General features: G+C 41.5%; 1 protein-coding gene across 3 annotated transcripts; it reads right to left on the bottom strand.

The window, feature by feature from the left end:
- Nucleotides 1-59,821: 59,821 nt before the first annotated feature.
- TBC1D30 (TBC1 domain family member 30) lies at nt 59,822-142,694 on the bottom strand (the record flags this gene model as incomplete). 3 transcript variants are annotated; one of them, XM_079715311.1, is made up of 13 exons in its annotated part: nt 59,822-60,813; nt 64,293-64,499; nt 66,900-67,039; nt 68,789-68,901; nt 77,022-77,127; nt 81,743-81,911; nt 84,321-84,489; nt 93,908-94,093; nt 96,165-96,290; nt 99,205-99,270; nt 99,798-99,859; nt 137,499-137,663; nt 142,256-142,694. In XM_079715311.1, 13 exons carry the CDS (start codon nt 142,692-142,694, stop codon nt 60,026-60,028), a joined length of 2,736 nt encoding a protein of 911 aa, XP_079571437.1. In that variant the 3' UTR covers nt 59,822-60,025. The 3 variants fall into 3 exon arrangements, with proteins under 3 accessions (XP_079571437.1, XP_079571438.1, XP_079571439.1); XM_079715312.1 differs by lacking the exons at nt 137,499-137,663; nt 142,256-142,694 and adding an exon at nt 102,843-103,020; XM_079715313.1 differs by lacking the exons at nt 137,499-137,663; nt 142,256-142,694 and adding an exon at nt 102,843-103,020 and having other exon boundaries at nt 59,822-60,741.
- Between the last annotated feature and the right edge of the window lie 1,485 nt (nt 142,695-144,179).

Genomic DNA, 144,179 nt, shown 5'->3' with positions numbered 1-144,179 from the left:
TGGAAAGGAATGTGTGGAGTAAACCACGCAACACACTCTCACTACTAGGGGAAAATGTGCTCCCAGAAAATCAGTGGAGAGCAGCAGTTTGGTAGAATTTTTTTTTCTGAAAAATTATTCATTCAACAAGTGTTTTCTCACACACTATGCTGGGCCATAGAGATGGAGTGTTGAACTTGACAGTGGTCCCTGCCTTCACCTAAGCTTACTATTTAAGCACAGGTTTGAGATCCAACTGATCTGACTTCTAATCCAGTTGCTTAGCTTTGCAGGGCCTCCTCAGGACAATAAAATTACCACAAAGGGTTATAATGAGGGTTAAATGAGATCATCCATGTGAAGTATTTGGCCCGCTGCCTAGCACTGAGTAAATGGTAGCTATCAGTGATTATTATTCCATAAAGGCCTCAATCAGCCAGCCTCTAGGTCATAGGAGGCACGCTGGAAACTGAGCAACAGAGGCCAGAATGCCCTCATCTGTGTATAAAGGGCCTTGAGCTGATAACCAGACCCAGCATGCAAAAGGACTACATCTGGTTCCAGGCAGCACAGCCCCAGAGCTCTCAGCGGAAGCTCAGCAGCCACAGTACAAACCGGGGAAGAACCCAGCCACCACCATTGTTGGCAGACCATTGCTCCAGGCAGCAATAAAGGTTCCCAGAGGCCTTTTGTCAATTGTCCCCTGAACAGAACATAAACATCTCCACGGCTGCCATTCAGTGGACATCCTGTTTACATGGTGAGTGGGGATCTTGGTTGTGTTCCCTCTTCTCTTTTTAAAGACTCTAATTATGTTTACCCAAGGCCAGCAGTAGGTGCCAGGAGGACTGTGAGTTTATTTCCCTGGCTAACACAGCAGACGGCTGGCGGCAGCCCCACTGACCCCTGCATCCCAGGCAGGGAGCCAGCCCTATGCACACACCACACTCTCCCTACAAAGACAGCTATTCTCAATGAGCTGTTTTCTTTCCGTGCACACTGGGATGCTCTGGATGATGGTCTAGCAAATGCCAAACTATGTTGGCTCTCTGCACTTACCGGATAACTGGATAATTAAGGGAGGGAAGGAAAGTGTACAGAGCTCTGAAGAAGGCCGCCTGTGCTTCATGCAGTGCACTGCATGCATTTCACATACATTGCTTTGGTTGACCCTGTACATTCCAGAGAGCTATATATCTTTACCTGATTTTTACAGATGAGGAAATTAAAGCACAGATTAAGTCACTTGCATGAGGGCACTCTGCTAGTAATGGTAGAATTGGAACTTAAACCAGATTCATCAAGCTCTCTAGTTCATGTTGTTTCTACTCCAGGAAAAAACATGAATTTTAGAATACTTAGAGTCTTTTACAGAAGCCCAAACAAGTTGTTTTGACCCAGCAATTCCTAGGCTTTTTCATCCTTTTCCCTCCCACTGTAACCAGGGTAACATACTTTCAGACATTGATCAAATGCATTTTAAATAGAGTTGCATGTTTACTGCAGGGGTGTAAGTTGCTTACAGAACAACCTTCCCTCTAACTACTATAAACGCTGGACAAAATATAAAAAATAACTCCTGAGGATTTCGGAGAGTAAACAACAGCAAACAGTTTGTGGAGGGAGATGGAATTTGAAATTTGGAGAAGTGATCGGCATGGAAGTCAGTTTCTTAGTTTTTGTTCAGTTGGTTTGGTTAATCAAATAGAACCCAGAGAAGAGGCCAGAGAGAAATGGCAGAGGTATGAGTAAATGTTTAACTCTGCTTATGACACATTTTCTCATAAGAATTCCTGTGGCCCCTCTCAACTCGGGTACATCCTACTCCCTGTTGAGAGAGAGTACTCTATTTCTCTAACTTCCTCTTGGAGTATTTTAGGCAGCCTCTCAGACAGCCTCCAGCGATCCCTGCCTCCTGGTACCCACCTCTTGTGTAACCTCCCCACCCCCTTGAGTATGGGCTAGATGTGGTGACTCACTTCTAATGAACAGAATAGAGAGAAGTGACAGGATGTCAATTCCAAGATTAGGTTATAAAAGATCACAGCTTCTGTTGTGGCCTCTCTCTCTCTCTCTCTCTCTCTCTGTCTCTCTCTCTCTTTCATCCCTCACTCTGGGGGAAACAGACTACCACGTTGTGAACAGCCCTGTGGAGCCCATAGGTTATGGGATTGATGTGTCTGGCCAGTGAAAACCTGAGGCCTGCCAACAGCCACTTGAGTGAGCTTGAAAGTGAATCCTACCTTGAGATGACTCCAGCCCTGGCCGGTACCTTGACTGTAGCTTTATAAGGGATGGTAAGTCAGAGGCACCCAGCTAAGCCACACCACTCAGATTCCCAATCCACAGGAGCTGTAAGATAATAAACGCTTGTTGTTTTAAACTGCTGAATATGGGGGTAATTTGTTACCCAGCAGTGGATAACCAATACACAGGGTAAAGACAGATTCTAAGGGGAAAGGGGAGATGGTGTGGAAGAGGAGCACAGCGCACAGGTCACCAAGGCAGCCTCCTGACACTGCCGTCTAGTCCCTGTAGACCCCTGGTGGACTGACTGCACCTCACGTACAGCTTTAGAAATCTATCAAATAAAGACTTAAAAGGTATCTGCATTAGTGTCCTGTGACTACTGTAACATATTATCTCCAACATGGTAGGTTAAAACAACATAAATTTATCCTCTCACAGCCCTGGAGGTGCAGAAGTCCAAGGTCAAGGTATCAGCAGGTTCACACTCCCTCTGGATGCCCCAGGGGAGATTCCATTCCTTACCTCTTTCAGCTTCTGGAGGCTCCAGGTGTCCTTAGCTGGGACTGCATCACTCCAGTCTCTTCTTGTCTTCACCTGGCTGCCTTCTCTTCTCTGTTTCCACTCTGTGTGTCTCTTTTAAGAACATTTGTCATTGGCTTTAGGGCCCATCCAGATAATCCAGGATGATCTCATCTTGGGATCTTCACTTCATTACTTTTGCAAAGACCCTTTTTCCAAAACAAACCAAAAAAATCACATTCACAAATTCCCGGATGTGAGCATATCTTTTGCGGGGGCTACCATTCAACCCACTATGGTATCCTTAAATGCTATGTGGGGGGTTGGGGTATATATATTATTTTTCATAAGTAATATTTTCCTATACATCTTATTCTATATCTTACTATTTTCACTTAACACTATGTTTTTGTGTTTTAATAATGCCCTTAGGCACCTAGTTTATATTCCATAGTAAGCTTCCCCATGTTTTACTTATTCAGTCTCCTAGTGATAGGTATCTAAGTTCTTAGCCTCCACCTGTCTGCTACCACACACATGCAGCAGTGGACATCATTGTTCATGTCCCCTTATGATGCAACTGTTTCTCTGGTCCATAATCCCAGGAGTGGTTTGGCTAGATCCTCAGTGTCTGTAAGTATTGCCAGACAGTGGCTGTACCAGTTACTCTCACATGCACAAGGGTTCTTTTTTTATCAAATTCTTGCCTATATTTGAAGTCAGTCAATTTTATATTTGCCACTCTGATGTCTGTAAAGTGTTATCTCACTATCGCTTTAGTTATGTTTTGTACAATGACTAGTGAGATAGAACACTATCAGTCTCTTACATTTTTCAGTATCTATATCTTTACCAATCAGATGCTTTAGCACACTCTCACCTCCCTGCCAATTAAATGGTATTGTTCATTTTTGTTCTAGATTATAATGGACGTGACCTTGTTGCCTTCTCTCTTTGTTCCCCTTATTTAGACAGGAATTAACCTTTCTAGTTTATTTACATGCCCTTAGCTCCCAGGCCATATATTTGTCTTCAGCTCCTAGTCTCACACTTACTCTTCTATATTCTTTTCTGGAGGAAGGGCAAGCAAAAGGCTCTACATTTCCCAGACTTCCTTGCTGGCCAAATCCTAGTTAGGTTCTGCCAATGGGAGGCACCTGCACCTGATCAGCAGGTAGAAAGATGATCAGAGCCATTCTGTTTCTGATAGCACCTCAGCTTCAACAGTGGTGGCTCCTGCCCAGTGTCAGCCCCATGCTTCCAGCAGCACTGGCAGTGCAGCTCCAGGAGCAGCCAGAGCAAGTGTGGGCTCAGAGGCTCCAGCCCAGGTGCAATAGCAGCTCCCTGAGCTCTGAGTAGACCACCCTTTCCCTTTTGCTCCTCCGAGTCTTTCAACATCTTTGTAGTCAACTCCCCGCATTAAATCCCTCTCAGCTTGAAACATCTAAAATGATTTGTTCCCTGACTGACTGATACACTTCCCATACTCTTAGCATCCTGCTGGAATGGTTTTTCATCTTCCAGTAGCATTTCGAAGCTTGTCTTTATAAGGGAAACATTCTCAGACTCTGTATAACTAAGAATATCTTCATGTAACCCCTTGCATTTCAGTGATAATTTAGCTGGGTATAAAACCTCAGGAACAATGTACTAGTGCTTTGAGACTATTACTCCACTGTCTCCTTGCATTGAGTGTTGCTGTTGAGAAGTGTGATGGCAGTTTATTCTTGTTCCTTTCAAGGTCATCTGCTCTTTCTCTCAAGAATCTTCTAGAATTTCTTCTTTGTCTTCTAAGTTTTTAAATGTCTTTATAATGTGGCTTGTGTTGATTTTCCCTTATCTCTATTGTACGATTTTTCCTTATCTCTACTTAAAACCCTTTCAATCTAAAGTCTTTTATCCATATTTCTATACAGATAGTTATTAATTCTTGAAATATTTTTTCACTACTTTCTCTTTCTTTCCCATTCTAGGATCCCTATCATATTGGCACTTCTCTCTTTCTCTTAACTTTTCTTTTATCCAATCTTTCTCCTTATTGTCTGTTTCTGATCCCTAAGGGCTTGGTCTTCTAGCTCATTGATTAGTTCATCCAAGGTTTTCATTCTACTATTCAGTCCCTCTGAGTTCTTCATTTATTGTCTTCATCTTACCCAGTATCTCTGGTAGGATCTTCTTTAGGACTGCTCATTTCTTTTTTCCATTTCTGATATTTTTTCCTTTGAGGATATTTATTTTGTGTATTTTATATTCTTGTGCTCTGACCCATTAATTCTAACTTCCTTTGTTATAAGTTGTTCAACTTGGTATCTTTCTTTTACAGCAGCCAAGCTCCTCCAATCTCTCCTTATTTTCCCCCAATGAATTCAGCATATCAGCTCTCTTGGCTGGCAATGTGGCACCAGATGGAGGGGCTAATCAAAGTCATCCAGGTCTTATATTGATTCTTTCCTGAGAGTTTAGAAAGGGGCAGAGAGGAGTGAGACCACTTCTTCTTGGCTATTTCAAACTCCACCACCACTACCACACACAACTACATGCATCCTCAGCCAGGAGGTCCTGCCCTCCAAGAACCTCCCTCTCCTTCCACCTGGGGTACTGCAGTACTTGGAGAGCTGCACCTCTCACTTGAAACCACCTAGCCCAACTGGTAGGGGCAGTGGGACAAAGGAAGAGAGAATTCTCAGGAGCCAGACTTCCCACCCACCATTGGTATTAGTAGCTGGGCTTTAGGTTTCCCATAGCCTCAAGCTAAGGAAAAGTTATTGTCACTTTGTTCCTGCCCCCACAGTGTCTCCAGGGCAGGCAATGACCAGATTCCAATTTATTTACCTTCCGATTTATCCCAAAATACCACTTTCATGATGACGTTTCCATGCTCAAATACCTTCAATGACTCTCCATTTTCCATTGGATTTTTTTTTAAGTCCACATAAAAAGCCTTCTCTAATCTGCTCTTTTTTCTCAATACTTTCCTCAATTTGGCATCCTCAGATTTACTTTGTTGTCCCATCTTTAATCCTAGATAACCATCAGCATAATTTCTTATTCCTAGCAGAGGCAGAAAAATATACCTCTTAATTGATTCTGGTAGCCCATACGCTAATGGCAGTAAGAAGTAGCAAAATCATTGTTCTTGGTTTAGAAAAAGAAAAAAGTTTCTTGTCATGTGCAAAGAGAGGACACAATCTACCATCACCAGGATTTTCACAATGTTGGAGAAAGGTTTGCAATAAAGTGAGCCAAACTCATTTATTTGATCTCTCTTCTGATCAAAGTTTCATGTTTTCAAGATCTCTTAGCAGTGTGCAGCTAGGGAACAGACTTATGGAAATTGACCTCGTGATATTGATCTCATCAGCAATTTTTTTTTTCTTTTTTTTGCTGTACGCGGGCCTCTCACTGTTGTGGCCTCTCCCATTGCGGAGCACAGGCTCCGGACGCGCAGGCTCAGTGGCCATGGCTCACGGGTCCAGCCGCTCCACGGCATGTGGGATCTTCCCGGACCAGGGCACTAACCCGTGTCCCCTACATCGGTAGGCGGACTCCCAATCACTGCACCACCAGGGAAGCCCTCATTAGCAATACTTTAACAAACAGGAGCTAACTTGTGAGAAAAGCAAAGGCACCAAAAGATGATGTAACACATCTAAGGGCTCCGATCAAATAGCTTAGCTTATTCACCTCAGGACCAATGCAGCAGTTTACAGTTATGATCCCCTATCCTCAGCCATAAAAATGTGTCCATTCAGTGGGAAGTAAAATGGGTCTTTAAATAAAGACTGAAGATAAACTTGTGCATCACAAACAAAATACATGCCTGCTTCCAAAAGGAGAAGTAATCAAAACCCTCCAGGCAGTTGGACTAGATTTCTTTTGATGTTCCCACCACTTGCCTTGGTAACTCAACTCATTTCTATGTCAGCTTGCCCAAGTGGCTTGGAGAACATAAGAGTTGCCAACCAACTCTGACTTTTTAAAGGTCTGTCTGTGTCTGTAAAATAATGGTACTTATGTGTACTTAGGAGGAAATACCAAACTAACAAGGAAGACCACAAATCCACAAAATTTTAATTTCTACCCTTGGTAGAAGTTAACCTCCACATTCATGTTTTGGTATTACGGATTTTCGTGACGACTTTAAAGCTTGCCATGGTATTTGTGATAATTTCATTACAAACCGCATCTTCATCTTTTCATTTCTTTCCTATTTATAATTGTACCACTGTAATTAAAAGGTATTACTACTACACGCTATCCTAGCTAAAAACTTGGCCTGCCAGACTGACAATATTTAAGACATTTCTCTGGCTTCATTTCTTTTCTCCATTTTGGAAGAAGGGTGGGGAGAAAAGAGAGGCAGTGGAGACTTTGGTCATTATAACCTCAAATCCTTTCATCAACTCCTCTTTGTTCCTTAAAAAAAAAAAATTAAGATTTTTTCCAAACAGTCCCCTCACCAAATGAAATGTTTTGATATAATAGTTTCCATTTCAGCTTCTCACCACATCTGAAGTGACATTCATTCAGCCTCTCTAAGAGCATGCAAAGGACTTCAAGGATTGTTGAGACTTAAATTGAATTCTGTCTTGTGCCAGCAGCCTCTGCCCCCATTGCTCAAAGGGTCCTGGAGGCCGAACACCATGGTTGAGGTGCCTCTTATCTTTCCCATTCAGCACAGAACAGGTACTTCTGTGTAAATACCTTTCCTTGTTCCAACGAGGTATCCCTCACAAGTCCAGGAAAATAATTTAGCAGCAAGGAAACTGAGCAGAAATCTAAGGTGAAGCCTCAGCTGAAAAAAAGGTGGAGCAAGCTGATACTTAACCACATTCTTAGTATCTTCAAAGAAGGTTGAAGCTGGAGAGCCAAACAGAGTCATTGCCCTCAAGGCAATGAGTTCACCAACTAGCTGGAAGAAGGATTGGGTTTTCGCCAGCCGACTATCCATCTTTCCATTAGAGAACTGATGCTCTCCCAGCCAGGTCACCCTGATGGGACTACTAATCACTGTATGCCACCTACTTGCAGGGCAAACACACAGAACCAGGTCAACAAAATCACTTAGGGTAAAAAGTCTCAGAGCAATCTGTCACTGTTTTTATCATTAGTGCTATAAATGTGGCCTCACATTGGGCCCATATTATCAGACTCCCCCTTCTCTCATGAAAGACTGTTCTTGGGACCCTTTGGGATCTTTTCCTGGTGATGGACCTTCACTGGAACCATCTCAATCCACTGGAAGTTTGAGTCTCAAAAAAGTAGGGGTCAAAATCTTGATCGCACCTCTCCTGAAAAGATCCTGGGTTCCTCTCCACACTTGTCCTCTGTCAAACCACAAGGAAAGGTCCCCATCCCTGAAGCTCTTCCTCTGGAGGAAGGGGTAACAATCTGCCTTAGATGTAGAGTGACTCCTCACAAAGGTAACAAAATCTGCTCCAAAACGACTTACTGTCTGGTCCTCAACCAGTGCCTCACTACCTTAGCTCCACATTGGCATCACTTGAGTGGTTCTTAGAACCTCTTGTTGCCCAGGCCACACCCACACCCAAGTGGGGATGAGACCCAGGCATGAGGGTTTGTTAAAGCTCCCAAATGATCCCAGTGTGCAGCTGTATTGTACATAAGAGGCTCCTGGCTACTTGAAATAGCAAAGTTCTCTCTTTCTCTTTCATTTAACTGATGTTCCCCACTACACAATAAGAATATTAACACATTGTCATATTTACTGCATATACTCATCTCAGTTTGCTGTTTGTCTTTATGATTTTGCCAGATACACACACACATACAGACACAGAGGTGTATATGTAGATATAACATGTGCACACACACATATATATACACGTGTATATATACATGTGTATATAATATATATACATATGTGTATATATGTGTTATATATTCCACAAATACATATGTTTAATAGTGTCAGGGAGTGAGCAGAATTGCAAGGTGACAGAGCTAATAGCAGCAGGTGCATTATGACAGTGATACTATGGCTCTTAATTAGAGTGTGAGTTCATTCACAGAAGTCCTGGTTTATTTAGTGTTAACTCTGTGCCATACACTATACCAAGTCCTGGGAACTCAGTAGTTACTAAAATCACACCCAATTCCTGCACTGATGGAGCTTAGAGGAAGAGAGTAGACCCTAACCAAATAATCACATGGATGAATACTATGTACACTCCAGGCCTGTGCTCTGGAGGAAAGGAACATGAATTTAAGAGGATGCAACGAGGCACCTAGCAACTTGGGGGGTGGACCAGACCTCTCTGAGATTGTTCCAAGGACATCCCTTACTCACATGTTCGCTTTTCTACAGCAAAGCAATTTAGAGTCGTCCATCATATGAAAAGAGGCTTTTTTTCCCAGAGAAACTCTAAGCTCCAAGATAGACTTCTGGAATACCATGTTTTTGGCACAGCTCTTAACACTATGCATTATACTAGGACAGGCCTAATCACCAGCAAGCCTTAGAGATGCATTCCATATTGGTCCCTAAGGAACTTACCTGTGGTTTAGTCAACCACAGAGCCATCCACTTTGTAAATTGTCCACAGAGAGTCGTAGAGAAAAATCTCCCCATCCTGACAGTCTTTTCTTTGTTCCCCAGAATTCCACGATTAAAACCAAACAAAAACAGGGACTTCCCTGGTGGCACAGTGGTTAAGAATCTGCCTGCCAATGCGTGGGACACGGGTTTGAGCCCTGGTCGGGGAAGATCCCACACTCCACGGAGCAGCTAAGCCTGTGCGCCACAACTACTGAGCCCACACGCCTAGAGCCCGTGCTCCGCAACAAGAGAAGCCACCGCAATGAGAAGCCTGCGCACCGCAACGAAGAGTAGCCTCCACTTGCAGCAGCTAGGGAAAGCCTGCGCGCAGCAACAAACACCCAACACGGCCAAAAAAAAAAAAAAACAAATAAATAAATAAAATTAAAAACAAAAAAAACCTATATACACTAGAGAGAATTGGTGATTTTTAAAGAAAGTTGTCAAACCGAGGTGTACTGAGTCAGATCCTCATTCAATTTCACATTCATTTATCACCTACTGCCGACCAAGCCCTGCTCTGTGCTGAGAATATCTGTAGATGTAAAGCCTTTCAAGATTTATGCTGTTCCTTCCTATAGGAGGGCACATTTTTATTTTTAATGCCTACCCCCACCCACTCCAGGAGTCACACAGGGACTAGCATTCAGTAGGCATTTTTCATGTGGAATAAATGAGAACCATCAGGATACCTGGCTACCCAGATGTCCTCTGATGGGGTTAGAATCAGGATGAGGTTGCTTTAGGGCTCATGTCCTTGGGATTCCTTGGTGGGGATGGGAGTGGGGTGGTATGTGTGTGTACCCACTCCTTTTCACTCCTTAAGGAATTTTGAAGTCTCCAAGCCAACAAATTTTTCCCCAGGGAATAAACACTGAAATCTCTTGGTCTAGTCATAGGGTGGGGCTTTGGAAAAATTAGAGAGAGAACTCAGAGCCCCTAATTGTTCTTAGTAATTCTCAGTGGTCTCTGCACTCTGCCCTCAAAGATCTTCTTTGAGGAGCTATGATTTTATAATCTGACCATGAAAGGTTGTAAATGAGATTGTGTCATGATGCTACATATCCACCCAGAAGTGATGAGACCAGGGCTATCGGGAAATATGCATGAGATTAACATACAAATGCTCACAGAGGAGTCTTGTAGAATTTGTATTCAGTCGCGGTGACAGAAAAAATAGGTTTTACATTTGCACACACACATTCTCACAAGACTAGTTGGTCTCTCAAACCTTATGGAGACAAGGAAACCAGGTGATACTTGAATTGTAAGGCCTGGGATTCTCGTGCTGCCTCCAGGTGGCCAACAGGGACTTGGATGTAAAGCAACTGTCAGACTGAAAGGATGTCTTCTACTGATTCAGTTCACCCCCAAATTACTCAGGTGGGTTGTTTTTAATAACTACAGTGCTGAAATGACACTGAGAAAACAACTGTACCCACTGTAGGCTGATGGTCTCATCTTGGCAGTCACAGCTATTCCTTACCAAATCAGAGGAATCTCCATTTTTCCCATCTATTTACTATTTAGCTTGGACTTGTCAGATAGGTATGGTGTCCAATGTTTACTTCTTTTCTTGCCTTTTTAAAATCCTTTCTTTTCTAGGACTTGATAAATTTCATTCTCTTCCCCTTTAAAATTGCTTTGGGGTTCATTTTGGTTGGTGTGTGAAAGGAAGGAAGAGAGAGAGAGAACACTGACTCTCTGAGAACATTCAACCCAGTGTCACTGAGGCTGAGTGGATCCCTGGGACTGGCCGACTGGCATGTAGGTTCTGAGTTGACTCCAAGTTCAAGAAGCACCTGTGTTAGGCCAGAGGGAGGCACGTTCTCCCAAGGAGACTGCTGTGTGCTGGGGTGCATGGGAAGGGACAACACAGGAGTGGGATTGGGTTAGAAAGTCCTTTGTGATGTCCACTTATCCTTTAAGAAAACTCCACTAGTGTCACTCAGAAGGATTTTTCTTAACCTTTTTGAAATCAGAGAACTTCAATGATACTTTCTTTAAAACAAAAAAGTTTTCTCGGGCTTCCCTGGTGGCGCAGTGGTTGAGAGCCCGCCTGCCGATGCAGGGGACACGGGTTCGTGCCCCTGTCTGGGAAGATCCCACATGCCGTGGAGCAGCTGGGCCCGTGAGCCATGGCCACTGAGCCTGCGCGTCTGGAGCCTGTGCTCCACAACGGGAGATACCACAACAGTGAGAGGCCCGCGTACAGCAAAAAAAAAAAAAAAAAAGTTTTCTCCACCCCTGTTCCCATCCACATACACAAAGCTAAAGCAAGAATTACGGTGTAAACACACACACACACACACACACACACACACACACTTTAATAAGATACCTTGGTAATGAAAGAGTTCCGGTATGTGGTTTTAGCAGTTATCTCTATACCCCAGCAACTAACATGATTCCAAATATATAGCAACAGTCCAATAAATGCATGTTGAATTAAATTGAAAAAAATTCCACCTGTGTAAGATATCAAACAAGGGACAAAGAGAACTTTAAATCTGTTCACTTTTCTTAATAAAAAAAAAAATTGTGTTTGCTTCCAAATATCTCTTAAGAATTTAAGCCATGCTGCAATTTGACAGAATCTTCAAGTAAATAAATGAGTGATTAATTGCCTTCTATATGTGAGTCCAAAACTTAGGTATGAAAATATACACTTGGAAATGCGATTTTCTTCTCTTGTATTCTTAAGGAAATATGCTATGCTTTTGAGAAATGAATGTATTTACTTTCATTCACATGTCAGTAGTTCTGCTTTCCACTTTTCACTCAGTTCTATTAAAAAGAGAAAAGATATCTTATTCTGCTTGCCCCAGCTGGTGTAAATCCCTTGTTCGATAAATTGTCTCTGCTGTAATTGCTGCCAGGCTGGCAGAGGGCACGGGGCATGAACTAGCTCTGTTGCTGTGGTCAAGGAAAGCAGCTTATGGAGATGAGCACCTACTGCATGGTGGGCCTGGACTGCTTTCCTCTTCTCCCAGCTTCTGCTCACCTGATACTCTGCCACGCAATGTGCTCATCTATGCCAGTCAGGGCTAAGATGAATGTGACCTTGGGTTAAGGCTCTTTCAATTATTTTCAAATATTCTTACTGTCTTCATATGCAATGCAACTGATCAAAGTTCAATTTAAGAAGAATCTTTGCCAACTGATTTCTACAGAAAATGACTTTTCTCTAAAATCCTCCATAAAATGCTGGCTGCCTGCCTTACGTGTTAGCCAAGGAATGGATTTTGTCTCTAATCTGAGTATTCTGGGTCTGCCTTCTTTGCTGCTGTGACCTGGACGTGGGAAAGAAGAATCAGAGAAGAGTGCCTACAGAAGAGTTGTTTTCTGATTGGAGTCTGAGCTAAAACAGTTTTCCTTTTGTACATCTCATGGCCTGTGTCACACCATTAGACAGTCTTCTGTGTCCAGTAGCTCAAGTACAATCACCACCTAACCCATTCTTAACCCAATAGCAAACAAGAAATAGTGTGGACAATTTTAGGAAGTCACACCTTGTCATCAGTCCACTGATCTTGCAAAGCGTAGATACAAAATTGCTCTAGTGGTTTCTATTACAGAAACCATGGGAGTGATATTCAAAATATTTAACAATGCATAAGTTATAGGTACTGACCGTTCAGAACAGATACCTACAGTAATTAACTGGCATAGACTGACTGAATGTTGCTTATTGGAAATTGTTATTTTTTTGGAGAAATTTTTTCATTATTTTCCCCAATACTTATGGCACAATTAAAATTTGTCCTTGGATACTTGTGTTGACAAAATAGTAGGACTGCATCGGCTCCAATGTAGGAAGCAGTGACCTACAGTGCATGTGACAAAAATAGCAAAAGGGCCACCACCCTTTTCAGAGTATGTAACCCACTTGCCCCTACTACATCCCTGCCTGCTATTTGCAGATGTCGCCAAAGCCACCACTGCCCTCAGGAATGCCAAGTAGCAGGAGTGGGCAATTTGCCATGCATCTTTGGATGATTGCCAATCCACAGCCCTGCCCGAAGCCTTCTGTTTTCAGCTTTCCCACCCAGACAGGCCATCCCTGTGGCCTTACTTGCTCAGAACAGTTTTCTCTTCTGATTTTATTGGAGGTTTTTATGGAAGAAGAAAGGGATCGTGGAGTAAGTGACTGATTTTTTTTTTAAGTTTGAGAACTACCTCTCTAGGGGCACAGGATTCAGGACAGAAGGATTCAAGGTTACCATAGGCAAAGTCGAGCTGCAATTTTACCTGCAAGTATTCAAAAGTGATCCTGTCCTGACAAGGGGCCCTGGTTTGCTTTTCCAAATTATTCTGGTAAATCAAATCATGAGTGCAAATCATCCAGGCAAGGGAAGTTACTAACAACTGCTGATCATTTTCAGCAAAGGTTCTAAATCAATACTTAAGAGACTCTTCATCAGTTGTTCGGGAACCAGTGCCAATTGGTGTGTACAAATGACAATGAGGCAAGTCTTATTGGTCATTTAAGGAGGGGACCCAGTCATTTTAAGGCAGATGAGGGTGTCACTTGACCTGAACCTTCACTGCCTTTGTTAATTCCCCAAGCATTTGCTGAGTCCTCTGTGCACAAGGCAGCATGTGCGATGAATAAGACAGAGTGCTGGGCTTAAAGATACACAAAAAATCCTACCCCTTTCACTCACATCCTCAGAATAATTGCTTACTTTTCTCAGATGTGTTACCTATATAGATAGATATGCCCTGTGAGTGAGTAACTAGAGGAAAGGACCTAATAATCTTGGCATCTTCTGCCCACAGGGACTCATGGGAACCACTCTAACAAAGAAGCCAAGAGCCTCGTGGGGAGGAGGCCTTGGTTAGAATGCTCAGCTCTGCCACTTACTAGGTGCGGGTTTGTATCCAAGTTATTTATCCTCATCTGTCAAAGAGGAATAATATACAATGTTATACATACTGTAAAAATTATCTCACACTGTGCCATTCACATAGCAAATGTTCAGTAACAGTGCAACCCTCAGGATATGTAAACAAGTGGTAATGTGAAGTTAATACAGGAGACGCTCAGTTCACAAGGCATAAGTCCTCAAACAGGCCCTGTATTGTCTGAGAAGCCCACAAAAGGAGTTAGGGAGAAAGGTCTCACATCATTGGAGAGAGTGAGTACCATGGACCAGCCATCTTGGTCACTTCATTCCATTTCACCCTCACAACAGTCCTGTGAGTGAGGTGGAAATTGTCACCAATTTGCAAGTGAGGAAACTGAGGCTACTCAAAGTGGACCTGACCAAGGTCACATAGCAAGACAGGAGTCCAGCTTTATCTGACTCCAATGTGAGTGCTTTTTCCTCGAAGCTAACTGGCTCTCAAAGTTCGGTCTCAGACGAGCAGTATCAGCAGCACTTGGGAACTTGTTAGACATGCATTCTCAGCCCCTCCGTCAACTCCAGAAGTGGGACCGAGGCATCTGTGTTTCAACAAGCCCTCCAGGTGATTCTGATGCATGCACAAGTTCCAGAACCACTGCTCTATGCCATGGGTTCCCTCTTCAATTAGGATCCAACTCTTTATCCTGTATTTAACATAAAGCATGGAAGAAAGCCCTTGGGCTCTGAATGTGAGCTTACACTGAATTCTTAGGAATGATGAATCAAGGTATCAAGCTCCTACTGTGTGCCAGACACTGAGAGAACAGTGGGGAACAAAACCAGCAAATCGTCCCCTCAAGGAGCATATGATCTGATTTCTCCCAGCACTGGACACCACTGACCTCTTCTAGAATCCCTGAACTCCCAAGGCAGGGGGACAAGTGAGGAATCCCCTGCTCTTCCAACCACCCATCACCAGCAGCCACCTACATTTAGAATGGGAATACCTATGACTCCTAAGCAGAGATGTTATCAGAAGAAACAAAGCAATTTACTCAAATTGCCCCTGGACCATACACAGCATATCCACGCAAAGTAGTGTAGCTGGCCAAATGAGCAAGGGTCAGAGAGAAGCCAGTCACGCTTGGAAAAACAGTCCCAAGCACCCACTGACCAGAAGCCCAAGACTTTGGAATCACACTGGCCATTAGGCTGTGTACCTATGGACCTCAGCGTGGGTCTGAAGAATCAAGTCTGCCAAGCCAGGACCCATGTCCATCAGTATTTCAGTACAATGTTTTTTGAGCTCTATGGGCGATGGATGCCAGAGTCATCACAAATCATCAGCCGCTCTGGCTAAAAGGCAAACACCCTGAATTTGCTCTTTATTGACTGCATAAGAACCATATTGCTTCCCGCTGAAAATAAGTACTACTTGAACAATAAAAGAACCCCTAATGCATATTCCACCTGCTGCTAGCCAGGGCTTTGAAAGGCATTGCCTTCCCTGAATGATTCCAGCTGGTACTCTGCTTTGTGCTGGCTTTTACAGGTTGTAAGGACAGATACATAAGGTGTAGGTCAGTTTTTTAGAGAATGTAGAAGTCTTGCCCTCTCAACTCGACACATGCTTCTCTTTTCTTCCTCCCCTCCCTCCTGGAATTAATGGGGATCGAGATTGCTAAAGCATCTAATTAAAAGGTTTTAGATCATTCTGGCCTGTACACAGACTGACTAGAAAACTGACTTCATCTGAAAGAGGAGAATCAATATATGGGGGAAGGAAGGGAGATGTGTTTATAATATTTTTGTTTTCCTGACCCTTGTCTAACTCACAGGCAATTTCCAGAATAAAATTCTCACATGTTTTTTTTCCATCAAATGGAGAACTTGAATCAATATTAATGGCAGAGTTTTTGCTTATTTAAATTTCCCTCCCACCTCACAATGTGTCTACTACAAGTTTGTGTCATAAATCCCAGCATAAAATTCCCTGTTGCTTAACCTGCCCATAAACTTGGAGCATGTAGTCATGTTATATGATTCCTGACCTGAACATAAAGTTCCTGTAGTCTAGAGGCACCTTAAGGAGGAGCTAATATGTTCACCTGCTTGTTTTCCAGGCAATAAACCCAGAACAGGTGAAATGAGGAGGAAATTTAAAAAAGATCAAAAGACAGGTTCAAACGAATAAAAGTCATCTGGAAAGCCTCAGGGCTGTCAGTCTCAAATACGAGACCCGGAGGAAGTTTAAGTGGAATTTCTAGTTTTCCCTTCTCTCCAACCTCAACTTTTCTTTAGAAGGAAGCTCATTGTCCAAGAGGTTGGGTCAGACACTGGCAAGAGAAAAAAAGATGAATTTCTTCTAAGCCCGTTGTTGAAAACCTCTTTCTCCTCTTCATTCTCCTGGCCTCCACCCCTGTTGCTTCAGTACGTGTTTAGCTGTCGCTAGCATTTTACGTTGCAGAATGAGGTTGGGTTGTGAGGAAGGTATTTGCCGAGTTAGTATAAGGGGAGCGTTTAACTCTGGATTTCAAATTACTATGCAGACGACAACACTCTACTGCTGAAAAGAATTTGCTGAACAAGAAACAATTGCGCAGGTAGGAGTATAAATTGGTACAGCCTTCAATACAATTTGGCAATATGTATCAAAATTCTGAAAATTATGAACACTATTTGACCCAGTAATCCCACTTTTATTAATTCATCCTAAAGAGATAATTGTACAAAGGCAAGAAGACATACGAACAAGGATGTTCATTGGGGCATAGGAAAAGTTGGAAATAATCTAAATGCTCAGTAATGAGATTGGTTAAACAAATTCTCATGTATTGAAAATTAAGAATATTATATAGGCATTAAAATGATGATGGAGATCAAAGGTTTTGACAAGGCAGAACATCTACTTATAGTAAGTTTAAAAAAAAGCAAGTTACAAGACAATGTATATAGTTATTATCTCTCTAAAATTATGTATACACATATATATGATTTATGAAATGTCTCCTATGAAATTCTTTTTAACAGACCACACATACTGAAGTTCAATAAATACAAATCAAGCAACTGTCAAGCAAAAATACCATTATGTTTTCTCTTCCAATTATAGTGAGGTAAAATCAACAAATATTTCCCATGAAGATTTGGGCCTTTAAAGCCTCTTCAATGTTGGGCTCATTATCCTCATGCTATTTTGGTCAACATGACATACATTCTTCTTCCACTTTGAAATGTTTTTCATTGAAAAAACAGGTTTTATTTGTGGGAATTGTTAGGAGCCCTGACATAAATAAAGACACACACATCAAGGACAGCTATTTCCACATAGTGTCAGAAAATATTTCATTGTAGTGGCTTCCCTTGATTGGAGGCCAAATCCTGAATTGGAATTGAGTAAAAAAGAAAAAAAAAAGACTGACAAGTAATTTTCTCTAAAACAGATTTAGTACACATTTCTATGAAAGAGCTTTACACACATTTCCATTCTAATTAAAAACATAATTGGTCACATACGTCTTTATGCTAGGAATATTTTGGTGAAGGAGGTTCAAAGACTAGCAGTTACATCCATCTCTCAGAAGGCTAATTGTTCACTTTAAGGAGTAACACAGAAAATTTTCAACAAACAACAGCAAAAGCAATTTGCGATATTCACTTTTGACATCTAATTCTCCGACTTAGGTGACTTGCTATAAAGGATGCCGTAAGCTGGAAATCAAAGACAAGATTCTTACTTTAGCCACTAGTGTAACCCTCAACCCTGGCTGCCCCATAAAATCACCACCCCACTAGCGATTCTGATTTAACATGTCTGGGTGGGAACTGGACATCAGAATTTTTAAAAATTTCTTAGGGACTGTAATATGTAACCATAATTTAGAAGACCTGTACCTTGATAATTGATTTCCTCCATTAGCAATTATTCAGGAGACTGAAATGGATGAAGTGTTACAGTCTGAAAGGGACTTAAAACATCATCTAGGGGCTTCCCTGGTGGCGCAGTGGTTGGGAGTCCGCCTGCCGATGCAGGGGGCGCGGGTTCGTGCCCCGGTCCTGGAGGATCCCACATGCCGCGGAGCGGCTGGGCCCGTGAGCCATGGCCGCTGAGCCTGCGCGTCCGGAGCCTGTGCTCCACAACGGGAGAGGCCACAACAGTGAGAGGCCCGCGTAACGCAAAAAAAAAAAACAAACATCATCTAAACCAACCCTTATTTTGGAGAGGGGGACACTGAGGCCTGGCAAATTCCTTGTAACAGCTTCTTTATTTCCTTATTTTGGTGACAAATAGAGGAAATGAGACCAGGGGATCTCCTTCCTCCCTTCTCACATGCACTCAGTTCCCAACCATTTTTTGCCACATAGGCACAAAGTTCTACAGCCACCATCTCCCTATTCAGTGAGTGGGATTTTACATTCTTAATGAGGATTAAGACAAAAGCTACCATTTGATGAATGCTTTTGCTACATGGGGCATTGCCTCGCCTCACCATAACTCTATAACATAGGTATTATTCTATTCCCAATTTTATAGATAAGGAAACTGAGCCTCAAATAACTTGCCCAAGGGTAGGCAGCTAAAAATGGTAGAACTGGGCTATGAACCTACATCTACTCAACTCCAAGGTGTTCTACCCTGAGCAAACCCACAGTGCAAAATCCCAATTGTTATTACTTTAGAGATGAGATCTCAGAAGAGCTTGCCCAAACATCTTCATTTCCTTAAGTGCTGCCAAGACAGCAGGAAGGGGAAGAACGGCAATTCAATGGGGAAATGAGAAAAATCAAGCTCTTGATACCAAGGGTAAAGGCTTTGCTGAACAAATACCATAAGCAAACTACATGGGCCTTTACTTGTAGAACAAAAGTACAGTTGGGGGCACTCAGCCTTCATGGGAAGAGCCTTTGCTGTGATCCCAAGCAAGCCACTCGAGCATGGCTAGGACTGATGTTCTTTGACGTGTGCTAAAGGTCTCACTTATCCATTTGCACACGCTCCTCAATCTTCTTGGAACTCCCTTCCCCTCCTCCTTCACCTGGCTCACTCCTGCTCATCTTTCAAGACTGCACCATCATTCAGGGTACCTGGGCCTCTCTGACCTCTGAAGGATGGATTACATAGTCCTCTTTTGTGCATCTATAACATCCAGTGACACTGCACTCAAAACACACAAGGTTGACCTGTCTGTCTGTTTTTCTGCCTGTCACCAAAACAGTGGTTCCTTGAGGTAAGGCCTGTGTAGACCAGTGCTTAGCCCATTCCCCAGCACAGAGCGAGCACTTAAGAAACAGGTGTGGCACACCAGTCAGAATGGCCATCATCAAAAAATCTAGAAACAATAAATGCTGGAGAGGGTGTGGAAAAAAGGGAACACTCTTGCACTGCTGGTGGGAATGTGAATTGGTACAGCCACTATGGAGAACGGTATGGAGGTTCCTTAAAAAACTACAAATAGAACTACCATATGACCCAGCAATCCCACTACTGGGCATATACCCTGAGAAAACCATAATCCAAAAAGAGACATGTACCAAAATGTTCATAGCAGCCCTATTTACAATAGCCCAGAGATGGAAACAACCTAAGTGTCCATCATCGGATGAATGGGTAAAGAAGATGTGGCACATATATACAATGGAATATTACTCAGCCATAAAAAGAAATGAAATTGAGCTATTTGTAATGAGGTGGATGGACCTAGAGTCTGTCATACAGAGTGAAGTAAGTCAGAAAGAGAAAGACAAATACTGTATGCTGACACATATATATGGAATTTAAGAAAAAAAAAATGTCATGAAGAACCTAGGGGTAAGACAGGAATAAAGACACAGACCTACTAGAGAATGGACTTGAGGATATGGGGAGGGGGAAGGGTAAGCTGTGACAAAGTGAAAGAGCGGCATGGACATATATACACTACCAAACGTAAGGTAGATAGCTAGTGGGAAGCAGCCGCATAGCACAGGGAGATCAGCTAGGTGCTTTGTGACCGCCTGGAGGGGTGGGATAGGGAGGGTGGGAGGGAGACGCAAAAGGGAGGGGATATGGGAACATATGTATATGTATAACTGATTAAATTTGTTATAAAGCAAAAAAAATAAATAAGAACCAAAAAAAAAAAAGAAACAGGTGTGGAAGGAATACACAAATAAACAATAAATGTGTACTCCTTACACATAGGTGGATGGAATAAAGCATCCAAATGTATAGAACAGAAAATATGTTATAATTTGCACAGCTGGCATGAGAATCTTGGAAAGGGAAATAGTTTGGTTGGAAAAATAATTTTACCAAAGACTGGAGTGCACAGTGAGACCCTCTCCTCTCTCCCCATTTTACCCCTCTTCCATGGTGCAATGGACTGAATGTTTATGTCCCTCACCAAGTTCATACGTTGCAACCTATTCCCTCAACACAATGGTATTTGGAGGTGGTGCCTGTGGGAGATGACTAGGTCATGAGGGTGGTGCCCTTATGAATGGGAGTAGTACCCTTATAATAGAGACCCCAGAGAGATCCCTCACCCCTTCTACTATGGGAGGTTATAGCAAAAAGATGGCTCTTCATGAACCAGGAAGCAGTTCTCACCAGACACTGAATCTGCCAACAACTTAATTTTGGACTTGCCAGCTTCCAAAACTTTGAGAAGTAAATGTCTGTTTCTTATAAGCCATCCAATCTATGGCACTTTGTTATAGCAGCCTGAACGGATTAATACACCTGGTTAGGTCCTATGTGTTGGCTAGAACCAAAGTTAATGAGAACTGGATTATTGTGTATTTAAAGAGGAATGCATTTTTGAAGTTTCACAGGCAATCCAGGAGGAAGGAGTGAAGAGGAGATGAGAGGAACAAGTGAGATGATGGAAGTCTACATACTATGCAACGTGGTAACTCCTATTGACACTCTGAAATTATTTTAAAAAACACTAAATTCATGAATTCTTAATGCAAGTGGTTTTAACATTTTATAGATTTAAAGTCTAGGCCAAGTTTCACGTTGGAGTAGATGTGAAGTGAGATGGAGATAGCCCATCAGGACAAAAGAGCCAAATACAGTGATTCATCAGCTTCCTCTAATGGTCTCATCTGAAAATCAGAGCAGTGAATAAACTGCTGACTTAAGCACCGACAACACCAACACCCAGAAGGTGACAAGCAACAAAGCAGCTGCTGAAGTGAACCAACAAATGAGATGTGGCTACAGTTAACTACACCAGTACAAATATTAGGTTTACAGCTTATGTTATAGGTCCAATACAGTTAAATCTGGCCATTCAGATGCTCCAATGTACTATAATGCCCTGGGGCAGCCTAGCACTCACAACCAGGTCTTCCCCATTTCCTAAGTCACTGTGCCATCAAGATGGCCTTCGCTACCACATGGAACACAACAGTCCAAGTCCTTCTACACGGGTGACTACAAATGCCCACTGGTTGGAGGTGAGAAGAGGAAAGGCAGGACAGCTCAGACACGTCCTGCTATGCAGGATGGATTCAGAACTGGGGTGGGGTCCCAGACCCAGGAAAATGAGAATGACTGTGGACAGTCAGGCAGCTACTGAACTCTGGCTAAATAACCAGTTCTTTGAATAGATGACTAAGTAACATCTAAAATCTGCTATTCTTGGAAACTGCCTACTTCCCAGAGGTCTGCAACCTGACCACAACCAATAAATAAAATCAATCGTGAGACCAGATGCCCTCCCTCTCCATTGACTCCTTAGGCCTATAATTAAATAATGAGGACAGAGGTATGAGCTATGTTAGACAGAGGGCTTAAAGAAATGAAATGTGGCAGCATTTATTTTCTAGAGAACAAATGCCTTGAAGCTAGTGCCTGATCATATTAATATTTCATTTTTATGTTTCTCTTGCAAATGATCCCCCGGCCCTTTCCCGTATCACAGAATTCTCAGGCTTCAGAAGTCATGCGTCAAAAAATGTTTTTAAATACACATTCTTATAAAAACCTATTTCTCTTCTGCAAGAGGGGAGGGTTAAAAACACCCAGCATCCAAAAAAAAAAAAAATTACCAACAAGCCTTTAATTTGGCACATGTCCGTCCTATGATTTAAACTCATCAAACCACAGCCATCTCTGGATAAATTTAGAATCAGACATAACAAAAACAAGACATATAGAAGACTACTGGGGACAATCTTCAGAGAAGATAAAACATAATGTAATAATAAATGTATATAGAAACTGTGCAACTGTACATATACCTAGGGCAATCTATTAATGCAAATACTGGGAAGAGATATGGCATAAAAGTTGAATAATGTTTTCTTAAAACAAGGCAGTGTTTTCACAAAGCACCTTTCATCAAGCAATCACACAGCTTCAGAAAGCACTGGAGAGAGAATGGGAAATACTCCCCAAATCCAATAAAGTTCACTTGTAGCACTGAAAATCGCCACCAAGAAATGGGACATTCAGGGACAGAATTTTGGATCAAACTACTACGTTATTATATCACTATTTAGAAATGGAAAATCAGTTGTGCCACTGAATGGTCTGCCTGTTCGTGAATTACTAAAAGGCTTTGAAAGAATCCATGAAAACTTTCTTCTCAGATCCCCTCTCACTCGGATAAGGTGCTCTCTGTACTTTGCACTCAGATACACGTTCTTCCGCTGCAAATTGTTCTGTCTAGAAATGCCTGTGCAAATGTACTTTCTGGCAAGGCACAGGATTACAGCGTTTACTTTCAGCTTAGCACAATAGTGATTTTTATATGGTGATAAGAATTTCCAGGAGTGGGTCTCAGGGGGAGACTTCGTGTTTTTGGTGGTGTTGACTTAAATTGCACACTCTTTGTGTTTTTCAAAAGCCAACTCTCATTCACCTGTAAATATGCTAGAAAGTGAGGTGACGTATTAGTGAAATCATGCCCCACCTCCTGGCTGATACTAACCAGTACACACTCTAAAAGAGCACAGCAAAAAGAGACCCTCAGGCTTGAGGAAATTAAGTGGTAGGAGACATGAGGATGCACGGAAGGATCCAGACAACTATCTCTGGCCCCAGTCGGGGTTTTTTTGTTTTGTTTTGTTTTGTTTTTTTTGTGGTACGCGGGCCTCTCACTGTTGTGGCCTCTCCCGCTGCAGAGCACAGGCTCCGGACGCGCAGGCTCAGTGGCCATGGCTCACAGGCCCAGCCGCTCCGCGGCACGTGGGATCCTCCCGGACCGGGGCACGAACCCGTGTCCCCTTCATCGGCAGGCCGACTCTCAACCACTGTGCCACCAGGGAAGCCCAACCCCAGTCGGGTTTTGAAAGGAGCTGATAAAGGTACGTTTTACCTCCCTTCTGGAATTAAGAAACTGAAAACTCCTTCTGGTCTTGGAGGTTTCTTTTGAACAGAGTTAGGAATTTAACCATGACCCAGGTCCCATCTGGGGCTACTGCCTCCAGGATCAAGTTCTTCTGTATCAGGAACACTATATAAATGTCTTCAGCACAACCTACCAGGCAGATGGAAGTCAGAAGGCATCCACCACCTGTATCCTACATCCTCTTGTGTACACCTATCCCTTGGGTGGGACAGGTTGGGCAGCAACTCTGGACCCCGCATTTAAGGGGTGGGTGGGCAGGAAGCTTTAGGGCACTGCACCATATCCTCTTTTCTGAATATCACTAACATCCTTTGCAAATTTTTGGTCCCAGGAGGGCTTTGGAAAATGGTGACAGAGTGGACTCCTTTCGGGTGAGATTCTTCAGGGTGAACTCCATGCAGGTTTTGTTACTCCAAGCCCAGAACCCTCCTCCAAGGTATGACCCTGCTTTAGTCTATATTCCAGTGGCAGCTTCCTCTGGAGTCCTGGGAACCCAGAAGGAAGTTGTGGGAGACCCTGCCGTACCAGGGGGAATCTCTCCACCTCCAGGAATGGGTCTTGTGAGTCCTTGAGAGGGAGTGACACTCCAGAAATGCACAGGATATAGGTAAGTGTTTTGTCTTTCATGGGAAGCAGTTTTAATGTGTCCTCAGAGACTTTATCTCTGAACATATTTCTAAATCTAACATTAAACAAATTGATGCCTCAAGCCATCTACTACTTAGATTTATTTTTGTCCAGGGAGTCACTCTCAGTAGAATTCACCAGTGCCAATAATCAGTGAGCAACTGGATATAAGCCCAGGGATGAAAATGTTAGAGAAACTTTTATTCTGTGTCTTCCTCCTCCTCCCTTAGCTCTAGGCTCATTGAGGTTGTGTTTCTATAATGCAGGATGCTGCCTCTGATTTTTCTTTTGGAAACTGCAAATTAAAATTTTTGAGGGCCAGTGTAACTTCTTGGGAAGAACAAGAAAAAAAAACAGAATCCCAGTGGTGCCAGAAAGGCCTGGGGGCACATAAACCTCCAGGCCGGTATTGCCCAGAAGCTAAAAGAAATCATAATAAGACTTAGTGTCCTTTCATCTTCAAAGTCCTTCTAAATCATTCATCCTCACCATGCTACTGTAATCATGCGATTTGGCAGATGAAATAGACTTTTCATCTCTGGATCCCAAAGCCCTCTATAAATGCCAATTAATCCTTACAACTGGTCTGTGAGGCAATGGAATATCAGCTAACCTACTCGGTACAGAGAGAAAGGTTAAGAGATTTGGTCCAACCCACATAGCAACTTGGCAGAAGAAGTAAGTTTGAGAACTTGGTCTAGAGATTCTATTCCTGGGTCTGGAATCTGTGGCTGAAAGCCAAATCTGTACTTAAAGTGCCCACATCGTAGTTGGCACATAGTAGGTGCTTAGGTAACAGTTTTTGAATGAATGAATAAGTCAGATGTCCATATCTCCAAATGCCTGCCAAACGTGTCTGAGTGCCACTAACATCTTCAACTCAGGTTCAAATTTCCTCTCTAAACTGCCTTGGACCCTTGGGTTTCCATTCACTCATTCTCCAACCAGAACACCCACTATAGTAGAGGCCCCTTCTAAGCTTTGGAGATAGTGGGAATGAGACAGGCAGCGGCCTTTTCTCAAGGAATTTACATCCAGAGAAAATGAGGCATATAATCACCAAGAAGACAAATAATATTAGAGACAGTAAGTGGGGTGAGGTGACAGGAAATAAAAACCAATCACTGAAGACCAAAGGCTCATCCAGTTGCCACTGTAGGTGCATGGCAAGAACTTTATGCCAGGGCCTAGGACACTATAAGAATTTTGGAACTTAGAGAACGAAATTCTGCTTTGCTTCTATTCCCCTACAATTGACAACAAAACACTTAAGTCAAAAAAAAAAGCCCAATCATTTGCCTTCAGGGTTGATGAGGAAGAGGCAAGCTTATGGTTTTGTGTTTCGAGGAGTCCAGGAATAGAGTGGGTGATGGCAGCTTCCCTGCCTGGGACAGGGGACAAGGCTGGTCCCCAGAGGCAGCCTGCACCTGAGCGGTAACCCAGGGCATAACATTAGAAAGATCCCTGTGTCCCAACACAGACAGGCCACCTCATTTATTTCACTTGTCTATTTCATTCATTTTATACTTATTGAGTATCTATTATGTGTCATGTTCCAGGCTCACCTCTCCTCTTGGTGACCCCACCAGAACCCAGGCCAGCAATGACCCATCCCTCTAAGCTTTTTTAAAAACATATTATATTTTTCATCATTATTATGAAATGATTTTTAGCTCAGTAACAATGAAAACGGGGGCAAATACAGATAAATGATTGGTAATTTTCAAAGTGAACTACTCAACACCGACTGTGTTTTTTTCCTTGTCTTTAACAGATTTTTTAGAGCAGTTTTAAGGTTACAAAAAAATTGATCAGAAAATAACAGAGTTCCCACATACTCGCTTTTCCCCCTCTCTCTCTACCCTTGGTCACTCCTGGAAATGCGCCTGCCTGCTTCCATAAGGAACTAGAGAGACCACTAAGGGCATTAACCCCGTGCTTTTTCCATTCCTCCAACTGCACAAAAAACACTTAAATGTTGAAAGAACTCGGGTTACAGAAAATCTAGCTCTTGCTTTTCTGCCTCAGACTTTAGAGCCAGTTGCATCCAAATAAATGTCAATGCATGCTTCTTGGACCTAAGGTGGCATTACTACAGAAGCACACCTCAACAGCCCTCGCAGGGCTGTGGATTTCATCGTAAACTACTTCTCCCCCATCCTGAGTTTGACTTAGTGAGATGGAAGAAGAGAAGGGGAGGACTGGCTCTCAGAGTTGGCCCTCCTGCAGTAGTCCCAGCAGTACCTAGAGGTCTGCAGGGATGGTGGACTCAAAAGTGTTTTATCTCAAAGCACATGAGAACACCCCAAGGCCCTTGGCAGCTCTGTAAAGAGGAATTCTTTAGTCCTGTGTTCTCTATCTTCCTATTGCTTCTCCAGGTCATTGTAGTTTCTTCTCTGAACATACCCAAGTGGGTTTAAATTCCAGCAAACTCATGTACTGTAATTCTGATTTAGCTAAAGGCAGCAGAGATTTTCCTCACTGCTATACATAGGGTGTTCACTTCTTTTTATTTCCACTGAATCATGGAAATACCAGTGCAGAGTAAGCCCAAAAGTAGACAGTAGAAGGAAAAGGTGAATTTAAACGCTGAGAAGATCCTCAAATTAAATACTTTTTCTCTATAAGTGAGGGTTCATGGAACAGATTCTCCTGAACTCACCTTTCTAAGAATACGGTGGTCAGCTCCAAGACCTTTAAGAAAATCAGCAACCATTTAGGCACTCCAGTAAGGTATTCATAGATCAGCTGAAAACACTGAAGGGTCCATCCTTAGACAGCATTTAATCCAGTCTCCTGAGGGACTTGCAGATGAAGCAGTTAAGGCCCCAAACAGTGAAGGGGCCAAGCCTCTGTCAGTACAGAGTCAGGATGAGCTAGAATTTGAATGTCCATACTCTTCCCAAGGTGATGGGCTACACTCATCATGCACAGATATTGGTCCCTACACACATATTTAAAATCTACTGCTTAGAGTTTAAGGTCACCTTAAACATCTACAGACGGAAAATGAAAAGGGATTCTTTGGTGAGCCAGATAAGGTCATGTCCAAAACCTCAAAACCAAGCTGGAGAGAAGATGGCACGGCCAGTCCCAGGAAACTGAGTGTGGCCCTTTCTCCCAGACACTTTCATGCACTCCAAGCAAAATCCTCAGTTGCACACATGTGGCCAGTGAGACAATGAGCTATTAAGTAGAGATCCTCAGGGCAACCAGTTGAGGTAAAAAAAAAAAAAAAAAAAAAAAACCTCAATGGCTGAGCAACTGAAGCTTTCTTCTATATTCTCTGGGCTGGAAGCCAGGCTTCCCCATCCTGTTCTATCCACGGCTGAATTTAAATAATGGTGATAGCTACAATTTGTTGGGTGCAAGGGGCTGGACTACGTGATTTACTTTTTTTTTTTAACAGCTTTATTGGAGTATAATTGCTTTACAATGGTGTGTTAGTTTCTGCTTTACAACAAAGTGAATCAGCTACGCATATACATATATCCCCACATCTCCTCCCTCTTGCATCTCCCTCCCACCCTCCCTATCCCACCCCTCTAGGTGGTCACAAAGCACCGAGCTGATCGCCCTGTGCTATGTGGCTGCTTCCCACTAGCTATCTGTTTTACATTTGGTAGTGTATATATGTCCATGCCACTCTCTCACTTCGTCCCAGCTTACCCTTTCCCCTCCCCATGATTTTCTTACATCCTCAAAATTATCCCTATTTTTCTGATGAGATTGCTGAGTCTCAGCAAGATTGGCCCATTGGTCTCCCTCCAAAACCTGCTGCTGCCCTCCTGGCCATGCATTAGTCAACCGGGAGTCTGTGCTCTGTGTGCTCTCCAGGAGGGGAGGAGGAGCTGTTCAGACCCGTGGGACAGCAGGTCCAGAGGCTGAGGCAAGTGCATCTGTGGGTTTCCTGCCCCAGGCATGTGAGGAGAGGTGCCTGACCTCCTGGAATAAAGATTTACATTATACGACATCAGGATGGCCAGTCACAACAGGAACACTACAATTCCTGCTTGAGCTCCAAGTCCCAATATTAGATATTTTATACAATTGCTTTCAACCCTCCCTATGACAGTCTCAGATGGGGCACTGTCCTGTCTCCTTCCCTGAAAAACCTCGTCTGCCACTGCCATTCCCTGGTGAGTAACTGGCCCCTGTTGATTCTGTGTTCATTGTACAGAAGTTGTCCTCTGCACAATCTCTTTGCTTCGTGGTGGCACAGTCAGGGGACGTCTTCGCAGCCACGTAACCTGAGGAACACTTCCGCTGCCCCAGTGAGTGCACTGGCCAGAGTCTGCACAGGAGAGTGTAAATCCACTCCTGTGCACATAGGTTGTGTGTTGTGCTGTGGATGTGGTTGAAGAGATGTTGGTGCTTGAGATGAGTCCGTGTCTCAAGGGATTTCACATAAATATTTCTCTAACTCTCATACATTTGTGATGGCCTCTAGGCTCTAAAGTCACAGCCCAGGTGACTGAGCTGGCCTCTGAATCAAATCAGCCTAGCTCACAGCTCATAATTAACCTTTACCAGATGCTGCCTCCTCTTTCTAGAACTTTCTCCTTCTTTCAGGTACTCCTGGGACTTTCCCACATAGGCCCGCCCATCTTCCCCATCCTTACCTGCCATGGTGTTTATTTAGTATAGCTAAGCTTTTCTCAAACTTGAGAAACATACAGAAAGAGTGATGAACTCGTACCCCAGTTTAAGAGAAAGTTTAAAGCTGTCACTTTCTGTCATGACTAGTTACGAACCCAGAAGCAAATGTGGGCACTAAAATTAAATGGCAGTGCTTGGATATGAGGTGATCACAGATACGATCCAAAATTCCACTTTTTAAAATATGGAAACATTAAATATATTTAATATTCAAGCATTGAAATAAAAAAATAAAACTTTATAACTTCTCACTGCATCTCCTGGGAATTCATGGCTGCAGCTTCAGAAATACCTTCAGAGGTGAAGCTCACTTTCCCTTTCTCACAGGTGGGCCCAGAGAGGCCCCTGTGGACTCTGTGACAGGAAGTGCCATGTGTGTGTCTGTGTGTCTGTGTGTCTGTGTCTGTGTGTGTGTCTGTGTGTGTGTCTGTGTGTGTGTGCACATGCATGCAGGAGGAGAGCAGGGATGTTTTGGCTGACATTTATTGAGTGCTGTCTTTGTACAAGGCTGGTTAAGCACATTGTATGTTTTATTTACTTAACCCTCCTCCCAAATCCTATGAGCTGGGTGCTGCTCTTAGCTCTGCTTTTCCTGATGAAAAAATGGAGACTGAGCGAGGTTAAATCATTTGACCCAGGTCACAATTAGTAAGCAGCGAAGCACTTGTCTAGGGTCAAAGCTGGAGCTCCTAACATGAACACCTCGGAGATTGGCTTGCTCGCTCGCTCTCTCTCTCCCTCTCTCTCTCCCTCTCTCTTCTTCTCTCTCTCTCTCATGAGAGGTGGCAGCACAGTCTGCCTTTGTCCTCCTCACTTTCTTTTGCCACTTCTAGCTGTCCCAGCACTGATTCTACAAAAAGCAGCTTCAGCTTTACTCACAGAGCTATGCCAGCATCAAGCACATGAAAAGTGCTTACGAAACACTTGTTGGTTTGTCATGGGGGGCAAAATGCTTTAAACAATGGGCTCTGTGTCTGTGTGTTATTGTGTTTTTCAATGAACCTTATAGTTCTGGTCCCCATTTTATGAATAATTGAGTACTGGCTGGAGTAAATCCAAGCAAATTAACTTTCTATTATTGACAGCAGAGCTAGGAGACCAAAATCAGGACCATATCCCAATAGGTCCTCACACGCTTTCTCCTCCTCCCCTGGGACCAGCTAGTCTGTCAGTATCTTGAAGAGACAAAGCCCCTACATTTCTGTTATGAGGGTAAGTTTTGGGACAAAAATGATGAGGCCTCACTGGTGAGAGACATCCTTTCTGGTTTGGGGAGGGTGGGCTCCATGCCTGACTGTTGGGCTCTTTCCCTTGTCCTCCTTCAGGATTTCAAACAGGCAGGGAAGGACACGAGGGCTACCGCCACTGTCTTCCTGAACAATAGCTTCAGCTCCCCACCTCTGTCACTAAGGCTCCCTGTGGAGAGACTTGATGGAAGCAGCATATGTTCAGACATGATTAAACCTGCTCACTCACAGAGGCATTAAAGGCAGGAAATGAAAAAGAGATGAGCCATATTACTCTACCTTTGGGGCCCCAGGTAGTATATTTACGGTCACCATGAGGTAACAGCATGGAAGGGCTCCAAAGATTGGCATGATCTAACCTGCAAGTCTATTTTCCTGCTTTCCGGTCTAGAAACCTCTCTTTGGGGGGGCTAAGTGCTGTCTGGGGCTAAATGTTTCCAGTCAGGGAACTTCTAACCTCTCTCTCGAGACACTCCTGAGTAAATTAGTGGGTCCAAGTCTTCTCTTTCATTTCACTTCATTGCCATTGCTTATGCTTTGGGTATCAAGCTAAATAAGTCTTCACTTTGGTGGGTTATACCTTTCAAGTATTTGCTGTCTGTTATCATGTTCCCTGAAGTCGTTTCTGGGTCCCAGCTCTGTGTTTTCGGTGTCTTTAAGTTCTCCTCATAAATCAGCCCCCCCCCCATTTGCTTCATCATTTTTATTGCTTTTCTGTGAACTCTCTCCATCTGTCTACATATTTCTCATGCCGGGTGTCTAAATATAATTTGCCAGACTAAAAGCCATCTTTGGAAGGACCTCACGAATTAATCTCCTGTCCTGAATCCTTTCAAAGGGTCTTGGGTATAGTTCTAAATACCACTGGCCTGTTTACCCCACAAATGCATAATAAATATCCCCTAGAACAACATGATAATGTTTGTCATGGGGGTGCATGTCACAAGACTTCCTTACAGGAGAGGCTATACACTTTCCTAGGGAAATTGTGCTATTTGTGGTTAAGGCTGGAGACCAGTCCACAAAATATAGCTAATCAAGTTTTTAAACTTTCATAAACCCCAGTGTGAGCAAAAGAGAGGTAAAAGAGGAACCCTTACACACTGATAATGTTTGTGTGAATTGACATAACCTTACTGTAGGGTAATTCCGCAATGTGCATCCAAAATCTTTACAAAGTACACGCCCTTTGACCAAATGCTAAGCAATGAGGTTCCTTATAATAAGTTATCCTAAGAAAATAATTGAAAAGAGGACAAAGATGTATGTACAAGGAGGTTTATCCAAGTATTATTTATAGTATATATTATTTATAGTAGTAGGAAAATATTAGAAATACCTAAAATGTTTTAAAAACAGTGATTAGGTAACTATAACTGAAAAAAGGCACAAAGATGTAGATACAAGGATATTTAGCCCAGTATTATTTATAGTAGTGGGAAAAACTGGAAAAAGCCTAAAATTCCAATGTACAGTGATTGGTTAAACAAATGATTGTCCAGCTCCATATTTATTCACACAGAAAGATGCCTCCGGCACACTAAGCCAAAAGATCCTCTTACAAAGAAGGAATCATAGTGTGATCCCAATTTTATTTAGAAAAATTTCTACCTCTACGTTCCTGTAAACATAGCAAAAGGTCTGGAGAAAAATATTCTAAAGTATTCATAGTGGCTATCTCTAAGTGGTGGGCTGAGGGTGTATGATTCTATCCCAATGAGCCTGGTTACTTGTAAAATGAGCAAAAACAGTAAAGCTTTTTCTTTTACCTTTTAAAATTTCAATTATAACCTAATCGGGGTTTACTGAGCTTCTACTACATGCTAGGGCACAAAGATAAATCAGGTGGCTTTCCCTGCCTCAAGTAAATGTGCAGCTGCATGCAGTGCCATGAGGGCATGAGGAAGACTGGCCACACTGAGGAAGGGATCACAGTGGGGGCCTGGGAGGATGGGAGAGGCTTTAGAGAGGAGGATATTTCAGTCAAACCTTAAAGCATGATCAGACAAAATAAAGAGGAGAATTCCAAGTCCAGGCAACAGAATCAGTCAAGCACCCAAAAACACACAGAGGGCAGCAAAGGGTCTCGCTTGGCTGGAGTGGCAGGTACTGGAAAGAGGTCTGGAAGAAAATAAGGCTGGAAATGTGGGCAGGGCCTTGAATGCACACTCAGCATTATCCGCTTAATCCTGTAAGCAGATAGAAGCTGTCAATTTTTAAGTTGGGGTCAAATGTGGACAGATGTGTGTTTTAGAAAGACAACTCTGGGGCAGCAAGGAGAATTAATTGACTGGAGTAATAAGGCTGGAAACAGGCCAGTCCGAAAGCTACGACAATAATCTAAGTTAGAGCATTGAAGGGAGAGGGATGGACCAAAACAAAAGACATTTTTTCAGAGACAGAATCGAAAGAACTTGGTAGCTGAGCATAGATGTTGGAGCCTGACTGTTCAGGTTCAAACCCTGGTTCTACCACTTACTGGCTATGTGATCTTAGGCAAGTTACTTGACCTCTCTCTACCTTAGTTTCCTCATCTGCAAAAAATATGTGGGTAATAATAGTATCCATCTTAAAAGATGGTTATAAAAATTAAATTAGTAAATATATGTGACATGCATGTAAATGGTTCCTAGCATCCAGGAAGAGCTCGTGTGTAGCTGTTCTTAAGCTTTAGCCCTTATTCAATAATAATTGCTAACATGTATGGAGGCTCAATTCTGAGCCTGCTGCTGAGCTCCATGCTTTACATACATTTTCTCTACCCACAATGGCAAGTGCTTTTAACAGAAGAGGAAACAGACTTGGAGACATATGTGATGTGACCAAGGTCACAGAGCTCTCCATGTCTGCAGAAAAGCTGGGTCTCCCCGAGCCTGTCTGGGGTCCAAACCTGGCTCTTTCCTCTAAACTTGCTTAGATTGCCAGGAGGTGAGGACGGGAAACAACTCAAGGAGGGCGCCATAATTTCTATTTAGGGAACTAGACAGATGGTGATGCCATTGACCCAACCAAGAAAAAGAAAAGGAGGCTTTCAAGAATCCTAGAGAAAGAAGACCTCTTTCAAGGTATCTAGTTCAACCTACATTTATAATTTCAAATTTTCCAAATCTCGGGCTTTAGCCCTCTCTTCATAACATGCTGTCTCCTGAGTATCAAATCTACTTTTTAACTTAAAAAAATACTTCCCAACATATACACACTACTATATATAAAATAGATAACTAACAAGGACCTACTGTAGAGCACAGGGAACTATATTCAATATTTTGTAATAACCCATATTACAAAGGGAGGAGAATCTGAAAAAGATTATTTTTCATATATATATATATATATATATATATATATATATATATAAAACTGAATCACTGTGCTCTACACCTGAAACTAACACAACATTGTAAATCAGCTATACTTCAAAAAACAAAAAAAGTTCTATGGAAAAAATGAAAAAGAAATCCTTCCTTCCCGACATTCTGTTGGTCTTGAACTACCCCTTTAGTCTAAATATTGTTACAATTAATTGGTTATCTCTGGAGCACACAAGTATTTAATGCTTGTGTTTTTATTATCTATAAAGTGATTAGTCAATGTATATGACTAGCATTTGGTTGATTTTCCCAGCAATCTATTAAAAATAACAAAAGAGGGACGTTCCTGGCAGTCTAGTGGTGAAGACTCCTCTCTTACACTGCAGTGGGTGCAGGTTCAATATCTGGTCGGGAAACTAAGATCCCACATGCCACGTGACACAACCAAAAAAAAAAAATTAGAAGAACAAAGCAAACAGTTGCTTTAAAATCGGGTTCAATCAGACTCTCACTAAGGAAACACCCAGCTTAGAGTTGGCAAGAACATGTGCCCAGGACTGAGCTAGGCATCGCCACAGTCTCCTGCAACCCCATCCCAGCCTCTTCCTCACCACACCCTCACACATGTCCAGTTTTCATCATCGTGCCATTAAGCTGTGAATCAAGTGTTGATAAGTTCTCTTCGGTGCCATTGTAAAAGACCGAATCACATCTGAAGTTCTCACCCACTTTCCAGATTCCTGGCTCTAAGACAGAGAAGAGTTGATTAAATTCCAGATGCCAAGATGCAAGCATCATCAAACAGAAGGATGATTCCCTGTTGAGAGGCAGTATTTCTCTCCCTGCAGGTGACCCGAGAAAGCAAGGATATTCTTTTTGTGGGCACTGGCTCACACCTTGCAGGGCTCTGGTTCTTTGCACAGGCTACCAAAAGCCTTTTGCATTCTAAGTCCATGGTTTACCTGCAGAACATTTTGCTGACCTGCCTCCCAAATAAAGGTCCTCACCCTCATCAAAGTAAACACCTACATTCTGAAGCAGCCCAAAAGGATAAAAATGGAGAAACCACTAGAATCCGTATTGTTGCACTCTCCTCCAAATGTAGATTCACATACACACACATACACACACACACTTACACATACAACATTTGGAACCAAAGAAATGATCTAGAAATGCCATAAGGGCATTTTCTTGAATTAAAGGAAGACCAACGTCTGCAGGTAGAAAGAACCCAAAAGTGCCAGGAAAGGACAACAATGTGAATGTTCTTAACATCACAGAACTGTATGCTGAAAAATGATTAAAATGGTAAATTTTATGTGATGTGTATTTCACCACAATAAAAAAAAAAAGTACCAGGGAAAAATGTACGTAAAGTTGATCCTGATTATATAGAATAGGCAGATAACACATATAATTCATCTGCATATGCATAGAAAATAAACTGGAAAATATTCTATAATATGAACAGGTCTTATCACTGGATGTTGACATTTCTGGTAATTATTTTCCTTTATTATAATTTCCTATACTTTCCAAATTTTGTATAATGAGTGTGTATTTCTTCTACAATCAGAAGAATGCAGTAAAAAATAATATAATACTTCTCAAATCTTCCCCTTCTTCACCATAGCCTTTAGCAAGACCCCCTCCACCAATCAGGTTTCACAGGAACTATTTCCATAACTCCCTCACTAGTGAATAAGACCCTCTCCACTTTCACCTCTACACCACCACCAGACATAGAAAGAGTTCTTCAGAAGTAGAAGGCAGAGGAGACATGCCATGTAATACCACATAACATCTGCAGTAGCCATCCCTACCCTATTCCTGGTACTTACTCATCCCAAAGCCCCATTCCTCCCCTAAGCCTTGCCTTGTCCTTCAACTCCACTCTTTCCTCTTCCTTCTCTTTGGATGAGCATAAGGATGATGCTGGTTTGTAGGTATCAGGGATGGGGATGAAATAGAGGGGTGGGTTGGGTGAGGGTTATAGGGCAGTGACACCTCCAGAAGTCTCTATAGGAGGGGATTCAGGTAGAAATCTAGTTAAAATTGGGGAACTTGTATTCTATATTAATTTTGGATAACTTGGGGTAGGGTGATGCAGATTAGGGGTGTTATAATAAAATAGTGTCTGCCCACCAAGCACAATGGTTTTAATTTGATTGTATATTCCCTTGGGTGGTATGAATTAGGGTTGATGGAAATTATGGGGCATTCTAGTTCCATCAGGCCACCCCTGGTTTACCTCCACTTTAGCTTCCTGCTAACTCCTCATGACTCAGTCTCTCATCACTCAGTTCAAGCATCACTTTCTCTGGAGGTTATTCCCTGACACCCTAGTCTTGATCACATGCCCCTCTCCTGGACTCTCATAACACTTTGGGTAAACCTTGATCCAAGCCCTTACCACACTCCAGTCTGTTGCTTCTCTTGCCTACCCTCACTAGACTAGAGCTCCTTCTTTCATTCTGCATCCTGAGCACCAAGCACTGTGCCTGACAAATGACAAGTGCTCAATAATTACTTTTTAACAAATAATCATATGAATGAGCAGAGAAGAATTAAAGCTATAGGTAATTCATCTCAAGAACATACACGATTACAGAGTGATAATTGGTCTGCTATTCTATACCTCCACAACCCTGATGATTAAGCCAAAAGAAACAGGCTTTTTGTATAGGAAGTTACAGTGAACTAGCATGTGAATCAAACAGTCACTGATGAATTAATGAACTAATGAATTCATCTAAAACAAGGCTCAGGACAAATCTTAAAACAAAATGAAACCAAAATGTATGACTATTTGATCCCCTAGAGCTGAAGGCAGATAACAGAGAGCAACAATACCATAGACTCAGAATCTAAGAAAGTCCAGGTAGGGATTTGCCGGTCCCAGTTAGGTGATAGTTATTTCAAGATAACTATCTTGAAATAGTTGTGGGAGCATCTGATATTCTTCTCCATGGACCTCTATAGCCTTGTCTTCCTTATCTTCCCACTCCAGAGCAGTAGGAAAGCCACTCTTATTTTTAGTTGCTTGCGACCAAACATAATTCGAATTAATACAGCTTCCTAAAGGAAATGAATCTTGAACAATGAACAAAGGTTGGCCAAAGCGCAGAAAAATAGATAGGATGTTTCAGAAAGACATACAGCATGAGCATAGGTATGAAGGTGTGAAACTGCATGGTGTATGGAGAAGCAGACAGTAAGAACTCCAGTACCCATTACAGGGCAGAGAAAAGCAGGACGTGAGGCTGGAAAACAGGTAGGAACTAAATCCAAGATAACACTGTATGCCACACAAGGGAGCCTAAATTTTTATCTTGCCTATGGTGAGAAGCTATAAACAGTTTTTAGACAGAGGACTGATACAGTTGGATTAGCATTTAGAAAGATCACACTGGAAGTAGAGAAGGGAGCAAAGGGGAGAAAGCTGGAGGTGGAGAAAGGGCTGCCACAATAGTCTAGACATCCACTGCCCTGAAATTTACCTCCACATTCAAAGCAATAGAAAATAAGTCCACCCCAAGAAGTCAGAGATAACAGGGAATTTTGGGTGGAGTAATTGTGAAAAATTCATGTAGCCAACTCCAGTCCTTTATTTGAAAGGACAGCAAGCATAGAACTGACTAGTATGGCTTAGCCCAAGTCAGCAGGTCTGCCTCTGACCCATGAAGCCAACAACTCAAAATAATTCGGGCTTCCGTGGTGGCGCAGTGGTTGAGAGTCCGCCTGCCGATGCAGGGGACACGGGTTCGTGCCCCAGTCTGGGAAGATCCCACATGCCGCGGAGTAGCTGGGCCCATGAACCATGGCAGCTGAGTCCGTGCGTCTGGAGCCTGCGCTCCGCAACAGAAGAGGCCACAGCAGTGAGAGGCCCGCGTACCGCAAAAAAAATAAAAATAAAAATAATAATAATAATAATTGATCCCTAGACTTTTGCCTCATTCTTGACTTATGTCCTGAATCAGTTCAACTTGGATCTGCCTTGGATCTGCCTTGGCCTTTGTTCTGGGGCTCCTGCCGCATTTCCTGCTTATGGTCTTATAGTTAGCTCTCAAAACTCATGCCCAATTCTCTGATACATCCTCTGGTCAGCCACTGCCGCATTTCTTTGCTCCCTTTGCAGCAAAACTCCTCAAACCCTTCTCAGTATTGATTGTCTCCAAAACCTTTCCTTCCGTTCTATCTCAAACCCACCCACCACAGGCACTGAAATTTTTGTCAAGATCACCAAAGATATGCACATTGCTAAACACAATGATTTTCGGTTCTCATTTGAATTATCGGATGCATTTGACCTCCTCCTCCTTCTTGATAAATGTTCTTCACCTTTAGTTTTGTCCTAGTTGCCTGACTGTCCCTTCTCAGTCTCCTGTGCTGTCTCCCTCTTCCACCTCACCTTTTTTTTTTTTTTTTTTTTTTTGTGGTACACGGGCCTCTCACTGTTGTGGCCTCTCCCGTTGCAGAGCACAGGCTCCGGACGCGCAGGCTCAGCGGCCATGGCTCACGGGCCCAGCCGCTCCGCGGCATGTGGGATCTTCCTGGACCGGGGCACAAACCCGTGTCCCCTGCGTCGGCAGGCGGACTCTCAACCACTGCGCCACCAGGGAAGCCCTGATTCCCAAATTTATATACCCAGTTCAGACCTCCCTCCTGAGCTCCAGACTATTCATTTTTGAGTTCAAATATTTCACTTCCATGTCTAATGCATATCCCAAATTCAATACACAGTCTTCCCATCTCAATTGAAGGTAATTCCATCCCACCCCTTGTTCAGACTAAACATCTTGGATCCATCCTTGACTTCTCTCTTTTTTCCACACCCTGCATCCTGCCAAGAAATCCTATTAACTCCACCTTCAAAATACATCCAGCACCCAACCACTTCTCATCACCTCCACTACGCCCCCCGATCCAGGTCACCATGATCTCACACCTGGGTCATTGCAAAGGCCTCCTAACTGGTCTCCCTGGTCACATACTTGCACCCCTACTGTCTGTTCTCAGAAAAGCAGCCAGAATGAGTCTTTTAAAATATTAGGTCTGATCATTTCATTCCTTGCTTAGAACCCTCCACTGTCCTCTCACCTTACTCAGAGGAAACTCAAAGTCCTTACAAGTTCTTACGAGATCTGGCTGCTTGTTACCTCGCTGATCTTATAAACTGCTACCTTCAGTTATCACCATCTGAGATGAGAAAGCTGAGGGGAGCAGGTTTGGAAGGGACAACCAGGAGTTCACGTTTGGATGTTCTTAGACAAAGATGTTGTGTAGCAGTTGGATCTATAAATCTGGAATCCGGAGGGGTTCTTGACTGGAAGTATAAATTTGGGAATTGTTAACACACGGATGGCATTTAAAGACATGAGCCTAGGGCTTCCCTGGTGGATCAGTGGTTGAGTCCGCCTGCCAATGCAGGGGACGCGGGTTCGTGCCCCGGTCCGGGAAGATCCCACATGCCGCAGAGTGGCTGGGCCCGTGAGCCATGGCCTCTGAGCCTGCGCGTCCGGAGCCTGTGCTCCGCAACGGGAGAGGCCACAACAGGGAGAGGCCCACGTACTGCAAAAAAAAAAAAAAAAAAAAGACATGAGCCTGGAGCAGGTCACCAAGGGAGTAGATATAGATAAAGAGAACCAAGGACTGAGCCCCAGGGCACCCCAATATTAAATGAGTGGAAAGAAGGGGAGGAACCAGGAAAGGAGACGGAAAACAGCAATAAGTGAGGCAGGAGGGAAGCCAAGAGAGCATCGTGTCCTGCGAGCTAAGTGAAAACAGTCTATCAATGAACTAGAATCTGTCAGTCAAAGGTTTCTTTCCAAACCTAGACTCATCTCAGGGACTTCTCTAGGAAATTATAGTCTACTTGCATAACAAAATGCAGTGGGCAATGGAAATATTTCTTTCATCACTATGCTTAATTGCTCAATAAGTTATTACATACAGTTCTTATGGTTCAAAGTCTTGTCTCCATTTAATTTCCATCTGTTTTCCTATTTATGACAGTATCACAGTCTAATTAAATAAACTGAAAGCTTAGGTGTTACGTGAATAGGGCATATTTATGTACACATACCGAATCAACATGTATGAGTAACATCTGAAATGTAATAATTGTAACATTACCTAATTATTAATCGTGTCATTTATCAAAATGAGTAGCTAAGGACCAAAACTGGGAGAAAGAGCTGTTCCTAACTCTAAACTTCATCCTAACGAAACCCTCTAAACACAAAATGGCTAATATTTAATAATCAATGTAGTATTTGTTCAGATAATATATTCATTAGTCAGTTAATTTCAAAGGTGTAGCCCAACACTTAGTGAGTGGTGGAACCACTTTGACTTGGTTATTTCTTCCAGCAATAGAGATGAGTACTGATCTGGCCAGTGTGGCATTAGTACCTTATGATAGCAAGGCACAAATGAAACGAGAATTGGAACTCAGGTCAATGTCTTTGCAAGAAAAGAGATGCCTGGTGTCATTTCTAGATGGCTTCTTGGAAACATTTACTCCCCCATAAAGTGGAGGCTGCCTGTTCTTAGCTTCTGATCACCCTTCGAAATCAGAAGCTCTTGTGGTTATACTAAAAAGGGCCTTCAAGGTCTTAAAATGTGAAATTAAGTAACAATTTGAAATATTTTAAAGCACCATTTTTACAACACAAGGATAAATCCCAAACCCAAGCTAGGTTTCATTCATATTCCTTGACGAATCAGACTTCATAAAAATAATTCAGGTCCTTCAAAGTTCCTGCAGAGTAAACAAGCACAAACAGTCACGTTTAAGCAGTTAGGATGAAGTCAGAGCAGACCTACGTTCTGAATCTGAGAATGGCACAGTCCTGGGAGGGTCAGCTACGCTAGATGAAAGAAAAGGTAGAATAGTTGTCACATCTCCTAGCCAAGTGACATGCATAACTGTGAGGTCCCCAGTACCCACTAATTGAATGAGTGGATGAATAAAAACCTGGGTTTTAGTGAAAATGTCTATGAAAAAAAGTCCAGGATGGAAAAAACTGCCCTGACACAGATCCTGGGAAAAGAGCCCTGGGGAGTGAAATCCAACTCAAATTCAAATGATCCAGCATTGTTATAATACATAATAAGTTAATACAATCTTATTAGATGGAAGCTTTCAGATGAAGTGAAGTAATTGTCCCTATACTTGACATGAATTAGACCTCACCTGGAATGTTATGTTTCATTCCAGGAAAGACATAGTAAGAAGGACATTGGCAACCCCAGTATTCTCCAGAGGATGCCCTAGATTGCTTAGCACAGGGCCTTGGACCTAAAGCTGCTCAATAAGTAAGTACTGTATTACCCTGAGATAATATTGTAGAGTCTGGAAATCACATGAGAAATGATTAAGGGAAGTCGAAAGGAGGTGGGCTTTATTTAGCTTAACACAATGCACTTTCTAACAGAGCTGCCCCACAATGAAACAAGACACCCAACAAAGTAAGGATCTTAGTATGGAGAGTATTTCAGCAGGTATTCCAGCTCATCTACCAGGGGTGCTACCAAAGAATCACTTGTACTAAGTGGGAGATTGAAATGAATGATTCCAAGAGCTCTTTCAGCTCTGGGGTCTCTGGAACAGAGGCCAGGGCCTACAGAGGGTATGGCCATGGCTGGTCCGCTCCCCTCCCCACCGTGAGCCTCAACTCTGCATCCTCTTCTTCAAAGAGGGATGCTGTTGGGCTCCAGGCTGCAACTTTACCCTTCGCACAGCCAAGGACAGCCGCCCTGTGGGGCATCTTGTGGTGACAGAGTCACCAGCACTGGACACTGGGTACTGCCCTATGCCTAAATCGGCCATACCACTTGCTTTCCCTTGCCGTGCTTCACACTCTACTTGAAGCTGATTTTGAAGTCATTCTGCAAGAAATAATGATCTTTGGCTGGGAACTTTGTACCTGAGCTCTCCTTATCCAATAGCCAATTGTACATACTTTAAAAAATTAATAAGATGGTGGGCTTCCCTGGTGACGCAGTGGTTGAGAATCCGCCTGCCGATGCAGGGGACGCGGGTTCGTGCCCCGGTCCAGGAAGATCCCACATGCAGCGGAGCAGCTGGGCCCGTGAGCCATGACCGCTGAGCCTGCGCGTCCGGAGCCTGTGCTCCGCAACGGGAGAGGCCACAGCAGTGAGAGGCCCGCGTACCGCAAAAAAAAAAAAAAAAAAAAAAAAAAAAATTAATAAGGTAGGAGTATGGGGCCGGGGCGGGGGCAGGTGCGCAGCAGTAGGAGCCATCCTGGTCCCTCCCTCACACAAACACCCTGAACGATTTCGAGTAAAATTCCCAGCATATCGCTAGACTCAAGCATCTGGCGAGATTGCATGAGGCAACAGTGGCACCTAGTGGTTACATAAATTAGTCACACCCATGCTCAGTTGAAGCAAGAAAAAAACAATAAAAACCCAATCTTTCTCCCTCTCCCTTTGTACCTCTTACCCACCCAGACCTGCTGGGAAGTTAGTTGGAAAATAGAAAGTCAGTAAAACAGAGAATCATTAAAACGATGCATGAAGAGCTTCCTAAACACTTAATATAGCTAACTATACCTTCGTTTAGCCATTGATGTATAGCCAAGGTTTCTTTCCCGAAGGTAGATCCACTAAGTCATTGCTATTCTATGTTGCATAAATCAAACATCATATATCATCTATAATATCCAGTTTTTGTTTATTTAAATAGTTGAGAATCTTAAGACACTTGTGAAATAAGATTCCCTCCACTGATTTTTGTGGGGGTTTTTCTCTTAGACTTGTCTCTCATTACTTTTTTTTAATAATCATGACCCTTCAATTCCAAAACTAACTTAAGAAGGGAGAGACACCAGGGTGGATTTCAGTATTTGGGGAGCTAGTTGCCCATGTGGCATCCCGCACACCATGGGAGGCCAGCCCCTGTTCCAGTCGACCCTGACTCAGAGGTGGGGAGGTCTTGTCAGTGTCCATAGTACACTTCTCCATTGCCTCCTAGATCTGCCTCTTTCATCATATCCAATTTTTAACTGGGGGGAGGGGCGCAAGAGGGCAGATGAAGGCACAGGCTTCTAGAAGCACTATCACTTCTGTTAGTTTAGGGTGTGAGAGCTGGAACCACACTCTGGGTTCAATTCAACTCTCTGCCACTTTCGAACTCTATGACCATGAGAAAGTTCCTTATCCTTTCTAAGCCCAGGTTCCTTCCTCATCTGTAACCTAAGAAGGAACACTAGTACCCGCTCTTCAGGTGGCTATGAGAGTTGAACGAGGTAATCCATGTTAGGCCCTTAACACAGAACCTGTCAAACAGGAAGCACTCAATAAATAATTATTGTTATCTTGTGTTTATCTCCTTTCACTATCCCGTGGATCAACAGTTCTCAAACTTTTTGGTCTTAGGATCCTTTTAACTTCTTAAAAATTTTAAATTCTCAAAAATTATAAGGACCCTAAAGAGCTTAAAGTTTATATATATTTTTTGGTATTTACTGTATTATAAGTTAATTTGAAATCTTTGAATTCTTTTTTAAATGACAATAAATCCATTAACATAAATAACATTTTACAAAAAATAGCTTCATTTTCCAAAACAAAAATATTTGGTAAGAGAGTGGCATTGCTTTACACTTCTGCTAATTTCTTTCACGTCTGGTTATTAAGATAGCTGGTTGCCCATATCTGCTTCTGCATTCAATCTGTTCTAATATCACACATCATGTAGCCTCTGAAAAACTCCTTGTACACCCATGAGAAAATGAGAGTGAAACAGACAAATAACGTCTCAGTGTTGTTATAAACATAGTTTTGACCTCAGGGACCCCATGAAAGGACCTCAGGGACCCACAGGGTTCCCAGACCACACTTTGAGGTTTGCAGTTGTAGCCCATAGCACCAGTCCAGATTTTCTGCTGTCAAGATCAGTACGGCAGGGGCTTCCCTGGTGGCGCAGTGGTTAAGAATCCACCTGCCAATGCAGGGGACACGGGTTCGAGCCCTGGTCCAGGAAGATCCCACATGCCGTGGAGCAACTAAGCCCATGTGCCACAACTACTGAGTCTGCGCTCTAGAGCCTGAGAGCCACAACTACTAAAGTCTGCGTGCCTAAAGCCCGTCCTCCACAACAGGAGAAGCCACCACAATGAGAAGCCCGCATACCGCAACAAAGAGTAGCCCCCGCTCGCCACAACGAGAGAAAGCCTGTGCGCAGCAATGAAGGCCCAATGCAGCCAAAAATAAATAAATTAATTTTTTTTTTAAAAAGATCAGTATGGCAGAATCACTGGTCACAAGTCAGCTCACTGTCAGAATCTGGGAGGATTTTTGTAGACTACAAGGCCAATGGACCTGGACATGAAAACACAATCGCTGACACAGCCATGACCTTGCCCTGCTGAGAGGAGGCAGGAAGGCCTTTCATCCCAAGCCTAACTCATACCATCTGGTTCAGAAGCTCAGACCCAGGCCATGCAGAAGGCCAGATCCCCACTTCTCTACTGCACAGATGAAGCTGGGTTCTGACTACTAATATTATTACAGGAATCCATCCATTTTTCTGGGTTAAGATATGCAGTTGTTTTTTGTTATTTGTTTCTTGTTTGTGTTAGTTTTTTTTTTTTTTTTGGAAGAGAGTGATTTCAAGGTAAGTAAGATATACACTTGGTATAATTCCTTTTTTAGAAAATATCTCTTTTAAAATCTGGAAATCCAGTGGTTGGGTGTGACCTAATCATTAATTTGTTATTTTTACATCATTACAGTTTGAACTGTTATTTGTGGCAAGCCTTTATACAAATTTTGATGCTGAGTGAGACCTTTTCAAAAGTGTTTTATTTATTCTTTCCTTTCCTGACCTTTCAAGCTACTTCAGTGTAACTACGAGGTGACATCATATTTACTATGTCCCTCTGTGATACCCAAAATCCCATATGAGGCAAACTCAAGCAATGGTTTATTCTCTGCACCCAGTGGGGATGGTTCCTCTCTGAGAGGCTTCCTTCCAGAGATTATCTCGAAGAGAGTTTTCAAAAGGAGGGCAGAACCAGGCTGGGACTGACTCTGGGTGCAGAGCTTACATTTCACCCTCCTCAAGGCTCTAAAACACAGGTTATCTCCCCCCACCCCAGCCCCACTAGTTGTAGAAACTTGAAAAGTTACCTTATCTGTCATCACCTTGAGCTGCTGATAGCAAAACCCAAATCAAAGCGGCTCAAGTGGAGAGGGATTTCTGAAGGAGATGCTCATTTATTGAAAGCACTTGCAGTGTTTCCACTCAGTTCAGGAGTGCTATGAAAATAAAAACAATACGATGTTTCAATTGTTGGCTGTGAGATTTTTAACATAGGAACATATTTGTATTAATATAAATAGGACACTAAGTGAAAATTTTCCGACTCTTAGGTGAAGCATATTCTAATCTCTAGATCTATCACCATCTCTGTCTCCTATATTATCTATCTTGTGCCTATTCCTATTTTTATGCCTATAGCTATGTCTCTACCTTCACACATGTATCCCAGTAACTTTGCCTTTGCTGTTCCTTCTACCTGGGACATGTTTCCCCCAAACACCGACATGATCACCTGTGACAATGGAGTGGTCCACAACATGAGCTCTCTGACCGGCCTCCTGTGACTCCCTCCAGCTCCTCTGCCAATGGTACATTCCATGCAAATGGGGAGGGAAAGGACATACAGTGGTGTTCTGGTAATGGTACAATGGTACCGTTGTCATCCGTGAAAAAGACTGGGCCAGATCAGTGGTTTTCAAACTCTGCTCTCCAGAACCCCAAAGCCTCCACAGAGCAGCTTGGGGGTGACCTCAGGCAACAACAGGGGAAGCGAGTCAGGAGGGCTTTGGCCTCTCCACCCCTCAACCCCCAACCAGAGTAGCTCTGTTATTGCTCAGGAGATTTGCTTTGAATACAAGGTTCTGTTGTGGATCTGAAAGTCCAGAAATATACCGTAAAACATACAGGAATTTAGGATGGGATAAAAATGGCATTTCAAATCAGTAAAGGGAAGATGAATTATTTAATAAATAATTCACTGGGTAACCATTTAGAAAAAAATGTTAAAAATCAGTTCACCAATATCAAAAACAAAGTGAAAATAAAGGCAAACAAAACTGGTCTTCTAGCACAGATGGATTAAGAAGCACTGATGCATTTAGATTTGTGACCTCAACATGACAGCCTTCTATACTTTGTATACTTCCTGTGCCTGATGGTTAAGGTGATTATTTCTGGAGATCTGAATGGCGGACTTGTTTGTGACAACACCTGAGATTTGCCCATATAGTGTAGGATCATGAAGGCTTTTCTTCCTCCTCAATGAGTCCATTGTCTAGCAATGGTTATGTGACTTCAAGAAGAGGGCCTCCCTGGTGGCGCAGTGGTTGAGAGTCCGCCTGCCGATGCAGGGGATACGGGTTCGTGCCCCGGTCTGGGAGGATCCCATATGCCGCGGAGCGGCTGGGCCCGTGAGCCATGGCCGCTGAGCCTGCGCATCCGGAGCCTGTGCTCCGCAACGGGAGAGGCCACAACAGTGAGAGGCCCGCATACCGCAAAAAAAAAAAAAAAAAGAAGAAAGCACCTGGTTGAATTCATTAAAACACGAATTTAACGTCAAACAACTGAAGAATCTTACAGCTGGTTCCCTGGGAAGAAGTTTGTACACAGCTACCTGGTGCTAATCCTTTCTCACCTCTAGGGCGAGTGCCTCAGAAAGAACCAAACCAGTCCACACTGTGATCTTGGACTCCCAGCCTCCAGAACTGGGAGAAAATTAAGTTCTAGTAGATAAGCCACCCAGTCTGTTATACTTTGTTAAGGTGGCCCCATACTGTAATACACTCAATATGCACTAGATGTAGCCACATAGGAAGACTTTTATAATGAACTTGAATTTTGTCGTCAAAAAAAAAATGTTAAGAGGGAAACTAATGCATACCTTACACAAAAGAAAATACCAGTTGGATCAAAGATTTAAGCATGAATGGAGAGAGTGTGGAGAAAAGCGAACCCTCCTACCCTGTTTGTGGGAATATAAATTGGTACAGCCACTGTGGAGAACAGTACAGAAGTCCCTTAAAAAACTAAAAATAGAACTACCATATGACCCAGCAAACCCACTCCTGAGCATACATCCAGACAAAACTCTAACTGGAAAAGATACATGCACCCCAATGTTCATTGCACCACTAATTACAATAGCCAAGCAACCTAAATGGAAGCAACCAAAATGTCCATCAGGAGATGAATGGATAAAGAAGATGTGGTACATATATACAATGGAATATTACTCAGCCATAAAAAAGGAATGAAATAATGCCATTTGCAGCAACATGGATGAACCTAGAGATTATCATACTAAGTGAAGCAAGCCAAAGACAAATATTACATGATATCACTTACATGTGGAATCTAAAAAGTGATACAAATGAACTTATATACAAAACAGAAATAGACTCACAGACATAGAAAACAAACTTATGGTTACCAAAGGAGAAAGGAGTTGGAGAGGGATAAATTAGGAGTTTGGGATTAGCAGATACAAATTATTATATATAAAACAAACAACAAGGTCCTGTATAGCCTTGTACTATACAGCACAGGGAACTATATTTAATATCCTGTAATAAAACATAATGGAAAAGAATATGAAAAATAATATGTATATTATACATACATACATACATATGTATAACTGAATCACTTTGCCGTATACCCAAAACTAACACAACGTTGTAAATAAACTACATTTCAATTTTTCAAAAAATATTTAAGCATGAAAATAGAACCTATAAAAATAGAAGAAAAACATTAGAGAATTTTCAAAGAATTACAAAGATGTGGGGAAGCGCTTCCTAAATATCACACAAAACCCAGACACTATAAAATAAAAGGCTGATGAATTTGAAAAGATAAAAATTATTTTAAAATATATATATGTGTCAACAAATTAGCATAATCATTAGAATTAGAAACGAAAAAGGAGAAGTAGCAACTGACACTGCAGAAATACAAAGGATCATGAGAGATTACTACAAACAACTATATGCCAAGAAAATGGACAATCTGGAAGAAATGGACACATTCTTAGAAAAGCACAATCTTCTGAGACTGAACCAGGAAGAAATAGAAAATATAAACAGAACAATCACAAGCACTGAAATTGAGAATGTGATTTAAAATCTTCCAACAAACAAAAATCCAAGACCAGATGGCTTCACAGGCGAATTCTATCAAACGTTTAGAGAAGAGCTAACACCTATCCTTCTCAGACTCTTCCAAAATGTAGCAGAGGGAGGAACACTCCCAAACTCATTCTACAAGGCCACCATCACCCTGATACCAAAACCAGACAAAGATGTCACAAAGGAAGAAAACTACAGGCCAATATCACTGATGAACATAGATGCAAAAACCCTCAACAAAATACTAGCAAACAGAATCCAAGAGCACATTACAAGGATCATAAACCATGATCAAGTGGGGTTTATCCCAGGATTGCAAGGATTCTTCAATATACACAAATCAATCAGTGTGGTAAACCAGATTAACAAACTGAAGGAGAAAAACCGTATGATCATCGCAATACATGCAGAAAAAGCTTCTGACAAAATTCAGCACCCATTTATGACAAAAACCCTCCAGAAAGTAGGCATAGAGGGAACTTACCTCAACATAATAAAGGCCATATATGACAAACCCAGAGCCAACATCGTCCTCAATGGTGAAAAGCTGCAACCATTTCTTCTAGGATCAGGAACAAGACAAGGTTGTCCACTCTCACCACTATTATTCAACATCGCTTTGGAAGTTTTAGCCACAGCAATCAGAGAAGAAAAAGAAATAAAAGGAATCCAAATCGGAAAAGAAGAAGTAAAGCTGTCACTGTTTGCAGATGACATGATACTATAAATAGAGAATCTTAAAGATGCTACCAGAAAACTACTAGAGCTAATCAAAGAATTTGGTAAAGTAGCAGGATGCAAAATTAATGCACAGAAATCTCTTGCATTCCTATACACTAATGATGAAAAATCTGAAAGAGAAATTAAGGAAACACTCCCGTTTACCACTGCATCAAAAAGAATAAAATACCTAGGAATAAACCTACCTAAGGAGACAAAAGACCTGTATGCAGAAAACTATAAGACACAGATGAAAGAAATTAAAGATGATACAAACAGATGGAGAGATATACCATGTTCTTGCATTCGAAGAATCAACATTGTGAAAATGACTCTACTACCCAAAGCAATCTACAGATTCAATGCAATCCCTATCAAACTACCACTGGCATTTTTCACAGAACTAGAACAAAAAATTTCACAATTTGTATGGAGACACAAAAGACCCCTAATAACCAAAGCAATCTTGAGAAAGAAAAACGGAGCTGGAGGAGTCAGGCTCCTGGACTTCAGACTATACTACAAAGCTACAGTAATCAAGACAGTATGGTACTGGCACAAAAACAGAAATATAGATCAACGGAAGAGGATAGAAAGCCCAGAGATAAACCCACGCACATATGGTCACCTTCTTTTTGATAAAGGAGGCAAGAATATACAATGGAGAAAAGACAGCCTCTTCAGTAAGTGGTGCTGGGAAAACAGGACAGCTACATGTAAAAGAATGAAATTAGAACACTCCCTAACACCATACACAAAAATAAACTCAAAATGGATTAAAGACCTGAACGTAAGGCCAGACACTATAAAACTCTTAGAGGAAAACATAGGCAGAACACTCTATGACATAAATCACAGCAAGATCCTTTTTGACCCACCTCCTACATAAATGGAAATAAAAACAAAAATAAACACATGGGACCTAATGAAACTTAAAAGCTTTTGCACAGGAAACGAAACCATAAACAAGATCAAAAGACCACCCTCAGAATGGGAGACTATATTTGCAAATGAAGCAACTGACAAAGGATTAATCTCCAAAATTTACAAGCAGCTCATGCAGCTCAATATCAAAAAACAAACAACCCAATCCAAAAAAGGGCAGAAGACCTAAATAGACATTTCTCCAAAGAAGATATACAGGTTGTCAACAAAGACATGAAAGGATGCTCAACATCACTAATCATTAGAAAAATGCAAATCAAAACTACAATGAGGTATCACCGCACACGAGTCAGAATGGCCATCATCAAAAAATCTACAAACAATAAATGCTGGAGAGGGTGTGGAGAAAAGGGAACCCTCTTGCGCTGTTGGTGGGAATGTAAATTGATACAGCCACTATGGAGAACAGTATGGAGGTTCCTTAAAAAACTAAAAATAGAGCTACCATATGACCCAGCAATCCCATTACTGGGCATATACCCTGAGAAAACCATAATTCAAAAAGACACATGCACCCCAATGTTCACTGCAGCACTATTTACAATAGCCAGGACATGGAAGCAACCTAAGTGTCCATCGACAGATGAATGGATAAAGAAGATGTGGCACATGTATACAATGGAATATTACTCAGCCATAAAAGGAAACGAAATTGAGTTATTTGTAGTGAGGTGGATGGACCTAGACTCTGTCATATAGGTGAAGTAAGTCAGAAAGACAAAAACAAATACCATATGCTAACATATATATATGGAATCCAAAAAAAAATGGTTCTGAAGAACCTAGGGGCAGGACAGAAATAAAGACGTAGACGTAGAGAATGGACTTGAAGACACGAGGAAGGGGGAAGGGTAAGCTGGAACAAAGTGAGAGAGTGGCATGGACATATATACAGTACCAAATGTAAAACAGATAGCTAGTGGGAAGCAGCCACATAGCACTGGGAGATCAGCTTCGTGCTTTGTGACCACCTAGAGGGGTGGGATAGGGAGGGTGGGAGGGAGACACAAGATATGGGGATATATGTATATGTATAGCTGATTCACTTTGTTATAAAGCAGAAACCAACACACCATTGTAAAGCAATTATACTCCAATAAAGTTGTTAAAAAAATAAAATAAAAACAAAGTAGCATAAACAAATTTAAAGATAATCAGCAATGAGAAAAATATCACAACTCATATTACAGACAAGGACATTTTTCTTAGTGTATAAAGAACTGGTATCAATAAGGATAAAAAAAATAGGAAAGAACAAAAATGAGCAAAGTCTATGAACAAAGGACACATAAAGAATTTTTAAATAAATGTTAACTTCATGAATATTTTTTAAATGTACATTAACTACCTGATCAAAAGGTTTGGTAAGATATTGAATAACGTGAGGGTAGAAGGAATTGGGCATTTTCATACAGCACCAATGGAAGTCAAAATTTATATACAGAACATCTGTAGATAGTAATTTGGCAACTTTATCAAAATCTAAAATGCACATTGTTAACAGGTAATTCCATATCTAGGAATTTATCCTATAGCAAAACTTGCTCGTTTGCAACATAACAACACATGTACAAGGATATGCATATTCCATATTGGAAGCAACCAAATTATCTAACAATGTACAAGAGGGCAAATCCACTGTGTAGAGTAAAATGAAATGCAGCAGTAAAAACAGACTGAGGTTGACACCTGCACTGTTATGGAATGACCTCCATGATACATTAAGTATAAAAGAAAGGTTCGGGCTTCCCTGGTGGCCCAGTGGTTGAGAGTCCACCTGCCGATGCAGGAGACACGGGTTCGTGCCCCGGTGCGGGAAGATCCCACATGCCACGGAGCGGCTGGGCCCGTGAGCCATGGCCGCTGAGCCTGCGCGTCCAGAGCCTGTGCTCCGCAATGGGAGAGGCCACAACAGTGAGAGGCCCGTGTACCCAAAAAAAAAAAAAAAAAAGAAAGGTTCAAGACTTCCCTGGTGGCACAGTGGTTAAGAACCCGCCTGCCAATGCAGGGGACATGGGTTTGATCCCTGGTCCAGGAAGATCCCACATGCCATGGAGCAACTAAGCCCATGCACCACGACTACTAAGCCTGTGCTCTAGAGCCCACGAGCCACAAATACTGAGCCTGCACACCACAACTACTGAAGCCCGCGCACCTAGAGCTGGTGCTCCGCAACAAGAGAAGCCACCACAATGAGAAGCCCGCGCACCACAAGGAAGAGGAGCCCCCGCTCACCGCAACTAGAGAAAACCCGCGCACAGCAAGGAAGACCCAATGCAGCCATAAATAAATAAATTTATTTTTTTAAAAAAGGTTCAGAAGGTTATTATGCTGCTACTTATAAATATGTGTGTGTGAAAGTGCTTGAATATGCATAAAATCTTCCTGGAAGGGTATGCAAGAAAACAGTAGCAGTGGTTTCCAGTGGGTAGAGAAATTGGTTGGCTAAGAGACAAGGCATGGAGGGAGTCCTAGTTTGTACCATGTGCTTTTTTGTACATTTTGAATTTTCACCACGTGCAAATATGTGCAAAGTGAAAGTTTAAATAATTTTGTAAATGTCCTGTTGCTTAAAGATATTGAAAACCACTGAGCTCCATGATCTCTAGGTCTGATATTTAGTAATTCCATTATTCCAATACACTTTTGTTAAATAATTCTATGATTCTGTGATTTGTTTCCCACTTAAAAAATGCACTAGAAACTCCAGTCCATAGTTCCACGTGCAAAAAAAAAAAAAAATCTTTAAGCTTTTCACCATCTGCTAGTTTGGTTGCATATACATATGTGGAGTTCATCAGGTGACAGTTATATGTAACCTGATTTTTCACAGACCTCAGCAAATTTTTCATCCAGGTAGGGTCCCTGTAACAGCAACAACTCAAACCACTGTTCTCACATACATCTTTTGAGGGAGGGCCTATAAAGTCTTCCTATCCTCTTAACAACACAGGGCAAGGTTTTCTTGAAATCCTGAAGAGGTGCTTCTCTTGTTTTCCCAAACAGGTGTGCTCCCCAGCGGGTGCTCCTACAACTCTGCTGGACGCCTCAGCTCCCCAAGAGGCCCACTCCCCAACCCAGCCCTGCTGCTTCCCAGCAGATGCCACCAGAGCTGCTCCAGAGCCTTCTCTGTCCGAGAGCTGCATGAGCGCCTGAGGGAGGGAAGGGAAATGCCCTCCGTTTCCATTATAGCCGGTGAGAGCAATTCCAAAAATATGCTGCTTGGACTCCCAAATTTTGTGGAATTCGGTTAAAACAACCCTTCCATGTTTTGCATATAGTTTCTCTGCTCTCCACAGGACTCAGCTGTGAATGCAGATGGGGCTGGAACAATAGGTAAGATTGGTGGAAAATCGTTTCATACTCAGAATCACTTACTTGTCCTTCTGCCACAAGGAGATACAAGGCCAAAGAAGATCCAAAGGCTGGAGGAAAGAACCCTCTTCATAAAACAAGAACCACTCTCCCTGACTCTATCACCAGCTTACACTATCTATTATTATGATGGGGAGGACAGAGCCCAAAAAAAATAATAGAGCTCAAGAGAGGTTTGACTCACTGAACTAAAAATATTAGCTACTTTTTACTGACTAAACTATTAGCTACTTTGTACTGACTGTACCACTATTTTGCCTTTTTAACCTGTAATCTTCATAAAATGCCTGTTCCAACTGACAGGTTTTTAATATGAATGATAGAAAACACAACCAAACAGGCTAAAACCAAAAACTGGAATGTTGGCTGATGTAATAAATGGTGTAGAGAGATTAATTTAACTTCAGGTATGGCCTGATCCAGGGGTCATCTGATATGAAAAGGGCCCGGTTTCTGTTTCTGAGCTCTGCTTGTTCAGTGTTGACTCACTTCTTCAAGAAACTCTCCTCTCATGGGGAGATGTTACAAGATGGCTGCCAGCAGCAACTCCTGGGCTTTTTCCTTGAGGTTCAAATCCACTAAAAAACGAGCAAATCAGCTTCCCCAAGAGTTCAAAACAAGAGCCCAGGAACTGAGTTTCTTTGCCCATGTGCTTGACCATGAGTCAGACGCCACAGCAGGGAAGAGGGAGAGTGTTGAATGGCTTAGCTTGGTCCCTGTGCTCCTGGGGCATCAACTTCACCAGACTACATGGAGAGAGTTAGAGGAGAACAAAGCTCTCCAGGGCATTGTTGCCAAAGGAAGGTAGTTAATTCTAGGCAGCAAAAATAGCAGAAGCCCACAACAAACCTTATGAGGTTGAAATTATCCTCCTCCTTGTACAGATGTGGAGATAGAAGGTCCCAGATGTTAAGAAACTTACACATCATACTATTGGAAAGTGGCAGGGATTGGATCTGACCCCATTGATGTGTGTGATATGACTAAAAGGATGGGTGGGTGTTTCCCAGGCAGACTGGAGCAAGGAGGGTGCTCTAGGCAGAGGTTAATGAATACACAGTTACGAGGGTGTTGGGAGAGCAAGGAGCTTTCAGGGAATTTCAGGTTGATGCATGCAAAGTTCTCAGACGGTGCAGACAGTGCAAGGCAAAGAGCTTAAGCTCTCGTGTCAGAGGGATCAGGACCCTGCTATTTACCATGAGGTAAACGTGGCCAAGGACATAACAAGTCACCCCACTTTTATCATCTCTAATACAGGAAGGAATAATATGCTTTGTGGGGTTCTTGGGAGGAATATGCCAGCGAGATAACATATATAAAGGAGCTAGTATAGTGCCTAGCAGATAGGATCTCAACAAATGGTTGATGTTATTCTGCTGATGATGATAGATTGCAGAAGGCAATGAATGGAAAAGATGGTGGGAAAATAAGCTGGAAAAATAACCACAGGCCAGATCAAACTAAGACAAGGGTTTTAGCCTTTATACTCCAGAAGATGGGAACCGATTGAAGGATTTTGTCCAGAGGAATGGTCTGATCCGTTTTTCATTTTAGAAGAATCACTCCAGCAGCAATGTGTAGCCATGGCAACAGAGAGAGGTGGGGTAGGATGGGAGAGACTAGTTGAAGGACATTTAAAGTAGGTTGACCAGTGGTTGTCAAATCTAGTTCAGTATCAAAATTTCTAGGGGAGGTTTTTTTGTTTTGTTGTTGCTTTATTTTGTTTTAATACAGATTTCTAAACTCTCCAGGGGTTGGGAGGCACCTGGGTTGAAATATCAGCTAAGTCCCACCCAGAAAGCTGTTGGCCCCTTAGGGAAATTGATCCACCTCCTTCCCAAGGATCAACATCACCTAAAGAAAAACTAGAAGTGTTACAGGAATATATAGAAGGAATGCAAATATTAAGAAACAGTCAACTTTCTGGTTTTTTAACCTTAAAAAGAAGTCTCTCGAGGCCCCTGGGATGCAGGGTGTAGCAGTCAGATAAGGCTTACAGGTGCTGGAAGGAATGAAGAGAATGGGATAGAGAGTGACTTTGAAAAAGGTCAGTGGGTTTGATCAGAGCTGAGCACCAGGAAAGAAGTAGACTCGGATTCAGGACATAGGCAGCAAGGAAATTCCAACCCCAAGAGTCTATGGGTCCCCATTTGGTCCCCATTTAATTGAGCCCAGGCTGCCTTTGTGGAAGAGCTACACTGCACAGCTCTGCTTTAGCCATCATCCAGTAAGGGCTTCCCATCCGTAACTGTATCCTAGTGATTCTATGACTCCAGACTTCACTGAAACTTTCATCTGAACTGCCTCATGTGGATAAGAGATAACTGCCATTTCAATGGCCCAAACACTCATGGGCCATTGTACTTCCATCCTGTAGATCAAATAATTCATGTAACCATTACCCCTATTCTCAGATGTTTACATTGTTTATACTGTTTCCAAATTTCCTCTAGTAAATTTAACAATGCAGTGAAAATCTGCACATAAAACTTTCACTGCTATCACTTGCAACTCTAAAATATCTTAATATGCTTCGATGAAACCCTGTAATGGCTATTTTCTCAAGTTCAAAGATACCAAATCTCAAGCACCACTTCCTTCTCAAAGGATGCAATTAGGGATCATTTGATAAAGTTAAATATTTGTTGATTTTTAAAAAATCTCTTAGTGAGCAAATAAAAGGTACTTTCCTTAACCTGATAAAAGATACCTACCAGGAATCTCAGGAAACATCTGACTTAATGGTTTTCTTAAAAGTCAGGAATGAGATATGAATGCCCATTATCACTGCTTCTATCAATGATGGAGGTCCTAGGGAAAAAAAAGAAAGAAACTACTGCCTCATCCAGAGGTGTAGAGAAACAGGCATTCTGCTTGTATATATAGTAAGTTCAGTCTTCAAGGATGGCAATTTGGCGATACATATATATAAGTTTTAAAAATGCACATACTTTCTGACCCTGCAACTCCACCTGGATGAACATACCCTAAGAAACTTCTTAGGGCTGTGTACAAAGTTATAAGTATTAGGATGTTCTCTCCAGTACTATCTACAATCAAAAAATACCTGTTTGAGATACACATTACCATATATAAAATAGATAAACAACAAGGATTTACTGTACAGCACAGGGAACTATATTCAATATCTCGTAATAATCTATAATGGAAAAGAATCCAAAAAATAATATATACATATATATAACCAAATTACTTTACTATATACCTGAAACTAACACAATATTGAAAATCAACTACACTTCAATTAAAAAAAAAAACACCTCGTGGACGAGACACTGGTTATGTGAATTCTGGCATAAACACATGATGAAATAATAGTTACTGAAAATGATACTGTAAAAGAGCATTTACTGGAAAGAAAGCTTAAACCAGTTTTCTCAATATACCTTTTTGTAGATAGTGGTGTGTATATACACGAACACACATAAAAAAACATAGTGGAGAGACCCATACCAGAATACCAATGATTCCTTGTGCTCTTTCTGTTTTCCAGATTTTCTTAACACATGTCATTTTTCTAATTAGGAAACTTATTTAAAATGCTGCCTCAAATGATGGCTGTAGGTAGCAAAAAAAAAGTGGCTCAGCAGCACTATTTACAATAGCCAGGACATGGAAGCAACCTAAGTGTCCATTGACAGATGAATGGATAAAGAAGATGTGGCACATATATACAATGGAATATTACTCAGCCTTAAAAAGAAATGAAATTGAGTTATTTGTAGTGAGGTGGATGGACTTAGAATCTGTCATATAGAGTGAAGTAAGTCAGAAAGAGAAAAACAAATACTGTATGCTAACACATATATATGGAATCTAAAAAAAAAAAATGGTCTGAACAACCTAGGGGCAGGACAGGAATAAAGACGCAGACGTAGAGAATGGACTTGAGGACACGGGGAGGGGGAAGGGTATGCTGAGACAAAGTGACAGAGTGGCATGGACATATATACACTACCAAATGTAAAACCGCTAGCTAGTGCGAAGCACCCGCATAGCACAGGGAGATCAGCTCAGTGCTTTGTGACCACCTAGAGGGGTGGGATAGGGAGGGTGGGAGGGAGGGAGACGCCAGAGGGAAGAGATATGGGGATATATGTATATGTATAGCTGATTCACTTTGTTATACAGCAGAAACTAACACACCATTGTAAAGCAATTATACTCCAATAAAGATGTTAAAAAAAAAAAAGTGGCTCAGAAAGAGTAAAGGGAGATTTTATGAGGGGAGATGGCAGGCTGTACACTTGACCACGACTCTCCGTTATCTAGAATCCATAAGACCAGGAAGCTAAATGGCATTCTTATTGTTCTATTTTATTAAAACAAAGAAAAATGACCGATCCACAGGTTATTTTTATACACACACATACATTCACACACACATACACACATTCCTGAATAAACTCGTTTACTCATATTCGGGAACTCGCCATTCTGCCAAGTTCTTGGCAGGTCACGGGCCACCCAGCAACCCAGCGATTAGACCGGCGGAGATGGAGTTTATTGGGCTGTTCTCTTGGCTCACGTGATGAAGGTGGGGTAAAGTTGACAGGGTAAGGAAAGGGGGTGGGGAAAGTCACAACAGCGTTCTATGCAGGCGCTCAGATAAACAACGTCACAATAGCTACAACAATGAGAATCTTTATGCATATATCTTTGTAATCAGTACAGTTCTTCAGAACAAGAGAGACTGAAAAAGGGAATACAATATTCCAAACAGTTACAGCCCCACAGGTTGACATTACAAACTAGGTTTAAAGTATCTGGAGGCTTTTGTAAGAGAACTGAGGTGCAGACATCAGGAGTCGGCTCTGGCCTAAGTGCTGACGGGGTACAGACATATCTAAAAATGAAGAAACCACTACTTGGTAAGTACTTCTGGTGCTGGCATACAGTGTCCAATACAACGAAGATAAAAGTCCATACTGGTCTCTTCGTACATGCTGTGTGCTACAGGCTACTGCAGATCCTTTATTTTCTAAAGTAGGCAAAGCTCACAAGTTGACCGATACACATGGTGATTACATGGTACAATGCATGCACTTTAACAGGACAGAGTGCTTTAACAGGAATCTGTCAGGTTTTGAAACCCTGATGAGGTCATTTTTACCTCAAAGGACTATTATCCTTTCAGTAGTTTATTTATTCAGTCAACAAATACTTATCCCAAACCGTGTGCCATCACTTCCATTCTTTTCTCAGGAAGCCCAACCCCAGGAAACAGATACAGCATGTGCTACTAACCCTAAGACAGGTGGCAGACAGCGATGGCACAAGCCTAAGAACTGCAGTAAGTGCCCTCCACCCTCTTACCCACCTCCCCAAACCCAGACCCTCTGGGAGCTGGGAGCTGACTCAAGAGAGAAAAGAAAAATTCTCTATTCAAGTCAGACATCCCTCAAGGGGAACATGACTATTCTGACTCACTTGGGAAGGGGGAGGAGAAAAGAATACAAGGTGGAATGTAAAGTTCAGCAGATGGAAGAAAATAGTATCACTGGCTTAACTTTGGAAAATGCAGAGGGTCTCGTCCTGGGGGTGGTATGCAAAGTAATCCCGACTCTCCACCTACACCCTTCCCAAGACACAGGCTGTGGGAGTGGCTGCTTTTTAAGAAGCTGCATGCTAACTGCAGATGGCACAGAATTCTCCTGCAAGACCAAAACTGCAATAACTTATTAGTCATGTTTTCCATCTTCAGTTCTTTGGAGGGTAAAAATACCACAAAAGGGATAACTCTTCTCATTGTATATATCATTCTTGTGTTTTCTGTGCAAAAAAGCCCACACAACAACATTCTCTATTTTATTATAAAAATTAGTGCCTCTCATAGTAGAAACTCTTTCTAAAACTATAGCTCTGGTTTCAGAATTAGCAATCCAATTAGCTCAAATGAATACTGACTGCATCATCAAAATGCCGGCAAGCCTAGCCGAGGTCTTCCAGGGAACGAGGATAAAAATGCCAAGTCTATCTTCTAATGTTGGCTGGAGAAGGGGTTTGAGGAGTGAGCCTTTTGTCCAGCCAAAATGACAGTTGCATGAAGCATTTTTTAAATGAACTACGTCTTCGGATAAGAAGGTCAAAGCTGGTTTTATGAAACGCCATCACAGGACTCTGTACCATCTGGAGAAAGGTCCTTTGAGTCAGGAGGGAGTGCAGTGAATAGCTTCCCAGTCTTGGTTTCTAGAACCTATGTAGCCAATGCACCTGGGTACAAGGAGCATAAAACCCACCTATTGCACTGGAGGCAATGTGGCTGAGTCACATTGAGTACCGGGAGTATTTACCTTGAGTATCTGAAGTACTGCTTCACCTCTGTGTGGCTCAGAGTTCCCATCTGCATGGTGGAAATAACAGGTGCTGTCTCTGGGGAGGAATGGGTGAGACAGAACTAGAAAGCACTGGGGCCTTCTCCAGGGAAAGGCAGTGTTCAAGTAAGAAAGTACTCAACAAAGTACTCCCACCCCCAAAAAAAGCACAAAATTCAAGTAACAAAGTTGCAGGTGCTATGTTCTGGCTTTTGAGCAGAGGCTTCTCGCATCTGCAGTGGAGAACTGGTAGGTAAATGAGCTGCATGGTGGAGGCCAGACAAGCTCTGTAGAGAGCCCATTGGTCATCCCACCACTGAGGACCAAAACTCTCCTTAAGAGGCGAACATGAAGCTCGAGGAAAGCTCAGTGGAATCAGCAAGCTGTTGAGAGCAACTGCTTAATGCATAACCCATTTGTGTCCTCTTCATAAGATCTTCCAGCTGATGATCAAGCTACATTTCAACAGATAAAGGTTTTCTTCCTTTTGCAGGTAGAAATAGAAAGTGAAAGAAAGGCTATCTAGATTTTTCTCCTGCCCTTTAGCACAAGAATAAAAGCCAGTTTTGAGACTGGCTGAAAGAAACTACTGAAGGAAAACTCACACATACAAACATTCCCCCCAGCAGGGCATGAAGAGGGAAATTGGGAAGTTCTTTGCAACTTACTTTCTTTTTACAGTTTCTGTTCTAACAAGCTAGTGTGTGCATGCTTGAGTATTAATAACACCCAGAGAACTGGAAGGTTGGGTGGGGGGTTGTCACAGGCACCCTGAAGGCCCTCAGAACAGGAGGAAGGAAGAGGGGTTAACAGCCTAGATACAAAGTCTTTTCTAAACAGCTCACAATGAAAAGTTGGGAAAACTTCACACTTTAAAACCGCAATATTTATTTTGCCACAAGAACCCACTGTATCGATGATCGCAAGACATCCCTATTCTAGCACCCATTGTAAAATGTCCAATTCCCATTTTTATGGACCGTTGCTCATCTCTGAACCCATCTCTTCATTTTCAATGGACAGCTGAGGCTCTCTTGGAGCCATCCGGCTGGAACCCTTCTGCCACCATGAAGAGGTGAATGTGGATACACAGTTGCTGAAAGATGTCACCGTTTCTTAGTACTACTGTTTCCACCGCTGGACTTGCTGAAGCTCCTGCTCATGTAAGGAAAGTGCACGGTTGGGGTTCTTTCTGTAGGACCATATAATCCCAAATTCCTGGCAGTGGCTGACTTCCGCAGTGGCTTGATGCTGGGAAAGGGGCTAAAGATGGGAGTTTTCGGGTGGCTGCCTTGGGGAGACTTGCCAGGGGCCTTGTTTCCTCCGGGTGCATCTGGCGGCTCCGGGAGGTGCTGCTGGCAGGGCAGGTGCACCTTGGGATCAGTTTCAGCAGCAGCAGCCCTTGGGTTCAGTTCCAAGGCTTCTAACTTCACCTGGACCACAGACACATTGGCATCAGCATCCCCAAAGAGCGGCTCTGGAGATTGCCCTTCGATGGTCCTCCCAGGGCCGCCGTCGGAGCTGCCACCTTCCCTTTGAGCTGCCCCCGCACAATCGGAGGAAAATGCCTGCACTGCCCCCAGACTGTGAGTCTTGCAGCCCTCATTCTGCTCGTCTATCAGCCCGACGGTGTCCCCACAGCCCAGCTGACTCTTGGTCCTCGCCGTGTTCTTTTTGTGGACCCGGATGTGAGTTCGCCATGGAGAATTGAGCTTGGTCCTAAGGTCTTCATAGGGCACAGGAGATATTTTGCCTCCTGTGTGACCAGGGATGTGGATGACAGCATTCTTGGCAGCTCTGTTTGACATTTTCATCTTCTTTCCTAAAAGAAGGTGGTTTATAACTGGAGAGTTGTTTACCTGAGATGGGAGAATGCTGGTCACTGGCCCTTTGTCTGAAAGAAATGTTGAAAGGTCGTGTGAAAGGTACCACAGAGAAAGACAGCCATCACAGAACAGGAGTCACACACAGGTTGTCCCCGGACCCTGCCCACATATTTCCCAGGTCTTGGCAGAGTCATGTAACTGAAGGCAGCAGAAACTGAATTCGATCCTATAGCCTGGGGTACGGATTCCCTCCTCTTCAAAGAGGAGGAGACAAGGGGCTGAGGATACAGAAAGAAACAGACTCTGACCCCTTGTTACTAATTAGAGCCCAGCCTCCCTAGTGTTTTTTACAGAGAGCCTTGTGTCTGAGAAGCAACCTCGGAGGTCTTGTATCTAGGAAATCTTTGAAGATTTTTTTTTTAAATAATAGGTCAGACACTATGACCATATAGATTACCAGCTGTCAGCTTCTGAGAGGTAGAAAAACAACACACTGCATATTATTGAGAGACAGCAGAATGAGAAGTGATAAGAAGGTGGTAAAAATGCAGTGACATCATAGCTATCCAGTGCCTGGCCCTAGTTCCACTCCTGTGTCCTCAATTGACTTTGAAAGCAAATTGAAAACAGGAAAGCACCGAAAGCTGTGTTCTCCTGGAAGGCACTGTTAACAGTATTACTGTCTCATCCTGTGGCTATGACCAAGCCCCTGTTTTCCAATGAAGCTTCAACATTCATGGCCCCAGGGACGACAGCTGCAGGCAGAAGTATCAAGAGAAGACCCCACCGTCTTTGTGTGAACAGCCTTCCTCCTGATATCTAGGTCACGTGGTTGAACTCCCGCCTGTGCTTCTCGACTGCTCCTATCTATCTACCTCTGGTCACAGTCCAATCTTCACTGAAATTTTGACACCTGTTTCCTCTTCACTCTATGTCCTCTTACCTACCACGGTTACTTTACTGCCTCGGTGACTGGCCCAACCTCCACCTGCCCAGTTCCATCCTAAACCTCATCACTCGGATCTGCCTCATGTGAAAAGTATTTAACTCTCATATTCCTCTCTTTGACTCTTCCAGCTCTCAGACTCTCGATGTAACTATACCTGGTACTAAACCATAAAGATTTCCATTCCTTGATCCCTCAATCTTCTCATAACCTCTCACTGTCTCCTCAGCTCACTTACACCCCTACCCTGCTAGATGCACGGTGGATCCCTGGACCACACCTCACCAATAACCACACATCCAGGCATCCCTATGGCTTTATCACACATGCCTGGCAAAACTCCACTCTAGATCCACAATTCACATTCTCCTTTCCAAAATAGGAGGTGCTAATCGCTGCTGGGGGGTGGGGATGCGGATGGGGAGAAATCACACAGCCATGTGGATTGATATCCCTTAAATTCATAACTTCCTATTTCTGTTAGGTCCACAATGCCGCTGAACAAACTTTCTTTCCCTCTCCCATTGCTTCCAATGGCCGATCCAAATCTTCATTATTTTCTTTAAGCTCCCACCCAGCCTTCAACTTACTCCCAAGCAAACAACTTTTCCTCCTATTTCTTCATAAAAACAGAAGCTATCAGGACTGAAAATCCTTAACTTCCTGTCCTCCCTAACCTAGGAAGCTGGTACCTCAACCACCATCCTTACCACCTTCCTTTAAATCTCAGAAGCTGAGGACTTTTGCCTCTGGCTCAAATTCAATCTCTCCGCCTGTGCTGCTGGTCCTATCCTACACCATCTCCTCTAAAACCCCGCTACTCAAAGTGCAATCTCCATCCAGCAGCAGTGGCATCGCCTGGAGGCTTATTGGAAATGCATAATCTCAGTCCCACCCACAGCTACTGAAGCAGATTCCTCATTTTGACACATCCCCAAGTGATGCGTATTCGCACTAAAGTTTGAGAAACAATGCTCTCAAACTTTGCCCTTAAGCAGCAATCTCTCCCTAAAAATAACCACATAAACCCTGATCTAGAGTAGGGGTCAGCAAACTTTTCCTGTAAAGGACCAGACTATAAATATTTTAGCCGCTGTGGTGCAAAAGCAGTCATAGACAATATGTAGACAAATGGGCATGCCTGTGTTTCAATAAAACTTTATTTATAAAAACAGGCAGTGAGCAGAATTTGACCTATAGACCATAGTTTGCTGACCCCTGACTAGAGTACAGACACTGGGCTGATTTAGTACCCAATGACAATTGTTCACCATTCCACCTAAAGCTTCTGAAAGTGGTTGGAAAAGAACTACATAAAGAATCAAGGGCTTCCCTGGTGGCGCAAGGGCTTCCCTGGTGGCGCAGTGGTTGAGAGTCTGCCTGACAATGCGGGGGACACGGGTTCGTGCCCCGGTCCGGAAGGATCCCACATGTCACGGGGCGGATAGGTCCGTGAGCCATGGCCGCTGAGCCTGCACGTCCGGAGGCTGTGCTCCGCAGCGGGAGAGGCCACAACAGTGAGAGGCCCACGTACCGGAAAAAAAAAAAAAAGAAGAATCAGAACATGGGGGTTTTAGCCCTGGCCTGATCACTCACTACAGTTATATAATCCTAGACAGTTGCTAAGCCTTCCTGAATTACCATTTCCTCATTTTTTAAAAGGATATAAGAATATCTGTCCTTGCCTTGCTCATAGATTTAAGGACAAATGAGGATATGTATGTGCCAATGTTTTGAAAATTAAAGTGTTATAGTTGTTAGTTCCTTTTGTGATTGCTTTTTTAATGATTCAGGATAAAGTAAGAATCTTTAAGAAGTTGCCTACTGCTCCCCAACAAGTGAAAGGTAAATTCAGTTTTTATGCAAGATCAGTCACATGCTCACAAGCCTCTTAAAAACATGTCAAATTTATATCTTGGTTAATCCTGGATCGGCATCACTTTCATTAGGATTTCATTTAAAATAAGACAAACCAATTCCCAAATCAGCATATATTAAACAACAAATCAGATTGTTCATTGGGATTTTGGGAATTTAAAGGAAAAAAGAAGCTTGACAATCCTTGGAAAAGAGCATTTCCAACTGCAGTACAATTGTGTTCTTCTCAGCAGACTCCCAAGACACTGCTAACCCACAGTTAGCAGGCACAGTAACGGCTTTTTCCTTTTCCTCTGATCACAACATCTGTTATATTACTACCTAAATGACTGGTAGTAATATTATTTACCAGTATACAGATGACTAAATTCTACTTCCAAATGCCTGATATTTAGGAGGCAATAGCTCCAAAATGTCTCAAATCCAAGGAATGCATGGCTTTGCAACATTCTAATCATTTGTAAAGTCTTCTCCACAAGCATACAGAGTAAAGAAGTATTGAATACCATCAACTGCCTGGTCCTTGGGACCTTTCTCTTATTTAGAGCCTGATAAGATAAAATAAAAAGTGAGAAGATAAAGATGTTATTGTCTCCTGCCAGCTGTGTTGGTGAATGCTGAGCCAGAGTGAGCAGTAATTCTCAGGCCATCCTGGGAATACTCAGTCTTCCTTTCACAAGTTGACACGGAGCTGAAATTGACTCAAACAAAGAAGTACATTACCTGCCCTGATATACACCTGATGAACCTGCTGCTGCTGCTTCTTTTTAATCCGAGAATATTGCTGCTTCAGCGCGTTGATATCTGTGGTCATGCGTTCCATCATCATACTGTTAAAAGCTGCGTGGTATTCACTTCGGCAGGAATTGATCGCTCCTGGACTCAGCTCTGCAATGTTATTGGATCTCAGATTCTGGTCCCCATTTGGTTCTATATTCCAAGGAATAGAGACAAGGAGACACTATCACAGGAGGAGAACGGGACTAACTGGGAATTGCTTACACTATATAACCTCGGGTAGTATCTTAACCTCCAGGAAATTCTGAACCACAAAAAACATGTACACTAGAATTTGTCCAGTACTTGTTTTTATTTGGTCCTGAAAATATTTCTGCATTTTCTTATTAGGCTAACTGTGAGTCTGAAATGAGCTGTGTGGGTTCATTGTTTGATTTTATTACCCCTTTGTTCATTATATGGACATAAGATCCGCTGTTTCCAGATAAAAATCACTGCCATTTTCTAAAATTCCCTTAGAAAAATATAACTCTAGCTGTCTAAAGTCAGGGTACAGATTTCCATATAACTACATGAGGATTTACAAGGTTCCATATAACTAACTGCATGAGGACTCACAACTATAAACTTGTAAATTTTACACTGTAGGGTTTAGTCAGTCATTAAAAGTGAGCTTTTCTTAAGTTAAAAACTGCAAGACATTCTATAAGATTATCAAGACTTTAGATCATGGTATCACTAGAAATGGAATGTTTTTATGCATTTAACAAGTATTTCCTGACTGTCTACTATGTGTGTTATGTCTGATGTGGTTTCTGCTCCTGTTAACACCAACAACTAGTAGATTTATCCCTTAAATAAATTTGAGATTACCTCCAAGAAACAGAAATAAGTACTGTGTGAAAATACACTCACATGCCACACAGGTAAACAGGGGATAAAATGAGGCTTTTCTAATACGATATGTAAAACTTGCCTGGGGACAAGCTTAAAAAAAAAGATTATAGGGGATTTCAAGTATCCTAACATCTGCTGAAAGTGTTATTCAGATAAAGACTGAACATCTGGTAAACTTTCTTTTTTATTGAAAATACTTCTCTAAGGAGAAGAAAATTAAAAGAGGACATCTAATCTAACTAAAGTAAAACCAATAAGAAAGACTAAGGATGAAATTTAGGAGAAAATGACCATGTCATCCCAGAGCCTATAATTGCACAGAAAGAATAACAGGGGGGAAAAATGGAACATAGACCCAGATGACAGAAAGCAGATTCAAAAACGTTAGAGTTAAAATACTTATTGATCGCATGGCCAGAAACCAAAAGCTAAAATTCAGGCAACTAAAGAGGAGATAGAAACCATTACAAAACCAATAGAACTCTTGTTGAGTTCAGATTTTTTTAAGTCATTTAAAAAGATGACAGGGGAGTGCATACCAAGAACACACACACAAAATGACATGAATCAAACATTAAGCAAGTTAAAACTCAAAACGAGCTAAGGCTTGCAGAACATACTCAAAACTACCACGACCAAAACAACAACAACAAAACAAACAAACAAACAAAAAGGAAGCCTTCTAAGCAAGAGGAACAAAAACAAGAAAATAGCCCCATGACTTTGAGAACACAGTATAAAGCTAGCAGATGGCAAAGAGAATGCAGAGGTGCCTGACATCTTTTGTTTCTGTCCTCTTTCAGCAAGGAGAATGGTCTTCAAACTAGAATAAATGTCATAAAGGAAGAGCTGCCACCAAAGATAGGAAAGATCACAGTGGGGGAACCGCGAACTGCTTCAAAAGAGTTCATTACACGAATAATGTCCAATCTATTTTCTGCAAGAAAAAAACAAACATAGCACGACATTCAATTCAGAGCACCACTTTTTAAGAGGGATACTATCAAACTTCAGGACATTTAGAGGTGAATTTATAGAACATTAAAAGTTCCGGAAGACATATCTTTGAGAAATTCTGAATTTGGACCATGAAGCCACTTTTGGGGGACGTGATGACTGTCCTCAAGATTCAAAGGAGACATCTAGCAAAAGAGGGAGCAGACTTGTTCTGTTTTGTTCTGAAGAGAAGAACTATTAATAGAACTAGTAAGTGGAGTTTATCTCTTCAAAACTAGAAACCCTGGGCTAAGCAGAGGAATTAGCAGAATGTCTTATGAGATAATGAGTTTCTGGTCACTGAAATTCAAGTAGAGGTACCATAATATTTTGGCTTTAGAGAGTATTTCTATAGTGGAAAAGAAGCCAGTCTATAATGAATTCAATTTAACTCAAACAGAATGTAGTAAGCCTCTGTTATATGCCAGGCTTGGTGCTAAGGAACTGAGCACACAAAGTTAAATCAGACGAGTGGGAGGCAAAACGAATCATAAAGAAAAAGAAATATGTATTATGCGTGTAACACATAACAGAGAGAGCCTCCTAAATGATAAAGTAACAGAGAAGTTACTTTTAATAAAGACCTTTAATAGTGGTAATCAGTTCAGGAAACAACAGACATTTATAGGACACAATAATACTACCCTTGCTATAGTGAACCAACACATTGTGAGTATCTAATAGATGCCACCTCTTTACCTTTAACTTGCTTTTGGTACTTCTGCAGTTCAGGTGCCAGGAGCCCACTAAAAGGTCCGAGACACCCCACTGCATTAGCAATAGCATCTTCATCATCTGGGTCATTCTCTTCATCGCTGTCTCTGACCTTACCACGTCGTCTTGGAAAACATAAAAGAAAAAGGAATATTTTTTCAAAAAGTGGTATTATTTTTAAATAAGTAATATAGCCACATGACTTAAATGATATATATAAATTATATAAATTATTATAATTTCTATAACATATTTATATTATATTTATATAATTATATATTATACTTATATAATTTATACATATATATATATATATATAAAGTCCATCTCCCATCCCTGGCCAACTTCTACCCTGTTCTTACCCCACTTAATCCCCACAGGTGACCACTGTTACTAGTTTCTGATGTATTCTTCAGCTTCCTTATCAGTTAAATAAGCAAATATGACTATACAGTCTTATTTTTCTCCTCTTTTTCATAAGTATTAGCATGCTATATATAAGTACACTCTTCTGCACCTTGCTTTTATTCACCTAAAAAAAAACTCTCCATATTCACACAGAGCTTCCTCCTCATCCTTTTCTTAATGGCTGCACTGTACTGTATGTATACATTATTGTTTGTATGTATGTACTGTATTGTATGTATGTAGCCCATGTTATGGAACCAGGCTGCTAAATGATGCACACTCAAGTGGTTTCCAATATTAAACTATTATAAACAACACTGCAATAAGTAACCTTATACATACTGTGTTTTGCATGTGTACAAATATATTTGTTGGATAATTCAGAAAGGTAGAATTGCTGGGTCAAAGGATATATGCAATAGTAATTTGGGAAAATACGGTCAAATTGCCTGCCCCAAATCCCATGGTAATTAACCTCTCATGAGCAAAGTGTAAGACTGCCTGTTTCCCTATAGCCTTATCAACAGAGAGCACATCAACCTTTTGAATTTTTGTCAACCTGATAGGTGAAAAAAATAGAATCTCAATCTTGCTTTAAGCTGCATTTCTCTAAGTCCAAGTGAAGTTGCCTTTTATGTAAACTGCCTATTCCCATACTTTCATCATTTTTCAGATGGTGGTCATTTTCTTATTGACTTCTAAGAACTTTATATATGAGAGGAATCAGTTACAAATATTTTTTCACAAATATTTTTGTGTCTGCTTATGGAGGTTTTCTTTTGCTCTATTTTGGTTTTAGTTATGCAGAAAATTATTTTTAAAGTACTTAATTTTTTTTCCTTTATTGTTTTTTTTGAGCAGTTATTAAGGCCTTCCCAATTCCAAAGAACTAAAGACATCCTTCCACATTTTCTTCTGCTTATTATTTCAGTTTTTTCCATTTAACTGTCTCATCTCCATGGAGTTTATCCTGATGTATGGTGTAAAGTATGACTCTAACTTTATTTCTTTCCAGATTCTCATTGGCCCAGCACCATTTACTAAATAGTATATCTTTTCAGTGTTGATTTACGTTTTCATATATTAAATTCCTGTGTGTGTGTGTGTGTGTGTGTGTGTGTGTGTATTTGTCAATTTCTGGTCTCCACAGTATTTTAAACTAGCTCATCTGTCTACACTTTTTTGATCCTACCCTTTTTTAATTACTGAGATTTTTAATATTTGATATTTTTAAATAAGTCGTGGGGTTGCTAAATATCCCTTCAGTTTATGTTCCAACCTTCTTTGGAAAGTACACTTTCAAAAATCTCCCTCTTGAATTTAAATCAAAACCTTTGGGAAAGAGATATTCAGAGTTTAAGCACCAAACTACTTCAAATGTATTTCTGGGGTTTAACAAATATTAATAACAAATTAAGGTATTAAGTCTTCCATCATGAAAACAAGAAGGAAAAAAAGGACCTTACCCAGAAACTGAGGTGGGCTTAATTGTGGCTGGGAATGGTGTAATGTTGTAGGTGTACTTTTCCCTCAGCTCTGCCAACTGTGGAAAAGGGAATGGAGCCATAGAATACACAGTCTGGAAAACAAGAACAAAAATGCCAAGTCTGAAATGGTGGCCTTAAACAATTCTTATCAATCCTGCAAAGACATTAAAGTTCTATGATTTGGGTGTGAGGAGATAGATACTGCTCCTTACACAGCAGGTGGAGAGAATATACTTCAATATCATTTTAGAGAAAGACAAAAGCATACTGATAAAACAACAGTTAGTCCCCAAATCAACCCAGCTGGGACTGGGCACTCCAACTGGTGAACATGGGTGGGCAAATGGGGACAGTCTGACGTTCTCTTGCTCATTTGATAGATGGGTTAATTCAGAAATTCACAGCTCCCTATTACTTCTTTCACAGTGAACCCATCAATCTTCTTCACGTGTACCACTCATTTTTCAAAGCTTTGCTTGATGATCGTTATAGGCATTAAATGTCAGCCTTCCGGATACAGTTGTGTCCAGGGGACAATCTTGTAATCGCCTGCAAGCTTTCTCCAAAGATACCGCCTTTTCAAATGTCTGTGAATCAGTTCTAGGTGAAAATTGTTAACTGTTATTTTGAAAGAAAAAAAAGGAAGAAAGAAAAAAAGTGACAGGGTGTAAAGCACAGGCTGTTAAAAATCTATAAATAAAAATGGGAAAAGCACCTGTGCTTCCTCCAGGATTTTAAGATTATATATCATTCTACCAGCAGGAGGAAAATCACCTTGTTTGTTCTGTTAATTTTATGAAAATTTAACTGCTCCAAACATATTTCTTCAATCTTTCAGGTTCTTATTCACCAGAAAATGTATATGAATCACATTAACTTTCATTTCTTCCAGGAAGCCATTCAAATGTCCTGATAACACTTTTCTAGGACAATACTTTGAAGTGGTATTTTTCATTTCAACAGTACTGTTTTCCTGAAGGCTTAGGAGATGTCTAATATCTGCACAGGTAGGAAAAGGAGGGCTCTGAAAGGGGCTTCCTAGCATTGCAGCCTCACCCCACAGCTCAGAGCCACCACCGGACAGAATTTCGATTCTAAACAGTCTGTACATCTGACTGTTGCCAAACTTCTGTGGTATCTGCTTATACCTTAGTGTAACATCTCAAGAGTCCAAACAAGGAAGTGTTGACTAAAATTCCTTCCCTTTGATTCCCCATTGCTTATTATGCAAAGTTACACAGTTTATTGGGACCATAAAAGTCATCTCCAAGTCGTATTATCTCACACATACTTGATTACAGACAGTCTCTGACTTACAATGGTTCAACTTAAATGATTTTTCCACTTTACGAAGGTGCGAAAGTGATACATATTCAGTAGAAACCCTTCTTCGAATTTAGAATTTGGAACTTTTCCTGGGTTTACGATACGCCATAGGTCCTCTCTCGTGATGCTGGGCAAGGCAGCTCCCCATCAGCCACGTGATCACAAGGGGAAACAACCAATACATTTACAACCATTCTGGACCCAGACAACCGTTCTGTTTTTCACTTGCAGTTCAGTATGCAATAAATTATATGAGTTATTCAACTCTTCATTATAAAGTAGGCTTCGTGTCAGATGATTTTGCCCAACTGTAGGCTAATGTAAGTGTTCTGGGCATGTTTAATTAAGGCAGGCCAGGCTGAGCTGTGATGTTTGGGTGGTTAGGTGTATTAAATGCATTTTCAACTTACGAAGGGTTTATCTGGATGTAACCCCATCGTAAGTCCAGGAAGATCTGTGTACCCAAAAGGCTGAGAAGCAGTACAAATTTACTAACAGTGAACTGTTCCCCAACGGGAAGAAGCAGAAGGCACCCTGTGGTTCCCACTAGTCTGGAGTGTGAGACGAAGCTGGTTCCCAACCTCTCCAGGCCTCCTTTTTCTCATCTGGAAAAATGAAGGCATGAAACTCAGGATGCTGGTTACCTCTGAGAAGAGAGGGGGTGGTGGGATCAGACAGAAGGGTATGAGGGTGTTCACCTGTGTTGTTAATGTTTTATTTAAGCTGGGTCGTAGGTGTGTAAGTTTTATTATTTTAATACATTCTGTATGCCTGAAATACTTCATATAATTTCATTAATAACATGGTCAGAGTACACTCTCACATTTTTTTTTCTTTGCGGTACGCGGGCCTCTCACTGTCGTGGTCCCTCCCGTCGCGGAGCACAGGCTCCGGACGCGCAGGCTCAGCGGCCATGGCTCACGGGCCCAGCCGCTCCGCGGCATGTGGGATCTTCCCGGACCGGGGCACGAACCCGTGTCCCCTGCATCGGCAGGCGGACTCCCAACCACTGCGCCACCAGGGAAGCCCCTACATGGTCAGAGTACACTCTCACATTTTTTGATCCCACAAAGTTTACCAGCAGCTCATCCCCCGAGAAGCTGCTTTACTGCCAGTATGGAATTCTTCCCTCCTTGCTCCTGTGACCTGTCTTAACTCCACATACCCTTTTGAGGGAAACGGAGAGATGTGAAAACCTCAGCACCCCAACTGTAAGTCCAGAGCACGGCACCTCTGCTTGGGCCTCAGTACAGCAGCATCAGTCTCTGACACATCAAATGTTGGTCCCACTGCTGGGCCAAAAGTCAGCCTGTCCCTCACTCATGAGACATTTCCTCCTTAACAATTTAGAAATCTGGTTCAGATTTCAAGAAACCCATACCATGCAATGAATAGCATGGTGACTATAGTTAATGATACTATATTGCGTATTTGAAAGTTGCTAAGAGAGTAGATCTTAAAAGTTCTCATCACAAGAAAAAAAATTTGTAACTGTGTGTGGTGATGGGTGTTGACGGGACTTATTGTGATCATTTCACAATATATACAAATATCGAATCATTATGTTGTATACCTGAAACTAAAGTAATGTTATATGCCAATCATATCTCAATAAAAGAGAAACCCACACCATCTGGATTCAAATTTAAAAGATGAAATTATTTTTTTTTTTTTTGCTTTATAACAAATTTAATCAGTTATACATATACATGTGTTCCCATATCACCTCCCTTTTGCGTCTCCCTCCCACCCTCCCTATCCCACCCCTCCAGGCGGTCACAAAGCACCGAGCTGATCTCCCTGTGCTATGCGGCTGCTTCCCACTAGCTATCTACCTTACGTTTGGTAGTGTATATATGTCCATGCCGCTCTTTCACTTTGTCACAGCTTACCCTTCCCCCTCCCCATATCCTCAAGTCCATTCTCTAGTAGGTCTGTGTCTTTATTCCTGTCTTACCCCTATGTTCTTCATGACATTTTTTTTTCTTAAATTCCATATATATGTGTCAGCATACAGTATTTGTCTTTCTCTTTCTGACTTACTTCACTCTGTATGACAGACTCTAGGTCCATCCACCTCATTACAAATAGCTCAGTTTCATTTCTTTTTATGGCTGAGTAATATTCCATTGTATATATGTGCCACATCTTCTTTACCCATTCATCCGATGATGGACACTTAGGTTGTTTCCATCTCCGGGCTATTGTAAATAGGGCTGCTATGAACATTTTGGTACATGTCTCTTTTTGAATTATGGTTTTCTCAGGGTATATGCCCAGTAGTGGGATTGCTGGGTCATATGGTAGTTCTATTTGTAGTTTTTTAAGGAACCTCCATACTGTTCTCCATAGTGGCTGTACCAATTCACATTCCCACCAGCAGTGCAAGAGTGTTCCCTTTTTTCCACACCCTCTCCAGCATTTATTGTTTCTAGATTTTTTGATGATGGCCATTCTGACTGGTGTGAGATGATATCTCATTGTAGTTTTGATTTGCATTTCTCTAATGAGTAAAGATGTTGAGCATAAAAGATGAAATTATTAATGCTAGGAACTTCAAAATTCTCTACAAACAAAGTAAGATGTCTCATTGGAGACAATTAGTGGGATGTCTAGCTGAAGACTCATTTGTTTTATTTTTGCCAGTTTTATTAAAAGTTATCAGAAAACTCCTTTGTCCAGCCTCATGAAGGAAGTGTATAAGAAAAGAAAGGGCTAATAAGGACCTACTGTATAGCATGGGAAGCTCTACTCAATACTCTGTAATGGCTTATATGGGAAAAGAATCTAAAAAAGAGTGGATATATGTATATGTATAACAGATTCACTTTGCTGTACACCTGAAACGAACACAACTGTACTCCAATAAGTATTAAAAGAAAAAAAAGAAAGAAAGGGAAGTTCATCTTGCCCCTACTCTGTCCCATCCTGCTCCAGGGTAAATAGTCTGGGGTCTTACCAAGCTCCTTCGAGGGCGACTCAGCTAACAACACTGGACCAAAAAGAATACTGGCTCCATTGAGCTGCATCCTCTATTCCTGGTCTTCCTTTCTCTATAATTTACTTTTAGTTAGCCCTTCAAAGCATACATCGGTGTTCCTGAAACAAATGTGCTTATAGTACTTTGCATATATTCACTCACTTATTTAAAGGTCTCACATGTTGGCAGGCATGTTTATCCCATGAAGGTACACCACACACACCACCACAGTCCTCAGGATACCTGAGAAGCTGTAGATTTCCAACTGTGTAAATCAGAGATTTACAACAGATTTCAAGAAGGGAATTTTACTAATCATCTTAGAGCCAAAGTATAGTACATGAATAGGGTCTTAGGGTTAGAAAGAAATTTAAACATAATTAGTTCAACCTCCCTCCTAGGCTGCAGTTCCCTCTAAAGCATCTCCAACAGATGGTTATAAAGGCACTGCTTAAACACTTGCAGTTACAAGCACACACAATTCTGCAAGGCAGACCGTTTCATTTTTGATAGCACTAATTAATCAAACAGTAACCTTCTACTGGACAAGCATTCACATCCATGTAATTTCTACTTCATCACTGATAGAAAAAAGGGAACAGTCCAAGGGCAGGTCCTGCCTCATGGCACATGAAAGCTCCCCACAGGTAACAGTAAATTACTGACAACCACTTTGGGCTAGGTTTTCCTAAGCACCTAAAACCCATCTAGTAAACAGCATCTAACTAACTTTTCTCTATATTACTCTTAAAGAATTCATGAGAGACTTTGTCAAAAGTCTTACTGAAATCCATACATACTCTTTCATCAGCATTCTCCCAATATCTTTTTCTGACATTATTGTTTTTTTTTAATGGCCATTACTAGTAAAATAAAAGAGTGATGCAATTTGCAGGGGGAAAGAACCCAGTAGATTATTTCGCGTATGGCACCTAGAACTGAAAAAAATATGGAAGACCAAACAGGGAGAACGTTTCCATCTCTTCAGCTCGAAAATAAAGATCTGTATGCAATCCAAATTTTTCATCTGGAGTCATTTCAGGTTTGCTGACAGACTTAAAGTCTACCATAATTGGATCACAGCCATTGAATTAATTTTTTTTAAGAGTACAGAAAAGAGAGTGCTTGAAATGACATTCAGCATTTCTCTCCTTAATACTCTACGATGTCAAGGAAAACCAACAAGTCTATTTACTGCCCAAACTACGAACACACATTTAAATAGACATTTATATTTAGGCACTGCTGAAGAGGAACTATATTTCTCTTTTTCGTTATTGACATGCTTTAAAAGAAACATGAAAACATAAATTGTACAAAATTAGGCTCAATTCATCTTCACCAGATGTTTCCCTTGGCAGGAGAAATGCTGCTAAAATGGAATTCTAATCAATCAAGCCACAGCCTACATTTTTCCTTCCAGGATTCTCTGAAAGCAGAGTAAAGAAGGGGTGCTCTTTTCTCTTAATACTTAAGACTGGAAATTCCTGAAGGACAAAGATGGAGTACCTCAACATATCTATCATTCCTTCTGGCAATGTTTAAACTTTAGGTGAGATAAAACGTTGCTCATTCTTCTAAAAGGGATTTCAGCTTTTAGAAAGTCATGTTTTCAATAAGGTGGAAGCCCTGTGTTGGGTGGTGAGGAGAAGCACTTGGCCAGGTGTCGAGCTTGGGCCCTAGTTCTGGGTCTGCCACTAGACAACCTAAGAATATGGCAAGATGCTCACTCTCCATGTCTTAGTTTCTTCTCTGTAAAATGACAGAATTAGGTTAGTGGATCGTTAAGCTTCTTTCAAACCAGTGTTTGTCTAAGTGTTAGCTCAAAGCCACTTGCATCAGAACCACCCACAGGCCAAATATCTGCCTTTTAATACACTCTTGACATGCTGCTTATACACAGTCAAGTTTGAAAACCACTGCCTCGAGTTCTAACGTTCTATAATTCTGTGTATGCACTGAGCAACCAGGTGGATTCTTAGCACTACATTAGATGTTATGCGGATACAGAGTAATATAAGGCCCTTATCATTAAGGAACTTGCTAGATAAGATTAACATATTTGAAAAAATACCAAACAATCCAAAATAATTTGTAATGAACATTAAGTCAATTGCGACAATCTTAAGTACTGAATGGGTAGGGAAGAGGTATCGTCAATGAGGGCTGAGACAACAGAGCCTGAGGGGAGGGGAGAACAGACTGAGTAGGATCGGGTAGACAGAAAGGATGTGCCCAGATAGGGTGTCAGAGGGAACCACAAGCCCTGTCATGGGGATGAGCAAGGCCCACAGAGGACTGGGTGGGGACAGGGCTATGGCCAGTGCAATAGGTCCCGGCTGTGGAGTAGTGGGGAGCGCCTCTGGATAGGTAACAAATGGGGCAACCACAGAATACCTCCAATGCGACCAGTGTGAAGACAAATCCACCTGCCTCCCCCGTGAACTTTTCCTCCTCTTCCTAAGCCAGAAACCTGGGGGCTGTCCTTGGCTCTCCCTGTCTTTCTCCCTCACCCCATGTCCACTTCCCACGGCCAAGTCCTGTCAACTTCATCTTCTAAGTACTGCCTCTGTTCCATTCTTGCGTTGACCCTTCACTGCCTCCCCATGGTGACCCCTTCAAGTCCACCCTTCACAGAGCTGCCCCTGTAGTCGACATCAGATGCAATTGAGACCATTTCCCTCTTCTCCCTAAAACCTCTCCAGCCCACAGCTCTTCTTCTTCCCTTTCCAAAGGTCCCACAGAGGCCCAAGAACTCCAGCAAGCACAACCTCACAACCATTGACCTCCAGGATCAAGTCCACACTCCTTACCATGGGTTGTGGTCTCCCACGAGCCATCCCTGTATACCAAACTCCTGTAGCTTCCTTCCCACACCATAAAGGTTTTCATTGCCAATGCCATGGCTCATGCTGTTCCCTCAGCCATGAACTGCCTCTCCGCTCTGCACCACTGCCTCAAACATATACACCCACACACCCCACACGTGCATGCACCCATACACACACACACACACACACACACACACACACACACACACACACACACACAGCCCGACCTACTCCTATCCATCATTAAAGGTAAAACCAGGGCTTCCCTGGTGGCGCAGTGGTTGAGGGTCCGCCTGCCAATGCAGGGGACGCAGGTTCGGGCCCCGGTCCGGGAAGATCCCACATGCCGCGGAGCGGTTGGGCCCGTGAGCCATGGACGCTGAGCCTGTGCTCCACAACGGGAGAGCCCACAACAGTGACAGGCCCGCGTACCGCAAAAAAAAAAAAAAAAAGCGGGAGGAGACTGCAGAAAACTCATGTTATAGAGCCAAATGGAAGAGAGCATGTTAACAAATCCGCTCTCTTCTATACTCACTGCCAATTTTAATGATTTGGCGAATGTAATCTTGAGATACAGCAACATACCAGAAAAATGACAAAACCCTTCAAGTCTTCCATTTTGAAATTTATGATTCATATGTAATAACATGAGTCGCAAATGTGGGCAAAACAAATAAACCAAAATGCTGATTAGAATAATCTCCTTTTTATCCTCAATAATCCCTTCCCAGAAATACTTATTTCTCCCCACAAGTCTCCCTTTACAGCTAAGAATCAGATTCAGAACAAATACCTGGTGATTTGGGTGGTGAGGGAGGAGGTGTTCTGGTGGTTTTTTGGTTTGTTTTTGTATTGCACGTTATGATTTTTAAGCAACACAGTTGGAACGAAAGCCGTAACAAATATCCATTTCTTCCTTCCTCTTGTGACACAGTTAGATCCTTAACAAATTATATATAGACTCTTGGTCATTTGAAAAACTACATCTGAGGGCTGGGCAAATATATTTCCCAAGACCGCTGCTCTGGCACTGCTTGTTCCCATGGTACCAGGGTCCCCCGAGCTGCCCACTCACCTGCATGAGTTCATGGCTTTCCAGAAGATCATTCTCCAGCATCTCCTGGGTAAGGCGCCCCATGGTGCTATAGAATTCATCTGCTGTTTCACAACATTCTATCTGCCTAGATAAAGGACAGAAAAAGGAACTGTTTAGGACACCCATGCTATCAGGTACATGCTGCAGGCACAAGACGACATGTTTTCTCTTGCCATCAAATCGACCAAGTTAGCAACCAACAAAAATCAAAATCCTATGATACACTCACAGGACAGCCTGTTTTAGGCAGAGAAAAGATTTAAAAAAATTCGAAGGGCGATATAAAGGTACTTATTCTAGGATGAGTTCCCATCTTTGCTATGCTGCTCCCCTGACTCACAGCCCCACCTGTGGCATCTTTATTGTTTCCATGTGACACATTCTACACATCAGAATACCCATCACTGATCAGAAATTATAACCAGGAAATTGGGTGCCCAAGTACAATTATTCCCTAGAGGGAATCTGTTTCTCTGGATCTGCAAACTGCAGTGGCATTGACAGACTGAAACCAAACCACAGGAGAAGTGAAAGATGAAATATACAAAAACTTTATCTGCATATTTCATCAGTCCACAGGATATTTTCACAGGTAGTCTTTTCAGCCCTTCTCAGGACACTGCTGCTAGTTGGAAATTACATCCTGTTTCTTGTGTTTGGTTAGACATGTAAATAAAGAATCTGTCAGGGCTTCCCTGGTGGCGCAGTGGTTGAGAGTCCGCCTGCCGATGCAGGGGACACGGGTTCGTGCCCCGGTCCGGGAAGATCCCACATGCTGCAGAGCAGCTGGGCCCGTGAGCCATGGCCGCTGAGCCTGCGCGTCCGGAGCCTGTGCTCTGCAATGGGAGAGGCCACAACAGTGAGAGGCCCACATGCCACAAAAAAAAAAAAAAAAAAAAAAAAAAGAATCTGTCACCTCCCGTCCTGTGAGACAGGTGAGACTTTAATCCTTCTTCTAGAGGGGGAAGGAATAACCCAAAGCAAAGAGACCTGTGTATTTGTTTTATCTATTATGACAGTCTTTGTATAGCAGGATAACTCTATTTGCCCACCAATCATAAGACATGCTCTTTGGCATACACTAAGGTTAGGGGATTTCCGTAGAGCCATCCAAAAACAATATGATGATGGGAAAATTCCATGCTCTGGAGTGCTGTTCAAATCCCACTGCCACAATCATGTAAATAAATAAATGAAATAAATGGCTGATGTGTTAATGAAAAATACCGAGTAGCATGTGGGCATAAATAAAGTGGTTAAGTTTATCCTGTGAGTGGCAGGAAGAGTGAGGAAGAGAAGTACTACCTAAGATGAGTTTTGAAAAATGTTCTGCAGGTTGACAAGGTGGAAAAAGCATCCCAAAGATGTGGATACAGGAGACAGAAGGCACTACTGGGGGAAATGCATGTAGGTCCCCACCACCAGCATGGGAGCGGCTGCACAGCTGGGGGCGCCAGGGAGAGATGAGGGCAGAGAGGTGCAGAGAGCAGATTGCAATGGCCTCCCCTGCCTGCTGAGCCCCCTCAGGACAAGAGTTACTGAAAGGCCTTTAATATGGAGTGTGGGAACAGACATGCCCTTGGCAAGGTTGCCCGGGAGGTGGCATGGTGAGTTCGGGGTACGATGGGGAGGCCAGGGAGGACAGTGCCAGGCATGAGGCAACGAGGGAGGGAACCAAGACAGTGAGATCAGAAAAGAAAGGACATGTGAAAGAGATGCCAGTGGGGCTAAGTAGATGGTCTACAGCTTACACATTCCAAAAGTACCGCTGGTATGAGCAAAGGAGGAAATTTCACGTTGCAGAAGCAGGGTGATGGGAAGGGTCCCATGAATAACCACACACAAGGCACATATGTTACTCAGGTACACGTAAGCTGGAGATCACCTGCATACTGTTTACGATTTTTCCAATGGAAAATTTGTGGACAAGATTACAGGCCCTGGAGTCTGACTGATTACAGTCAGAAAGATCCAGGATTAAGTCCCAGCACCACTACTCATTAGCTGTGGGACAATGAACTAGTTAATTAGCCTTCCTGGGGTAGTTTTCTCACTTGAACAGACAGGGAGAATAATCCTACCTACTTCACAGGGTTGTGGGGAGAATCGAATGAGATGATGTGTGTAAACTTCCAAACACAATGACGGCACGGCAGGTACTTGATGTTGTATACATGTTGGTTCCCTTTCCTTTTGTTTTAACAAGCTGCACGCTCAAAACATGTATAATTATAATAAGCAAAGACTATGAAACATTTAAAATTCTACCAGTCTGATTCATAGATCCCTGAACTTCATAAACAGGAGCCATTTATAAGCAATAGATTCACATTATTAAAAGCACAGATTATAGAGCCAAGGTACCTAGGTTGAAAATCAGGCCTTTCCACTTACTAACTCAGTGATTTGGGGCAATTTACTTAACTTCTCTGTGCCTCAGTGCCCACATCTATAAAATGGGGATGATAACAGTACCTACCTCATAGGATGATGGTGAGGACTAAATGAGTTAATTTTACATCTAGAGTGCTTAGAACCATGCCTGTCCACTGCAAGCACTCCATGAATATTGGATTTTAAGTGTAGCTATTATTATTTCAACAGTGTGCCATCCTTGGGAGGACCATATGAATAAAATCTGATCCTACAGATAATGGATAGATGGGAATAAAAATGAGAACCACCTCTTCTCCTCCTGCCCCATAATTAAGAACTAACAAAAAGGGGACCATAACTGACTCAGCATACAGTAAAGTGCTTTAGCATTTTAATCCCATAAGCTAATTACTCAGTAACTATCACACCAGTTAGAGTGTGATAGTGTTTGATAGAGAAATTATCAAAGCTCAAAGAGTTTACGAGGTGTAGAGTGGGTTGGAAATATGTGACTGCAGAAAGAGGTAGACATCGGAAGAAAGTAATCAGATAAGTAAATAGCACAACAAACCCCGCACAGATGAATTTATTTGCCTAGCTGAAAAGCTATGTACAATAAAACAAAGGCAAAGGAGATAGCTATATGATATTTAAAAATACTTCCACACAACAATGATTTTTTTTAATCCCTGAATTGAGAGTCAGTGGATCTTTCTTACAAAAAGTAAAAAATACTGCAAGTCTCCGAGGAAACAACTTGTCTTAGATAAAAAGGCTACTGAAAAAGTTTTTGATCCGTGTCATCTATGGGTACCCACTCAAGCCATTTACAGCTCTAGGAAAGAAACATTAAAAACTTCTCTGCATCTTCAAGTGGCACATAGATACAATGGAATATTACTCAGCCATAAAAAGAAATGAAATTGAGTTATTTGTAGTGAGGTGGACGGACCTAGAGTCTGTCATACGAGTGAAGTAAGTCAGAAAGAGAAACACAAATACCGTATGCTAACGCATATATATGGAAACTTAAAAAAAAATGGTACTGATGAACCTAGTGGCAGGGCAGGAATAAAGACGTAGACATAGAGAATGGACTTGAGGACATGGTGGGGGGAGGGGGAAGCTGGGACAAAGTGAGAGTAGCATCGACATATATACACTACCAAATGTAAAATAGACAGCTAGTGGGAAGCAGCAGCATAGCACAGGGAGATCAGCTCAGTGCTTTGTGACCACAAAGAGGGGTGGGATAGGGAGGGTGGGAGGGAGGCTCAAGAGGGAGGGGATATGGGGATGTATGTATGCATATGGCTGATTCACTTTGTTGTACAACAGAAGCTAACACAGCATTGTGAAGCAATTATGCTCCAATAAAGATTTGTTTTAGAAATCCTCTGCATCTTCAGTTAACTACAACGTCATCCTGATGTCTCTTCCATTACCCCAAAGGCCGAATTTTAATGTAACAGTCATAATATATTAGAGATAGGTGAAAATACCCTAGTTTTTCCAGCTCTGCTACTAGACAAGAATGTAAGTAAAATCTGTTTAGTAGTAATAGATTTCAACATAGAATTAACTCTTTTTTTTTTTTTTTTTTTTTTGCGGTACGCAGGCCTCCCACTGCCGTGACCTCTCCGGACGCAGAGCACAGGCTCCAGACGCGCAGGCCCAGCAGCCATGGCTCATGGGCCCAGCTGCTCCGTGGCACGTGGGATCTTCCCGGAGCAGGGCATGAACCCGTGTCCCCTGCATTGGCAGGCGGACATCGGCAGGCGGACTCTCAACCACTGCGCCACCAGGGAAGTCCCTAGAATTAACTCTTGATGAAATGAAATAAGTTCTACTGTTGACTAGATACCAAGCACCATGCTAGATACCCTTATACATATTATCTCATTTAATTTTATCACAGCTCACAAAATAAATTATAAAGATTCAAACATAAGCCAAATTGCAGTCTTAACCAACAAACCCACCCAGTCCTCTCCAGATCTGCCTGTTCCTCTTCCACCTACCTCCCTTTCCCTCTCCCCAACCAGTGTCAGGAAAGATGCCGACAGCTCAGACCAGGCAGGACACCAGCACTGAGGAGGAGGAGACCTACAGGCCTGCAACAGCTTGGCTCCTTCAGTAAAATGGATTCTCTCTGCCCCCAACATTCACAGAAGAGCCAGCTGAGTTCAGAAGGCAGAAGCAATTGCACCGAGTTCACAACTTTCTCTCCTCCTCAAACCTAAATACCAATCCTTTGTTAGAGCACAAAAATGGTGTAAGGCCCTCAACACCACAGAAAAGAACAGCAGTGGGAAATCACTTACTCTCCCAGTTTTGCCCAGATAGCCAGCGACACCCTTAGGATGATTTCCGAACCTTCAAAGAAGACTGAATCCCAAATCTTTAAAACCGTATGGTTAGGGAGGCACGTAGCGAAGAGAGTCAGAAACCACTGCATCGTGAAGACATTCGTAAGTGGGGGCTCATATCCACCTGAAATAAAACAAACACTCTACATCTCTCCAGAATCAACAACTTGTAAGATATAAAAATACCCTCTTTCAGTCTCCCATGTCCACCCAAAAATGTTATTTCCTGACTGATTTCTTTTTTTTTTTTTTTCCTTTTTTTTTTTTTTTTGCGGTACGTGGGCCTCTCATTGTTGTGGCCTCTCCCGTTGCGGAACACAGGCTCCGGACGCACAGGCCCAGCGGCCATGGCTCATGGGCCCAGCCGCTCCGCGGCATGTGGGATCTTCCCGGACCAGGGCACGAACCGGCGTCCCCTGCATCAGCAGGTGGACTCCCAAGCACTGCGCCACCAGGGAAGCCCTGACTGATTTCTTTATATCTCTAAATTCTGGTTCCTTCCTCCTTTTGTCCTTCCTTTTTTTATTTTTTTGGAAGAACATAGGTGTGTTTAATAAAAATCTCAATAATATGAACTTCACAGATTCTTTGTGATATTTCAGAAATCTTAACCTAAAATTTAATTTGGCTCTACCTATTGTGGGTGCTGAATATTAAGGAGGATGTTTTCCTCACCGAAAACAGGATAAAAAGAAAGGATTTTAACCTCTCAAAAGTAAAAGCTGATTTTCAAAACCTCCTAAAGCCTACCTTTATTCAAATGCTGCCAATAAAAAGAAAATTGCTCATTAGCAGTTACTTGTCTACTTTGTAATTTATACATAGTTCTCAGACCACAATGGAATTAAACCAGAAATCAGTAACAGAAATAAAGCTGGAAAATCCCAAAATACTCAGAGATCAAGCAAAGTGAAATTTTACAATATTTTTAACTAAACTATACCCAGTTTTAAAGACCCTGGATCCAGCTCACTTTGAAGTTTCTGGATTTACTAAAAAAAGAGTCCCCTCCAACTTCCTGTGATCACATAAGCGTGTATTTTAATGAAATATAAAAATTTAGATATTTGGACTAATCCTCCCTCCAAATTACAGTCAGAAGGTGCATTTACCCAAGTACAAGCAAAACAAGATCTGTTCTCCTGCACTCATTTTCTTGCTTCTTACCTATGAACAAAGGAAAATCTTTGTTCAGAGATTAGAATCTGAGGTCACCACTTAAGCAAGTACAGGGCATTTGGGGGAAACGTGGAGCCCAGTAAAAGTGTGTCTGACTCCGGGACAGAAAAGTTTGGTCTCTCTGGAAGCTTTATGAAATCCCCATCGGTTCACAAGTATACTGCACAGCCAAATTAAGTAAGATTGCTCAAACGACTTAGAAGAAAATGCTTAGAGATGTTCAGGTGTCACTAAAATTTCCAGTGTATTTTATTTGTTTGTTTGTTTGTTTGTTTGTTTCATGGTACGCGGGCCTCTCATCGCTGTGGCGTCTCCCGCTGCGGAGCACAGGCTCCGGACGCACAGGCTCAGCGGCCATGGCTTACGGGCCCAGCTGCTCTGCGGCATGTGGGATCTTCCCGGACCGGGGCACGAACCCGTGTCCCCTGCATCGGCAGGCGGACTCTCAACCACTGCGCCACCAGGGAAGCCCACCAGTGTATTTTAATCATAGATAGGGTCCTCAAAATCCTTTCGTATTTTCCCAGATTTAAATGCATGGATCAGGAACTGGCAAGCATCTAAAGGAAACATAGCAAACTTCTGACTATTCTATTTCTGGTATCCTGAGCACAGCCAGGGAAGTGCAAGCAGTGGGTATAATGACAGCTATGAGCTCAGGTACTTGGGAAGCTGGACGAAGCCGGCTAGATGGAGGAGACTCAGAGCTGCTTGCAGAGCTGTCTCCATCACCACCCCACTCAGCCCAGTCCATTCCTGCAGGGCTCAGGTTCTAAACAGAGGTCCAGAAGAGCCCTTCTCCAGCAAGAACAGGCCCATTCATCTCAAGTAAATCTAAATACCCTTCGCATGAATGAATAAAAAGAGCTCAGTCCAAAGGACTGCTTTTATCTCCTACAACTTTATGAAAATACATATTCCACTCTCCATAACATCAATGGTTGAGGCAAAACCACAGTCTGTGCTAAGTTGTACCTGTAGCTCAGTTTTACAGAACTCCTATAGTTCTGGTGCCAACTTAAAGCAGTTTAACTAGATGGCAAGACACGGATACCCTTCTTTACCTAGAGTACAATATATACTTGGTGATCTGGCACTGGTGAAGTATTAGGTTCTTGTCTGAGTTCCTAACCATAACCAGTTAGAAGTTCAACATTTGGCCCTCTGTTTTTTGTTCTTGGTTTTGTTTTTAGTTTTGTTTTTGTTCTCTAGAAATCTATTCCATTGCACTAAACTCTCACCAATAGAAGTATCTGAAAACACATATTTCCATTCAAGGTTTAGGCTCTTATGTACAGTGGAACCAGAGAAGTAAACTATTTTCAAAGGTAAAATAGCATTGAATCATCACTACCTCCACTTTCTTTGTTTGCAGTTTTCTGAAGAGTATCCAGGTGCTGAGATAATTCAGGGAGCTTCAGTCTCAAGAGGTCTCGGAAGACGGCCATATCCACAGACAGTGCCCGGAGATTGTTGACAAAATAGCTTTCAGGAAGTACCTTGTCAATAAGGTAAATCATAATCTGAAGAAAAAGATAAAGAATAAGATTGCTTCATACAGGCCGCGGGGCAACCAAGCCCGTGCGCCACAAAAACTGAGCCTGCGCTCTAGAGCCTGTGAGCCACAGCTACTGAAGCCCACGTGCCACAACTACTGAAGCCTGTGCGCCTAGAGCCTATGCTCCTCAACAAGAGAAGCCATCGCATTGAGAAGCCCGTGAACCACAACGAAGAGTAGCCCCTGCTAGCCACAACTAGAGAAAGCCTGCATGCAGCAATGAAGACCCAATGCAGCCAAAAAAAAAACAAATAAATAAACAAAATAAATCTATTAAAAAAAAAAGATTGCTTCATAAAAACCGGTATATTAACATATCCTAAATAGAACATATTCAAACAGATAAAATGCAGTTAGCCAAAGCACACTGTCCTTTACATATGTCAGAACCAAATGCTCTGGATTTTCAAGGCTCCTCTCCCCCTGGGTAAGGAGAGGGCGGCATAATTTTCTAAGTACCTCAGACCCCACATCTGCCAATGTCTAAAATTTCTAGCTGGGCCGCTAGACCTGAGTTCATCCTATAAGTAGTTGTGATGATAAATACACCCCTCAGCCTCCCTCTGAGAAGCCACGGAGCACATGCTTTCTCAGCAGCAGGCAGGAATCTCAATGTCGGCTCCCTGATAGCAGCACAGTGTTACAACCTTAACCTGAAAACCAAGAGCTGGCCTGTCATGAAACATCACAACTGCAGCCCGTCTCAAGATTCACTGACCATCAACCTGGGTTATTCGGACAACTGATGTTGGCTTTTTGTCCACTTCCTCTCCTGGGAGAGTGCAACAAGGTGTTGTTTAAGCAAATGGTACTTTTAAATTGGGATTTCTTTCATGAGATTGTCTCATGCTCTTCAAATTACTATTTTCATTCTGACTTTTCTATCTGATTTTTCTATATCTTTTCTAAGATGTCAAGAACCACCAGAATGACCCAGCAAAACACACGTCAGTTCTATATGTCAGCTTGCATGCTCTGTTTATGCCCTCCTCCTTAGAAGATCTTCTCTTTCCCTAGAGCACAGAAAAAGCAAAATTAAGAGCAAAATCACAGGACTTCCCTGGTGGTGCAGTGGTTAAGAATCCGCCTGCCAATGCAGGGGACACAGGTTCAAACCCTGGTCCGGTAAGATCCCACATGACACAGAGCGACTAAGCCCATGCGCCACAACTACTGAGCCTGTGCTCTAGAGCTCGCGAGCCACAACTACTGAGCCCACGTGCCACAACTGCTGAAGACCGCCACCTAGAGCCCGTGCTCCGCCACAAGAGAAGCCACTGCAATGAGAAGCCTGCGCACCACAACAAGGAGTAGCCCCCGCTCACCACAACTAGAGAAAGCCCGCGCGCAGCAACAAAGACCCAATGCAGCCAAAAATAAATAAATTAATTAAAAAAATAAAAGAACAAAATCATAGTGGGTCCTATACGTTGGTGGAGAAGTAGCTGTCTCATATTTTGATTTTCAGCATATCACAAAACACTATTTTCCAAAAAAAAAAAATTATCTCCCAGACCTGCCAAGGGCCCATTTCCCCCTCATCCTTGGCTTATAACTTCTACTTTTAGGGTCATAGTTGTTTTGTTTTGTTTTTTATAAATTTATTTATTTATTTTTGGCCGTGTTGGGTCTTCATTGCTGCACGCAGGCTTTCTTTAGTTGCAGCAAGCAAGGGCTACTGTTCATTGCGATGCGCAGGCTTCTCATTGCAGTGGCTTCTCTTGTTGCAGAGCATGAGCTCTAGGTGCACGGGTTTCAGCAGTTGTGGTACACAGGCTCAGTAGTTGTGGCTCACAGGCTTAGTTGCTCTGTGGCATGTGGGATCCTCCCAGACCAGGGCTCAAACCCGTGTCCCCTGCATTGTCAGGCGGATTCTTAACCACTGTGCCACCAGGGAAGCCCTAGGGTCATAGTTTTGACTAAGTCAGTAAGACTGCGGACATACTCTCAAGAAGGCCCCCCATGGCTTTTACTATAGGAGTGAACAGGCCCAGGGAACCGCCTTAGCCTTCTGACACAGGGTCAGAATTTACCAGGTAAATGCAGCATCACCCTGGAAATAGGAGTTTAGCAGTAAAAGCAGTCCCTCCCTGTGGAGGGAGGAAGCCCTCACACAGGCCAGCAGAGGGGAGAGCAGATTGTCAGCAGAGCAGAGGGCACTGTCAGGGACCTCGCGCTCTACAGGTAAGGAGAAGATTTATGGGATCTGAAGGCAAAATTTAAAGGTAACAGTCTATTACTGCACTTTTCATCTAGAATAAGCTATATAATACCAAGAAAGATTTTTAAATGAATTTATAAGTATTTATGAAGTAATTACAATCCCTCAAAATTACATGAAAACAAGAAAAAGAATTCCGATTATCACAGTAATTCTTTTGACACAATGAAATTCTCTGTCCAAACACATCTCAAAATCTGACATAAGACATAAGAGCCAGCTATGTACTGTGTCAGCTATGTTACTTCACCTACTACTGTATTCCAAAGACCAAACATTAGATCTTTAAAAAAAATAGGATACATAATGGCAATAGAACAGACAGTCTCTTCAACAAATGGCGTTGGAACAACCCTACACTCTGCACAAAAAGTAACTCAAAAGGGATCATAGACCTATGATCTAAAACGCAATACCATAAAAACTCCTAGGAGATAACAGAGCCTAGATGACCTTGAGTATGACTTTTAAATGACTTTTTAGATACAATACCAAAGGCACAATCCATGAAAAAAATAATATTTGGTAGGCTAGACTTCATTAAAATTTAAACCTTCTGCTCTGTGAAAGACACTGCCAAGAGGATTAGAAGAAAAGCCACAGACTGGGAGAAAATATTTCAAAAGACAGATCTGAAAAAAGGACTGTCAGCCAAAATGTACAATTCTTCAAACTCAACAATAAGGGCTTCCCTGGTGGCGCAGTGGTTGAGAGTCCGCCTGCCGATGCAGGGGACACGGGTTCGTGCCCCGGTCCAGGAAGATCCCACATGCCGCGGAGCGGCTGGGCCCGTGAGCCATGGCCGCTGAGGCTGTGCGTCTGGAGCCTGTGCTCCGCAACAGGAGAGGCCACAACAGTGAGAGGCCCGCGTACCGCAAAAAAAAAAAAAAAAAAAGTTTTAAACTCACGTATTTGATTTGTCACTGCCTCCTCCCCTTCACCCCTGCCTATTTGATGAACAAGTACCTTCAAAGCTGTTTCCTTAAATACATGAATGGAAAAATCGAGAGGGTGAATACAGATTTAGATAATGTCATGCTGGATTTATAATTAATTCCACCACGATGTGTATAAAACCAGGAGGAAAATGTGTTTCTTTTTCCGTATGACATTTAGTGAGTGATTAAGAATATCACTAAGTTATTTGCCACAATCAAACACAGAATTGGGAGGGGGGGATCTTGAATACAAAGACTAAGTATTCATCCTATCCATCACACAACATTGCAATCAAAAACAGCTTCAGGGTTCAAATATGCATAAGCTACCCCATACTACGCCAAGCAAAAAAGGCAGTGGCCATCCTCTACATCTGAAATGCTTCATTTCTCATAAAGGCTATTTGTGATGACTCACTGAGTCACATTCAGACCTATAAGTTTAACTTGCTAGCAACCCATTTCAAAGTGTTTCCAGAATTTTTTTACTAGAAAAGGCCCTAGACATCAAAGATTAAAAGATAAGAAACAAAATTCACTTCCATAACCTTTCTCCACGCAAACACCTTCCATCACAGACATTCACCCTCAGCCTACCTCATTCATACCTTGCTCCAGATGTGAAAGCAACCTACTAACAAGATCCAACCAGAATTAAGCATAACAAATAAGGCAGTTTACAGCGTGACGTCTCAGGAACTACACCTCCTGGTAGTCACACCCTTGTATATGCCCTTCCCCTTGAATACGAGCTGGACTTAGTGACTGGCTTCTAATAAATAAAACATATACTAACAGCCATAAAAGGGGAAATCAACAGTAACAAAATCATAGTAGGGGACTTTAACACCCCACTTTCACCAATGGACAGATCATCCAAAATGAAAATAAATAAGGAAACACAAGCTTTAAATGATACATTAAACAAGACAGACTTAATAGATATTTATAGGACATTCCATCCCAACACAACAGAATACATTTTCTTCTCAAGTGCTCATGGAACATTCTCCAGGATAGATCATATCTTGGGTCACAAATCAAGCCTTGGTAAATTTAAGAAAATCAAAATAGTATCAAGCATCTTTTCTGACCACAACACTATGAGACTAGATATCAATTACAGGAAAAAATCTGTAAAAATACAAACACATGGAGGCTAAACAATACACTACTTAATAACCAAGAGATCACTGAAGAAATCAAAGAGGAAATCAAAAAACACCTAGAAACAAATGACAATGAAAACACAACAACCCAAAACCTATGGGATGCAGCAAAAGCAGTTCTAAGAGGGAAGTTTATAGCAATACAATCCTACCTTAAAAAACAAGAAACGGGCTTCCCTGGTGGCGCAGTGGTTGAGAATCCACCTGCCGATGCAGGGGACATGGGTTCGTGCCCCGGTCTGGGAAGATCCCACATGCCGCGGAGCGGCTAGGCCCGTGAGCCATGGCCACTGAGCCTGCGCATCCGGAGCCTGTGCTCCGCAACGGGAGAGGCCACAACAGTGAGAGGCCCGCGTACCGCAAAAAAAAAAAAAAAAACAAGAAACATCTCAAATAAACAACCTAACCTTACACCTAAAGCAATTAGAGAAAGAAGAACAAAAAAACCCCGAAGTTAGCAGAAGGAAAGAAATCATAAAGATAAGATCAGAAATAAATGAAAAAGAAATGAAGGAAACGATAGCAAAGATCAATAAAACTAAAGGCTGGTTCTTTGAGGAGATAAACAAAATTGATAAACCATTAGCCAGACTCATCAAGAAAAAAAGGGAGAAGACTCAAATCAATAGAATTAGAAAGGAGAAAGGAGAAGTAACAACTGACACTGCAGAAATACAGAAGATCATGAGAGATTACTACAAGCAACTCTATGCCAATAAAATGGACAACCTGGAAGAAATGGACACATTCTTAGAAAAGCACAACCTTCCAAGACTGAATCAGGAAGAAAGAGAAAATATAAACAGACCAATCACAAGCACTGAAATTGAAACTGTGATTAAAAATCTTCCAAGAAACAAAAGCCCAGGACCAGATGGCTTCACAGGTGAATTCTATCAAACATTTAGAGAAGAGCTAACACCTATCCTTCTCAAACTCTTCCAAAATACAGAACAAGGAGGAACACTCCCAAACTCATTCTACGAGGCCCCCTCAACCTGATACCAAAATAAGACAAAGATGTCACAAAAAAAGAAAACTACAGACCAATATCACTGATGAACATAGATGCAAAAATCCTCAACAAAATACTAGCAAACAGAATCCAACAGCACATTAAAAGGATCATACACCATGATCAAGTAGGGTTTATCCCAGGAATGCAAGGATTCTTCAACATACGCAAATCAATCAATGTGATACACCATATTAACAAATTGAAGGAGAAAAACCATATGATCATCTCAATAGATGCAGAGAAAGCTTTCGATAAAATTCAACACCCATTTATGATAAACACCCTCCAGAAGGTGGGCATAGGGGGAACTTACCTCAACATAATAAAGGCCATATATGACAAACCCACAGCCAACATCGTTCTCAATGGTGAAAAACTGAAAGCATTTCCACTAAGATCAGGAACAAGGCAAGGTTGCCCACTCTCACCACTATTATTCAACATAGTTTTGGAAGTTTTACCACAGCAGTCAGAGCAGACAAAGAAATAAAAGGAATCCAAATCGGAAAAGAAGAAGTAAAGCTGTCACTGTTTGCAGATGACATGATACCATACATAGACAATCCTAAAGATGCTACCAGAAAACTACTACAGTTAATCAATGAATTTGGTAAAGTAGCAGGATACAAAATTAATGCACAGAAATCTCTTGCATTCCTATACACTAATGATGAAAATTCTGAAAGTGAAATTAAGAAAACACTCCAATTTACCATTGCAACAAAAAGAAAAAATACCTAGGAATAAACCTACCTAAGGAGACAAAAGACCTGTATGCATAAAATTATAAGACACTGATGAAAGAAATTAAAGATGAAACAAATAGATGGAGAGATATACCGTGTTCTTGGATTGGAAGAATCAACATTGTGAAAATGACTATACTACCCAAAGGAATCTACAGATTCAATGCAATCCCTATCAAACTGGCAATGGCATTTTTCACAGAACTAGAATAAAAAATTTCACAATTTGCATGGAAACACAAAAGACCCTGAACAGCCAAAGTAATCTTGAGAAAGAAAAATGGAGCCGGAGGAATTAGGCTCCCGGACTTCAGACTATACTACAAAGCTACAGTAATCAAGACAGTATGGTACTGGCACAAAAACAGAAATATAGATCAATGGAACAGGATAGAAAGCCCAGAGATAAACCCACACACATATGGTCACCTTATCTTTGATAAAGGAGGCAAGAATATACAATGGAGAAAAGACAGTCTCTTCAATAAGTGGTGCTGGGAAAACTGGACAGCTACATGTAAAAGAATGAAATTAGAACACTCCCTAACACCACACACAAAAATAAACTCAAAATGGATTAAAGACCTAAATATAAGGCCAGACACTATCAAACTCTTAGAGGAAAACATAGGCAGAACACTTATGACATAAATCACAGCAAGATCCTTTTTGACCCACCTCCTAGAGAAATGGAAATAAAAACAAAAATAAATAAATGGGACCTAATGAGACTTAAAAGCTTTTGCACAGAAAACGAAACCATAAACAAGATCAAAAGACAACCCTCAGAATGGGAGAATATATTTGCAAATGAAGCAACTGACAAAGGATTAATCTCCAAAATTTACAAGCAGCTCATGCAGCTCAATATCAAAAAAACAAACAACCCAATCCAAAATAGGGCAGAAGACCTAAATAGACATTTCTCCAAAGAAGATATACAGATTGCCAACAAACACATGAAAGAATGCTCAATATCATTAAGCATTAGAGAAATGCAACTCAAAACTACAATGCGATATCATCTCACACCGGTCAGAATGGCCATCATCAAAAAATCTACAAACAGTAAATGCTGGAGAGGGTGTGGAGAAAAGGGAACCCTCTTGCACTGTTGGTGGGAATGTAAATTGATACAGCCACTATGGAGAACAGTATGGAGGTTCCTTAAAAAACTAAAAATAGAACTACCATACGACCCAGCAATCCCATTACTGGGCATATACCCTGAGAAAACCATAATTCAAAAAGAGTCATGTACCACAATGTTCATTGCAGCTCTATTTAAAATAGCCAGGACTTGGAAGCAACCTAAGTGTCCATCGACAGATGAATAGATAAAGAAGATGTGGCACATATATACAATGGAATACTACTCAGACATAAAAAGAAACGAAATCGAGTTATTTGTAGTGAGGTGGATGGACCTAGAGTCTGTCATACAGAGTGAAGTAAGTCAGAAAGAGAAAAACAAATACCATATGCTAACACATATATATGGAATCTAAAAAAAAAAAAAAGGTCATGAAGAACCTAGGGACAAGATGGGAATAAAGACATAGGCCTACTAGAGAATGGACTTGAGGACATGCGGAGAGGGAAGGGTATGCTGGGACAAAGTGAGAGAGTGGTAGTGTATATATGGACATATATACACTACCAAATGTAAAATAGATAGCTAGTGGGAAGCAGTCGCCTAGCACAGGGAGATAAGCTCAGCGCTTTGTGACCAGCTAGAAGGGTGGGATACAGAGGGTGGGAGGGAGGGAGACACAAAAGGGAAGAGATATGGGGATATAGGTATATGTATAACTGACTCACTTCGTTATAAAGCAGAAAATAACACACCATTGTAAAGCAATTATACTCCAATAAAAATGTTTAAAAAAAAACCAAAGCAGCCTAAATAAATAAATAAATAAATTTATAAATAAATACATAAATAAATAAAATATGGTGGGTGGGAGGGAGACACAAGAGGGAGGAGATATGGGGATATATGTATAGCCGATTCACTTTGTTATAAAGAAGAAACTAACACACCACTGTAAAGCAATTATACTCCAATAAAGATGTTAAAAAAAGAAAAACATCACAAAAATAATGGAATGTCACTTCTGATATTAGGCTACAGATCTGTAATGTAATCTCTTCTGACTTGCCATTCTCTTTTACTCTCTCGTTCACTCTGAGGGATGCCAGCCACCACGTTGTACAATGGAGAGGCCCACATAGCAAAGAACAACAGCCAGCAGAAAAACTGAGGCTCTCAGTCCAACAATCTGTGATGAATGGAATCCTGCCAACAACCACATGAATTAACTTGAAAGTGCATGCTCTCCCTACTCAATCGAGCCTTCGGATGAGACTAAAGCCCCAGACGAGAGTTTGAGTGCCACAATGATGTGACTCTGAGCCAGCTAAGCCGCACCCAGATTCCTGACTCAAAGAAACTGTGAGGTAATACACATTGGCTGTTTGAAGCAACTAATTTGTTAGGCATCACTGGATAATCAATACAGTTAGTATTCAGCTTGCTTTAAATATGATGTCTCTAAAAGGAAATGAAATTGAGTTATTTGTAGTGAGGTGGATGGACCTAGAGTCTGTCATACAGAGTGAAGTAAGTCAGAAAGAGAAAAACAAATACCGTATGCTAACACATATACGTGGAATTTTTTAAAAAAATGGTTCTGAAGAACCTAGGAGCAGGAAAGGAATAAAGACGCAGACATAGAGAATGGACTTGAGGACACGGGGAGGGGGAAGGGTGAGCTGGGACAAAGTGAGAGAGTGGCATGGACATATATACACTACCAAACGTAAGGTAGATAGCTAGTGGGAAGCAGCCACATAGCACAGGGAGATCAGCTCGGTGCTTTGTGACCACCTAGAGGTGTGGATAGGGAGGGTGGGAGGGAGATACAAGAGGGAGGAGATATGGGGATATATGTATATGTATAGCTGATTCACTTTGTTATAAAGCAGAAACTAACACACCATTGTAAAGCAATTATACTCCAATAAAGATGTTAAAAGAATAAAATAAAATTTGAAAAAATATGATGTCTCATAAGTGAGACTAAAAACATAATCATTCTCCTCAAATTTGGCAGCTACATAAGTCTGTCATGTGACTAGGCTTTAACCTGGGAGAAATGGTATCATGGATAATAAGAAAGGTGTAGTCAATACCCTGGAAGGAGGTGGAGCACCAGGGAAGAGAAATTAAGTTCCAGTATTTCACTCTCTGAAGAATTTTAGTTGCCTTCTTCAGAGCCTGATACTCACTTTCAGAGCATCGCCTTCATTGCCTTCCACCACTTCCAGAATTAGTGCAGCCAGGATGTTAAAGCCTTGGCAATACCCGACATTCTTGTTCCATCGGGCATAGGCCAGCAGAACCCGCTTCAACACAACCCTGTCCTGCTCAGCCTCCTGGCCACAGTAAGAACTGCAGCCTGTGCGGTGAAGATCCTAAAATGAGAGGGAAAAAACATTTTTTAAAATACCTCCTTAAGCTCTCTAAAAAAAAAAAAACTTTAGTTTTTTCTCTGCCTCAGCATTAAGTAGAGTCAGAGTATCAACATGGATTTTAGTTTTCAAAAATGTATATGCAGGGCTTCCCTGGTGGCACAGTGGTTGAGAGTCCACCTGCCGATGCAGGGGACACGGGTTCGTGCCCCAGTCCGGGAAGATCCCACATGCCGCGGAGTGGCTGGGCCCGTGAGCCATGGCTGCTGAGCCTGCGCGTCCAGAGCCTGTGCTCCTCGACGGGAGAGGCCACAACAGTGAGAGGCCCGTGTACCGCAAAAAAAAATTTAAAAATGTATATGCAACTTAAACACATGGACCAAAACTTTTTTTTTTTTTTTTTTTTTTTTTAGTTTTCTAATATGCTGAGGCATTTTCAAGAGGAATTTCAGTCAGGCAAACTTTCTACCACAAGTATTTCCAGAGTTAACACAAAAAGGGACTCAGAATTAATACTGCATTATAATTCCAAATAAATTGACAGTTTATTTTAATCATACATCTCCAATAAAACAAGTCATTCTAACACATGTATGATAGATCCTAACATTATTTCTTTCTACAAAAAATGATATAATATTTAGCTATCAAAACTCCAAATAGTATTAAGGAGCAAAATGAAAAGAATAAAAAAATGTAACCGGTACTACAAAGAGACAGAAAAACCGTTTTCTCCAAGTTGTTTTATAAATTTGTATAAAAGAGGCATAAACATTTACTGTACTTTAATATTTAATGAGGGTAATATCTATAATTTAATTACCAAACAGAGACTATGATTTTCAGGAGCTGAAGTCATTTTACTGACATATCATTCATTTCAATGAGAAAAAAAATTCTCTTAATAACATGATTGTTATAAAATGTGCATTGCCTTAATTCACAACTTAAATAGAAAGAAAATATTTCAAATATGGAATACTTCATCTCTGGGAAACATATACCTAAATTCCAAATAAACAGCTCAAATGTGGACAATGCAAAGGCTTTTCAAGCATACAATATAAAAGTTCCTTTTTTATATTATATGCTTGAAACAGACCAAGTTAGATGAGAAAATAGCTCCTTTTAGTTAGGACCTCCTCCTGAAAAACATATCTTCAAATCTGCCAAAACATTAGCCAACTTCTGGTGACCGAAATTTAGATGAAACAACTTTCCTTTTAAAACCTCAGTTTAGCATCACACGTAATGTACTCATATAAAGTAAGAAGCATGTGCTAGAGGCTTATGTAAGAGAATAATAATGGGATTAAATCAAATCAGCATCCTTGGCTTTCGGTGCCAGGCTCTAATCAACTGTAATAATCCAGGTAGGTGAACCACAGCTGGCTTGAGCATTTGACCATCTGGTTTAAAGTAAACCCATCAGTCAATCTAACTATCTTCATAAAATGACAGTTAAGAAATTATCAAAATCCTAATAAGTGCCCAATTATTCTAATATGAAATAGATTTAACTTTAAATTTCTCAGTGACTTTTACATTAAAATCCAGTTAAAAGCACTGACCCATGCTAAAGAAAAAAGGAATTTCAATTTCCTATCATGTGAGCAAAATAAATAAGTTGAATATGAATGGAAACATTTTCTTCTTACTAGCAACATACAAATTTATGAGGAAAAGGCATCATCAAGTTCCCCGTTAAAAAGCTGTTAACTGGCCTTCCCTGGTGGCACAGTGGTTGGGAGTCTGCCTGCCGATGTAGGGGACGCGGGTTCATGCCCCGGTCCGGGAGGATCCCGCATGCCGCAGGGCGGCTGGGCCCGTGGGCTGTGGCCGCTGGGCCTGCGCATCCAGAGGCTGTGCTCCGCCACGGGAGGGACCACAACAGTGAGAGGCCCGCGTACCGCAAAAAAAAAAAAAAAAAAAAAAAGCTGTTAACTAATGAAATTAGGAAGCAGGAAATACACGGACATTCAATCCATAAGGCTTGATCCTCTGTCCAGGAAACATCTGGCTCTTAGGGTCTTTCTTCTAAGTTAAGACAATAAGCCAAACTTAGGGACATTACCTTGACTATCTGAATTCCCATCGAGTCATCATCAGGATTACTCCTTTCATTGAAAGTGAAGCGCATGGTTTTGTCCCAATCAATGGCTATACTGTGCAAATACTGATCTGCCAAGGTCAACCAAACCTAAAATATTAATAAAAAAGAATGCTAAAGTAAAATACATAATTTCATCTTTCTTTATCAGGAAATAATGATTGCATCCAATAATAAAATGAGAGCTGTTACTAGAACAGATATAGCCTACATGTAGAAAACTCTAAGAACCTCACTGAAAAGTCTGCTGTACTAAACTGTACCAATTAGGGGCTTTCATTTATTCTTTCAATTAATATTGTTGAGATCCTACAAGCAATGATCCAGCCATTAGGGATACTGTTAAGAAAACGAAAACATTTCAAATTTTATTTCAGTTCATTGGAATAGCTAAATTAGCTTATGAGCTTGTTATACTTGGCTCTGGATGGCGCTCTATGCTTGGGTAAGAGCTCCCTGGTCATCCGTGGAGTATGGGCCTGTTTCTACCATAAAGTGGCTTCTGCCTTTGAATCATCCCTCTCTCACACACACAAAAAACTGACAGATGGGTTCCTATAATGAATAACTTTTTTAAAGGAATCACTGGATATTTTTAGGCCTTTCATTACCTTATCTGGAAAAGCTGTTTCATAATGCTATTTTTAATGTGCATTTTGAGGAACCAAAATGTTCAAATTCTAGGAGTATTAAGACCTGGTTTGTAATACAAATGAACTTATTTACAAAACAGAAAGAGACTCACAAACTTCAAAAACAAACTTACAGTTACCAAAGGGGAAATGTGGGGTGGTGGGATAAATTAGGAGTTTGGGATTAACATATACACACTACTATATAAAAAATAGATAATCAATAAGGACCTACTGTATAGCACAAAGAACTCTACTGAATATTCTGTGGCGACCTATATGGGAAGAGAACCTGAAATGGAATGGCTATATGTATATGTATAACAGAATCACTTTGCTGTACACCTGAAGCTAACACAGCATTGTAAATTAACTATACCCCAATATATAATAAAAATTAAATTTAAAAAAAGGAATGGGAATTGTGGCTGCCACAAAGGAAGGGGGTGGGGGAAGGATAGATTAGGAGTTTGGGATTAGTCGATGCAAGCTATTATATATAGAACGGATAAACAACAAGGTCCTACTGTATAGCACAGGGAACTATATTCAATATTCTGTGATAAAGCATAATGGAAAAGAATATAAAAAAGAATGTATATATATGTATAACTGAATCACTTTGCTGTACAGCAGTAAAAACACAACATTGAAAATCAACTATACTTCAATAAAATTTTTTTAAAAAGGAAACAAAGACTACGTTTATGAATTAATAAGATGGCAATTCAAGTTTTGGTATTTGAACATAATTTAGCAGGAATAACACTGATTAATATCTCCAGCCATACTTCTCTCTCTCTCTTTTTTTTTTTTTTTTTTTTTTTTTTTTTTTTTTTTGTGCTACGCGGGCCTCTCACTGTTGTGGCCTCTCCCGTTGCGGAGCACAGGCTCCGGATGTGCAGGCTCAGCAGCCATGGCTCACGGACCCAGCCACTCCGCGGCATATGGGATCCTCCCAGACCGGGGCACGAACCCGTATCCCCTGCATCGGCAGGCGGACTCTCAACCACCGCGCCACCAGGGAGGCCCCATACTTCTCTCTTAAGCATCAGGATCATATGTCAAAATGCTCACTTGACATCTTCAACTTAGACATCTAATAGGCATCTCAACCTTGACATATCCAAAACCAACTGTCTAATCCACCGCCACCCCAACTATACAGACATACACACAAACACACACACCTGCTTGTCCCCTCTCTGGGAAAATAGTAACTCTACCCTTCCAGTAGCTCAGGTCAATCTTGAAGTCACTGATATCCCTCTTACACTTTTTATTCAATCCAGTAGGAATTCAAGTCAACCCAGCCTTCAAAATATATCTAGAATCTGACCCCTTCTCTCCAGCTACACTACCACAACCCTGATCCATCTCTTGCCTGAATTATCTCACGTCTCCTACTGGTCTCTCCACTGCTGTCCTTGTCCTTCATATTCTCAGGTTAGTAGCCAGAGTGGTCCATTTAAAATATAAGTCAGGCTTCCCTGGTGGCGCAGTGGTTGAGCGTCCGCCTGCTGATGCAGGGGACATGGGTTCGTGCCCCGGTCCGGGAAGATCCCACATGCTGCGGAGCGTTTGGGCCCGTGAGCCATGGCCCCTGGGCCTGCGTGTCCGGAGCCTGTGCTCTGCAACGGGAGAGGCCACAGCAGTGAGAGGACCGCGTACCGCAAAAAAAAAAAATATATATATATATATATAAGTCATATCATGTTATTCTCCTCCTCAAAACTTCCCAATGCTTCTCACCGCACACTGGGCAGAAGTCCTACTATGACCTGTAAGGTCCTATATGATCTGCCATTCCCCTAAGGTCATCACATTACCTCTATGACCCCCATTGCTTTCCCTTTTATTCACTGTGCTTCAGCCACCCTGGCCTCTTGCTTTTGCTTGCATACTCCTCACTGATGCTCTCACCTGAGGGTGTTTCCTGTTTGGAGTACTCTCCCACCAGGTAGCTACGTGGTCAATGGCTCACCTCTTTAAGGGCCCTATTCAAATGTCACCTTGCCATTTAAAATGCTACCTCCTTACCTCCACTCTCCTCTCTCTTTACTCCTTTCTCTGCTTTATTTTTATGCATGGCGCTTAGCATCATCTGAAATACTCTATATTATATGCACTGTAAAGTCCATGAGGACAAAAATTTTGGTCTGCTGTTTTTTTTTCCACTGCTGTATCCCCATTACCCGGCAGAACAGTACCTGGCATAGAATAATCATTAAATACTTACTGAATTAATGAATAACGAAGAGAGACAGATTTCAAATTACTAAATCTAGAATATCCTTTTTGACATTCCAGACACTTTCAAGAGGGACAAAGTGATGGTCCTTTTGTATTTTAGCCATACAAATCCACCTCACCTTTCTCCTCCACTCCTTTGGTATTCCTGTTGATAGTCTGGCAACTGCTTTGAGCGCATCATACCACTAGAAACAAAGAAGGAAAGCTGTCAAAGTGATAATATTGACCTGATTAAGCACTTTTCAACTTTTCCCCATCCTGACGTTCGTAGAGCATGATAAAATTTATACAGAACACTGGGGTAAACATTCAGAGCTTCCTTCAGCCAAATATGACTGGTCTAAGGGCTATGACTGCCCCAAGGTCCCCCACTTAGGTACCCTTAACAGACCCATGATCCAATTGCAGTACACACACAAAGGCTGGGAACTCTGAAATCAAAACATGCGTTACAGATTTGGAATAACAGCATTTGGTTTTTAATTTTTTTTCACACTTGAACCATTAAAAGAAAGTGCAAAATTTTTCACTGCAAGTATAACTCCAAGTCACTTATAGCTTCACAAGTTATTTTATCTATAATTTTTAAAACTGACTCATCTTCTTAGGCATATCCAAGCACATGTTAATCTTCCCACTTTGAGAATGTACCTCAGTGTACCCTGTAGGTACCCCAAAATAAAGGTATTTTCAAAACCAAAAATAAAATTACCTGCTGAAAACCATTTTGACCTAAAGATGGCTCAAGAGTGAACTTCAACTTTGTGTCAACTCCTAAAAGAAAAATACATAAATAACTGTTATTTGGGGAAAAACTACGTTACATCAAAAATAAAAAGTAAAAATTAACCTGATTCTACTGAGTCATCATAAAATTTTTAAAACATTTATTTTTACTAAATCGTAGTCAATTTTGTTAAAAGAAAAAGAATACTGATTATTAAGATAGAAAAATGTCCTATGGTAATAGAATGAAGCTTATCACATAGAATGGTGGTTCTACCGCTGTCTGGAGTAGTGCAAAAACAAAACAATGACACCACAGGCTTGGAGTCATGCACACTTTAATTCACCTTTGGTTCCTAGAGTCAAACAAATTATTTAACCTGTCTCAGTCTCAATTCTTTACCCTTAAAATGAGGATAACGTCTATCTCAGTTAGTTGTTGCAATAATTAACTGTAAATCACTTAGCACAGTATAATTAATATTTATGAAACTTAGGAAGAGAATTCTCCACTTACAAAATTTGTTTTCTAGGACACTTGCATGGACTAAGTCTATTAAGGAAACTTCAGTGAAATATCAAAAGTTATAAAAATAATGTCACTGCCTTCCCACTTGTGGAATAATCCATTTTAACAAGACTATTTAGCGATTTTCATGTATTTTTAAATTGTCATGATAGACTTATTCATTAAAGATAAGTTTATACGTTTAATTATAGACTCCAAGCTAAAAATATAACTGAATTCTAATTCCAAGTTATCTACAACTTTAAACTTCTTTGACTCAAATCCCAAATCTATGGAATAGAAGTAAATAAATAGGAGAATATATAAAGATTATACGCTATATTCATATTGGGCTTTTTTATTATTGAGGTGAAATTCCATGACAATTTTTTTAACATCTTTACTGGAGTATAATTGCTTTTCAATGTTGTGTTAGTTTCTGCTTTATAACAAAGTGAATCAGGTATACATATACATATATCCTCATATCTCTTCCCTCTTGCGTCTCCCTCCCTCCCACCCTCCCTATCCCACCCCTCTAGGTGGTCACAAAGCACCGAGCTGATCTCCCTGTGCTATGCGGGTGTCTTTTTAAAAACATATATGGAGTCAAGAAGCTGAAAAGAGATGTGTCTGATTTGCCCAAGCCCGTTACAGTATGAAGATGTCCTTCTTGGAGTCCTAGAAGAATACTATGTATACATGAGTTGGGTCCTAGATTTCTAAAGTCAAGCTGTGTGTGATAGAGAATCCCAGGCATCCAATCAATGCCCTGATCATTCTCTTCAGAGCTTCAGGGCCAAAACCATACTCTGCCTAGATAGATAAGATTTCCTTCTTCGAAGGTATATTAAGTACCCCGACGGATTCCCAATTCTCTGAGATGGTTTAAATTAAGTCCTGCCTCAGTGCAGCGCAATGATACAAAGACCACAAGAGTGCCTCCACCTGGCGCGCATGATTTAAGACACGATAAAACGGACCTCTTTGTGAGGTTGCTGTCCAGACACAGGGTGCTGAATGGAGGAGCGTATAGTCATGACGTTTGCTTTATTATAACAAAGACCAGGAAATTCGGTCCCACGCTCCTATTTCAACCGACCTAAAAGCCTCGGATTCCTTGCATGTATGACCGAATATGCTCCCTTGACTTTTTCAGAAGTACCTGCTGGGCACGATGCCAATCACCTTGCCGAGCTGTAACCCAGCTGGGGTTAGTCAAAATCACAACTATTTTCTCACTATCAAAAATGAGTCACAGGATTTAACTGGAATTGATCATTCGCTGCCTGCAGGCAAAAGCTGAAATCAGGTCATTTCCACCTCTTTTCTTCTAATTGAATAAGGGAGGGGAGAAGGTTTATGTTTCATCTGGTAATCATTGGCTGTTCCGGATTCAGAAATACAAAACACTTTTAACGTGGGAAGGAGGTTTCTTTTTTTAAGGCTAAAGGAAGACGGTGAATAACTACTACAGTCTCTGCAACTAGACACTTCCTTGGGGAGAAAAACAAAGAAACCACGAGGTTCGGAAAGGCAGCGACGCGTTCCACCCTTTGGGGCTCAGTGCCTCGACAGATTCTCCCCTGCAGCCTCAGGACAGCAGGTCCCCAAAGGCGCTGGGAGGCGGGATGGGGTGGGGTTGGGGGAGGGCAAACCCACCTGGAAGCCAGCTGGTGCCACTCCGGGGACAAGTGTGCGCTAGGCACGGGTACGAGTACAGCCGGCTCCCTCTGCGGCCACCCCTAGCCAGAAAGCCTTATGCCCAGGGGCCCGCGCGCTAGGGACGGGCTCATAAAACCCTGCGGAGGGATGCCGGATGGTGGAGCAAGCGCGGAGTTATGCAGCCTGGAGAAGCAGGGATGTGTAAACACAGGCTGACAGCAGAAAGGGCCTAGCCTAGCACAGCCAGGAAAACTCTCAGTCTTTACCTATAGAAAGAATCTCTACTTTGCAGGAGTGTTTCCTGCCCGCTCTCCACCCGGACACACAAATTAGAGGCTCCAGGTGAGACGATCCCGGCACTCACGAAGCAGGGACCGTCAAGAAAATGCGGTCACTGCCTCCTTCTCTGACGCCAAGCATCAGACCTGTGCCTTTCTCCTGCCTCACACACCTTTCAAGGTGTGGGTCCGAAGCACAACTGGTTGCTCGGCCTCTGATAGCCCGGGTAGCCGCCAACACTTTCCCACCACTCGGAGAAGACCGAGCGCATCGCTCGCCAGCAGCTCCCGGCACATGCAGGGCTGGACCGCGCACAGGCCGTGGGATGGGGGCGCGCGGGCAGCCGGCGGGAACAGCCGGTCCTCCGCGCCGGGGGAGGCCGCTGCCCCCGCCCAGGCCTCGGTCCGCGCTATTCCCTCCCAGGCCGACCCAGCCCCGCCTGCGCCCAGCAGCGTTACCCAGCACCGGGCGGCCGGCGGGTGTTCCCTGGCCTACGCGGAGTTCGGCTGAGGCAGAGGCACCAGCTCCGGGGGCGCCACGCTACTTTCCAGTGCCCCATCTGCCGCCCCGGTTCCTCACCCGGCTCCAGGGTGCAGAGCAGCCGGGGCGCGGTCCGGGAAATGCAGCTGCGTTTCTTGAGCACATTGCTCAGGATGGTGCCCACGCCGCCGCCGCCGCCGCCGCCGCTGCCACCGCCCTGCCGCTTCAGGCATCTCCCTCCGCGCCTAAGGGAACCGGTCAGCTTGTCCTGCCGCATCCGAGAGCGCCCTGGGCTCCCGCGCGGCCGCCGTCCGCCGGGGTCCTAGCTGTCCCACCGGAGCAGCGGCTTCGCGCGCGTGGGGCTCGGCAAGACCGGTTAGTCAAGGGTCTCTCGAAAGCAGCAAGAGTGCTCGGGTGTCAAGGGACCCTGCGGAGCACCGCGGGAGCCACCAAGCGCGGGGCGGCCGGCAGGGATCTGCAGTGCGGAGCCTGCAAGGCTGAGGCAGGAGAGGACTTGGGGCGGGGAGGAGGGCGGGAGCGAGCGAGCGCGCGGAGACGGAGGCAACGCTCCCGCCCCCAATCCCGGCATCACCGTGCGCAGGCGGGGCTGCCTTAGCTCCCGAGCGCCCCACCCGCTCGCGACACCTGCGCTGGGCAGCCGCAGAGACCCGGAGCCCGGGAGAGGGCGGCTGAGCAACTGCGCCTGGGGACCAGAAGCAGTGACAGAGATTTCCGTGCTTCTCCCAAGATCTGGGAGGTGCAGGAGGGAGCACCAAAGGGAGGGAGTCTCAGGTGCAGAACGCCAGTGAGATGCAAGTGCCCACCTCATCGGAGCAGCCTTGCAAGAGTCGGTCAACAGACCGCAGGAAGAATCTAGCAGCGCGGCGGGAACATTGGTGGAAGGTGAAGCACCAGCTTCATCCCAAATTGTGTTAAACTCTTTTTCTTGGCATCTTAGGCATAGGAAGCACGTTAAAATTATTATTATTATATATTACTATTAATATATACTTTGTACATTAATTAATTCTATAATATAATTATTATTATAATAATGGTTGTTTCTTTTGGAAGAGCAGACTTCAAGATAAAAGTGTTCCATTAAAAGCAGGGTTGTTTTTTTTTAAGTGCTTCCCCCGTCTCTCCAGCCAGAGACTTCAGTAGGCAGAATGGTTAGTGATAATTACTTTTTTAAAAATCATTCTTAAACTACGACATTACGACATTCACCAATGGATATTAATCATAAAGATGAATAAGTCATAAGAAAGGAAAGCATATGGAGGGAAATACAAGGATATTTGTATATGCTAATATTTAGAGAAGGAACACCAGATGGATTAAAAAAACTAAAAAGTATGTGGAAGGGAACAGTGTAGAAGAGAGAGGAATAGAAAACAGATTTCTCTAGATGTGCCTTATGTAGTTTTGACTCTGGAATAACATCTTATATTAATAATATTAATAAATCAAGCAAAAAGAAAACCCTAAAATTTGAAAATGAATGGAAACAAATGAACCTAACTAGAAATCCTGTTGATGGCATAAGAACACAGAAAAAATGAGTAAGTTGTTTTAGAGTGTAGTGTTATGCCTGTATATCAATGGTGGTATAGACTCCAAGGGCAAAAAGAGCTGCAAAGAAATCTTAAATGTCATTCAGTAGCATTACTGTTATTAATAATATTGCTGTTGGGCTTCCCTGGTGGCGCGGTGGTTGAGAGTCTGCCTGCCTGCCGATGCAGGGGACACGGGTTCACGCCCCGGTCTGGGAAGATCCCACATGCCGCGGAGCGGCTGGGCCCGTGAGCCATGGCCGCTGAGCCTGCGCGTCCGGAGCCTGTGCTCCGCAGCAGGAGAGGCCATAACAGTGAGAGGCCCGCGTACCGCAAAAAAATAAAAAATTAAAAAAATTAAAAAATAATAATATTGGTGTTATTTCTTAATTATGTACACTATAGGATAACCTAAATAAATAATTATGTTAACATCATAATCAGTCTGCTAATTTGGGGTGATTTTAAATGTTTCACTAAGTAATGTTGTGATGGATATCTTTGTTGACTAAGCTTTACTAGATTTTTGAACACCTAAAATGAATTTCCACAGTGGGGTTATTGGATCTAAAGGCATAATCATCTATATGACATATATTGCTAAATTAAATCTTAAAGGATTGTACCAGTTTAGTCTCTGATTGACACCTTTTCATCCTCCATCTTCAACAGCTCTCAGTAATATCATTTAAACACTTGCTGCTTTGATAAAGAAAACTGTCATTTTGTTGTTGTTGTTGTTGTTTTTTTCCGGTACGCGGGCCTCTCACTGTTGTGGCCTCTCCCGTTGCGGAGCACAGGCTCCGGACGCGCAGGCTCAGCGGCCATGGCTCACGGGCCCAGCCGCTCCACGGCATGTGGGATCTTCCCGGACCGGGGCACGAACCCGTGTCCCCTGCATCGGCAGGCGGGCTCTCAACCACTGTGCCACCAGGGAAGCCCCCATTTTGTTGTTTTTATTGGCCTTTTTATTAGTACTGCAGTTGAACTTTTTTTGGTATGTTAACTAAGCAGTTATATGATATTTTCTGGGAATTTCTTACTTACTCGAATATTAAAGTCTACGTGTTTTCTTAATGAAAAAATAAATAAATATGTTAAGGTCAAAAGAAACCAAGAGGTTTTCAGTGTAACAGAAAATATAAGTGTGCAACCAAAGAAATTAAGTTTTTTAATCCTGCAATAGTATATTTTAAATGGAAATAATAGTATGAACTCATCTTTTTTCTTTTCAAAAATACATATAAAGCCACTGAATAGGTTTAGAACTAAGGACAACCCAGCAGCAGTGAACACCCCCAGCACTCAGGATGTGGTCTCTAAAAACCGTTCCCCACTAAAAGGAACCAGGGCTCCTTTGAGGTGCAACTGATTCCATTTCTGGGCCAGAAAAAGTACAAGATGAGCCTTAAATATATTGATGAATTCAGGAAGGAAGGATGTGCTCCAAGACTACTAGGGTCATGTCAAAAAGACATGAGAGCCACACAAATAGGATCCTATTGGCCAAAGATGGAACACTTTGAGCATCAAAAACAATGACTGCTAATCAACAGATGAATGGATAAAGAAGATGTGACATATATACAATGGAATACTATTCACCCATAAAAAAGACTGAAATTTTTGCCATTTGCAGCAACATGGATGGACCTACAGATTATCATACTAAGTGAAATAAGTCAGAAAGAGAAAGACAAATATCATATGATATCATTTATATGTGGAATCTAACATGACACAAATGAACTTATGAACTTATTTATGAAACAGAAACAGACTCACAGACACAGAAAACAAACTTATGGTTACCAAAGGGAAAAGGAGGTGGGGAGGGATAAATTAGGAGTTTGGGATTAGCAGATACAAACTATTATATATAAAACAGATAAACAATAAGGTCCTACTGTATAGCACAGGGAACTATAATCAATATCCTGTAATAAACCATAATAGAAAAGAATATGAAAAAGAATATGTATATATATATATAACTGAATTACTTTGTTGTACACCAGAAACTAATACAACATTGTAAATCAACTATACTTACATATAAATAAATAAATTTTTAAAAAACAATGGCTGCTATTGATTGGAAGTATTAACTTTTTAAAAAATGCATTTCTAATGATATTCTGAAAGAACTAAAAAAGAAGTCCTTCACATGACTCTGGCACACTTATTTTGTAATCAGCACATTCTGGACTCTGGCACACTTATTTTGTAATCAGCACATTCTGGACTTTGTGAATTGCCCTCAGAATTTGAGGACAATGTCAGAAATGATATAACACTAAGCATGAAATACACATTTCACATATAAAAATCTGTTAAAATGACATTTGTCATCTGCAAAAGTAAAGCCAGCTGATAGGGATATAGAAGCTATTCAGTTATGCCCACCTGACTGAGATAAAGATGCCTTGAAACAGGCAGTAGTCTGCCTCATCACTTTAGAAGATAAAATCATTATTGAACCTGGTTGTGATGAACTGTTTGGCTTAGATTTCCCAACATTTCGCACCAATTTCAGGTACAGAAATCTACACTTATTCAGCCTGATGCTTATAGTTCCAGTACATGTTTGTTCTCCTTCAGCTTTCTCTTAATTTTAATAAGATGTCCCTTGACTGCTCTGGCCTGAGAACGATAATTGAAAGATATCTGATGTTTGGCTTTGGACAGTTTTTTAGAGGGCCACACAGACCCCTGGGTGAAGATGGTGATGAACACCCATAGTTAAAGGAAGAAAACTGGAAGGAGAGGGAAAATCCAGACCAAGGTGGTAAGTGCATGCACAGTATCGTCTTCCAGAGCTCTCATCTTCTCAAACCATAGAGGGTTCATGTTCTCTTTTAACAAGAAAGGCTGTTCATGCTCAGTTTTAGCAGTGGGCCAGCAGGAAAGACAGCCTCGCCGGCCAAGAGGAGGAGCAATGGGCTCTGCTTTACAACACTGCCTCTGGGGTAGAAAGGAGGACACACAGGCCTGGCTGACATTCACCACTCCGACCATCCCACACCCTTTGGCTCAGGCTCCCTGCTCACCAAGCAAACTTTTGATTGTCATTTGGCTTCCCACAGAGACTTTGCCGCTGAGGAGAGGACACGCTGACCAGTTAACAGTGGTCAATATCCCTGAGTTTGCTCAACTCTCAGTGAGCTGAAGAAATCAAATTTCTGGGCTGCCAAAGCTGAAGTGTAGACCCTAGATTGCCAACCCACCCAGATGTGTCATGGCTGACAAAAAGGCCTGTCTCTGAAATTCTTCAGTTACAGCATTTTTCTTACTATTAGTGACAGGGGCTTGTTTGCTTTCAAGATAAAAATTCTATTTCACTCAGATTTATTACAAGGAAAAACTGACTTAAAAAAAAAAAGCTTTCTTGAAAACTTCCCATGCTAAACTACATAGAAGTTGAAACAAAAAAAAAAAATTTTAAGTTTCTACTATTAAAGCAATACATAACGAAGGAATTAAATAATATTATTTTGTTTACATTGGAGAGGAAAGCCAAGACTGCCAACTTTCGTAGCAAACAGATAATTAAGCACTAAAATACAATGCTCTAAAAACAGCCATGGCACAAGCCTAGCATTATATTTATTGTATGACTCATAGTTTCTTGTTTGTGTCTGGAATATTGTTTTCCAAAAGCAAAAGAAGTCATCTGAAGTCAACCTGCAGAGGCAACAATGCCAGCATGAGCTCTGCTTGAGGATCTCAGCTGGTGAGATTTCCAGCCAAAGCCAACTTACCATCACTCTTCACTGAGTGATTTTTACTAATCAAATTAATATCAATGAATTCACAATGAATTTGGGCAAATCGTACCTTGGCATGGTCCAGAGCAGTTATGATTTAAGCTGAATTTGGGAAAAGGAAAACTTCACATCGGATGAGAATCTGTTACTGGCTTGCTAAAGAAAATGGGTGCTTTGAGGAAATACTCTGAATGTCTCAGAGAGTCCAATACCCATGGTACATCCCCAGAGATGTAAGCTCCCAGGCCCAAACAAGGAAGTAGGGATCATTCAGCTACCCCTGCATTTTCAGGCTTATGTGCTGGCAGTGAGGCTTCCTTGAGAGCAAACTATTCCTTTAATGGAGAAAGGGGACAAGCCAGAAGAAAAAGCAAGTCCAGCATAAATAAAAGCTATGTCCCACGGGGCTTCCAGAAGGGAATCAGGTCTGGGATTCCTGTGGTTTCCTAATGATGTTACTTTCGTTTAACAGTAAAATCTTAAAATACAAAGGGCCTATGTGTTTATCTTCAGGGACTGAACAGAGCCAGTGGTGACAGTTACCAAGAGAAAAAGCTCCGGAAACCTGCAGCAAAGAGAGAGAAAACACAGGGAGCTGGTCTGCTCTGAGGAGGTGAGCCTGGAACTCATCCTCATGGCTTCAGAGGCCCCTGGCAGCTGTCCTCCAACCCCCAAGTCTCAAAGGGTCAGAAGAGATTGTACCGAACATCAGGCCCAGCACTGTCTCCCATCGGGCAGGAGATGGTACGTCTTTGCACTTGTGCTAATGAAAAGGGTGGCGGTCTGGTGGCATAAAAGTCACTCTTCTCCTCTCCCCACAATTTCTGAAGGTCTGTGAGCAACTCCTAAATAGGAAAAGTAATATCTCCTAAACGGATGGTAAACTGTGATCAGTCACATAAGAAGCTAACACTCTCCTCAGAACTACTTAAGAGTAGGGCCTTAATAAGCAGTTCCTTCAACTCATTATCCAGGACGAAGCCCACAAAACTATGAGCTCATGGAGACGAGCATCATAACCACTTCCCCTCATGAAAGAGACAGAAGCGGGACAGCAGGAAGAAACCAAGGGGAAAGGAAAAACCTTACAATTATCTGACACATCACATGACGTACGTGGGACATTTTGGGGGTTTTTTTGTACGGTTTCCCTTCTTAGTCATAAAAACCTATTTCTCTACTTAAATACAGGCATCCTTGAAGACAATCAGGTGTAGCTTTTGTATTTTGTTTATCACAGAGAAAGGATTCTGTCCAGCGTGGAACAGAGAAGCTTTGACATTCCAACACCAAATCACACTCAACACCGTCTTCTACCTCCCAACAGTCCCTGCTTATGCTTTCTCAGGACCATTCATTTTAATCAGATATTTTCAAAACCAAAACCACTCTTAACATTCCCCCCAAGCACACTCAAATATTTTGGATGAAGTATTTTAAGAATAACCGGTTTCATTTACAGGCCAGAAAGTTTCAAATTCAAAACTTATCTAATATAAAAATTTAATTCCTAGCTGGAGTGAAGTCCCATTTCACGGTACCATAGTGGAAATACACGTAAAACCCTGCATCCAGGTCCATGTAACTTCAGATGTATAGCTAACCCAAGATTTTCTATTTTCTAGGAAGTATTTTCTTGCTTCAGAATAACTGAAACTGATTCAGCACCACTTGAGGTAGGTTTATGTTGCACATAAGACATCTTCCTATTTCTTTTATTCATTCATTCATTAGTGAAATAAACATTTATTCCTCAACTGCTGTGGGAAAGGCACTGTGTTATGGCCTGTGGGGAATAAAATTATGAATTCAGTATGCTCTCTACCCTCAAGAAGCTTATAGTTTACTGAGAGACAGACAAAGTGGGTAGTGATAGGACAGTGTGAAAGGTTCATTTAAAATACTATGCAAAATCAAAACTACAATGCGACATTATCTCACACCAGTCAGAATGGCCATCATCAAAAAATGTACAAACAATAAATGCTGGAGAGGGTGTGCAGAAAAGGGAACCCTCATACACTGTTGGTGGGAATGTAAATTGATACAGTCACTATGGAGAACAGTATGGAGGTTCCTTAAAAAAGTAAAAATATTACCTACCATATGACACAGAAATCCCACTACTGGGCATATACCCTGAGAAAACCATAATTCAAAAAGCGTCACGGGGTTTCCCTGGTGGCACAGCGGTTGAGAGTCCACCTGCCGATGCAGGGGACACGGGTTCGTGCCCCGGTCTGGGAGGATCCCACATGCCGTGGAGCGGCTGGGCCTGTGAGCCATGGCCGTTGAGCCTGCGCGTCCGGAGCCTGTGCTCCGCAACGGGAGAGGCCACAACAGTGAGGGGTCCGCGTATCGCAAAAAAAAAAAAAAAAAAAAAGTCATGTACCACAATGTTCATTGCAGCTCTATTTACAATAGCCAGGACATGGAAGCAACCTAAGTGTCCATCAACAGATGAAAGGATAAAGAAGATGTGGCACATATATACAATGGAATATTACTCAGCCATAAAAAGAACGAAACTGAGTTATTTGTAGTGAGGTGGATGGACCTAGAGTCTGTCATACAGAGTGAAGTAAGTCAGAAAGAGAAAAACAAATACCGTATGCTAACACATATATATGGAATCTAAAAAAGAAAAAAATGGTCATGAAGAACCTAGGGGCAAGATGGGAATAAAGACGCAGACCTACTAGAGAATGGACTTGAGGACACAGGGAGGGGGAAGGGTAAACTAGGACAAAGTGAGAGAGTGGTAGTGTATATATGGACATATATACTCTAACAAATGTGAAATAGATAGCTAGTGGGAAGCAGTCGCATAGCACAGGGAGATCAGCTCGGTGGTTTGTGACCACCTAGAGGGGTGGGATAAGGAGGGTGGGAGAGAGGGAGATGCAAGAGGGAAGAGATATGGGGATATATGTATATGTATAACTGATTCACTTTGTTATAAAGCAGAAACTAACACATCATTGTAAAGCAATTATACTCCAATAAAAAACGTTTAAAAATTTAAAAATTAAAAATAAAATACTATGCAAAAAAAATAATGCTACAATTTTTGTCAAGAGTGTTCTACCTAAGTTTTCCCCTAGGAGATTTATGGTATCCAGTCTTACATTTAGGCTTTATTTATTTTTGTACATGATGTTAGAGAATGTTCTAATTTCATTGTTTTACATGTAGCTGTCCAGTTTTCCCAGCACCATACTGTTTTGTTTACTGTAGCTTTACAGTATAGTCTGAAGTCTGGGAGTGTGATTATAGCTGATTATAGCAAACACAATAATTATAAATGGAGTATAACCTTTAAAAATTGTGAACCACTATATTGTACATCTGTAACTTATAAACATTGTACATCAATGATAATTCAATTAAAAATTAATTAATTAAATACTATGCAAGTACTTGGAGGGATACCATGATCTCTACCTCCTCCTAGGTATCATACATTCCAATGTTTTCCCAGGGCTTCATTTTATTGAACTATTAAATTTCACCTGAAAGCAGGCCAAAGACCAAGCTCATCTGTGTTCTTCTCATAATTATGATATTCAGCCCTTTATCTGCACATCAGGAGTGGATCTCAGTCTGGAAGACTGAGACCCATCACTTTAGAAGATGAAATCGTTGTTCAACCTGGTCACAAATGACTATTTAGCTAAGATTTCCCAACCTTTATACTAAGCCATTCTGAGATCCTTTTTGACCCAGTTGAGGGATATGAAAGGAGAGGTTTCTCATACCTATTGATGCAGATCAGTTTGGCTTAGAAATATATGTTCCTAGAGAGAAAAAAAGGTGATACCATTGAAAATAATATGCTTAACTTTGATGGTAGGACTAGAGAGGTATCAGGAAGAGGAGAGAGATTCGAATTAACATGAATGTTGGCTTGGCTGGTCTGGGAGCCTTAGATCTCCCAGATGGATTCATTCAGAAAAGAAGACTGTAGAACATGTGAACTGATGAGGGAGCTCATAAAAGCTGCACCTGATAAGGCCTCAGGAGGCAATGTGGTGTATCAGAAAGGGCCTGCCCACGTGGCAGGGAGACCGAGATTAGAATGCCAATGTCCATACTTACTAGCTCTATGCCCTTGGGCAAGTTACTTAAAACTTCTGCGCTTCAGTTTCCTCATCTTGAGAATTAACAATACTTACCTGAGTACTTGTGAGAATTAGGTGGCATAATGAAAGTCAAGATTCTAACACAGTAGTGGTACAAAGCAGGCACTCAATACATTTGCACTGGCGTGTCCTCCTTAGTGTTTGTTGATAATCGTACAAGATAAAGGTTAAAATGGCCCTGCTCGCAGTCTATCCAGAAGTCTTCCCAGCACAGGATCAGGACCTGACCCACAGGGAAAGTCTGCCTGGCCAGAACATCCCCACTGAGGTCCTCACCAGATGCTCCTCTTTTGCGTTCTTACCCTGGTGCCCTCACTCAATGGGAGGAAAACTGAGGTTAGTTTCATGTTCACTCCAAAGTGCAAAGCCAGAACTGCTAAAATGGGGTTATAGAGAGGCAGACATCAAAATTTAAGGACACTATAACTGTAGTAAAACAGCCTCAGGAGATCATAAATGTCCTTTCTTTGGAGTTCTCAGGCAAAGACTGCAAGCCCAGCAGTCAGGAGTGCTGTGAAAGGGCATTTAAAACGAGGTGAAGTTCAAGCATCAGTATCAGTAAAACAGCTTCCAACACTATGATTCTCTGAAAGCAACTGAACTGATATTCAGGTCTCTTACTCTGCAAGATTTCCTCAATCCAATACAGATCCTGACCAACTATAATGCTGGAAGAATACAGTTTGGATTGTTATAGTTTCAGGTAAACTGAAGTTTAAGCAGAAGAGATCCAGTTGGCTTCAGTCCTTATTAAGGATATTTTTTTAAATGTACCATTATACTTTCTTTACTTAAAAAGAGAATTCTGGGGCTTCCCTGGTGGTGCAAAGGTTGAGAGTCCACCTGCCGATGCAGGGGACGCGGGTTCGTGCCCCGGTCTGGGAAGATCCCACATGCCGCGGAGCGGCTGGGCCCGTGAGCCATGGCCGCTGAGCCTGCGTGTCCGGAGCCTGTGCTCCGCAACGGGAGAGGCCACAAAAGTGAGGCCAGCGTACCGCAAAAAAAGAAAAAAAAAAGAGAGAGAGAATTCTGAACTGAATTTTTATGTATTTACTAAAAATCTTACATTATATTATTATTCTCATTGTCTGAGAGTCCAGGACAGGTGTTAGAAAGGAACTGCAAATCATCTTAGGAACTACATTAAAAGCAAAATGCATGTCTCCTGAATTATACAGGTGACAGATACTTGGAGGTAAGAGAAATGTTATGGTATGTCAGTCAATACAGGCCTCAGCATTTCAAAGGGTAGCACATCGGGTGACTTACATCCACTTTTATCTTTACCTCCATAGATACAGGAATTCACCAGTGTAGTCTTAAAAATGGTCATATATGTGTTCTAGTTTTTGCAAGTCAACTTAAAGTTTTGGTACTAGAGAAAAACTCCTAAGAAAGCAGATGCTTTTAATAAATATACTTCCGATGTACTCCTTCTCTTCGAGAAACAATACAAGTGTGGCCTATTATATATTCATGTCCTTAAAATAGCAGCATTGGCACCTTGAATTACCACCATCTTTAGTCCCAGCTTACCACAGAGTGTCACTTGGCAGTATGTCACTCTGGCCTAACACCAGAATCAATCAGATACACCAGCTCCTAAAGAGGGAATAGATAATGGCTAAATAAAGTTAACCCTGGTTTCTCTAAACTTTAAACCTTCCTAATACTTGAAAACTAAGTACCACAGTGTATTTTAGGAAAATACACAATAATTTTCTTTCACAGGGCCTGAAATACAGTAGGGACTCAGTAAAATTTTTTAATTGCATCTATGACACAAAGAGTATCAGGGTGGGATCTTGCTGACTGGACATTTTTAAATGGTACCCACATTAACACCTATATTTCAGATGCCACACTTGTCTCACTCCCACGTCTGATTCATCCATGCCCTTGAATTGTTTATAGGCTTCTCAATAGATCATAAACTGCTTTGAGCACCAGGACTAAGACTTCTTCATTGTTGGATCTCTCCCCTTCCCTGCCTGCAGCCAGCATGGGGCTCATACACTTTCGACACTCAGTACATGAACATAAACAATAACATCATAAACTCATCACATCAAGAAGAGAGCTAGGGGCTTCCCTGGTGACGCAGTGGTTGAGAGTCCGCCTGCCGATGCAGGGGACACGGGTTCATGCCCCGGTCCAGGAAGATCCCACATGCCGCGGAGCGGCTGGGCCCGTGAGCCATGGCTGCTGAGCCTGCGTGTCCGGAGCCTGTGCTCCGCAACGGGAGAGGCCACAACAGTGAGAGGCCCGCATAACTCAAGAAAAAAAAAAAAAAAAGGGCTTTTTATTCAACTACAAGAGAAATAAGCAGATGTGTTTATGAAAAGTTATTTTGACCGACATTTATGCAATGTACCCCAAAAATATCCACAATCACTATTCTTAGTCTCCCTGACAAGTTTCCAAAATATAAGATGCTCAAATATCACATAGTTGCTCTACTCATCAGGTGAAAGATGCTCCTGAAATTCTAGATATAATGGCAGTCAGCATAGTATAGCAGCTAAAATCAGACTCTAGAACCAGCTATCTGGATTTGAAACCTGGTTCCACCACTCAGTAACTATCTAAACTTGGGTAAGTTAATTATCTCCGTTTCCTCATCCATAAAATGGGAAAAGTATCTACTTCATAAGGGTTATTCTAAGGATCGAATGATACAGAGAAAGCACTTATGCTGTCTGTCTTACAGTAAGTTCTTATAGTAAATGACTTATTGTGCCATTAATATATAGTATTAAAGGCACTCAGAATTTTTTTAAAGGAAAAATATTTTAAGCTTATACATCAACATTGTTGTAGATTATAAATGATGCCACCTGGTCACTCAAGCATCTTTGCTCTTTAATTATGTTACCTTCCATTTGGACAGAGATTTTAGGGCAAAACCAGTCTAGGAAGCCCATAAAAGGGAACATCCATTTAAATTGACAAACTGTTCACATTTCTCACCATCTTGATTTTTTTTTAAACATGTTACTTGGGGAGAATTCACTTCAGTGCAGACAAGCTAATCCTTCCCTGCTCTTCATAAATTAATAAAGCCCCAGCATCAATTACCCAACAGCCTCTTGCTTTGCAAGATCACTACAGGGAAGAAATCAATCTTTCACAGCAGAGTTTAAGTAAGCAATTTTCTTCTCAATCTTTCTATTCCTCCAATATTAAAGTTTTTTTAAATAATGCATGCAGTTTTCTAAAATTTGGTTCAATCATTTTGTTTTAAAGGGTTTCCCAAATGTAGTCCATCATTCATCAGAAAGTCCTGGTCTTTCTATGTATTTTTATTATTTGCCATATAAATAAGTTGTATGGTGTATTCTATCCATTTCTACATGTACCAACATCAATTCCTCGAGTTGGGGTTGGGGGGTTACAAATACACCCTAGAAGGAGAAAGAGTTTGTCAAAAAAATAATTTTTCTAAGTTTGTCAAATTTTCCAGTACTAAATTTTCTAATGGAGATGTACCAAGGGAAAAGTAAGCATGGGAGGAGAAAAATAAGTAACAACTACCATGTACCAGCTGTCTGCTATGGATCAGGCACTGGGCTAGGCGTTTAATTATCTTATCTCATTTTAACCCAACAAGGTAAACATTATTCCCCAAGAAATGGGGAGTAAAAGGAGAGTGTACACATATTTTATCAGGGTAATTTTTTCCTAAGCATGTGGAGGGGGAGGGGGGTAGGAATGACTACAAGAAGATATATTCAAATATAAATAGTTAATTCTGAGTGGTGGGAGTATAGGAATTTATTGTATTTTTCCTTGTACTTTTCTGATTTTTTTTTTATTCCTGAAGGAGGGAAGGAAAAAAAGAAGGAAAAAACAAAGAAGTTAAATAAGTTTCCCAAGGCCATATAACTAATAAGTGGTGGAGTTGGGATTTGAACCCAGGTCTATCTCACTGGAAAGCCACACCAAGCCAATAAAATATAGCCAGATATTTTTGATCTGAGCAGGATCAAAAACACTTTGGGGGCTTCCCTGGTGGCGCAGTGGTTGAGAGTCCGCCTGCCGATGTAGAGGACGCGGGTTCGTGCCCCAGTCTGGGAAGATCCCACATGCCACGGAGCGGTTGGGCCCGTGAGTCATGGCCGCCGAGCCTGCGCGTCCGGAGCCTGTACTCCGCAACGGGAGAGGCCATGACAGTGAGAGGCCCGCGTACCGCAAAACAAACAAACAAACAAACAAACAAACACTTTGTAAGTTCTGAAAGGAGACTTGTTCACAGCCTCATTTATGTTACCAAGTGAATGAAACATCCATAATTTCCTCAAACTCCCCATTTATTATTTACCTACTAAAACAAACAAGATACTGGTAGAGATGATAGAGAAGCAGCATCAACAAGGTCAGCCCAGCACCACCAGGTAAACAGAAAGATTCCATGATGCCAAAGCAAATGAGTGAAGTTCTTAGGTAAGGATTACAGAAGACCAGCTGTGTCCTATAGGATACATGACAGGGCATGCAGGAGTTCATTAGAACCCACAGCGAGATGGGGCTTGGTGGAGACCTCATGGGGCAATTCTTTCTGCATCAACCCACCCTATAACTCATCCAGGAAAAATGTGGGCCACCTTGAAGTTCCCCCAAGAAACTGAAGATATGATTTGTCTCTGAAAATAATTTGTCAAATGTGAAACAGGAGACAGGAAGCTGGTTCATTAGTTGAGAAAGCAACAAACCAAAGACCTTCTCCATAGAGAGAAAATGTTAAATAATGAGGACTTGGGGTATAATCAGTCTCAAATAATTTTTGTGCCATTGTTGTGTTCCGTCTTGTGCAGGGGCCAGCTGTCACAATCACTGTGTCTCAGAGTTAGGATAACATTCGAGATGATTCAAACAAAGTTGCCCAGACTTTTAAAAATGTGTTTGAAAACTCTTGCACAATATCACAGACAGTAGAAAAATCTCATTAACCACTCACTGATGTTAAAGATTTGATGCAGTGAGTCAATGCTTCAGATGCTTCCTTGCTGTATGTCCAACAGTTGCATTACAAAATTTGGTGTACAACTGGTCAGAATGGCTATCATCAAAAAGAACACAAATAACAAATGTTGGTGAGGATTTGGAGAAAAGGGAACCCTCGTACACTGTTGGTAGTAATGTAAGCTGGTGCAGCCACTGTGGAGGATTCTCAAAAAACTAAAAATAGAACTACCATATGACTCAGCAATTCCACCCCTGGGTATATATCTGAATAAAACAAAAACACTAATTCGCAAAAAGTACATGCACTCCAATGGAAGCAACCTAAGTGTCCAGGTTTAGAGTGAAAAAACAGTGCTTATGTGTCAGTCCCAATCCCCCAATTTATCCCTCCCCCCTTATCCCCTGGTAACCATAAGTTTGTTTTCTACATCGCGACTCTACTTCTGTTTTGTAAATAAGTTCACTTGTACCCTTTTTTTAGATTCCACATATAAGTGATATCATATGATATTTGTCTTTCTGTGTCTGACTTACTTCACTCAGTATGACAATCTCTAGGTCCATCCACATTACTATATATAAAATAGATAACTAATAAGAACCTGCTGTATAGCACAAGGAACTCTACTCAACACTGTGTAATGGCCCTTATGGGAAAAGAATCTAAAAAAGAGTGGCTATATGTATAACTAATTCATTTTGCTGTACACCTGAAACTAACACAGCATTGCAAATCAACTATACTCCAACAAAAATTTTAAAAAGAAAAAGACAGTGCTGCAGGGACAGACAGCACATGACAGGGGAGAAGCAGGATGGCCCCAGTCAGGACAGATGTGAAACTAGCCACTCTCCCACCCAATCTACTAACAAGGGCTGTCGGGAGTGGTGGCTATATTTTGCAATTGCCTCTAGTTCAAGAGGTCACTTTTCATTTCTCCAAGGCCTTGCAATCATGGGAAATGGGGGAAGGGGGAGCAGTAGGGGCCAAGGGTAAGGAAGGGGGCTTCACGCCGCACAGAGCATGGGAGGGCTGCTGCCAGTGGAGCCTCCCTTCTCCAGTGGGAATAGCTGGCAAAGCAGAAGGGAAAAGCCTGGTGGGGTGGAGAAAGTAGATGGGGGGGGAGGAGGGGGAGACATTGTGTCAAGAGATCCCAAACGTCACGAGGTAGAGAAGCCAGTCTTCCGACTGGACCTGTAACACGACTGATCCGAAACCACAGACAAGGGGTTGTGTGTGAACCCAGACAGAAACCACAGACGCAGTTCTAAGTGAAGAAAACAAGTCACAGGATGAACGCTGGGGAGACTGGAAGAGGACAGAAAGCAGATGGATGGAGAAAAATGGTTCAGGATGGAGGCTGTAAGAATTCAGGGTCTAAAAGGTGTGTTTTTTATGTGGTGCTGTATGGACGGCACAAGGACAGACCTGTCATTCTTAAGAAGTCAGAGCTACCCCATGTTCACAGCAGCATTATTCACAGCAGCCAAGGGGTGGAAGCAACCCAAGTGTCCATCAATGGATGAATGCATAAATGTGGTACATACATATGGTGGCACATTATTCAGCCTTAAAAATGAAGGCAATTCTGACACATGCTACTACTACATAGATGAACCTTGAGGACATTATGCTGAATGAAGTAAGCACGTCACAAAAGGACACATACCCAATGGTGGTTGCCAGGGACTGAGGAGAGAGAGGAATGGGGAGTCATTGTTTAAGGGGTGCAGAGTTTCAGTTTTGCAAGATGAAGAGTTCTGGAGATGGATGGTGGTGACGGTTGCACAGCAATATGACTCTACTTATTACCAATGAACTATGCTCTTAAACATGGTTAAGATGGCAAAGTTTATGTTGCATGTATTTTATCACAATGATTCAAAATGAACTTTAAAAAAAAGCCAGAGAGTTGCAGATCAGCGATTGGTGTTGGGCAGTTTCGAATATGTCTCTCTTACAGCAGTATCTTCCAAGACACAGTTCATCTTCCGGCAAAGGTTTCTGAGCCCCTACCCTGTGCAAGCGGTATGCTAGACACTGGGAACATCGAGTAAGTAAGGCACAGTCCAGCGTGAGATGCAGACTGGGAAACAGAGCAGGACAATTCCACGTGGCCAGGACGAGCCTGACCAGAGGAAGCACCAGATTCAGACTCTGGGGTCAAAGGTACTTTCCAGGGGCTTCCCCAGTGGCGCAGTGGTTGAGAGTCTGCCTGTCGATGCGGGGGATGCAGGTTCATGCCCCGGTCCGGGAGGATCCCACATGCCGCGGGGTGGCTGGACCCGTGAGCCATGGCCACCGAGCCTGTGCATCCGGAGTCTGTGCTCCGCAACGGGAGAGGCCACAACAGTGAGAGGCCCGCATACCGCAAAAAAAAAAAAGTACTTTCCAGAAGGAATGATGCCTCAGCTGAATCCTAAAACTAGCAGTTATCATATAGAGGTAGCGGAGAAAAGAGTACCAAAGCAAAGAGCATGTGGCAAGAGAGAATGTGGTAAACTTTAAGTACCACCTGTAATGCATCCTGCCTGGAGCACAGAGTGGGAAGGTGTGATTTGAAGAGAGGAGGATGGAGAGTCAAACAGCATCCACACATCAACAGTGAAAATTATTTTTCTGGGCAGTGACAAACCGGTTGGGGGAAGGATGCTTTAGCTTCTGATGCATGATTAAGTTTGTGGAAAGAATATCATTAATGGCATATTAGGACAAGCATAGAATAGTTGAGAGTAAATGAAACACCAACTATCCATGCGGACATAAGCTCTTTTGGTGAGGGGCGGGGGGGGTGGGTGGTAAAATACACGTATCATAAAATTTACCATCTTAACCATTTTTAGTGTGTAGTTCAGTAGTGTTGAACTGTTGTGCAACCAATCTCCAGAACTCTTCATCTTCCCAAACTGAAACTCTGTAATCCATTAAACAATTCCCCATCCTCCCTCCTCCAAGCCCCTGGCAACCACCATTCTACTTTCTGTCTCTATGAATTTCATGATTCTAGGTGCCTCATATAAGGGGTACCTATCTTTTTGTGACTGGATTACTTCACTTAGCATAATGTCCTCAAGGTTCATCCATGTTGTAGCATGTCAGAATTTCCTTCCTTTTCGAGGAGGAAAAAGATTCTACCATATGTCAAGAATATACAATGGAGAAAAGATAGTCTCTTCAATCAGTGGTTCTGGGAAAACTGGATGGTTACATGTAACAGATTGAAATTAGAATACTCCTTAACACCACACACAAAAATAAACTCAAAATGGATTAAAGACCTAAATGTAAGGCCAGACACTATAATACTCTTAGAGGAAAACATAGGCAGAAACCCTTTGACATAAATCGCAGCAAGATCTTTTCTGACCCACCTCCTAGAGTAATGGAAATAAAAACAAAAATAAACAAATGGGACCTAATGAAACTTAAAAGCTTTTGCACAGCAAAGGAACCCATAAACAAGACGAAAAGACAACCCTGAGAATGGGAGAAAATATTTGCAAACGAAGCAACTGACAAGGGATTCATCTCCAAAATATACAAGCAGCTCATGCAGCTCAATATCAAAAAAACAAACAACCCAATCCAAAAATGGGCATAAGACCTAAATAGACATTTCTCCAAAGAAGACATACAGGTGGCCAACAAACACATGAAAAGATGCTCAACATCACTAATTATTAGAGAAATGAAAATCAAAACTACAATGAGGCAACCATAATCCAATAAAAATTAATTTAAAAAAACACTAGTCCTAAATGTTGAGAAATGGGTGAGGCCAAATAAAATAAATGTGAACAATCAAAAAAAGAAACTTACAGTGAGGTATCACCTCACACCAGTCAGAATGGCCATCATCAAAAAATCTACAAACAATAGATGCTGGAGAGGGTGTGGAGAAATGGGAACCCTCTTACACTATTGGTGGGAATGTAAACTGATACAGCCACTACGGAGAACAGTATGGAGGTTTCTTAAAAATCTAAAAATAGGGCTTCCCTGGTGGCGCAGTGGTTAAGAGTCCGCCTGCCGATGCAGGGGACACAGGTTCGTGCCCCAGTCCGGGAAGATCCCACATGCCACGGAGCGGCTGGGCCCGTGAGCCATGGCCACTGAGCCTGCGGGTCCGGAGCCTGTGCTCCGCAAGGGGAGAGGCCACAACAGTGAGAGGCCCGCGGACAGCAAAAAAAAAAAAAAATCTAAAAATAGAACTACCATATGACCCAGCAAGCCCACTCCTGGGCATATACCCTGAGAAAACCATAATTCAAAAAGATACATGCACACCAATGTTCACTGCAGCACTATTTACAATAGCCAGGACATGGAAGCAACCTAAATGTCCATCAACATGGAATGGAATGGATAAAGAAGATGTGGTACATATATACAAAGGAATATTACTCAGCCATAAAAAGGAATGAAATGTATCATTTGCAGAGACATGGATGGACCTAGAGACTGTCATACAGAGTGAAGTAAGTCAGAAAGAGAAAAAAATGTATATTAACGCATATATGTGGAATCTATAAAAATGGTATAGATGTACTTATTTGCAAAGCAGAAATAGAGACACAGACATAGAGAACAAATGTATGGATACCACTCTCAAACATATGGATGAATTGGGAGATTGGGATTGACATATATACACTACTATGTATAAAAGAGATAACTAATGAGAACCTACTGTACAGCAGAGGGAACTCTACTTGGTGCTCTATGGTGACCTAAATGGGAAGGAAATCCAAAAAAAGAGGGGATATATGTATACGTATGGCTGATTCACTTTGCTGTACCGGAGAAACTGACACAGCAGTGTAAAGCAGCTATACTCCAGCAATAAATAAATAAATTTTTTTAAAAGATTCCACCCTGTGTATAAACCACATTTTGTTTATCCATTCATCCATCAATGGACACTTGGGGTGCTTCCACCTTTTGGCTATTGCGAATAATGTTGGTATAAACGTGGACGTACAGATACCTTTTCCAGACCCTATTTTCGAGTCTTTTGGGTGTACAGTTGACTCCTGAACAACACAGGTTTGAACTGTGCTAGTCCACTTACATGCAGACTTTTTCAATAAATACTACAGTTCTACACGATCTGCAGTTGATTGATTCCACAGATGTGAAGCTGTAGATACAGAGAAACTTGAGCATCTGTGGCTTTTGGTATCCACAGCTGGTCCTGGAACCATATGCTGCAGACACCTAGAGATGACTGTATACCCAGAAGAACTGCTGGATCTCATGGTAATTCTAATTTTAATTTGGGGGGGAACAGTCATACCATTTTCCATAGCAGCAGCACCATTTTACTTTCCCTCCAAAAGTGTACAAGGGTTTCAATTTTTCACACATTCTTGCCAACACTTATTTTCTGGTTTTTTTTTTTTTTAATAGCAGCCATCCTAATGGATGTGAGGTAGTTACAACCATCTTATTAGTGTTTCTGAGCCTCCAATTTCCTCATCTGTAAAATGAGCATGTTGGACTACATGATCCCCAAGGAGCTCAAATTTCATGATTCTATGAATTGAGAGGAGAATTAGGTTGATTTACTGGGAAAACTCAGGTCATTTACTCATTCTGAGGCTCACATTCCCTAACTATAGTCACAGCACTGACACCCACTCTGGATATGGTTTCAAGTAAAACACAGACTGAAATTCAAGTGCAAAGAGCATTAACTTAATGAGAAAGTTTAAGAGAGCCTGGTCCCAGACTTCCATGGCAAGGACATGGATACCACTGGATGCTGAAGGTAACTGGTCGACACAAGTGGAGAGAATTTCACATGCCACTGGTCTTCCCACAGGTGGGTTAATTATTAGCAACGACTATAATGAGGACACCTACTCACTGTTCAACTTTCACTCGTATAAAGGGATAAATTGATTGCAACTAATTTTTTTTTTAATGGTCAGGCTGGGAGGGCAGAGAGAGATGGTCATTTCCCTGGGAAATTTGTTATGTTTTTCTGATGTGGGGTGAATCCTCCCCACTCTCAAATACAGTGGCTAAAACTTGAAAGAGAAAATGTATTTTCTTCAATGAGACACCCTGAAGAAAAGTCAGCACTAAGTCCCCAAGAAGAATACTGTTTTTACAAACAGGTGAACAAAGGCAAGCAGGATGATTTGCAGAAAATCCAGAAACATCAAAAACAGAATCCAGGACTCCTGAACTCACAGCACAAATACTGTTTGCAAATTTAGTTCCTCCTCTAAAAAGGAGAATTATTATTATCACATCTTTCCACGAATAACAACAAAAAATCTATTAATATGGATGTGTACAGACTTTAGCTCCATGTAAATCTGTGCCTTTTTGTAGGAACGCTGAAACATTGTGGACCTCGATGTGGGAATCAAACTTGAGAAGCCTCCTTAACGACCTATTAAGAATCCTCGGGCTTCCCTGGTGGCGCAGTGGCTGGGAGTCCGCCTGCCGATGCAGGGGACACGGGTTTGTGCCCCAGTCCGGGAAGATCCCACATGCCGCGGAGCGGCTGGACCCGTGAGCCATGGCCGCTGAGCCTGCACATTTGGAGCCTGTGCCCTGCAACGGGAGAGGCCACAGCCCGCGTACTGCAAAAAAAAAAAAAAAAAAGAATCCTCCTCCAGGGCTTCCCTGGTGGCGCAGTGGTTGAGAGTCCACCTGCCGATGCAGGGGACACAGGTTCGTGCCCCAGTCCGGGAAGATTCCATATGCCACGGAGTGGCTGGGCCCGTGAGCCATGGCCGCTGAGCCTGTGCATCCGGAGCCTGTGCTCCACAACGGGAGAGGCCACAACAGTGAGAGGCCCGCGTACCGCAAAAAAAAAAAAAGAATCCTCCTCCAACATGAAGACCACAACCTCCTCACAGCATTGAGGGTTGAGTCCCTTATACCTTCCGTGGGTCATCCTGGGATAATATGGGCAGAAAAAGCTCAGAGAGGGCCACCAACATGGGCTAAAAGACATCTGCTCCAAAGCATCAAGATGTATGGAGAAAACAAGAATGACTTTTGTGTCCCTTTCCCACTAGTTTTTAATTATATTATAACTGATTCTAGAAACTGTGTGATCTGACAAATCAGAAAACTGCTGGGTATCAGAGGCGACAGACTGGGCCGGAAGAAGGCAGTGCAGGTCCCAGATCAGGGAAAGGAGCAAGCCTGCCCTCTGCTGGCAATCCTGGGTAGTGGCAGTAAGATGTGAGGAGAAGATCTCCACCTTGAGCTGGAGGAACTAGACACACAAAAAAACCAAGACACCCAGCTACAGCAACTTTCATACACAGCAGAAACCTTATGGAAGAGATTGCAGGCCAAAGAGCAAACTTTGATGTTGCCTTAGTGACCATGTCCTGGAACACTCCTTTTTGCAAATGGTGTTGAGAAGGCAATACTGGATGAGACCGAAAAAGAGCTCCATCTGAAAGACTAGGCGTGGGCAACGATGAGCATTCATTAGAAACAATTCTCTTCCAACATAAGATATTAAAATATATTTCTATACAGAGTCCATTATAAACATCTACTTGTTCATGCCCTCCCCAGAAAAAAATATTACATTATTGTTCAATGACATTGAAAGTAAAATCATGACAGAAATGCCAAGAAGCAAGTAGGGAAAAAAAGGTCCTGTGGTCTGGGGAGGGAGATAGGTCAGATCCATATTTAGAACTGAGTAGGTAAAATTTTACAATGCTGTTAAGGACATATTCTATAAAGACAACACAGCTGAATTATCTGTCTTTGCTATTTTCCTGCTGCCTGGTATATACATTTTCAAATTTTCTTTCTAACAAGAGTGATATCCTCTAATCCTCCCTACTCACTTCATCCTCACATAGAGATAAGATTGCACTCTCATTATCGGTTAGTATTATGTACTAAATGTTCACTTAACAAGTAGTTATTGTCAAATAGCCATATCCTCAAACAGCTTTCAATCTAGTTGAGAAGGCAGTTCACAGACACTAGTGTTCTATGTTCAAGAGGCAGTTACACTAGATGAATTTTGAGGTTCCCTTTAGTTCTAATTTTATATCCAGAAATACTAGATTACTAAAACTATCTTAAGTACCTGATGTCCTCGCAGCCTCTGCGCCATTATCTCTGCCTGGAATATTTCCCCAGCCCACCTACCCTTGGCTACATAACACATTTCTGTCCTTCTTCTCATTCTAGTTCTTTTTTGAAGTGCTTCAAGGAGGATTTGGGTGATTCTCACCTTGGACCCTACTGTCCTTGTACACACAGGCAGTTGCCTACTTTCAGATATAATGTGTTTACTTATCATCTTTTCAACTGAAACACATAAACGAGGAGCAATCTCCTCGCATGTTATTGGACAAGAGTAAGCCATCCTTTCCCAAAGAGCTAAAGAAGTCTAAAATCCCTAATTATGATCATCTAATATCTCCTCCTCAAACAATCCCATCCCATCAATTTTTTTAAATGTGAGGAACCCCAACTCCAAGCTTCTCAATTGCCTTCAAAAGACAAGTATCCAAATGCTGGTAGAAAGGGCAGCCTCTAAACCTCCCCACAGCAGAAATAATGGCAATAATAGTAAGTAATATGGCCAGACACTGTTCTATAAGCATTTTATATAATTTCACTCAGTTCTCATAACCACCCTATGAAGTGGGTATTATCATCATGTCCCTTCTTTAACTGATGAGAAAAATGAAGCACAGGGATGTCAAGGAACTTACATGAGACTGCACCTTGAGGAAGTGGCAGAACCAGGATTCAAGCTGTGACAGTACAGAGAACGTAAATTTAACACGGTTCTTAGGAAAGCTTAAAAGAGAAAGAGAACTCCCCCTGCTGGCTGTATATACAGTTTTCTTTTGTCACAACTGATAGCAAGGGCACCACCAAGCAGGGGAGCCCTGACTGAGTCACCAACCAGTAGAGTGAGTTCCTGCAATGTTTTCTTTTTAACTGAAGTATAGTTGATTTACAATACTGGGTTAGATTTAGGTGCACATCATAGTGATTCGGTTTTTTGTTTTGCAGATTATATTCGGCAACACTCTTAACTCTTCCAACCTCACTTTGCCCAGCCCTAAGGTTGGGAGTAAACAGAGATCAGATTTAAGTTCTCTTCTAGCTCTAAATTACTATGACTTTGAGATTCAGATGTTTTTCTCTAAAAACCAGTTCTCTCTGTAATGTGCACAAGAAACAGCTACAAACAGTTTTGTTTTTTTCCAAAGCCACAAGAATATCTCAGGGGCTTCCCTGGTGGCGCAGTGTTTAAGAATCCGCCTGCCAATGCAGGGGACACGGGTTCCAGCCCTGGTCCGGGAAGATCCCACATGCCGCGGAGCAACTAAGACCCAAGTGCCACAACTACTGAGTCTGCGCTCTAGAGCCCGCAAGCCACAGCTACTGAGCCCACGTGCCACAACTACTGAAGCCTGTGCACCTAGAACCCATGCTCCGCAACAAGAGAAGCCACCACAATGAGAAGCCCGCACACTGCAACAAAGAGTAGCCCCACTTGCCGCAACTAGAGAAAGCCAGTGCGCAGCAACGAAGACCCAACGCAGCCAAAAATAAATAAATAAATTTATTTTTTTAAAAAAAGAATCTCTCAGAAGTTAGAGGTTCAAAAGCTATACAGTACTTTCAAATATTTCACAAATTTGCATTAAGGATAAGAATAAGTAAATTATGACAAAAAAAATTCAGCTGCAAGGCACTAAGAGTTTAAAGGAAATGAGAGGAAACTGTTGCTAAAATATGTTGTAAGCAATAATAATCCAATTTCTTTCACCTAGTCATAGTCTTACTTTAGGGCACACCACGCTGCTAATTATATATCAAAACAAACCTAAATCTGTTATCAATATTAACAAATTTATACCAAAAGTCACAACTCTGCAACCAAGTTCCAAAGTTAAGGGACATCCACCTTAATCTAAATGCTAACTTGTTTATATGTCAATTATATCTCAATAAAGCTGAAAAAATACTAATTTCTTTCCATCCAGCAAAACAAATGAGTTTATGAAAAAGGAATACATACATCTGGGTTAAGAAGGAAGATTCAAAAAAATTCCATCTAATTTTGGTCCCCACCAAAATCCCACTAAAAATAAAGCTAAGAGATTTTTGTTTATCATAACCCACAAGGACCAAGAAGTAAAAAAAAAAAAAAGCATCAGAGACAACAGCAGTAGAATTTTGAAGATGAAAAAACATGGACAAGTAGAAATTGACTTAGCAGATCCTAGAAAGCCAAATCCCAAAATCGCACGAGAAAGTGGAAATCCAACCTCTATTACACCACATATTCCACAAAAGACTCAGAGACAGGCAGCCAGGCTTCATAAGGAGAATTGGGAGAAAGCTGTTGAGAAGCAGTTGGATCCCTATATCCTCTCCTCTACTTCATGAGGCTGGACATCCCCGCAAAAGACTGAAGGTTTCATTTCTGAAAAGGGGTAAAACAGAGAGTTGCTGGACAACCAGCTGAGGGTGGGAACCTTACCTAAAACAAAGGGAATCCAGTGACCATATGCACACTGAATGCTGAATGCAGAGACCCAGCTCTTAGCTCCACAGACCTTCACCATCTGGGCAGGAAGTCAGAGGACTCTTCCCTGAGGACTCTGACCAGCTCCACAAGAAAAACCTGGAGACACTGACCTGGGGGGCCCTATAAGAAAGGGCCCATCCAGATGACACTCCAGTAAAGCTCAAAGTCCACAAGCTCTACTGGGCGAGCTCAGAGTTCAACTCATTCTTTTAGATTCTCACACTTATGAGCAGACAGTCAGGGATCACCGGATATCCGGGGAAAGACCTGAATTATAACAGCATTTTGAAGGTTTCTTTCCTCCCTGGATAATCTATTTCCTCCAAATTGTTATTTTCTGTTTGTCTGTTTTAGTCTCTATCATTAATATCCTTAGAGCAATAAGAAAATAGATTGCATCTAGGAAATAAGAACAGAATACCATATATATACCTGAAACATTCAACTAACAACTTAAAAAAGAGGTCTCAATAACAGGAGGGGCAAATAAAGTTGCAATAATCTCTGAGTAAGTAAAGCAAAAAAAAGGAAAAGAAACAACAGATATAGAAAATAAGACAAGAGTATTACAAAACTAGTCCAGACGTTCCGACAGCCAAACAATAGAATTCCAGAAAGAGGAAAAAGGAAAAAATAAAAAGAGAGAGGAAAAGCATCAAAGAATTAATTCACATAAATTTTTAGAACTGAAAGACATAGTTTCCTGATCAAAAGAGGCCGTCTAGACCCAGGCACAGTGGGTGAAAATAGACCCACACCAAGCAACATGATCGTGAATTCCAGAAGACCAAGAACAAAGAAAGATCCCACAAGCTTTCAAAGAGGAAAAACAAACAGTCCAGTACAAAGGATAAGGAATCAGAAAGGCTCTAGACTTCTCTAGACCAACAATGAAAGCAATAAAACAATAAAGGCAATAAAACAGGTATAGAAATGTCAACTAAAGCAAGGATATAATAAAGATATTTTCATTCCTGCACAATTTCCAAAAATTTACCTCACAGGCACCCTTCCTCAAGGAGATATGGGCAATGATATTTTTTTAAAAAGAAAGAAAGAAAGAAAGAAGAAAACACAGGACACAGGAAGTAACAGATCCAACACAGGAGAAAAAGAGAGCCTCCAGGCTGAGAGTGAAGAGAGATCCCAAGATCATAGGTGTGCATCAGACAGGGCACAACCGGCAACAGTTGTGTTGACTGCAGTCAACACAAGATGCTTCCTGCTATTGGACCCTCTTTCTAACTCGAAGAGAGAATGCCCAGGTGAGCTGGTCCAGATTCTCATCTGTGCTTGTTTATCTCACAGTGTGCTGATACAGTGCCTGTTCTCCACTCCCCTCCATGCCCACAAAAGTGTTCTGCTTGGACCTACTTCTGAGAGCAAGAGCAAGGCCATGTTGGCGAATTTCAAATAAGCAGCAGTCCCCTCCTCCAGCTTAGCTGATCATTCATCAACTAGCCCATAACACAGCCCTGGCAGATGCCACAGGACTTGCCTTCTGACTCCCCCAGAAGGGGCTCCTGTGAATTCTCTGAGGAATCCAACATCAGACTGTGACCCAGGAACGGTTTGGTTTACCTTTTGAGAGCTTTTCTCTAACAGAGGCAGCAACATTACCCTTTCCCTACACAACTAGGCATGGGCTTGCTACTCAGCTTTTCAAAACTATATGTTGTTTAGGAATATGTACAAGAGGCAGAAAAACTATAAAGAGAAGCAAGGGAATAATTAACACAAACGCAGGGGAGAAAGGAGATTTCAGCCAGGGAGGAACACACAAGGGCTTCTAATGTGCCAGTAATATTTATTACTCAGTCTTCATAGGTAGATATCATGCATAGATTTTGCTTATTTTTTTAATATATATACATGTAATTAGAATACTCTTCTTTATGGTGATGCATTCTATAATAGATATCTTAAATAGTAAGTGAATTTCTATTTAAATCAGTGATATTGTTTTAATATTGTAGAACACTAAAGGAACCAAAAAAAATTCTTAAAATTTTTATGCCTATAAATGTGAAAATTCACATGAAATGGGCAAATTGTATGTAATTTACCAAAGCTGATATAAAAAGAAATAGAAAATACAAATAATCTTATAATTTTTTTAAGTTGTCATAATTTAAAACCTTCCTATGAAGGAAACTTCAGGCCCAAATATTTTACCAGTGAATTCTACCAAACGTTTATGAAAGAAATAATTCCAGTCTTATACAATCTCTTCCAAAGAATGGAAAAAGAGGGTACTCTGTAACTTCTTTTATGAGACTGCCAAAACTTGACAAGAGCATTACAAGAAAGGAAAATTATAAGCTAATCTCACTCATGAACATAGCTATAAAAAATCATAAAATATTAGCAAACCAAATCTAGCAATGTATATATGTATGTACGTACATATACATATTGTGTGTGTATATATATGTGTATATATGCGTGTGTATATTATATGTGTGTGTGTATATATATATATATATCATGACCTAGGTAGGATTTTTTTAAGAATACGAAGTTGTTTTAACATTCAACAAAAATATAAAATTCAACATATTATCTCAATACAGCAATAAAGTATGTGATAAAATTCAGCATCTTAGCAAACTGTACAAGAGAATTTTCTTAATTTGATAAAGGATTTCTACAGAAAACTTTCAGCAAACATTGTACTTAATGGTGAAATGATAAAAAGAAAACTTTCCTTCTGAGGTTGTACATGACACAAAAATTCTCTTATTTTCACTACTTCCATTCAAGATTAAACCAGAGGTGCTAGCCAGTACACAAGATGAGAAAAATAAATGAAAGGATGGTAAAGAAATCCATAAAACTGACAGTATTCACAGATGATAAAGATTATGCACTTAGAAAAAACAAATGATTTTACAGATAAAGTATTAGAATCAACAAAAGAAAAAGTAAGATTACTGGATACAGTACCAATATGCAGATAACAATCATACTTCTATGTACTAGAAACAAATAGAAAATAAATTTCTTAAAAGATACCAATTTAAAATAGCATCAAGAAAACTCAATTACCTAAGAATAAATATACTAAAAGATATGTAAGACCTCCACATAGAAAACTGTAAAATATTATTCAAATAAATTTGAATAACAATTTTAAATACCATAGTTATGGATTGGAGGACCCAACATTGTAAAGATGTCAATTCTCCCCTAAAAACCAATAATAAGCAAAACAGTCCTGAAGAAGAACAAGGTGTAAGAACCTACACTATCAGAGAGTAAGAGTTATTATAAAAGCGCAGTAATTAAGACAGTGTTGCATTGGCTCAAGGATAGACAAATAAAACAACAAAATAGGATAAGAGACCCCAAATAGACCCACACACATATAGAAATTTATATAAAAATCACACCACAGAGCAGTGGTAAAAGGATGGTCTCTGATAAACCGTGCTGAGTCAATTAGATGTCCACATGGACAAAAATGATTTTTTTTTTCTGGACAAAAATGAAATTTGACTCTTTTCTCATTTCATGTGAACAAAATGAATCAATTCTAGGTGGCTCTTGATCTGAAAACAAAATAATAAAGCTTCCTGAAAATATAATGGGAGAACAGAAAGCACCAGCTATAATAAAGGCAGGACTGGTTACCTAACCTGTGGGACCCCTTGTTCAAAAATCACTAAGAAAAGCAACAGCAGAGCATTAAACCAAGTGTAGGGCCCTAATGAGCATGGGCCCCACGTGACTGCACAGATCACGTGACTGCACAGATCACGTGCCCGTGAAGCTGGCCCTGCAAGAAGCTAACAGACTAGTAAATTGGACTACATAAAAACTAAGAATTCTTGTTCATCATACGACACTCTTTTTTTTTTTAAACTGTTCCATCTCCTTTTATTACAATCCTGTCGTTGTGTTCCAGAATGAATAGCTATTTAATACACACACCACTCCTAAAATTGATCTTAACAGCCCCATTTCTTTCTCAGTATATTAAATCAAAAGGAAAAATCAAAAAAAAACATCTGGTTTAGTACATCCCAGGAACAGCACCTTTACTAAACAACAGGAAACGAAACATGCCAGAAATCTGACCAAATACACAAAGCAGCAGGTGAGATGCCTGATAGGAAAGAATGACTCCCAATGGAATGTTCGTAGATGCCCTCTAGATGACACTCTTAAGAGAGTGAAAATGCAAGCCAAAAAAGTGGGAGAAGTATTTGCATCACATGTATCTGACAAAGACTCATATTCAGAATTCATAAAGAATTCCTACAAATCTATAAGAAAAGGGAGACAATCCTTTTCTTAGGAGACAGTTAGCCAGTAAACATATGAAGAGGTGCTGAACCACGTTAGTAATCAGCAAAATGAAAATGAAAATCACGCAGCCACTAAAACACTCACTAGAAGAGTTAAAATTTAAAGGACTGACAACACCAACACCAATTGCTGGCCACTCCAAATCTGCCTTTTCCTGTTGGTTTTTTTTCCCCTATGGCACTTATCACCTTAACCCCTTCTTACATACATTAAAAAAAGGGTTGAGTCTTAGTAAGCATGTGACCCAACTAGGTCAAGGAAAGTAAATTATGGGACTTTCTGGAGCTCCAGAAAAAGATGTTCTTTTTGGTGAGTTTGCTGATTTGGAGCTGCTGTTGGCCATTCTGGTGTTGTCCAATACAGAGGAAAGCACAGCTAAGAGATGAAGTCATATTCTTAAAGATACTCTCTGAGCACCTGTATTTACCTGATTTAGCTACACCTGAAGGCACATCCTTGGACTTTTAATTATGTAAGCCCATCAATTTCCTTTATTGCTTAAATCAGTTTGAGTTGTGTTTCTGTACTCACAACTGAAAGGAGATTTGTCACTATTACAATGTGGTGACAAAATAAAATGGTAGACTGAAAAATAGTGCATTAATCATTCAAAATTATGTTTATGATAATTTATGCCAATGGCACCAGCTTATAATATGTTACATGAAAAAGGCAGGATACAGAAATATTATACAGTACACCAACTTTGGAAAAACTTCATATTAAAAAACCACTTGAATAAAAATTCAAAAACATTAAGAGACTGTCTTTAGAAAATGGTTTTTCCTCTTCTTTTTACACGTATTTTCCAAAGTTTCCTTATTATTATATTTTAACACTTTTGTTGAGATATAATTCACATACCATAAAATTCACCCCTTTAAACTGTACAATTTAGTGTTTTTTAGTATATTCACAGAAGTGTGCAACCATCACCACTATCTGACAGCACAACATTTTTATCACCCCAGCAAGAAACCCATGCCATTAGCAGTCATTTCCTATTCTCCCTACCCGCAAGCCCTGGCAATGACTAATTTACTTTCTATTTCTATGGATTTGTCTATTCTGAACATTTCAAATAGAATCATAAAGTATGTGGACTTTTGTGCCTGCTTCTTTCACTTAGCATCATGTTTTCAAGGGTCATCCATGTTGTAACATGAATTAGTAACTTCATTCCTGTTTATGGCTGAATAATATTCCATCATATGGATGTACCACATTTGTTTATCCATTCATCCATTGACAGACATTTGGGTTGTTACCATTTTTTGGCTATTATTTAAAAAACTGCTATGAACATTCATGTACCAATTTTTGTGGGAATATACATCTCCAATTCTCTTGGGTAAATACCTAGGAGTAGATGGCTGGTTAGGTGCATTACTTTTTATAATTTTTTAAAAAACAATGAGAATTGTTTCTTAGTGGAAAATGTTGAATGTCAGTGATACCAAACTCAGGGTCACACAAATTCCTTCTTCTGCTGCAGAGGACAAGGTACTACTGTAGAGAAGAGACCCATAGAAAAAGAAGACCAAAGACCACTCACTATCTAACAAAGTATCAGTCTCTACCAGGCATTTATGATAGCAAGATTTAATTACATTTTCAGGATGCCAGGGTGGACACATTAATAAAATGAGTCTGTAAGCTGCCTAAAATTCCTGTACTTATAGACCAGGCTAAAATAAAGATAATACTTCCATTTACATTCACGGTTTTTTCACGCTTTTCTCTTTTCAGTTTTCCAATCACTGCTAGATTGGAATCATCTAGATCAATCACTTGATCTATAACACCTTTCACAAACTCAACCAGCATAACAAACATTTAATATACCAATGCAGAAAACTGTAGAACTAGGCAATGCTGATCACTAAGATGGCCTCCCTTCTGTTTTCAGGAAAAATAGTTAAACCACGGGATAAGCAAACTACTTAGAAATCTTAACTACTTAAACATCAGAATCAAACTCCCGGCCAAATATTCACCTTATTCTTCCCATCATCTTTATGCCTTTGGGTAGATTTTCCTGCACACCACACTACATTTGTTCCATAATCCAGCTGGCCAAGTAAAGATAAAGTATTTACTTCACATGAAAACTATGCTAAAGCAGTATATTCTAATAAACCTGAAACTCTGTATTATATCCTTCGTATGTTACAAATTTCTTATTGCTCCAACAGTAATCCAGTATTATAGAAGTATCAATCTAATTGCTAAGAAAAAGCAGACCCCTCTTATGTTTACATACAAAGAGTGAAGTTTTGAGATACCTATCTTCAAATTCCTTCTCAACCACTAGGCAAATTACCTAAACTTTTTGAATCTCAATTTCCCAATAAAATGTGCCTAAAGACAATATACTTTTGGAATTGCTATGAGAGATAAAACCAACACTTTCGCATAAAGCACATACTTAGTGAACAGTAGCTGCTGATACTATTCTTATTATTAATTTTAAGATTAATATTGAAGTGGTTATACTATGATTACCCTTAGATAAACTGTAAAATTTAGGGGAAAAATCTGCCATGCTATAAGGCAAATATTGATCCTGCTCTTATTCTCACCCATTTGAAAATAAAGGGATTCTACCATAAGGCTTGGTGTAGAAAATCAAAAAGTCCAAGCAGTTACATCACCTGTGTTAGAAATAAAAATGATCTAGTCATTTTGGTTCATAATCCACACTTTCTGAATCATCATCCACTTATGATTCTTATTTCAAATTTAATATATCCCCTTCAGCGTATCAACAGTAAATAATCCATTTTAATAAAAGATTAAAACTTTAATTCTATAATATGACCCTGTTTTTGTAAACCTAACAACAATAAAAATATTTCATGTATATGTAAAAAAAAATGTTTAATTCTACAGCATGTTATAAAAGGGGAAAAGTCACTTATAGAAAGAATCATAAGCACTGAATCCATATGAAGGGGAAAATAGGGGTTATCTGCCTTTTGCACATTAAATGCAAACAATTCAACATGTATGCTGTATTTCAATGCATCACTGACAGTCACTACTAAACTGAAAGTTCAGTGACTAATCTAATTAAACATATTTGTTATTAGTTGACTTTGAGGAAAAAGGACAAATGGGTAAGTACTGGAATCAGGCATTTAGTCACTAAACATCTAACCTCTGGGGCTTCTCTGGTGGTGCAGTGGTTAAGTATCCACCTGCCAAGGCAGGGACGTGGGTTTGAGACCTGGTCCGGGAAGGTCTCACATGCCGTGGAGCAACTAAGCCCGTGCGCCACAACTACTGAGCCCGCGTGCTAGAGCCTGCGAGCCACAACTACTGAGCCCATGTGCCACAACTGCTGAAGCCCACGCACCTAGAGCCCGTGCTCTGCAACAAGAGAAGCCACGGCAATGAGAAGCCCGCACACCGCATCGAAGAGTAGCCCCAGCTTGCCACAACTAGAGAAAGCCTGCGCGCAGCAACAAAGACCCAATGCAGCCGAAAATTAATTAATTAATTAATTATTTTAAAAATCTAACCTCTGGAGTTCTCAAATGGATAAATAACCATTTAGTCAAATTTCTAACAATGTCTACATCATAATACTTTATCATATGATGAGAATGATAATTCTAATACACTGTTATTTCTTAATTCAACAAAAAAAAATTCTGTTCCATTTAATAGAGTCTTATTACCCAGGTGAGAACTGAAATCCAAGGAAAGGAGCCATTAACCCCATATTCTCTGACATGCAAAACTCTGGACTTAAAGAGACAAAAATCTAAAATACATAGGAGTGCTGCACCCACAAATCCACAAATTAAATTGGGGGCATGTGGACACATTTTTCTAAAAAGACATAAAAGCCAGCCCTTTCATCAGTCAAGCAAAGTGAAATTCTAAATGATTATCAGTCTCTGGTACTTACCAGCCTGTGATCCTGTGCTAGCCTGACATTCCTCTCTGTCTCCTGACACTGGCTCCAACACCCCCCCTTATACTTTCCCACACATCCAAATCCATGCATTTACCACTTTGTGCTTTTAACCTCTGGTACAAACAATAATAACAGGAAGATGAAAACACAGTTGAGAAGAGAAAAATCAAAATCAAAACATTTCAAAATAAAAAGGGAATATAATACCATTTTTACTGGACACTAGTGAATCAACCAGAATCCATGGAAAAATATCAAATACTTATAACACGTGACAACTTTTTGTATACATACACATATATAGATATACATGTACTATATGGTATACATGTATATCTATATATGTACACGTATATCTATATATCTCTACCCTCCTTCTCTACCTATTTCAGACAAGTGTCTGGCTCTGGGGGAAACCCTATTCAAAACCAGTCTACTCAATTATATTCCTGCTTCTTGTATGGACTATTACATCATTATAACAATAAAGAAGTATTCCGTTTAATACACATTAGGTTGAAACCTTCCTCAGTAAACAGCATAATAATAATTTGGGGATAACAGTGATATAATAAAAGGAGAGGAAGAAAACAGTATTTTCTTTTAATAACAAACATAAGAATGGAATTTAAGTCATTAATTTTATTATCTGAAGCTAATCAAGCCCTAAAAATTGTTTTATGAAAACAGACACATCTTCATTTGGAATTAAAAAAAAAAAACTCTAGGAAGTGTCACTTTACATACAAAATGTAACAGGGTAAAGGAAAAAGAAAAGGCTACTTTCACATGCACCTAAAAAGCTGCCACGGGCATTCTGTCAAAACACATTATCGTGCCTCTGTTTACCATACCTGAACATACTGTTCTGCCACGCTGCATGTTAATAAAAAATAAAAAACAAAAATAGGGAAACATTAGCAGAATAAAACATAAAACTCTTGCATGGAGAATTTAAAAATCAATTCACAAGCTTTTATATCCAGTATCTAACATGGATTAGTAAGTTAATATTTTGTTTTTAACTCAGTTAATAAACCATGCATCTCTTACTTATGAATGGATTACCCACGAGACAGGTTTAATTTGTTAAAATATTTTGTCCTTTTCGGATTTCAGAGCAAGTTGTAAGATCCTGTTCCAAGAGTCTCCTTCTTTTAAATCAATTGTTCAATTCACTTATTAGAGCAACACAGCACAAGAAAGTAGAGACATGCCTTTTAGGTTGTGTCTCTTTGCTGCTGTTTTAAAAATAAAAGATTTTAGTCATTATGTAGCATCAGGCAAAAATAACCATTGTCAAAGTGAAGTGCTACCTCAAATCTAGAATAATAAAACTAACTACATTGTAACATCAGACACGTAATATACATTTTAACTGAAAAATATCGGAAGCTGTCTGAGTTGTTCACCGTTCTTAGTTCTGAAGGTATTAAAACTTCTCAATACATATATTCAAAAGCATAATGACTACTGACGTGGCTTCACTAACATTCTGGTCCCATGTGGCAAAAGGGCTTACCCCAATCCAGCACTTACTTCTCTTCTGAGACACAGCCTGCAGGCACGCCGTCACAACATCGCAGTTCCTCTGTACTTTGTGCACAAGCCTATCTTTCTGCTTCAGCTGCCGAAGTAATTTCGCTGATTGAATGCCAATCCTGTACTTTAGCTCTCGAAGGATCATCTTCAGTTCATTTGTGTCTATCAGTAAAGAAAAAGGAAAATAGAACAATAAATACCCTGAGAGGAATACAAATTCCAATGTGATACCAATCATGAGATAAATCTCTGGAACATCCATTTAAACCAAGTAATCCTGGATTCTCACCCAGGATTACATGTAAACATTCAGCTAAAAGATTCTGATGAAATAAGTCACTCATCTATTAATATTTCTTGCCCTGTCCATGCAAAGACTGTAAGATAATTTTATTCTTGAGGCTACTTGTAACATGTAAGCAAAGACTCTTATGATATCCAGCTCTGGTTTCAAATTTATGTTTCATTGCCTTAAAATTGGCATGTATTTTTTCTATCATTAAAGTGCTCAGATGGTAAGCTTACAGGAAAAGAATATTTAGTCTGTTAAATCCATGATAAGTCTAACAGCTGATAACAAATGTTTTTTAAAATCACTCACTTTTGTAAATGATCAAAGTAAGTAATATTACCACATTTTCTAATATAGATAAATGTAGTGATAATGGTTTTGTTTTAAATATACAGTCTTCCCATAGCTTGACAATGAGTACAACATTTCATCTTCAAATATGGTAGAAAATATGTCCTTCAAACAGATAAATAAAAGTTCGTATCTATAAAACTAATATTCTCAACAGCAGTTTTTCTACAAATGAAAAAAGACTTGGGAATCAGAAGTGACCACAACATTTATATGAATAATCATTACAATTGGGGAGTTTCGTTTGTCATACTGCATATTAGTATGACTAATGGCGTACTTCATTAGTCACCATACTGTGACCTGCCAGGCAGGCAACGCCTTCCACTTGGCGTGGCACAGGCTAGGCCCTCATTAGAGGTCCTGTGTGGGGTTTGGATCTACTCATTTTGAAAGGGATTTGGAGAAACTAGAGAGGATCAGAAGAGAAGAAAAGAAGTGTGCAAAAGTAAGAAAAACATTCCAGAGATCACAGGAAGTGAACTGTCGGGGTCTGTGTCAGAGAAGTGGGTCAGGGTTGCTTTAACAGCCGTCATACTGGATTGACCTCATTATGGAAAATGCATTTGACCTTGAGTTAAAAAGAATTGCCTTTGGATCAATCCACTTATCTGTGTGATCTCAGGCAAGGCAGTGCTCCAAGTCTCAAATTCTACAAGATTATTCTGAAAAACAGATGTGAATAGCCTTTATAAACATTAATATAAAGAGCACTGGGCCTCCCTGGTGGCGCAGTGGTTGAGAGTCCGCCTGCTGATGCAGGGGATACGGGTTCGTGCCCCGGTCTGGGAGGATCCCATATGCCGCGGAGCGGCTGGGCCCGTGAGCCATGGCCGCTGAGCCTGCGCATCCAGAGCCTGTGCTCCGCAACGGGAGAGGCCACAACAGTGAGAGGCCCGCGTACCGCAAAAAAAAAAAAAAAAAAAAAAAAAAAAAAATAAAGAGCACTAAAGTAAGAATAAGGAATTACTGTTAAGAAGAAAACAACAGCCAGCTATTTCTCTCACCTTGAGTTCAAATGTGTGAGATATAATGAGAAGTAAGAACACACTTAGGTTAATTGAAAACATTTGGGTTCTGAGGATGATTAAATGTAGAATCGAGCAACAGGAAGACACCTGAGACTCTTCAATCCCAGATTCCTTCAAATAGAGCAAATTTGAATGTTTAAAGTTTTTCCCTATATTAACAGAAACAAAAGGGATAAGGATATCATCATCTTATATTCAAATTACACTTTCCTTCCACAAAAGAGTCATTTTCGGTGACTCTTCAGATACCTAGAGCTCTATGATTTTCTGAATGATATGTACTGTCCAATGGAAAAATCTTGAACTTGAAAATGTTGAACTTGAAAATGTCTTTTACAGCAACATCTGCTGGTATATAAATATCTGGAAGACAGAAATAAAGTCTCCTTTATCTTTATTATGTCCTACAGCTTCAGCCATAGCTCCTAACACAGTGTTCAATAAATGAGGAAAAATGAGGAGATCATCAACTGATGAACTGAATAATTTCCTCTTTAAGGAATTCCAGTGTATATAATAATAAAAACAATATCTAACATTTATTGAGCGCTTCACACCCATTAACTTACATAACTCTCACTACAGCCCTATGAAGTAGTAGCATTTTCTTTTACTGAAGTATAGCTGATTTACAATATTGTATTGTAATACAATATTGTATGTTTCAGGTATACAGCAAAGTGGTTCAGTTATATATATTTTTAGATTCTTTTCCATTATAGGTTATTACAAGATACTGAATATAGTTCCCTGTGCTATAGAGTAAATCCTTGCTGTTTATCTATTTTATATATAGTAGTGCGTATCTGTTAATCCCATACTCTTAATTTATCCCTCCCCACCCCCTTCCCCTTTGGTAACCATCAGTTTGTTTTCTGTGTGTGAGTCTGTTGCTGTTTTGTAAATAAATTTATTTGTATTATTTTTTAGATTCCACATATAAGTGATATAATATTTTTTTTTCTCTGCCTATGAAGTAGTAGTATTATTATCCCTATTTGTAGGTGAGGAAATTGAGACTCAGAGAGGTTAAAGAGCTTGCCCAAGGTCACACAACTAGTAAGGAACAGTGGCAGGATATTAACTCAAGCTTTCTGACTCCAAAGTTCACACCCTTAATGACAACAGTGAAAAGAGGGCCTAGATTTCCTGAGAAACCATTTTGGTGCCTCACGTAAATAAATGACCCACGCATGCTAAATATCTAAATAGGTGCTACAACAAAATCCCTATCAGAGGGAAGAGCGAATTAATACACAGGTTATCTACATTATAGAGTCTTAACTACATATTATGTTAGGAGGGGTATTTTTTTGACCCTGAAAAAAATCAAATAACCTAATAAGCTGTAAAATTATTTAAGTAGACAGCTGTTTCCATTACCTGATTCCTTATTCTTAGTACTCTAATGATGCTTATCGATGAAGGAAAAGGGGTTTATGTGTGTTTGTGTGTGTAGGACTATCATAATATGGCATCACGTACATCCTAATAGGGTCCACTACAAGGAAAGAAGAGATTAGCAGATAGCTAACCATGCAGAAAGACTGAGACTTGGGCAAAACTGACTCTTACAGGTCTTATGAATGATTAGTAGAGTGGTCACTTATTTGAAATCTGTATTTCCAAAGCTGTATTGTGACGTCTTCCTTAAACTTTAGCTTGCCAAATTTCCTCTTCCAAAAGGAAATCACTAATCCACAAAATTCTCTCCGTAATGAAAAGTAACGTTGTAAAAAACAGAAAGCCAAATCATAAGTCTTCAAAATTGATTGTTGGATTCTGAAAGAACTACTGCCCTGCAGAACTCTTGGCATAAACACTCTGAGAACAGCCAAATAATTGTATAAAATTAAACAGCACAATTCCAGCTAAAGTCCCGGGGCGGGGGTGTGGTGGGGGGAGGTGGAAGCCATTTGTAATAATCAGCTGGGAAAAAAATCCTCACCAGGAAGCCAAAAGAGGAAGCTGAAAGCTGTTTACAGAGATTTCAGAAAGCAGGGAAATTTATTACTTTTCTAGTTAGGTTCTGCCCCCAGACCCCACCCCATCCCCGCACCAGCTGGACTGACTTTACAAATAGGAGACAGCAGATCCATCCACAGTATTCTTGTTCCTCCCTTTCCTGGTAATTTAGCACAAGGACATTAACTCAAGAAATGTTATGGTGGCTTAGCATGGTTTTCCACACCTCACTTCATTTTGTAAATTGAGGTCTTGATATATCTCTACAAAAAGACAACTGTAATAACTGTGTCAGTGCCTGAAAGTAAATCTATTATGAACAGTTGAGGAAAAAAAAAATCTAAAATTAGGACAGAGCATCAGAGTCTGATAACAAAAGAAACCAAATTAGCCTCTCCCCCCAAAGCCAACGCCATTTTGGGATCACCTCTCCAACTGAAGGTACTGGCAGTTAAATGCTGTGATAATGACAACGCCCTAGGGCCCTCCACTAATCCTCCACTCAAGGGGGAAAAAAATCCACCTAGTGAGCTTCTTGAAACCAGACGTTCTGAGAAATGGATTTCACACGTTCTGCTTAGAAACTGCATTATCGAATTATTCTGCCTATTTAAACACTCTCCCAGTGGTGTGGCCAAGGAAGGTGGATTTAAAATAAAATTTTTTAAAAGTGGATTTTTTTTTTTTTTTTAAACCAGCCCCAAGAGTCGCCTCTATTCTCTCCCAGGGCCCTCTAGGTAACTTCAGATAGACAAATCGGAAACTCCAAACATGTCTTAACAGCTGTTCTGGTGAAATTAGAACCTGGACTGCCTCTCCCCCTGGGCCCCCACAAACACAAGGAGGATGGGGGAGGGGGGAGGCCCGTTGGTACCATTCCGATAACTGATGCTTCACTCGACAACTCGAGAAGGGATGGGGGGACAATAAGAACTTAGTCATGAATCCGTGACACTGTGGCCAGCCGCGCCAGGTCAAAGGAGACGTCCCAAACTTAACATCTGGGCGCACGGCCCATCAGCACAGGTGCGCGCTGGTGAGCCGGAGAGCGCGGACTGTCCCAGCGGGGGCGCGGCTCCGGGAAGCTGCCGGGAACCCCCTCCCCCGGCCCTCACCTTTCTGCCACAGGTACTGCATCTGGTGCCGCTGGCTCGGCCGCTCCTGCAGCTCCTGTAGCACACGGGAGTCGCCGGCGCCGCCGCGGCCGCCCAGGAACACGTCGGAGCCCGAGGCCTCCGTGGAGCTGTCGAGGCTGTCTCGGCGCCGCTGGCGGCCCCCGGGCCCGCGGCCCCCGCCGGCCGCCTCCTCCTCCTCCGTGCAGCTGTACAGCTCGGTGAGCAACCCGCTCACCAGGGACGCCGTGCAGCTGCCCCGAGGCTCGCCGGGCTCCGGGTCCTCCTCGCCTTCCCAGGAGTCCCGGGAGCACCGCGCTCGCTCCGCCGGGGGCGCCCCTCGCAGCTTTACAACCAGGGGCGCTCTGGGGCCCGCGTCCTCCGGCCTCACCTCAGGCTGCGGGAGCCCCGTCCGGCCCCCGCCGGCGGGCAGGACCTCCATCGCTCCCGCCGTTCCTCCCGCGGCGCCACGCCGCGCCGGCCAGTTCCGGGAGGAGGCGCGGCCTCGGCCCCGCTGGGGGTGTCCTGGGCCGGGCGCAGCGCCAGCGGCCTCCGGATCCCCCAAGCGCCCGACCTCCCCCCCGGGTCTGTACGCGCGCCGCCGCCCCTCGGCCCCTGGCGGGGAGGATAGGGCGGCGGCAACGCCGCTCGATAACTGGGGACACCTGCAGCAGGTGAGGCCAGCCTACGCCCGGGAGCGATCTCTGAAGAGCGTCCAGGAGCAGGATGTGGCCAGAACGAATCAGGATGAAGCCTTTAGCCCGGAGGGGGAAGGGCGCTCTGGCTGCTGCCACCTGCACTTTTATGAACGTGATTAACTCAAAAAGAGGGCAGCTCTAGCATCCTATTCAGCCACCAGCTCGAAATAGTGCCCGGTAGAGTTCTAAGCGTCCATCAATAGGCCGAGGCCGGGAGCTCCCTCCTTCACCTACTCCGGGCCCAATGCCCAGCCCTTCTCACCTTCCCACCTGATCTGGGCGCCTTTAAAGGCTTTCTTAGTTTAGTTTCTGACAATAACTTTTCTGAAGACCTGGCATATACTTGAGATTTAACAACGCTGTGAACTTTTTTCCTTCGGTGAAAGATCAAGTACTGGATTAAAATCAACTAATACCCTGGCACAAGACCTAACAGAGAATGAGGATTTAATACGTGTCACGAGAAGGCAAAACTAATAAATTGATGCAGCTGATTCTATCAGTAAAATCAAAAGTTCACCTGATATCCTAAGAGATGTATCTTTACCCTGCACCTCAAGGGAAGAACTGAGTGCCCCTCCACTGTAGATATTTTTGTGAATTTAGTAATAATTGTCAATGTTTTTGAAAACTTTTTGTGTGCCAGGCACTGTTCTGAGTTCTTTGCATGAATTATCCCATTTAATTCTCACTTTAACCCTATAAAGCAGTAAGCACTATTTTTTTATTGAGGCATAATTGACCTATAACATTATATTAGTCTCAGGAATACAACATAATGATTCGATATTTGTATATGTTGCAAAATGATCACCACAATATGTCTAGCTCACATATGTCACCATACAGTTACAAAGGTAAGTACTATTTTTTCCTCACTTTTCAGATGAGGGTGCTGAAGCACAGAAGAGGCTGAATAACTGCCAATTCACAAAGAATAAAGTGAACTTTCTTTAAAGCTTAAAGTGTCTGGCTTTCAGTACAGATGCGTATATATTTGTCTATCTCCTAATGCTATTAAATACTTGCCATATTTTTTAAAGGAACAGCAAAGCACCTAGTGAACAATGGTGGTATTTTGTTTATTCAACACACTTTTTACTTTTCAAGGCACTTTCATAATAGAGCCTGTAGAATCTTGGTGTCCCTTGGCATCACCACCAAAATACATGTAAACATAGAGTGAGAGCAATAGGACCCTTTTAGAAACTGGAGTTACTATAAGGGAA

The sequence above is a fragment of the Hyperoodon ampullatus genome, assembly GCF_949752795.1.
Source record: "Hyperoodon ampullatus genome assembly, chromosome: 11".
Taxonomy (NCBI): Eukaryota; Metazoa; Chordata; class Mammalia; order Artiodactyla; family Ziphiidae; genus Hyperoodon; species Hyperoodon ampullatus.
Note: the sequence above shows the minus strand (reverse complement) of the source record. Positions and strands in the feature narration are given on the sequence as shown.